Below are 129,788 nucleotides of genomic sequence, written 5' to 3' on the forward strand. Positions count from 1 at the left end.
GCAACTTTGTAGATCATATAAGGCGCACCGGACTATAAGGTGCACTTTTTTTTTCTTCAGTGAGGAGCTGCGCCATGCGCAACAAAGTAATGAATTAGTAACAGGGGCTGCCCGCGGTCTGGGGCGGCTCAGGGCTGCTGTGGCACAGCTGCAGCTCGCACTTCCGAGTTGGCCCGGGTTGGCCACCGGCTCTCTCCCTCCCTCCCTCCCTCCCTCCCTCCCCGTGCAGCTGCCAGGGCCGCCCGCCTCCCTCCCCACACACGGCCCCTGTCTCCCCGCCCCGCTCCTACTGGGCTGGGGCCGTCGTCTTCCTGCTCCCCCGCCCCGCTTCAGTCGGGCTGGGGCCACCAGCTCCCTGTCTCCCCTCGCCGCTCCTGCTGGGCTGGGGCCACCAGCTCCCTGTCTCCCCGCCCTCCCCTGCCTCCCTGCCCCGCTCCTGCTGGGCTGGGGCCACCAGCTCCCTGTCTCCCCGCCCTCCCCTGCCTCCCTGCCCCGCTCCTGCTGGGCTGGGGCCACCAGCTCCCTGTCTCCCCGCCCTCCCCTGCCTCCCCACCCCGCTCCTGCTGGGCTAGGGCCACCAGCTCCCTGTCTACTCTTCCCGCTCCTGCTGGGCTGGGGCCGCCATCTTCCTGTCTACCCTCGCCGCTCCTGCTGGGCTGTGGCCACCGGCTCCCTGTCTTCCCGCCCTCCCCTGCCTCCCCACCCCACCCCTATCTCCCCGCCTCGCTCCAGCCGAGCTGGGGCCACTGGCTCCTTGTCTGCTCTCCCCGCTCCTGCTGGGCTGGGGCCACCGTCTTCCTTCTCCCCGCCCTCCCCTGCCTCCTCGCCCCACCCCTGTCTCCCCGCCCTGCTCCTGCTGGGCTAGGGCCGCTAGCTCCCTGCCCCCCTGCGCGGCACGGCGCTCCCGCGGCGCTGCCCACACTCGCAGCTCCCACTTCCGCGTTGGAAAATTTCGCAACTTTGTCCATCATATAAGGCGCACCGGACTATAAGGCGCACTTCCGGGTTCGAGAGAAAATTTTAGTCAAAAGGGCGCGCCTTATAGTCGTGAAATTACTGTATTTAAGAAATCAATGGTTGTCAGATTTATATTTTTGAAGGAAATTACTAATGTCACCAATTTTCCAAATTTAGTCATAATTTTTGTGATATTTAGTGATATTCTAATAGTTGTAGATTCTTTGAATACAATAATAATGTAGTAATTCCAGGCTTCATGAGAAGCTAAATTAAGTTTCTAATCCCCGTAGCTAAAGAGAAAGCAGCATGCCAAGGCACAAAACCAATAACTAACAAAAGGATCAATTAAATCTACAGGGGGGTTTTATCCTAAATAATACTTTATAGAACTACCAAGATTTAGCAGCTGTTAAGAACTACTGTTAAGAATACAAAAAATGCTAATCTTGCATAACATGGGATATTATATTCTCATTATATCATTATATGATTATATCCTCATTCAGGCTTTGTTAATCAATGTAGTTTGGGGGCTGGAAGTAGAAATTTGTTGGTACGCCAATTCTTCTTATGTTACTGGCAGTCCTTTTATTTCCCTCCTGAGACGTGTACTAGTCTCAGAAGAAGACTGGAATCCCAGGCAGTGGTCCCAAAGGAGTCATTTGAGCAGAATCAGTGAAAGACAGAGCAGTAGCAAATGTTAATACTTAGTTCAGACAATATGACCTGCTGGGGCAAGTTGAAAAAATCAGAATTGTTTCGACTAAATGAAAGAAAAGACACCTTATTTGTATGCTTTTTCATAAAATGTTGCCAAAAAGCAGAAAAGACTAATTCATTCTGCATTCCTCTGATGGACAGGATGAGAAGTTGCAGGATTAAGCTTGCAAGAAGGCTTATTTAGGTTAGATATTCAGCAAATATAATTTGACATGGTTTTACAATAGCCCCTTAACATGTCCCTCACAAATCCTATCACTGTTAGGGAAAAAGCAGTCTTATGGAGAGAATACAGTAATTTCACGACCATAAGGCGCACCAGACTATACGACACACCCCCTAGGAGTCGGCAAATTTCGCAACTTTGTAGATCATATAAGGTGCACCGGACTATAAGGCACACTTTTTTTTTGTAGCAAAGATCCGCGCCGCGCGCAACAAAGTAACTAATTAGTAATGGAATCGTGTGATCATGGAGTTTACTGGCAGGTGCTCAATTTGGAAACATTTTAACAGATTGGTGTAGCCTTTAAATGCAGCCCCAAGCGCCCTCCCCGTGTGCAGGTGGGCCCCGGCACTCCCGCCCATCCCCGGCTGGCGAGGCGGGGCTCGAGGCGACCGCGGCTGCCACGGTTCAGAGTGGCCATGGCTCACATCTCGGGGTTGATGCGGTTCAGGGTGGCTCGGGGCCACCTGCGGCTCAGGGTGGCGTAGCGCTGCCCACTCCCTCTCTGCTGGTGCGACTCCTGCTGGCCAGGGGCTGCCCGGTCCCAACCCCCTCGTGGCTTGGCGCTCCCATGGCGCTGCCCCCCCTTGCAGCCCGGCTCACAGCTTGCACTTTTTTTTGCAACGAGGAGCTGCGCTGCGTGCAACAAAGTAACGAATTACGGGGAGGTACTCAGTTTGCAAACATTTTTCACAGATTGGCGTAGCCTTTAAACACAGCCCCAGGTGCACTCCCTATGCCGCAGACCTCGGCACTCCCACCCGCCCCCGGCACTGGCTGGCAGGGCTCGCAGCTCCTGGCTACCACCGCGCAGCCACGGGATCCGGCTTCCCCTGCCCGGCGGCTGCAGCTGCCACGGGCCCAGGCACCCCTGCCCAGTGCCGACTGGAGCAGCTCGGCTTGCGGCTTGCCCACCACAGCCACTGGCGGCTCCTTCCCCCCACGCCCAGGCTACGGCCGCCGGCGGCTCCTCGTTCCCCCCGCAGCCAGTGCCGCCCGGCGGCTCCTCGATCCCCCCACGCCCGGGCCACGGCCGCCGCCACCCAGTGGCTCCTCCTTCCCCCTGCGCTGCAGCTGGGACCAGGGGCAGCTCCCTCCCTCCCTGCGCAGCTCCTGCCGGCTGCAGCTGCCCACTCCTGCTCCCGCTCACGACTCAGCGCTCCCATGGCACCGTCCCCCCATTGCGGCTCACGCTTCTGGGTTTGCGAATTTTGCAACTTTGTCCATTATATAAGGCGCACCAGACTATAAGGCCCACTTCTGGGTTCGGGGGAAAATTTTAGTCAAAAGGGTGCGCCTTATAGTCGTGAAATTACCGTATTCCTTATATTACCAGTAACAGAAAAAAATTACAGCATTCAATTCTAAATAGGAGTCACTTCCAAAGTTCTTTAAAATGTGGAAAGAAAAAAGACCAAGAAGGCGGAAGAGTAGAAACTAAGAGGTGACTTACAGATGTTTTTTCTGTACCCTTCAAGTGTACATTTTATCATTATGAATTCAATATATAATTATAATTATAATCATAGCTATAATAATGCAGGATTCCCCACACGTTAAAAGAATTGTTCCATCATTCCCATCCAATTAACAAAAATTAATCATACTTTTCTTGAGCCACACTAATCCAATCCCTTTTAAGACTGTAAGATCTCCTATATACACTAAATCACAAGTTTCATATAACAAGAGTTATGCCAACCACTGAAATTATGAAAAACTTCTACCAATTGTAACTTCTTCTTTTAATGCAATAGAAAAATTATGCAGTTACATTTATTTACTCTTTCTACCTGGAGATATCAAAATACTTGAGAAACTTTAATTATCCTCCCAACAATCCAATCAAAGATAGCAAAGTGTTAGTGTGACCTACTAAAATCATAAGAAAAATTGAATGACAAAGACTAAGTCACTTTCCTCAGATCATGCAGAAAATAAGTGGCTATCATTAGAGCAAATGAAATCATTCTTCTTTTATATTTACTAGATAGTGCTTCCTCTCTAACCACAATATTGTCATGATTGCTTATTTATGGCAGAATCGTGCAGAAGAAATTCCACTACATTGCAATAACTGATGGAAATAAAATGAAAATCTGGTCCATCAGGTGTGGCATTTCTACTTCTGCTGCCATTTGCTCTTTCTCTCAATTTTAACATACAAATTTGGTGTTCCATTAGAGCATCTGAACAGATCGAGCTTTCAGAACATCCAATTCACTGAAGCTGAAAGTGGAATACTTCACTAGAGAGAGCAGACGCAATGCAAGTGGCTAAAGGTCAGCTGCAAGATATTCTGCCTTCTAAGCTGCATGTGGAAATCATATTACTTGTGCAGCACCATAACAGAATAGCTATTAGACAAAAGTAGCAATACAGAAACCTCATTGTGATAATACCGTCTTTCAGTAGTGTAATTACTTCATTTACTCCTCACAGCTTTAGGTTGGAAAAGATTGAGTCCACCCTTTAACCCAACACTGTAAGTTCACCATAAACCATGTCCCTAAACACCCCATCTACACATCTTACATACCTCCAGCGATGGTGATTCTACTACTTCCCTGGGCAGCCTGTTCCAGTGCCTGACAACACTTTCAGTCAAGGCATTTTTCCTAATATTTGATCTAAAAGTCCCCTGCTACTGCTTGAGGCCATTTCTTCTCGTCCTGTTCTTTGTTACCTGGGAGAAGAGACTGACCCCAACCTCTCTACACCCTCCTTTCAGGCAATTGTAGAGAGCAGGAAAGTCCCACCTAGCCTCCTTTTCTCCTGGTTAAGCAACCCCACTCCTCACAGGACTTGTGCCCCAGACCCTTCCCCAGCTCCCTTGCCCTTCTCTGGACACGCTCCAGCCCCTCAATGTCTTTCGTGCAGTGAGGGGCCCAGAACTGAGCACAGGATTGGAGCTGTGGCCTCAGCAGTGCCCAGCACAGGGGGAGGTCACTGCCCTGGTCCTGCTGGCCACACCACTGCTGATCCAGGCCAGGATGCCACTGGCCTTCTTGGCCACCTGGGCACACCCTGGATCATGTCTAGCCACTGTTGACCAGCATCCCAGGTCCTTTTCCACCAGGAAGTTTTCCAGCTATTCTGACCAAACATGTAGCGCTGCCTGGAGTTGTTGTGATCCAAGTGCAGGACCCAGCACCTGGCCTTGTTGAACCTCCTACAATTAGCCTCTGTCCATCAATCCAGCCTGTGCAGATCCCTCTGCTGAGCCTTCCAGCCGTCCAGCAGATCAACTCTGCTGCTGTCTCTGAACTGAGGGTCCACTTAATCAAGATTTCATTTTGGTGAATCCCAGTGAATCAGTCTTTGCTAAGTTTATATTTAGTTGTCTTCAGCATGTTTTTGTCTCTTAAAGTTTTAAAACTATATTAGGTTCCTGAATTACTGTTTCTAGGCTTCATCCATACCTACTATATAGCATAGAAACTAAAAAATTAATAAATGCCTTACACTACTAATTGACATTCAATAACCAATTTTTCCTTGTCATTCTGGAGTGATTCCTAGACGTTTCTGAATGCTTTGAGAACTCCAGTTTCAAATCACCCTAGCAACGAGTCTATATCAACTCATGACATCTTCCACTACACCAGATTTCTCAGAGCCCTGTCCAATCTCGTCTTGAATGTTTCCAGGGATGGGTCATCAGCTCCAATCTGGGCAACCTTTTCCAATGTTTCACAGCTCTCGTTAAAAATTGCTTTCTTTTAACTACTCTGACCTGACCTCTTGCAGTTTAAAACCATTACCCCTTGTCCTATCACTTTCTACAGGTTCTGTTAAGAAGTCTGTCTCCATCTTTCTCCTTTTAAGTACTTAAAGGCCTCAATGAGCTCTCACTGTAGCCTTTTCCAGGCTGAACAGCCCTAAGCTCTCTGTCCCTATCTTCATATGAGAGGTGCTTCACCCTCTGGTCATCTTCACATCCCTCCTATGCACCTGCCCCAAGAGATCCGTCTTTCCCATACTAAGGACCCCAGAGCTGGACACAACACTGCAGGGGGAGTCTCATCACGGTGGAGTAGAGGGGCAGAGTCATTTTCCTCAGCCTGCTGGCCACACTGCTTCTGACACAGCCCAGGATACACTTGGCTTTCTGGGATCCAAGTACACACCACCAGGTCATGTCCTGCTTTTCATCCACCAGTACCCTCAAGTCCTTCTCTACAGGGCTGCTCTTGAACTGGTCATCCTCCAGCCTGTACTGATACTAGGGCTTTCCCCAAACCAGGTGCAGCACCTTGTAGTTGGCCTCCCTTGAGATTCCCATGGGCACACTTTCTTGAGCTTGTCCTGGTCCCTCTGGATGGCATCCTGTTTCTCAGGTGTGTCAGTTGCACCACTCAGCTTGATGTCTGCAAAATTCCTGAAGGTGCACTCGTGAGGGTGCACTGTCTTTGTCATTAATGAAGACATTAAATTGCACTGGTCTCAACACAGTCCCCTGAGGGACACCACTTACCACTGATCTCCATCCAGACACTAAGACATTCTCCACTTACCCTCTGGGATGCAACCATCCAACCAATTCCTTACTCCCTGAATAGCCCATCCATCAAATCCATCACTTCTTAATTTTGTGGGGGACCATGTCAAAGGCTTAGCAGAAATCCAGGTAGATTGCACCAGTAGCTCTTCCCTTGTCCATTGATACAGTCACTCCATCGTAGAAGGACACTAGGCTTTTTATTCAGGCTCCTCCCTGTCTTCCATGTGCCCCTATTTGTCTTGCTGACACTTGAACCTTTATGCTTCATCCTATTAAGCCATTCAGATTACTGCAGACAGAAACAGATCTACAGCAGATGGGAACAGATCCTGCTTCCTCAAATGAATGGTTTTTGTTCACCTAGCAGAATAAATGCAATAGGTTTTGTCCAGCTCTGCTTTGCTTCTTCTGAATTACTGCGCAAAATAGTTGTATAGAGTTATATAAATAGCTCTGTGGCTTTCATTGAGTGCTCATTTAGCCATCTCTGCACTGCTTCTCAGAGGCCCACTTAATATGGTTAAGCAAATTCTTCTCAAATGTCTTAAACTTCCTTTAGTGAAAAGCTTTCAACAGAAAACCATTTTTATAAAACTGGATCCATATATTCCTTTGCAAAAAAAATACAACAAATCAAATAAGAGAAGTGAGTTAGTTCTGTGATATTTTTCAAATAAAACTGTATCTTTAAGAACACAAAGGTGTTTGTTATTTTATTTCTGAATTCTTCACAATGACTTTTTGATATTGAGGTGCCCATAACAGTTCATTGTTGTGACAGCCTCTAATATCTAATAGCCCTTTAACATCTCTGTGCACTCCAGTCTCCCGTATCTTTTCACAGTAGGAGCTATATATTCTCCCTGCCCCAAGGGCACTAACGAGTCTGTAGTTCTCTTTTTCTCTTATTTTGCTTACTTTTTCCAGGAAGACAGTATGATTAATGTCTCCCTGGAAAATGTCAGGCAGCATTCACTCCATTCTAAGTCAGCCAAACCAGTTCCCTTCTAGATTTATTAAACAAAGCAGTCCTTCTATTACTACCAGCACTATTATTACTCAGTAATTGTACTGCAAAACCACGGCAGTACCTCAGTTCATCTTCTCAAGGCACTCCAGCAGCATATAGCAAATAACTGAACCTGTTCTCATGAAAGAAAAAAGGAGAAACAATGGATATGGCTAACATACCAGAGGAAATGCAAAGTAACCATAGGAAGCATTTTAAACCAAATTTATTACCGAGGGGAAAATAGAGACAATGAATGGACTTTTGATCACAGGCAGGCAAGCTACTCATTACATGTAATTTCAAACAAATGCTGTCTTTTCCAAAATATGAACATGTCCGTCTCAAATAGGCAGTGCATCCTGGAGCAAAGGGAGAATCCTGTTTCTCTTGTCCAGGCAGGAAGGTTTATAGCAAAGCAGACACAGAACCTGCAGCACATTTGTAAATTCCTTCCATTCTATATTGTGATTTTAATTACCAGATGTCCATGCTCTCCCAACTCTTCATAACCAGCTTGGTATTTGGATACTGTGATCTCCTTAAGGGCACAAACAGACCCTTGAATCCTTAAAAGTCCCTGTTGAAACAGAACTTCACTGATATTACTTCTTTTCAAGAGTTCACATTTTCTTCATATCCAATATCATCTGCCCTCTGGTGCATTCACAATTCATCCCTGAACAGTGAGTATGGTCACAGTGTTTGAAGGGAAGGAATATTCTGAAAAATAATATTCTGAAAAGAAACCTCAAATGGCACTGTATGGATGCAGCTTTCACTTTCTCCTTGGTGCCTCTAATGCAAGCTGTTTACTTTGGCATATTTGAAAGATCACGCTGTTATTTGTCCTAAAACTTGCTACTGATTGATTTGATAATCACACGAAGTTCCTTCTGTTTCTTTCTGTCTTCAGTCCTAATAATTCAACTCATTTATCAATGGCAGTGAAGGAATGGAATGCCTCTTGCTGTGAAGCACTTGCAGAAGTACAAGTCAAAGAACTTCATGAATTTACGTGTACAGAAAATGCTATGAAACACTCGGCATGGTTCCTATATGTTGTGTTTCTGAATTCACTATAACTATTCACTGTAACTATTCTATTTTGCCCAGTTCTCTGATTTTCACAGTATTTTCAAAGCAATCCTTGACACAGATGCATTCAGCCTGCTGAGGATACACTGCCCTAATATCCACACTGCAAAGCAGATCACCAGAAGTAAAAAGATTAGCTTCAATCCTTTGTCAATTATAAACTTGCATTCTGTTGTTAAGAATTTAAATTTGAGGAACACAGAAGTCTGTGATCTAGAAATCTACCTGCACCTATTTCCTGCAATATTTAACTGAATTTTCAGGTAAAATCATCTCAAATGTAAATAAAAAGGATCAGTGTCCATCTGGAAAAACTCTGCTCATGGTTACCATTTGCATCCACTTTCAAACCTCACAGTTCCTTGAAGAATTACTCTTTATATTGCATTGGACACAGTCTGAACCAGCGTGACTCATTTGCCTGTGCTGGAGATCTTGACATATCACAGCACAAGAGCTCCTAATCTCAGAGTCAATATACAGTTAATTTGGAAAAGGAAATCAGCTTGCCATGCAACAAACTTAATAGGAGGTGTGGATAAATTCTGAAATGTCTCAAAGACCCGTAGAAAATAGCACTTGATCAACAAGGACAGGTGATCTGAAAGAAGGTGTGCAAAAATGAGCCACTAACACTGGAGGCTGTATTCACAGAATTTGGTATCACAAGGACATAATTTTTTTTAAAGTTAATTGTAACAGAAAATAGTTGGTTTAGCACATGACAAAATAATACAGCTAGCAAGGCAGTAAATGCACTTCTATAATTTGGCTGCCTTTATATAGGTACTGCATCTTACAAACCCGTAAGATACCTCTGCTCTGCAGCTGTGGTAAAATCTACAGCAAATTTATTTTCTTTGCAGCTTCAACAAAACTAAAAAGACTGAGAGAAAGATTGTAAATAATGTATCATTGTCTTTATTTTGTATCTTATAAATACTTTATCTTTTTATCAAATAGGGGTAATGGATCTTTTCACTATACCCTTTTAAGTCTGTATGTTCATAAAATTGCAAACTGGATGCAAGTTTTACATTCCTCTTATTTTTACAGTGATTAGTATGCATTTCACCATAAGTATTTGTTTATTTTTTCCTTCCAGTCCTACTTCAGTGATGAAGAATCTAATGTACTGATTTACAATTTCGTCCACTACAAACCAGCAAACAGGGCACTCACATGTTTTGATCCTTTTAGTCTCAGTGAAGTGAAAATATAAATGCATACTAAAGTTATAGGCCTGAGTTTGGATGTTTCAAAAGAAAGGGAAGAAAAGAGGCACCATCTTAGACAGCAAGACAGCTGTTGTATTGAAGTACAGTGTCCCATAGGATAAGGACAGCCACAGCCCCTGGATCCTTTGAGGAAATTCTCTCTCTTTACAAGTTCATACTGTGCCTATTAATGCTACAAATACCCTGTTTTCATCCTTCCTGTTGCACTCCTGCAAATAAAGCATACCCTGTAATCTGTTTCTTGAGCAGAAGTAAAAGCAACATATTCAAGCCCTGTAACATCCTAGTTTCTTTGATCACAGCTGGGTGGCAATATAGACTAGAAATACTAATGACTAATAATGAAAAAATATTCCCTACACATTCAAACACATTTACGTACCATATTACCCAAGTAATGAAGAAATTCAGACAATCTTTTTGGATAAAACCAGTGGGTACCACATAACCATTATACTAATTAGCTGTAATTTTATTTCAAGCCTTACTTCAGCTATTTAAATTGCACTTAATTGTTAGATTGCCTTTTCTTTTTATGGGTATACTTATATTGCAGGCTCTGTAAACCATTTGTAACAATGGTTTTGAAAGTCATTTAGTCTTTAAGTCTATGAGGCAACGAGGACTAGGATGCAAGACTATTTTCCTGTCATCAAAGCATGTCCTCTTCCTACCAGTCTGTAGAATCCATCTCTCTGTAGTTTTTCCCTCTGTTTTAAATTCTTGTACACACAGTAGCTGGATCTAGTTCCCATAAAAGTGATAGAAAGTACACCCTAACAGAGACCCTCCAGACTTTGGAGGCATCAATTTGCCACAACCATTTTTTCCTAAATTTTCTAACCTCAAAGTTATGATGCAAGAAATATCTCACAGCATTTGGCCTTCTGATTTCATGAAGACACAGAAATCAGACATAAAAAAGATACATTCTCTGGTAAAGCCAGATTCCAATTCAAATATAGCTCCACTTTCTCCAGTTGGACCCTTCAATATGATACGGAAAGTCAGAATACTGCCAATGTAGTGTAAAGGGACAGCATAAGACATTTTTCATGTTAATAGTTCTGGCAATGGACAAAGGAAAGCAATAGTAACATTACGTAAACTGTGATAAGGAAAGCAATAGTAACATTACGTAAACTGTGATAATTTCTAAATACTTCTAAAATCCTTTAGTCATTATAACAGTCAGTCGTTTTGCACATAGAATTTGTTCATCAGAAAGAGGAGACAATAAAGTGAATCAAAAGCTTCAAAATGTACTAAAAAAGTGACAAACATTGAATATGATGTGAGACAACGGGAGAGGAAGAGGGATCCAGAAAAGTTGGTTGCTATTCAAGGATCACTTCCTTCAGGCTCAAGAAAGATCCACCCCAACAACTTGGAAATCAAGCAAAGGTGGCGGGAGGCCAGTTCAGGTGAGAAAGGAACTCCTGAGAGAACTCAGATATAAAAAGAAGTGTACAAGAGGTGGAAGCAGAGGTGGGTTAGGAATGCCAAGGCCAAACCAGAGTTGAATCTGGTGAGGGATATGCAGGACAAGAAAGGTTTCCACAAGTACATTTGCAGCATAAGAAAAACTAGGAAAAACATGATCCCACTGCTGAATGGGGCAGGGGAACTGATGACACATTACATGAGAAAGGATGAAGTTCTCAATGTCTCTGCTTCAGTCTCTAAGGTAAGCCTAGTCTTCAGGAATACCAGGCATTCTAGGCCAGATGAAAAGTCTGAGACCTGAGGGAAGACATACCTTGATGAGGGATGCCACTAAACAAATTGGAAGTCCATAGGGCTGATAAGCTGCCCCCACAAGTACTGAATGAGCCAGCTGATGTCACTGCAAGGCTACCCTTGATTATCTCTTAAAGGTTAAGGCAGCTGGAAGAGGTTCCTGAAGATAGTAAGACAGAAAATGACACTTATCTTCAAAAGAGCAAAGAGAAAGATTTGGAGACTTACTGGCCAGGCAGGCTCATCTGAGTACCCAATAAGATGATGGAGCAAACAATCCTGAAAAACATTCCCAAACTCATGAAGGACAAGAAAGTGACTGGACTAGTCAGCATGGATTTACAAACAGGAAGTCATGCTTAGCCAACCTGAGAGTAACCAAACTTGATGGATGAGGCAAGAGAAGTGAAAGTTGCTTAGCTCAACTTTCATATGGCTGCTGCCCCTGACTGTCTCCCTTAATATCCTCATCAACAAAGTACAGGTCGACAAACAGTCAGAAGGATGGATTGAAAACTGGGTGAACAGCCAGGTCCAGAGGGTTGTGATCAGCTGCAGGAATTCCAGTTGGAAGTAAGTCACTAGTAGTGTGCTCCAGAAGTCAATACAGGGGCCTATGCTTCTTTAATGACCTGGGTGGTGAGACAGAGTGCACCTTCAAAGAGTTCAGAAATAACACAAAACTGGGAGGACTGGCTGCTAGTCCACCTTGGTGTGCTGTCAGAACAGATTGGAGACAATGGATGAGAGTAACCTCCTGAAGTTCAGAAGAGGGAAGAGCAAAGTCCTTCCCCTGGGGAGGAATAAGGCAGTGGACCAGTTCATGCTGGAGGCTGACTGACTGACTGACTGACTGACTGACACACAGCTGACGAGGCAGACAAGGACCTGGGGATCGCAGCAGACAACAGCACTGACCATGAGGCAGGAAATGTGTTGAGGCAAAAAAAAGTCAGCAGCTTCTAGGGCTGCATTAGGAAAAGTGCTGCCAGCAGGTGGAGGGTCCACTGAGGGCTGGTGAGGCCAGATCTGGAGTACTGAGTCCAGTGCTTCCCAGTACAAGAAAGATATGGACTTACTGGTGTGAGTCCAGAGCAGGGCCACAAAACTGATTAAGCGAATGGAACTTGTTTCATAACAGTAGAGGCTGAGAAAGACAGGACTGTTCAGCATGGAGAAGAGATGCCTCAGGGAAATCTCATCAATCAATAAATATAAATACCTGGTTAAGGGAACAAAGAAGAGGCAGTCAGACATTCCACACTTGTGCCCACTGAGAAGATAAGAGGTAATAGGCACAAATTAAAAAACATGAACTTCCATTTGCTTTTTTGCACTGTACTTGAACAGTGGGATTGGACTTGATCTAAGGAGATTCTTTCAAACTAAACAATTCTGTGACAAAACAGCAATAAAAAATCAACTCATTTATCCTAAAGTGATCCTGTTCATAAATTAAGACACAGTAAAACATGCTGAATGCCTCACTCTCAGGAAATAAAATAATAACTTGGTCTTACAGAAAACCTAGTATTGCAAATGATTGAAAGAAAAGCACAGTGTTTCTACAGAAACACTATGTAGCTCTGGAAACCAAAATCCTCTGTAGAATCATGAGTACCAGTCATTTTGAATTATATTAGAATACATTATTGTGAGGAAAGATAGCAGAGTGCTAAATCAAAGGAAATACAAATTCTGCTCTCTTTTAAAAGCTCTGCTTTTCTCATTAAGAAAGCCTTAAGAAAATTCAAAGCTTACAGAACTTACTATTATTGAAGCACAGGATATCTAGTGGTAGCTGCCAAATGAAGATGGTCAGGTTGAACAGTTTGGTGAAAAAGAATACATTTTTAATATATCATACCTCCTATGGTGTTTGTCCTATTTAAGCAAAGTGAAAAAAAAATCTGAATTTTGAACTAGGAATATAGTCCATGCCTTCTGATTCTGTTTTCTCTGTTTCTTGATTTAAGTTTTAGAACTTAAATTTAGAACTTTAGGCATCTCTTTATAATGTCTGATAAATGAGGCTTGAGATCCTGTGTACATTCTTAGGAGCCACTGCAATGCAAATAAATAGCATGGAGGGGACAAGGTGAAAAAGAGAAACAGATAAATAAATTTAAAGTATAGTCCCTGTTTCTGGTTGGAAAAGGAATGGAAGAGTGGTGCCTGAGCTTTGGGAGAGTCATAGTTTGTGGCAAAATCTGACTAAACCATGGATCCACAAAGCCATGAATCAGAAAGCCAAAATGATCTTTTTCTCTCATTTCCAAAAGAGAAAAAAATCTGTTGGTTTTGAGGTCAGACGGAAGAAGGCAAGATTTGGCTGCCTAAACACTGATGTCTGGTACTACAGTAGATACCATAAGGTAACTACAATACCTAGCATGTATGAAACATAAAGGAAAATATTCAGGAAGCACAGGAACCCATCCAGATGAGAAAGAAATATAGTAATTTCACGAATACAAGCCGCACCATTTTGACTAAAATTCTGCTCCCACACCGGAAATGCGGCTTACACTCAGGAGCGGCCAATATGTGAATAATTTTCTGACATTTACAACCCCGGAAGTGCCAGCCAGGGTGCCGAGCCAAGCACCTGCCAGTAAAAGCCGGCATTTCGCAATTGTTACAAATTGGATACTGTGTTGTGTGGTGGGTGGAGCCAGCTCAGCGCTGGCAGCGTGGGAGGAGGGAGGGAGGCAGGGGGCTCTGTGCTGACATCCCCACAGCTCGGGGAGGAGGCAGGGGGCTCCCTGCTGCCATCCCTGCTGCCCGTGGGTAAGCGGGGGGCTCCTGCCCGCACCTGCCACGGCAGGAGCAGGCAGGCTCCGCCGCTGCCTGCCGCTGCCGCGGCAGGAGCAGAGATGCTCCTTCCCCTCCTGCCTTCACCGCTGCGGGAGAGAGGGAGGCTCCGTCCCTGCCCACTGCTGCCACATCGGGTACCGGCGGGCTCCGTCCCTGCCTGCCAACACGGGGCAGCGCCGGGCCGTGGTGACCGAGCCCAGTGGCAGCGGTGGCCGGCTCCAAGTTGGGCCACCGAGTTGGGCCACCTGGCCCCGTCAGCAGCCCCGAGCAGGCCGAGCCTGCACAGCCTGAGCTGAGCCAGTAAACCCCGCCATGCCGCGATTCTGTTACTATTTGGCAACTTTGTTGCACGTGGGTCCTCACTGCGAACGACAGAGCAGCTTATACTCAGATGCAGCTTATTTATGGACAAAGAACTAAATGTTTGCCAGCACCCGGAGATGCGGCTTATAGTCCATGCTTGTATTTGTGAAATTACTGTAATTTAGGGGCACATACCATTGCATTATTCACAGTTGCAGAGCTTCAAAAGATAATACAAAGGTCCCTAGATTTCAATATGCAGTCACAGAGAAATAATCATCTGAGAAAGCAGCACACACTCACATTAACTTTGTGCCTGAACTAAAAGCTAATCCATAGTATTGCACAAGATAATGACTGTTCAAGATGTTAGAGAAATACTCACATGTAATATATGGATTCTTGAAAAAAACCTATGGATTAGGATGGAATTACTTAAGCCACTAATTATTGGTATGACTGCAACCTTGGAAAATGATCTGCCAATAATAGAACAGAAAAAGCCTGAGTTAGTGATCCTACTGGCAGAATTATTGTTGAAAATTCACAAGTTAAGGCATATACATTACAATGAACTGCAGAACTCTCAGATGGGTTTGTTTCTATACTTCCTTTCATCCAAAATTATAAAATAAGAATAAAACGTTCAGCTTCCAAAGCAATGCATAATGAATATAAAAGCTGAAAGTTATTTTTACTTGAAGAAGAAATGTGCCTCTCCCAGTCTGAAATCACTGTTCCTGAGAATAAATTACATTCTAGAATCAGTGATGTCTGAGTATGATCTATGCAATCCAAAGCAACCAATACTAAGTTTGCCAAACACTTCACAGCTAACTAGCTACAATTCCTAAAAGCATCAGAAAAGAGAATGAAAATAAGGGAATGTAAGAATACCAAAAAAGTCACACAATCCTAACTGCAGTACCATCTTCTTATTCAAAGTTAGTTCTGTGTAACTCATCTAAAAAACCAGTAACTTCCACGGGAGGAAACCTTCTCCTTCATTAACTGCTGTTTAGAAACACCCCATTTAGATCTCAAAAGAAAATGTTCACAAATACACAATTAATAATCATCTAGCTTTGGGGTTCTCCGAGAGGCTGCAGTTCTCTACAGGTAGACCAAATAAACAACACTTGAATAACTACTCTTAGAAAAATGTTACTTTTCAAACAGGTGTTAAGTATTTATCACTTCCTGGTCCCCCGCATTCAAAACTGTATTCAAAAAGCAGTCTTTTCAAAAAGAAAACAGCAAGTCAAGGAATCAAAATTCTATTAAATAACATCTTTCCCTTCCTGAGACAATGTTTTGACAAACTTCTCTATATAATTTCATTAGCAGCAGCATTTTTAAAGAAAGAAATGTCACATTAATTAATAGGACTACATATTCAAGTCACCTGTGTATTTTCTGCTATACTAACTTCTCAAGAGGATGGAATGCATCACATTGACATGTAAAGTGTTTTCTGAGTTTAATATTCAGTTCACTTAGCTTTAGATATATAATATACAGTTTTCTATTTAAACTAGGCATCATAACTTTCCTTTATAGTCACTGGACAGAAATAAGGACTTTGAAGGCGATTTGCAGCAACTTCTTTTTAGTTATAAATATAGGAAGAGACTAATTGGGCCTAGAATGCTTATCTCTGTTCACAGACAGAAAGTCAGAAATTTCAGCTATAGACAACAACTATGTAGATCTTTCCAGGTCTTGAGACTTAGTTTAATTTCATTTGACCTAAAATCATAGAAAATCAGAATGATTTATAACCAGATTTTGAGGAATTTTTTGCTACCTAAATGACATCTAGATGCTTATGTTAATTGTTTGTTTAAAGGTACAGATACCTTAAAAACACACACCAACCACATATGTTTTTATGGAATACATATACTACAAAACTGATATAATGTAAGTGAAAAAATGGCACCCAGTTTGTCTGTTTTCTGCTTCACTTCCTACATATCCTTTATCTCCAGTTAAAAAGACAGTGAAAAAATTATGGAATATACAACATGCCTTTTATCATTGCAATCTTCCGTTTTATTGTCTATTCTTCATCTGTATCTTCACCTTTGTCTTGACCTAGTTTAAGATATCCCTGTTCCTTCAGGAAGGAAGGTTGGACTAGGTGACCTTCAAAGGTCCCTCCCATCTCAAACTATTCTATGAGTCTATGATTCATCCCCTTACATTATAAACTTCCTATGTGAAGAGTCTCTTACCAGAAGCTTCTTTAATTGGGCTTGAGGGCCAAACCAGCCTCAGTTACTTGCCATGTGTATTGATTTGGACATCAATAACAAAAAAATATGAAATCACTATAGAACTGTCGACATACTATGAGCCAGCTGATAGACAGTAACTTATTAAAAACTCTAGAACACAACTCAGCATCCAGAACCTACTTCTAGAGAAAAGATATTTCAGGAAATAAAAATAATGCAATTGAACTTGACTAAAATAAAAGTGTTCACACAGGTGTCTCCAAATAACTATAAACCAACATTAAAATCTATGCTTGGCCTGGGTTAATAGCTACAAGGAGTTATTAAAGTACAAAGGTACTTCAGCAACAGGTAAACAAGAAAATAAGTAAATTCTTAGTAATAACAGGCAACATGTCATTACTGAAGCTAATAGTGCAGAAGTTGTATGTGCAAAGTGAAAGATAACAAAAAGTGAGTTATAACAGGAAACTGCTCAATATGGAAATAATCTATTCTCAATTGACCACTGATTCATTTAGACATTTTCAAATGTAGTTGAGTAAAATCCTCTCCTTGATTGAAAGATTTAATCTTAGGCCACTTCACTCTGTGTTCCACCAATTGTTCACTCTATGCCTTCCCCAAACTATGTACATACTAAACATATACCAATAATAACTCACTTTCCAGACAGTGAGAAGGATGCAGAATTATAAGCCTCAGTGCATACTAAAACTGATAGAAGATATTTCCAAATTCACCATTTGTATAACAACATGTCAAGTTCCATAACTAAGAAAAATCACCTATTAGACCCTGAAAAAACGCAGAAGGCAGAAGCAGAAATGTTCACAGGTTTGTCTCCGTGTGGAAGTAACAGATGACTGGCCATGTGGCTTGGAAGGGTTCTTGGAAGAATAAAAAAAAGGAGTAACATTCACTTCCCAAAACTTAAGGAAAGGATAGCAATGTTGTGAATCTGTTTAGACAGCACTCTTTAATGCTGCAAATATGTTTACTCTTTTGCACTGATAAAGAATTCGACACCTCACATGCTCTTTTTTTCCCCAAAGGTTTGAAAAAATGCAAGAAGAACATTAAAAAAATCTTTATCAGCATGTCAGTCGGTGCTTTGATCTATGGAATTCTTTTCAGCAGAAAACTCGGTGGGAAAAATCCTTTACACTCTATAACAAGAACCATCAAAGCAGCTTCATTTTAAATGGTCAGAACTGGCTGATTTTTAGCACAAAGATGCTAAACTGCAACAAAGACATTTACAACACTTCTACACAAATAAACCATTATTTAAATAAATATATTAAAAAGTGCAATAAAGATCTAATTTTCAGATGTGGTAGTGCTTAAAGGTCATATAAAATTCTAATATCCCACTGATTCTGAAAATCTGAATGCAACCCCTCTGATTTCAATGCAACTCTAACAGTCATTTTGTAATATAATCAATGATATGTGTTGAAGCACAGAGGAGAACAGGATGAAAGTGCAAAACACCATTTCATTACGGCATATTAACAGAAACATTAGTTTGGCTTAGATTTATCTTTCTCTGTCAGGCAGGATGAAATTGCATTAAACTACTTTTAGCTGAAGTGAGTAAGAAGGACAATCTGTGAATGAAGAACGTATATGAATAATTAATGCCATCACCACTGAGTTTTGAATCCCAGACAAGAGATTTATTGGATGAGATGACTTGTTAACCAAGCCAAGACTGTTTCTTTCATATTCCATGCACAATAAACAGGAGACAGTCACTGCTGCGACAGCTGAAGATAAAGAATAGATGAACAAATGAGAATACAATTAATAGTATATCAAATTTCTCTATCTTGAAATTAATCCAAATAGTTTGCTGAAAAGTGTATGAAGCCTATGACAAATTTCAGAGTTGAGTCCAGAACTCATGAGTCCAAAGAAACACCCTTCTCCTCTAATTGTTGAAAGTTACTATCACAAATCTGGCCTACATAGTTTCTTTTTTTTGCACTAACCATACATAAGATGACCAAAAATCCATTGCTTTCAAGCATCCTCAGATAATTCAGGTGATTTGTTATCCTACTAAATAGTTACATTGACCTAAGTGCATGGTTATGGCAGGAAGTATGAAATGTTTCAGAAAAATTGTTACATGTAAGTGTGGCTGGCCCTATCTGACTGGTCTGTATACTCTGTAGAAATAGGAATTTTTGGCATTAGATAAATGAAACTAAGAAAATCTTGGACACCACCAATGGTGATATGATCTAGATTCAGATGACTGGAAGCTGGCCAACGTGACAACCATTCACAAGAAGTGTAGCAAGGAGGATTCTGGTAACTATAGGCCAGTTAGCCTGACCTCAGTACCAGGTAAGGTAATGGAACAGTTTATAGTGAGTGCCATCACACAGCACTCACAGGATGACCAGGGGATCAGACTCAGCCAGCAGGGGTTTAGGAGGGGTAGGTCGTGTTTGACCAGCCTGGTCTCCTTTTATGACCAAGTGACCCACCTGGTGGATGCAGGAAGGGCTGTGGATGTTGTGTACCTGGACTTCAGCAAGGCCTTTGGCACTGTCTCCCACAGCACACTCCTGGAAAAGCTGACAGCCCATGGCTTGGACAGGAGCACTCTGTGCTGGGTTAGGAACTGGCTGGATAGATGGGGCCCAGAGAGTGGTGGTGAACGGTGCTGCATCCAGCTCGGGATCAGTCACCAGTGGTGTCCCTCAGGGGTCTGTGCTGGGGCCAGTCCTGTTCAATATTTTTATTGATGACATGGATGAGGGTATTGAGTCTTTCATTAGTAAATTTGCAGATGACTGCTGGGAGTGTGTGTCCATCTGTTGGAAGGTAGGAGGGCCCTGCAGAGAGACGTGGAACGGTTGGATGGATGGGCAGAGTCCAATAAGATGAAGTTTAGTAAGTCCAAGTGCCCAGGTCCTGCAATGTTACAGGCTGAGGATGGTGTGGCTGGACAGTGCCCAGGCAGAAAGGGACCCGGGGGTGCTGGTACAGCCGACTGAACATGAGCCAGCAGTGTGCCCACATGACCAAGAAGGCCAACAGCATCCTGGCCTGTGTCAGGAATGGTGTGGCCAGCAGGAGCAGGGAGGTCATTTTTCCCCTGTACTCAGCACTGGTGAGGGCACACCTTGGGTACTGTGTCCAGTTCTGGCCCCTCAGTTCAGGGAGGACGTGGAGACGCTTGAGCACGTCCAGAGGAGGCAACGAGGCTGGGGAGGGGCTGGGAACACAAACCCTGTGAGGAACGGCTGAGGGAGCTGGGCTTGTTCAGCCTGGAGAAAGGGAGACTCAGAGGTGACCTTATCACTCTCTGCAACTCCCTGAAAGGTGTCTGTGGTCAGATGGGGTTGGTCTCTTTCTCCAGGCAGCAGCTGACAGAACCAGAGGACACACAAGAGTCTTAAACTGCACCAAGGGAAATACAGAGTGGATATTAGAAAAAAGTTTTTTATGGAAAGAGTAGGAAAGTACTGGAATGATCTGCATGAGGAGTTGGTGGAATCACCATCCCTGGATGTGTTTAAAAAAGGATTGGATGTGGCAGTCAGTGCCATGATTTAGTTCAGATGTTACAGTACAGGTTGGACTCCATGATCTTGAAGGTCCCTTCCAACCTAATGGTTCTGTGAATCTGTGAAATACCCAAAAATCACACCAGACTATCTGCCTGTTGAAGAAAACCTCCTAAAGAGTGATACTGTTTCAGTTAGCAGAATATAGACTGGATATAAAGATGATTAAAATTGGCCTTTAAAGATCACTATGGCTTTGAGAGAAGTAGGTAAAATAGAAGGTTCTTTATAATACTGTGAATTGAGTGGGCAAAGCTATTTTTAGTCCTCAATTTTATATTTGGGTTTTCAATTTAAACTAGTGGGAATGTGGAGAGCTGAAAATATTGCTTTAATATCTCCCCAGCTGTGAACTTTCTCTGATAAGATGGAAAATACTAATATCACCTTATATGTATGCAGCTGCCTTTGTCCCAGAGGATCCTAGGACATCAACAAGCTATTCATAAAGAAAAGTATATTCACTCAATCATAGATTGCAGCAATCAGGTATTAGTCAGGAATACAAAACAAGTTAGAATAGGAGACTAAACAAGGACATTTTAAGCACTGATCTCACACAAATCCCTGTGCTTAAAAGTTCATGATTAGACAACCCTATAAGATAATAACTTAATTATTCAACACTTGAATTTGAAAAGTAAGCAGAAAGGGAACAAAAATTGAGCCTTTTCTGAGACATCGAGGATGCAGAATACAGCATTTCTAGTAAAAGGTAATTTTTTTTCTCAGTGTTCCTAAATGTGGGCAAAGATGTGTAAGACAACTGTGGAGGATACGGCAAGTTTTAAAAGAGATGGAACTGGAATTGTTTTAAGGCAGAGGACGAATATTCAAGATTGTGAAAGGATCACTATAGAACAAATCCATGGTGGCTCTTATATTAGTAAATAGCCATGTTATTTAACAAGGTAATAACCATGTTATTTAGTAGTTAGTAATAAGTAATTAGCAATTACTAATAATAATTTCATTATTAGTAATAACCATGTTCTTTAGTTATTTAGAAAACAATTAAGTTCTTACTGAAACAAAATCTTTTCTGCAGACCTTTTTCCACAATACATCTGGTTTTATGCAACATTATGAGAGTAGCTAACGAAGTTCTGGAAATTCTATTCAGATGTTCTCCTTCATAACCAGTGCAAAAGTTTGAAAGGTGGATTGATTCTTCATTTAGTATTTGTTCAGTTCTCTGTTTCAGATAACCTGTAAGCCTTTCCTGCTCCAGTAGCAAGGCAATGCTCCATGAAAAGCAGTTTGCTTATACCAGAAATGGACTTGACAATTAAGTAACACAGGTACATCATAAAATTGCACCAGAAAGCACAAACATTGTTTAATGGATACGATTTCTCCTTCAAATTCTCCTTTGCCCAGCATCAGTGTTTGTACAACTCGCAACTAGCATCCCAAACAGCTCCCAATACACAAAGGTGATTTGCCAGAATCTCATTCCTCTCACTTTAAAAACTACTGCTGTCCAACTCCCTTCCTCATGTGCTCCCTTGTCTTTCATCTACCTAGTCGGTCCTCAGCGTCTCTCGGCTCCTCCCTTAATCCTGGTGTTTCTCACGCACCACACTGGCATCTGTAAGGACTGCTACAGGACCATCTTCATTCTCAAATCTTGTGCTTCAGATAGGAGGAAGCAAGCAGAAGATAAATCTCAGTGCTCAAAGGCCAGAGACACAATTAAAACCAGGGCTAATTTCTTTCCTACTTTATTGTTTACCACTTTACAGCAATGGTAGCATTGTCTAAAGTATGCAGACACACACAAAAACACACAGAAAATCCTAGAAAGAGCAATGGAAAAGGTAACTTGTCAGAGGTTGAAGTTCACGACATTTGACAGTGATGTTTCCTGTTCCTTTGTTTCAAAAACAGGCTCAAACCCTGGCAAATTATTAATGAGAAAGACATAAAATTTGAAAATGTCCATTAGCCTGAGGAAACTGTTATAAATATGATTCGTGCTAACTAGATTTGTAATTATATTAGCAAAATTGTTCCTTCATATCAATAGAAAAATTGTACTCAATTGTTACAAAGCAAAAAGGAAAAAAAAGGGGCAAAGCAGATCTTCCAGATGTTCAGTGGGAGTAGGGACAGTAAGGATGTAGTCTGACAACAGTATTTACAAATGAAACTTTCGGCCTTGAATTGCACCAAATTGGGATGATTCCAGGTGTTGGACACCGGAATAAGGTTTGTTATGGAAACATATACTTAGTTATATAACCCTAAGATTAGTGTGCTTGCACTATCTGCAAGGTTACACAGTGGACACTGAGGAAGACCCAGAGCCTTCATCAGAAATGAGACCCCCGAAAGGATGAGAGACCCCCAGCTACTGGTGGAGCATGCGCAACACAACATAGTGATGTAGATTTTAGGAACAGAAACTAGGAGGGGTTTTCCAGACAATTCTATATTAATATGTATTAGCATATACTACATAAAAGAGCTTTTTAGCTTGATTGATTTGGTGTGGAGGGAAGGGCCCTATCTGTACTCCTGGTCAGTGTAACCCAGTCGGTTTTGCTTATGCTATATTCGAACCAAACCTCAATTATATTAAATCACTCACTGCCAAATTTTGTATCTACTCAAATATATGTATCTATTTTGATTGTATTCATTTTTATACAATTGCTGCTATTAAAGATTGCTGCTAAATTTAATTTTGTTTGAATTTAATTTTGTTTGATAAATTGGAAAAATCAAAGAATCCATTTATAACAAAACCATTCCCTGGATATACACTTTGCTGTTGGTATCTTCATTGCTTTGCCTTAAGACCTGATGGAGGTCAGGCTGAAGCCAGCAAGTAGCAGAAGGCGGAAGGTTTGAATGTACTAGTGGGGAAAAACCCCAGCTGACTCAGTCTAGTTGGGGCAGAGCGGTCAGCAAGAGCAGCTGCTTTGAGGAGAACTCTGCCTTATGCCCCAGAAATGCCAATGAGAAACTTGGCCAAACAACCCTCAAGCCATGAAGGGGCAAAGGCCTGAGTCAGTGTAGCATTTTTCTTGTCACACCTACTGTGTTGGATGAGGGAATACTTCAAGAATACCTCTCCAAGAATCTTTTGCTCTAAACAGTCAAACACCCAAAACAAGTGTATTATTCAGACATCTGTGTTTGTGCATGTTTGTATATCCAGGTGTCTGTGTCTTTCTCCATGTGTCCTGCACATTTGTCCCCACTAATTTGATTAGTTATCCTAAATAAAAAATAAATTGACCATGGTTTGAATCTGTCAGGTCAGTTAACCTTTCAGATAATAGCACAGTGCTTACAATAAAGTTGCAATGTACAGTAATTTCACGACTATACGGTGCACCCTTTTGACTAAAATTTTCCCCCGAACCCGGAAGTGCGCCTTATAGTCTGGTGCGCCTTATCTGATGGACAAAGTTGCGACATCTGCCACCCCGGAAGTGTGAGCTGCAAAGGGGGGGCGGTGCCACGGGAGCGCCAAGGCATGAGCAGGGGCGGGAGTGGGCGGCCACGACCAGCAGGAGTCACGTGGGGAGGGAGGGAGCCAGCACCAGCCCTGGCCCCGGCACAGGGGGAACAAGGAGCCGCCGGCCGCGGCGGGAGCGAAGAGCCACCAGGTGCCGCTGGCCACGAAGGGAGCAAAGAACTGCCGAGTGCCACCAAGCGCGGGAAGGCGGTGGCGCTGCCCCTGCAGCCGCGGGAAAGCGGTAGCAGTGGTGGCGGCGGCACAGCCCATGCGGCCGTGGGGAAGGGGCAAGATGGAGGCGCCACCGAGCCAAGCAAGGGATGGGCGGCAGGTCGGCTCCGCGGAGCCGCGAGGAGGAGCAGCATGGTGGCTGAGCGGGAACGACACGGCAGGAGTGCTGAGCCGAGCAAGGGACGAGTGGTATGGTGGCGGCGCCAAACCGAGTGAGGGACAGGCGCATGGCAGGAGCACCAAGCCAAGCGAGGGAACAGCACGGCGGCTCCGTGGAGCCGCGAGGGGGAACAGCACCGTGGCGGCAAGGAGTCGCAAGCGGGAGGCGGCCCCACGGTTGTGCCAAGCCACGCCTGCCGGCACTGGGGCGGGTGGGAGTGCCAGGGACCACTGCACGGGGAGGGCACCCGGGGTTACCTTTGAAAGCCTACACCGATCTGCGATAATTGTTTCCAAATTGTGCACCTGCCAGTAAACTCCACGATTGCAGGTTTCCGTTACTAATTTGTTACTTTGTTGCGCGTGGCACGGACCTTTGCGGCAAAAAAAGAGTTGCGCCTTATAGTCCGGTGCACCTTATATGATATACAAAGCTGTGAAATTTGCCGACTCCTGGGGGGTGCGCCTTATAGTCCGGTGCGCCTTATGGTTGTGAAATTACTGTAGTCTTATGAGATGGTGTTCGGGTTGGGAGGGAAACTCAAGGATTAAGGCTCCACCCTTAGAAGTAATTGGGTTACTCTGATGAACAATCCTCATTTTCAGCTTGTAGAAAATGTAGAGTATTTCTGCTAGCTCAAATTTTCTAGGAAAGCTTTGCTTGCTTTTGCTTTTTTTACCAGCAAGGTGAAGCAAAGTTTCCATTGCTGCTGGTGGTATTACACATTTGGATGCAGTTGGCCCCGCAAGGAGCACTCACACTAACTCAACTCTCATCACTGTGAGCTCCCAACTGTTAATCAGAACGGGATGTTCAAGGAGATGCAGTATTTACTCAGCCCAGACTCAGCCTTGAGCATGTAAATGCTCAGAGCAAGCATCTGCAGAAGGCAGAGACAGCAAGCAAATACTCTGCTTCTTTATTTGCACTCTGACTAGAATTATGACTCTCAAGGTCAGAAGGGTGAGTTTAGATATTAGGTTGATAAAAAGCTCTTTTCCCTTTCTAGAGAAAGGCAACAGAATGACAAAGCCAATATCCTACGCGCCTGCCTCTGAGTCCCCAGCAAATAACTCTTTACAGTCAAGTTAAATGGGGGCTTAACTTTTCCAGGCAAGCCAAATAGCTCAGGCCTCATAATGCACTTCTATCGAAGGTAACACAGAATACTTAACGGTTCTTCCACTGTACGCCAGTACTAATTCTGAAAATAATGGCATTCAGATAATTAGAAAACTAAACAGTGACTCCAAAGATAAAAGAAATAAAATTAGTTAAGGCAGAGCACCTGATCACCCAAGCATAACCTGAAAATACCATCTTAATATAACCAATATAGCACTGTATTCTATATTAATACATTCTTATGCAAGTGAGCAACGTGAACTCCCATGACATCTCCTCAATTGGTATCTCTGAAACCCCAAATGACAACTTAAATGTCAGCACTGTTAATTATCTCTCTACAAGGTATTTCAACAGAATATTCACATAATGTGCTTGATTCAAAAAAGAAAAGCTTAAATCTATGCAACATTACAAAACTTAAAATTATCTACTCTTCGGTCATTAAATTTAAATATGACCAAAAGCAGCTTGTACAATTGTTAGCATATCTGTGCCATTTAGAACTAAAACTGTCAAGCTATCATAAAATAATTTAAATTCAGAATGAAAACAAACCACAGTTTTGTTTCCTGTAATCCCCTCAGACACAACAAAGTCAAATATATGCTTCTAGAGTGTTTATTTTTTTTCTATAATTTGTCTATTTTAACCAGAATAATTTTTAATAAATTCTCATGTCAGTATGGCACAATATAGAAACTGAGGCATCTGTGGTAGGATATGTAGCAACAGATGAAATGCACAGTCTCAAATTTAACAGTCTTTTTTTTAATTGTAGACAAGATCACAGACAACAGACTATTTCATTTGACAAGTAAAAACAAGCTAACCAAGAAGTATTTTTGTCTATAGAGCTAGAAACCATCCACATGCTGTCAAACCATAAAATATTTTTATATTCTTATATTTTTATGCTTCAGTAGGAATAACTACAAAGGAAAGACTATGCCATACTGAAAGATGTTGCAGTAATGCTAAACACTATTATGAGTTTCCAGAAAAATATTAGCAGCAAGCTTTAAACAAGCAACTGTTCTTTTGTGCAGACAATATCTAGCATTATACAGATAAAATTCAACAAAGATCTTAGGTCAAAACAATGCTATGCAATGCTCCAAGCTTGGGTCAGAACGGCTGGGAAGCTGTCCAGTGGAAAAGCACCTGGAGTGCTGGTCAATGAATGGCTGAGCATTAGCCAGCAGAGTGCCCAGATGGCCAAGAAGGCCAGTGGCTTCCTGGCCTGGATCAGCAGTGGTGTGGCCAGCAGGACCAGGGCAGTGACCACCTCCTGTGCTGGGCACTGCTGAGGCCACAGCTCCAATCCTGTGTTCAGTTCTGGGCCCCTCCCTTCAAGAAAGACATTGAGGGGCTGGAGCGTGTCCAGAGAAGGGCAAGGGAGCTGGGGAAGGGTCTGGGGCACAAGTGCTGTGAGGAGCAGCTGAGGGAGCTGGGGGTGTTCAGCCTGGGGAAAAGGAGGATCAGGGGGACCTTATTGATCTGTATAACCCTCTGAAAGGAGGGTGTAGCCAGGTAGGGTTCAGTCTCTGTGCCCAAATAACAAGGGATAGGACAAGAGGAAATGGCCTCAGAGTTGCACCAGGTGAGGTTTAGATCCTACATTTGGAAAAATTTCCTCACTGAAAGGCTTGTCAAGCACTGGAACAGGCTGCCCAGGGAAGTGGTGGGGTCACCATCCCTGGAGGTGTGTAAGAGATGTGCAGATGTGGTGCTTGGGGCCATGGTTTAGTGGTGGACTTGGGAGTGCTGGGTTAGAGGTTGGACTCCATGATCTTTAAGGGTCTTTTCCAACCTACGTGATTCTATCATTATTTTTTGTATCCTTAGAGACTGACAAAGAAAGAGTGACTTCTAATTGTCACAAAAACAGGCCTAATGGCACCTTTATCTCCTGTCTGCATTCTCCCAGAGCACTACCCTTAATTTTCGAATTTCCTCTTACAGGGTAAATTCTTATAATTCTCCACTCCAAGGTTTCAGCCTGAAGTATGACATATCAATTGGTTTACCTAGCAAATCCTAGTAAATCCAAACTCTTTCTGTTCTTTCCTTCAGTGATTTCATAAGCTGCTTAAGAAAAGAGTAGTTTTCAGTTTAAACTAGAAACAAAATATTTAGAAACAGTGGTCTTCATCTATGTCTGTATTATATCAGGATTTATCAGCTCCTGCCAGTAAATTAGTTAGGCACTTTCAGAATCTTCAGGCACATTTTATGCCTGTCTCATTTTCAGAAGCAGAAATCCCTCTTGCAAAAGTTCTTTTTTAAATGTCATTCTTCTATTATTGCTTACGTCTTAAGGATCTTTTTCATAGATTTTATTGTCTCTCAGTGACTCCTGCATAGTTGTTGATGGATGGCTTATACTCAGCTTTTTCTTTTCTGTAAATTAAGTTGGGGTGTCCATATGCATTCAAACTAACACACAGAATGCAATTAATAAACCTTCATAGAGCTGCTATGAATCCATCACATAAATATCACTAAAATCATGTGGCTTCTATGCTAAAGAAATGAGTTTGTTTCTTATGAGAACTATGCTGAGCTTACTGGAACAAAATGTTCAATCAAATCTGTCATCTGAGATTGCAAAGTAAGTTGTGAATATATCCTGTAAATACAATCTGTATTTAAATACACAAATGCACTTAGCTTTTACCTGCTGTAACATATTGCACTGCAAAACCAACACATGTTGAAGATTTCAAGTGATAAATAACTAGAAAGAATAACTAGTAGGTATATAATCATTTACCACTGAAATTATATCTAAATTATGCTGCTTCTTTAACACCACCACTTTCATTCTTCTCTGAAAATATTCTATATTGAATTGTGTATTATTGCTTTAGTATTAGCAAGTCTGACCCCCTAGGTACAGAATCCCACATCTTGACTCGTTAAATTTCATCCCATTAATCATTGCCTAACACTCCAATCTGAGATCCCTCTGCAGAGCAGCTTCCCAGATAATGCCTAGTCCCCCTTGTTTTTTTAAATAGATCAGTGTTGTACCTTGCCTCGTTTGACATTTGTTCACGCTCCGTTGTGTACCTGCCCCGATTTACTTTCTTTTTGTTCCTGCAGAAATGCATTTCCATGAATTTTAATCTAAAAGCCGATTTGAAATTAGCTTTTTTTTTTTTTTTTTTTTTTTGACTGGCTGGCACAATTTGTAAGGCATGTTCTCTAAAGTCAACAAATAACAGTTTTGAGTCTCATAAGACGAGCTCTAGTCAAGAGATGATGTGGATGAGCAAAAGCAAATAGAAAAGGTCAGCAATTTGATATGGGATTTTTTTAATATAGTGGAGGAGATATTCGGATATACATAAGAGAGTTAGAAACACAACTCCAGCTACTGGCAGTGTAACTGTCATTCTAAAAAGCTTTGAAAATGTAGATAAATAATTTTAAAATTATTTCCCTGTATTTTTTTAAGTTGCCCCCCTCCCAATTCTATTTAGGCATGACAGATGGAAGTTAAATTTCTGAATAACTGATTACCACTGAGAGAGGGTAAGACGGGGAGGAAATTAAAAGATATACACTGGGAATAAGGATGAAAAGTTCATTTCAAGTGAGCAGATGAAAAAATGGAAATTTGCTGGCAGTCTCATTAGAAATTATTTCTAGTATATACTACCTTAAATCATCTTAAAGCTCAGTATTTAACATAAATAACCCCAAATTTCACTATTTTAAAAAAAATCTCAAAACTATTTCAGTTATAAGAATTTAATTATGTTTGAAATGTTAACTCAATTGCAGTAAGTAAATAATGAAGAAAAGTGTAACAAAGTATTAAGAGTGTAATGAAAAAAACTTTTTCAGGGCTTGGAGTGCATAATCTGGTCCCACAGCCTTCTCCTGTCATCCTGCAGGGCTTGGCTACAAGGGAAAACTCTTATTTTCTAGAATGAATAGGCAAACCTCATCAGGGAGTTCCTATCACATGTGCTAGGTGACCCTGCCTTGGCAGGGGAGTCAGACAAAATGATCTCCAGAAGATATCTCTAGAGGTCCATTCCAGTCCTAATAATTTTGTCATTCTGTGACTTTCCTGAAACTCTGCATATAATTTTATTGTAGTCTCTTATTAAAAAAAAAAAAAAAATTAAAAATCCTATTTCACAGTTTGAAACAGCATTTCTGCTGACACAAAAACCATCTGCCATAGCACAGTATGTAGGAACCCAATGAAATAGATTATTCCTTAGAACTGGTACTAAAACTGCTGTTCACTTGGCTAATTTCAGTAACCATATTAAGAAAAACTAAGCCAAAGCTGGATATGTAGTGCACAGAAATAAACTAGCAGGTTCTGAAAGTGCTCCGTGAAATTGTAGGACAATGTGTGCAAAGTGAATTAGACCATCCTGGTAGAAAAACTCACTGGTATTTGAAGGGATGTAAACTCCCCGAAATTATTACTGTAAAGAGCTGAAATAGCTGTGATTCCTGAAAGCATTTTGTTGTTCAGTAAAACAGATTGAAGGCCACAAGAATGGAAAGACATCAGGTCAAGGTCGCTAGCAAAATAATGTGAACATCATTTGAAGCCCTTTGACAAAAGCATAGCTAGTCATTCAGGGAGGAAAGGGTAATGTTCAGCCTTTTCACTATCTAGTAATAACAGTGTTTTAAGGGAAAGAAAAAAATAAAATAAAAAGCTTTGTTTTGCCTACTGATTTCTTACATTATGTTAAAGGAAAAGCACATGTTCGTTACCCCGGGTTAAATTTTCCCACGGTGAAATTCACTCCAGCCTCCTTCGGATGGACCGAGGGACGCGGGGAGTGACCGCAGATGCCCGCACCGCTCCCCCAGCGCCTGTCGGGGCCGGTGTCCGGCCCTGCCCCGGCCAGTCCTGCCGTGGCCGTGTCCCGACCCTGCCCCGTTCCTGTCCCGGCCGCTTTCCCGCCTCTCCCGCCGCCCTCCGCGTTACCGCGGCGACGGGCGGGAGCGGCGGCGGGACGCGCTGGGGCTGGCCCGGCTGCGGGGCTCGTACCGCGGCCACAGCGGCAGCGGGGCGGCAGGAGCGGAGCGCGGAGCACGGCAGGTAACGGGAGGGAAGGGGCGGCCGCGGAAGCCCGGGGGTGCTGTCCGTGCCCCGTTCTCCTCAGGGGACCGGCACAGCCAAGGCTGTCCCTGTGCCGGTGTCACCTCAGGTGTGGATCTCCTATGGCTGGTCCTGTGGCAGCATCGCCTCTGCTGCCTGGTCCCTTTTCAGCCAGTGTCCTTTTGGCAGTGTCACCTCAGGTGCGTGCTCCCTGTGCAGCCAAGGCAGCAGTGCCATGTGCTATTACCCTGGGCTGTTTCCCACAGGCCTATGGGCCCTGGTACCCGTGCGCTTGAGAGCCCCACTGCCCTTGCCCTGGAGGAATTAGGGTGTTTCATGCTCCCCCGTCACCCGTAATGTTCCTGCATGCAGGCAGGCATGCCCACACGTCCTTGTGTCCTGCTGGACCCGCAGAACAGGACTGTTCTCAGCAATAGCATTGCTCTGATCCTCCTGCCGAGGTATTTGAGGGTTGCGTGTCCCAGACTGCATGTTCCAGGCACGGGAGTGACTAGATAGAAATCCGAAATTGTGCTTGAGGGCAGCTGTAGCCTGGGTGGAGGTTAATCACTGTGTGCAAAAGTACAAATGTTTGATGAACACAGTGGATCTATGGCAAATTTAGATTCACATGCTTCTGAGTGTCTTCGCAAATCACTTGACATGACACAACAGGGACTGATCAAAAACCAGTTTCCGTGTGGAGACCCAGGGCTAGGTTCAAGCTCAGCACCACCTCTGGTATCTCAGTGCTGCACCAGGCGGGAGAATTGCTGTCAGAGAGCTGATCTTACTCACCAAGGTTTTGTCTTGCCCATTCTGTAATTAGAGCTGCACTCCCCTGTCCTTGTTGTTTGCCATAAAGAAATTTCATAATATGAAAGGAAAGCATAGAACTATCCAGTTTGCACTACTTGGCTATGTAAATGAATGCATTTAAGAATCCGAATTACTTGATTTTTGGTGTTTTAACAGGTTAAAACAACAATCAGTGTTATGGAGGAGGACTTAGAAGTGTTCCAGGAGCAAGATGTGACTAAGTATGTAATGATTTACCATCTTGGGAGTTGAATATATGATGGAGTTGAATTATGCAGGTTTATTAAAAATGTGAAACACAAAATATTAATGATTTTGGAAGGAAACTTGTTTCTCTGTTTCTTCTGCTTTCTACACAAACTGGAGAAGTTGTTGCTAATTAAGACAAGACATTACTTTGGCTAATATTCTGCTCGCTGTTTCTGTTAGTTATTTAAATGTTTAAATATTCATACCTGAACCAAGGGTGGGGGGGTGGGTAGAAATGAAAGCTATGTGAGGTTTTATTAAGATGTTAAGAAACGTTATTTCAAACTTTTTTTTAAAAGTACTTGAAGTTGCTAGGCTACAGCAGTATAAACTTACATATCACAGCTCTTAAAACATTAAGAATCTTGAAAACAAGATTCATTGTTAAAGCTGTAGCCTTATTTTGCACAGATAACAACTACAACTGTTCTCCCCAAGTATTAAGTGCACTTTTCATAAGTACACATAATATTTTTTTATTTTTACATAATGTAAGGTTAGTTCTTGTAATCTTAATCTAAAATATGTTAGTATTTAGTTAATCTAAAAAATGTGTTAGCACAAAGTCTTTCTAAAGAAGTGAGAACCTGAGTAAGATTTGATGTAGGACCTCATCCCATTCAGCATCTTCAAGGAACACACAAATGTAAGAAGTACTTCTGCACTTAATGACTTTAACAGAATATTCATCCATCACAATTTTGTAAGTAAACTTAATAACTACTTTTCAAGTAAATCAGTTTATTCTGTCATTATTACCACAAAACAGCACAACATGATATGATGCACATTAAGCCTAAAAGTATTTCTTAAAATGAAAGAGGCATGATCTATTATACTTTATTCTGGTCCAAGAAAGTTTTTAATTGGATTTAAAAGTGTGCTGTGTCATACTGAAGAATAATGCGTGCACTTTTCATGATAGATATAAATTGCTGCAGTAAAATATTCTGATCAGTGTGCTCCCTCTCCTTTTTTTTCCTTTGAGAGAATTCTTTTTTCATGTCATAGTTATATGATTTGTAAAAGTAGCCATATAAAAACTTGAATTAGAAAGCCCCAAAGGTATTGCTATTCTTTGGCTACAAGTCAGAAGCCTATTTCAAAAATTCAAGATTCTGCCTTGTCTTTAATCAATATATGAAATTTCAGGCTATTGCAGATGAATCATAAACCATAATTCTTGCTAGCTAGTTATTTCCATTAACTATACAAAGAATCTGGAAAAATAGTTTAGAATACATCTTCACTGAAGGGAAACAATTTCACTCTATGCTGACAGTATTCCAGCGGTAATGCAGGGCCTTTAAAATTTGGGAAAATGGCTGAGTAATGGTGGTGAAAATCATGACAATTACATTCCTGCTGCAAGGGCTCATAAATCACAAATTATCTGTCCATAGAGGTGTATGATTCAGTATGGCTGAAAGTTGTTAAATAAGTTAGTTGTAGTTCTTACAATGGAACTTTGGGGTAGAAGATTCTATCACAACTGGTTTGTATATTTCCTATTTTTAGAGCCAGGTTTGCAATAATAAAATTAATATTGACTGTAGAAGCTGTGGTAAATATCCAAACCTAATGAATATACTATGTAAGATTGAATAAGTTCTGCTTGTGTTTGCATAAATATGGCTATACTTATTTTTCTATTTGTGAACAAATGTAAATAATAAGGGAAGAAAGTAAAACGTCAAGACAGACAATATGAACCAAACATTTCTTAAATCATCTGCCTTTAAATGACAACTACTCTATAGTGTATGGACAATACCATTGTTTCTATGTCTGTTAGGAAACAATCAGAAAAATACAGACCTGTGCAGAAGTCCAAAGCAAAAGTGAATAAATTGAGCTAAAAAGGTTTTACTAGTGCAAAATTTGTTTGTGATGAAAAGGCCTGGAGGTGGTAAAACTTTTTATCTGGATTTTTGTCTAAATTTGGAAACATTTTGTTTTACATGAAGTTAAATAGTTATTAATGACAGTAGAATATGACTCATGTCTGTTTTCATTTATATGGAGAGAGAATAAAAGAAGACTAAGAGCTTGCCTATACCACTTTAAAATGAGATAACTTTAAGTGTTTTGAGCTGTTTCAAAGTAAATGAACCAAAAAAACCATAGCTGCCATTTGCTGAAGTCTTACCATGAATCCATTCGATGTATGCATTCAGCAAACTGGGAATGCTGAGTCCTTGTGGGTAGAAAACCCCATGCGTACATCTTTGCTTATAAAAAATTTTGTTCTCTATGTGTTTGTTTACATGATGTCTTAGTAAACAAAAGAAACCACTGCATTCCATATCCAGTGATCAAAATAAATTCTCATGACGGTGGTGCCATATAATCAGCCATATTCTGAGGGGGCTAATTAGCACTCTTCAAAACACTAGTGGACTGAAGCAATAGCTACTGCAGCAAGTAACATCTCTCTTCTAGTGGGTGGGGGTGACTGCAGATCTGTGTTCAGTACCAGAGCCTTGGTACTGAGTAGTTTTGGAAGTAGAACAGCAGCAGTAATGTACAACTTTACATACATATTTCCTTTTGCAGCTGCAAGTGTGCTTAGAGGATCCGGGTAAGGAATTATAGAAAGTGAAGATAGACTGAGATGATCTCAGCTTGTTCAGAAGTGATTTTTCTTTCGACAGCTCCCTTTTATATAATAATGGCTGTAGGTTCAAGAAGCATGCAAGAACTGTTAAGAGAAAATCTTCTAGCAACAAATGCAGAATTTGCTGCGTTTGCAAATTTGCATTTGCAGGAAGATCTGAAAGAGGCAGATGAAATTGAAGAGTGAAAGGTGTCAGCCATGGTGGATCTGAAAGGGTAATCTGATGATCTAGGCTAGAAGTTGTGTTCATACCGGCATAACAATATTTAGATTATCCGTGTGACACACCAAAAAGCAAATACCTGTTTCTGAAGGCTGAAGTCACATAGCTGAGTCATTGCTGGTGGTTCACCAAAGTGTTGCCATGTGACATTGGAGGAGGCTGGAAGTGCACAGGTGTTTACAGCAATATCAAGGAAAAGGTAGTCTTGATGTAGCAGGTTGACCTGATTAAGCAGTACTGGATATCTTCTGTTTTCAAAATTTCATTTTATATTCCTCCCAGAGGCAATCAAAGTTTACCCATCATTTATGCTACTTTTGAGATGGGTTCCAGGCACTTGGGAGATGGGTGTTTTTCTTTTGAGAGATATGCATCACTTGCTTGCACTTTGGCTGTTGTCCTCCTGGAATTCATATTAAATTTCAAAACTGCATTACCAACAGTTTTAACATTAAAAAGTAATTAAGATTTATGTGTGCATTTGAAAAGTCCTTCCAAGTTTAACATTGATACCGTTACCGTTTCAAAGATTTGGGGATGTAAAAGAAGTTTTAAAGAATTTAACTTTAAAAAATCATGCTAAATTTTAATTATTAAATTTTAATTATTAAATAAATCTAACAAATTCACTCAAATTTCCTGTAGCAATTAGCTAAACAAGGGATGTACACAATTTAAGCACCAAATAAAAGATTTGTGATAAACCCATATCCACATTAAGGAGCTGTTTTTTCAGTTTAATGCTGTCAAAAGTTGAGCATGCAGGCAAACTCAAGATTGATTTAGTGAGGTTCCACCTACATATGAAGGCATCATTTACCGTTCCCATTTCTTTCTGTTGTTGGAAAATGGTTAGTTTGATTACAATTAAAATAGAATTGCAGCAGTGTAAATAAAAATTTGTTTTCTCCCCTATTCTTTATTTGAAAAAATAAATCACTTTATGTTTTTAGAACTTCTCCGTGTGAAGCTGAACTTCAGGAATTAGTGCATCAAATTGACATCAAGGTAAACAGAAAGCAAGTAGAATGGGAAAGAAAGATGAGAGCTTTGGAAGCAAAGATGGATATCCAGGATCAAGAATTAGCAAGTGCCCAAAGCAAACTGGAACAAAAAGGTCAAGAGGTATTTAAGAATATCACATTCTATTGAAAAAGTATTTATTCTGGTAGTTTCTTGTTAGTATGCTTTAAATTCTCTATAAGGAAACTGCTTGTTCTATCATGTAAAAATACCAAACATCTCTTAAAGGTCACTAATTATCCTTAGTGTTTTGTTCTAAAGTGTGCTTCTCTTCTGAAAAGTGATTGTAAAAATGTCATTGAAAATCTCATATTTCTTCTATTTCCCTAAAGTCTGCATCAAATATTCTTGGGTAAGCTGCTAAAAGATAATTTGATGTTTTTTTCTAAATGCCAGCACTTCTCATTTAATCAGAAATTTTAAATGAAAGAATGCAGTTCAGAAAGGTTCCAAAAATTATCTTTGTTACTCCCATTTATACCTGATTTTTAACATTTTACATTATATACTGTCTTTGTATGATAATTTTATTCATTGTGTCAAGACTTGAAACTCATTACTACTTAGACATTCTTATAAAACTTAAAGCCCCATTGTACCTGGTGTTGTCTGTACTTCACAGTCTTTTCTGCTGAATAATTATTCAGAAGCATCAAAAATCCTTGCATAGCATTCAGTTCTGGTTCAAGCCAGCTGAATTTAGGTGTTTACACGAGGGCATCCGTGTGTGAGCTAGGTGGCTAAATTGCCTGTGGGAGTTTTGAAAATAGAGTGAATCTCCGTAATGAGCAATTAAGAACTTGCCCTTAGTCCCTGCAGTCAGGGAAACCAAGAGAAGAATTCATGTAGCCCATCCCCAAAGCATCCATTTCTTTGCTGTACGGAGACATTGCCTGAAATACTATAGCATATTCTACCAACTTTCCAACTTCCCTTCCAGAAAAGCACAGGTGCCATGTATGCTGTCATACTTCTTAGGTCTCTGTGAAACTCAGTAATAATTCGTAATATCACAAATGGCACTGCACTTAGGGAGCTGAAATGAGTCTACAGTGTCTTCTGGTAAGTGGTACATAAATACTGGAAGGTAATTTGTATCATTTTATAAACCATGCAAGGAAAATTTTCACCATGGGGGACTGCATAGTTGGGTTAAAAAAGCTTTCAGAAATGGTCTTTCATGACAGACTTGTATAATATTATGATTAAATCATAACATCAGTGTGCAATGAGATTTTTTAGTATAAAATCCCTAATTTGATGTTTACACAATCTGGGTCTGTGGTATGCAGTTTTATTATCAAGTTACTGAATTAATACTTACTTTTAATATCTCTCCTTAAATCAGTGGTCTTATTTCAAAGTTTCAAATTACTTTCCCAAAAATTACATATTTTGGAAAATGTCAGAAAAAGTACATGTGAATGCTTATTCTAACTGTAGGTGGGACTACTTCAGCAAGAATTGGAAAACTTACAGAAAACTAAAAATGGAATGGCTCAGAGTTATGAAACTCAGCTTCAAGCACTGAAAACTGAAGTAAGAAAAATGTCAGTTTCATTATTTTGTGATTGCAGTACAAAAAACTTATAGATGCTAAATTATATAGATGTGCCGTTATGGATTTGGGAAAGATGAATTGTGTCATACAAATGATGATGGCTGCAGCTTCCTACTAGGCTCCGTTATAATTTATGTACTGTCATGTGGAAACTCTTTGGATGGATTTTTGATGTGGATGTGACATCTGTTATGAAGACAGATACTTGATTTCCTAGCTTCGAACTAATAAACTAAAGCCTTGGTGAACAAATAAAATAGATAATTGGATTCATGCTAATATGAGTCTGATGCACGTTGGGGATTTTAAGATTTAAACTGTGCTTATAATGTCTTTGCTATACTTTTTTCTGGTTCTAGTTTCTCTGATTTACTCAACTGTTAAAGTGGCCCGATAGCTTTCCATAAGGTATAGATTTCCATTGTATCAAACTGGAGTAACCCACATTCTGATGCTGGGAGTTTGTTCTGACTTTATTTATTTCAGAGTGTTCTTGCAGCCCAGAAAGCCAGTTGTATCCTGGGCTGCATAAGAAGAAATGTGGCCAACAGATTGAGGGAGGTTGTTCTCCCTGTCTTTTCTGCACTGGTGAGCACCCCCTGCAGTGCTGTGTCCGGCTCTGGGGTCCCCAGAATGAGAAACACTTGGACCTGTTGGAGCAAGGAGGCCACAAAGAAGATCAGAGGGGTCTGGACTGTCTCTCTGGTGAAGACAGGCTGAGAGAAAGGACAAGGGTTTTAAGCTGAACGAGTGCATATTTAGATTGTACCTGAGGAACAATTTATTATTTTTTTCAGTGAGGGTGCTGGGGTGATGCGACATTGGAACAGGTTGCCCAGGGAAGTTGTGGATGCCCCATTCCTGGATGTGTTCAAGGCCAGACTGGATGGGGCTTAGAGCAAGCTGGTCTAATGGAAGGTGTCCTTGTTTACAGCAGAGGAGTTGGACTAGATGATCTTTTAAAGGTCCCTTTCAACCCAAACCATTCTTATGATTCAGTTTGACTGTGTTTGCTCTGCACCTGTGTTTTTGTTTCTTCAGTATTTTCTACTTCAATTATGAATCTAAATTCTTAGCAAAATTGAGTTGATTCTGTTCCTCAGATATTAACAACTAAGGTACACAACTCTGCATTGTTTTTCCTACTACTTTTCTGTTCCCTTCACTGTCTCCTACCAGAGACATAGAGTTATAATTCAGAATTTCCAGTCGCCACAATTATTATATAGTGATATTGGATTGCATAAATTTGATATCAGTGTTTTCATTTAGAAGTGATAGTATACCTGGGTCCATTAAATGAATAAGTGTATTACTTATTTTTAAGGTTATGTTGTCTTTAATTTATTTTTTATTTAAACATATGAAAATGGGTTTGGAAAGTGCTTCTGTAAATAGGCAGTGAATGCTTTGTACAAAACAAAGGCTGTTTTGTAATTAACACTTTTAATCATTTGGGAAAGTAGTTAGAAATAAAAACTGATTTATAATTTACACAAATTACAGAAAAGCATCATCTTAGCATGATTATTGAGAAGATAAACATCACACAATCAAAAAGTGTGACATTTTATGCATAAGTAGTAAGGTATCTTTAGCAATGCAGAGCTATCCTCAAAAACATGGTAGAGCTCGCTTTTCTTTATAACATTTACTGCAATATATTTCACTTCTTGATTTTTTTTTCCCATGCTGAAAACGGTTGGGTATATGTTACAAGTTGTTGCTAATATATTCACTGAAATTGAAACTTCTGAAATTAAAAGTCCAGGTCATTTTTCATAAAGACTTTTATTTTGGAGTTTTTAATTACCCTAAAAGTCCTTTCCATGAGCAAATAGAACCTGTTTTTTATTTTTTTAAAGAACCGACATTTTCTAACCTACAAGATTTTCTCTTTAAACCTGGTTATATTTCTTGCCCAAATTCTGCTTTTTAGTTACCACTCAGTCGACTTAACCTTTCTTTGAGTTTCTTGATTGCTTTTTCTTCTATCTTTATGAAAGAGCTTTGGATTTCTCTCTTAAGAATACCCATCACTTTCCCGATCCATGTCCCTAAACATTTCATTCTCTCTCAGTCATCCTATTTATTTTTCTAAAAGTTCCAGCACTGATACTGTTTGCATTTTATTTTCCAGTCCCCATTCCTCTCCTTTGACCAAACCATATTTCTTCATGAAATATCCACCTCATTCACCTTAACTAAAAAGAAAATTGTCAAATGCCTATGTTAAGTGGCCTGCCTTGATTCTCTATATGATAAATAGAAGTCTGCCTGTCAGAACAATTCCTAGCACCGATGCTAGACAGTAGGACTGTCCCAGTCTGCTCCTCCAGCTTTTGCCACATCTCCTTAATTATCTTTCCTGAATTACAGTGCTGCAGTGTCTGCAGTGGAATGACTTTAATGTCCCCATTTCTCAGCTACACAAACCCATATCTAAAGTATAGACCTTCTGTGACAATATGAATCTTCACCTTATCTCCTTTGATTCCCTTCCTTTGGTTCTTTTTCTCACTTGAAAGTTATACCACCTTCTCAACTGTAGAACCTTTCAAGCTACAATTTAGTTTTGCACAAATTGTGTGTTACTATTGACCAATAGCACTGTATCTTTCTCTACAGACTTATTCTTAAAATCCTTCCCAAGATTTATTCCTTCCTAATCTTGACAGAAATAGTAAGGACCACTTTTTGTAGCTATCAGAATGCTAGGCTATTCAGAATGAATTTCTTTTCTGTGCTCCTGTGTGCTTTTTACTCTTGGTACTGCTAAAACCAGATATTTAATGAGCAGTATTCCCTCTGAATTGATTGTGTGCCTGTTGAATGCAGTAAAACCTATATTTCTCTTGTATTAGGGAATTAATTCCCAGTATGTAACCTGAAACTTCTAGGCCACATTGTTGCATTCATTCAAACATACAGCATTTCGTCATAACTAAATAGCAAAAACTTCTGAGGTTCATCTGTATTACTTTGGTCCTTTTTTTTTTTTAATATATTAACATCTAGTTGTTATTCTCACTTTGAAAGTGATGGAAATCTCTCAGCAAAAGAATGAGGATCCATTCTTGCTCTAAGAAGTTTGCAACTAATTCCCTCACATAGACATTTAAAAGCTACATCTGAGCTATTCCAGGCTCCCTTTAGAATCACCAGAAAGAAAAAAGAAATGGACACCCCCAGAATACAATTCATGTCAGTGTATGACAAGAATTTAAGACAGCTGAAATGACTAAGCATTTACAGGCAACTTTTTCTGATGCAAAGTATCTCAGGCTTGTATGTCTAACTTTCAGAAATCTAAACTAAGGTGAATTCTACCTCAGAACTCACTAAAATGTCTCCTTTTTTTTTAAACACGTATGACATGCAAATAAAACAACTTGGACCTTTTAAAGCAAATATCTGGCCTTAAATTGAAGGATTTTTCACTATTAGTCTAGTTTCCAGTCATCATAACATCCAGACTATAATTTACCTTTAATATCCTACTGTCATTAAATATCTAAGCTTCAAAATAAATTTTCTCATTTTGGCCACTCTGTTGCATTTTAGACTGATTTACTGAATTGTTGGATCCTGTATTTCCTAGCCTTTTTAGTATAAACATTCCAATACCTATCTTATCTGAATTTGGTCTTCCTAGGCAGTTCACATATGCCATAATATATTCAAGAGACAAACTGTTATTTGAGAAAGGATATCTTTCTTCCAAGGTCAATGAGTTCCATGTTGTTTCAGCCTGGATACTCTGACTCATTTTAAATATTTTATCTTAACTCTGTTCTCTGGCAAAGTCAATTTCAAACATAGGCAGCTTCACTGCAAGACTTCTGATTTGGTTTTGAAGGCGATAACTCAGCTCTGTATGCTGATGTTACAGAATTGCTATTCAGACATTCCAAGCTGGTGAAATCTATGCCTGGGCCTTTTCATATAATGGAACTTTCTAGTCCAGGACAATCTGTCTTCTCGTCATCTTTTCAATTGGTTTTTGCTGTCCCATATTAAGATTCTCAAGCTCATCTTAAATGTGTCTAGGCAGTTTCCAGATTATTTTTTAATTTGTTTCTGTTCTGTATCTTCTGGACTTGTTTGGCCGTGTTTGTTATCTGAACAGACCTCAATTGCTCATTCAGTGTTGACTCAACAGGATTCCATTCCATTTCCAAACAGTAGTTCACTTTGAGCTGTTGATCTCAAAAATATGAGATTTTGTGGATTTTGTCTGGGTGTAAAAAAAACTTTATGTGAGAGTCAGATTTTTTTAAAGTCATATATACTTAAATGTAAAGGAACTAAATGACAAGAGACATCATCAGTATTTACTGTAAGCTTCTTTTCTGCACAATATTCTTCCCAAAGGTTTTCACTCAACTTTACTCATGACCATATTTTTAGTGTTTCCTTTATCACTATCCTTGGGTTTGCTTTCTTTTTTGTTTTTTTTTTTCAAAACCAAATGTACATATTCCTACCCAACAGCATCACTTTCCTGTATCAAATCTGTTAACAGGTACTAGACAGACCCTTTGTTTTGTGCAGTGTAGTGATGTGAAAACTGTTTTTACTGGAGAGGCTGGTCCTTCTCCTGGTACCTTTTCTTCTGTGCCTTTTACTCCTAAGCCAGGCTTTCATGGTGACATCAGCAGGCAGTGTCTGTTGTCTGTTTAGTGTCTAATTCAGAGACCCAACCAGAAGAGTGCAATCATGACACACATAACATTTCAACGATTATGATCATAAGAAAGGAACACGCAAGTTTAGAGTACATTAATGATGATCTTTCATTCTGACTAGTGAAGCACCCTTTAAAAATGTCAACACAAGATGGCAGTAAACAAGTGTAGAACATTCCATATGAACACTGTAGAGGAAATTACTCTGTGGGTAACAGTGCCATGGAGAACTGCAGTAGAATTAAGTAGCTGTCAAATGAACTCATTTGAACAGTTAGTTAACATTTGTATGAGAGCTTAGTCTTGTTCATCTGTGATAACTTTTTAAATTGATTTTAACTTTGTTAATTGATTTTTTGTTACACTGATTAAACATTTAGAATGCTAAAGCTGCAGTTGGTGATTCTAGTTTGAAGAAAATTTTGGCCATGCAGTCATCCTTGATAGATTCTGCATGTTTAACTCTACTTTTGTTTTTAGTTCTCAAAGTTGACACATAGTTACGAAAAGCTACAGTCACATCACTTGAAACAAAAAAAGCTCGAAAGTAGAGAAAAATGTGAGGAAAACTTGGAGACATCATCTAACCCAAGGAATTTATATGTGAAACTGGAGGTAAGAATAATTTGTCATTATATTTTAATTTTAATATGCTTCTAGATCTAATATTTGATTTAAAATCGTAAGCTTTATTTCACTTGTAATTCTACAAAAATTATATAATTGTCTTTGGCAAGAATAGTTCTTAATTTTAATATTATTTAATACCATATATTTTTGTAAGTGTAACTATAAATAAATTTGACTGTTTTCCTGATGAATAGATGTGTACTGGATAACCCAATCTCTTGAGGCATGAGAGCTTGTACATATGCAGGATACTGTCATGTAATACCTATGATTAATTCAAGTTTTATAGACCTCAGGACAACCTTGACCACATTGGACTGTATAGAAAAAATGATTGAAAAACTGCTTGTTACACAGACATTGTGTCAGCCCCCATTTGCCTGAGGCAATCCATGACCTTGACCTCAGTGCCTCGTTTCCCTAGGCAATGTATGAGGTAGGATTAGGCACTTAAAAATACATCCTCCAGAATCCAGCATACTGACTGGGGACTAGCTAATAGATGCTGAGGACAGGAATCAGTCATGTTCTCTATACCTTTGGATACAGGCTGGATTTTAGTGGACTTATTCTTGAATACAGGAAGACACTGATTTTTGATCATAATTCCCAGCCTTGACTTCTCAGAGGTTACTTTATGACCTGCGGAATAATGAGGTATTTGTTGGGCCAACAGGAAAGTTAGGCAAGATAGAGAACCTGTGGAGAGTGTGCCCACAAGTGCTGTGGAGAGTGTACCCGCTTTTCTCCAAATACTCCTCTGGCTGCATTCTCTGGGGCACAAACTGATATATTATTTCTTAAAACTCAGCAATAGAATCTCTAGTTATGCTAATTTTTGCTGCTGCTTTTTTACCTATCCAACAAATTTCCTGGTATCCTGAGCTAAATGAAACAACTTCAAAAGGAAGAATTCCAGAGCTTGTTGACAAATAACGTTTGTCTATTAGGTAGAAAGTTAACATGGGAAGATTACAGCAATTTCACGATTACAAGCCGCACCATTTTGACCAAAGTTTTGGTGGAAACCCGGAAATGCGGCTAGTACTCCGGGGTGGCTAATATATTAACAAAAATGTGATATCTGCCCTTACCTGGTACCGTGCCAGTCCAGTCCCGAGCAAAAATGGTTTGAAATCCATGGTTTCCCGGTGTTCCGACGTTGAACCAATCGGAGAACAGATTATTGCCCGCCTGTGGATGGCGGCATTACTGAGGGGCGGGGAGTGTTATCGGGGTGAGTTCCCTCGGCGAGTTACCTCGGCAGTTTGATAAAAGTGTGTGATATTTCTCTGTGCTTTTTTAAGTGTTTTCAGTCTTGTGCGGCTGAGCGGCTGGCCATGCTCGCGTGGATCAGAGGAGGGGCCGGGCCAGACCAGGCCGGGCTGTGCTCGCGCAGATCAGGGGAGGGGAGGGGCCGGGCCGGGCCGGGCTGTGCTCACGTGGATCAGGGGAGGGGCCGGGCCAGGCCGGGCTGGATGAGCGGGGTGGCTGTGCCAGCTGCTCATCCGCATGGCTGAGCGGCTGTTTAAAGGCAACACGGATCCGTTGGGAATGCTCACAGAATAACCACACTATTGTTCATGTCTTTTAAGGCTTGTAAATAAAGGGTATGCTGCCACAGCTATGGTCTGTGTCTTTTTTCACTTGGAAATAATGTTTCCAAGGTCGGCAGTAAGCCAGTAAGCCCCGGCGATCCTGGGATTCTGTTACTAAATGACGACTTTGTGAAAGTTGACTGTGAGCAAAAGTGCGGCTAATAATTGGGTGCGGCTTTTTTGTTGACAAAGACATCAACGTTTCCGGCACACCGGATACACGGCTTATACTCCGTGCAGCTTGTAATCATGAAATTACTATATATTTCAGGTTCTGTCTTGAAAGATTTTTGTACCAAGTCCTCCACTTATGGGAAGAACAGTTGAACCAGTAATCTGATGAAGCATAGGGTGATCACAAAATTCATATTTTCTCTGTTCATTCTTTGTGAAGAGCATAATGAAGTATTGTGTGCTCCCCATGCTTACTGGGCTGGGTGCTGTAGGCAAAGCAAGGGGAGTGGTACCAGTTGGTAAGGGAGCTGCTTGCCCAGCTCCTAAGCATAGGGAGGACTTATACATTTATGATGTAGATTTATGGTGTAGATGATTTGGATACTTTGAGGATTTTGCAGTCAAGAAATTCAGCTCTAATAGATTTTACGTAATTTCCTATTTTTAACTCAAAGTAAGCAGGGTCTTAGGATCTGTATTTTGGACTTGCCTTTTATGTTATTCTATAAAATATAGGACTAACTTCTGCAACCTCCAGATTCCTGTATCTACATTGATACATCCCAGCTCTACATGATGTTGGCTATCTTCCACATGGAAGTTCTCACCGTCAGGAAAGCTACAATGCTTTGGACTGCAGCATAGCTGCCAACATCAGCTACAACAAGAATAATAAATGGGTTGTATATCTATCAGTGATATATCACTACTGTCAGCTAATTTGAGAATAACCTTACTCAAGATTAAAATGTGAAAATAATGTAAGACAGTGCTATAATTTGATTAATTATGCAGTATGAAAAATGAGTGCTTGGAATATATTCAGCAAATTCTAGTATTCAGGAAATAATTACTGTGCTGAAAATCTACTAAGCTCAGCGGTGCTTTAGTAAGGCCTTGAACCTGCAATCCTCATTAAGTAGTCTGAAACTCCATTTGTATCTTTGTATCATGTTTTATAAAATAGGAAAACATTTATTGTTTTATATGCCAAAGCAGATATTAGGAAAGCTATGAAAGAAGATTTATATTAATCTATGTTGAGAAATAGTCAGGGTTTTTTCAGTAGCAAAAAAACCCCCCATATTGTTTTAAATTTCTGGAATATGCCAGTTTAGCTTAATTATAAAATATCATCTGTCTTTTTGGAACAACATTTCCATTAATTTTCAATATATAAATCAGTGTAGTGTTATTTTGCTAAATATTCAAACTAAAAGAGCAACAACTCTAGTAACTGCAGTTCTGCGTATTTTTAGGAAACTGCCTTTAAAATGTATTTGTGAACATATAAGGTTTGGAATGAGTTTAAAGCAAATTCAAATACACTATAAATATGAATGTAAGTGCAAATACAAAACCAATATTAGATAAATCTAATATAATATAAATTCTTAAACAGTTTTTTGTTTAAATAGGTGAACTCAGAACCTGAAGCAGCAATTTTAAAGAGAGCAAGAAGTAAAATGTATTCAATGTAGATACTGTTCCATTAAAAACAAAGGCGAAAAGTGAGCACTTTGTGTCTGAATATTAAGGGTTTGATTCCCTACTGATTATCCTGCTCAACACTGATATAGCTTTTAAGTCACAGGAACTACTATCCAATAAAATTTGTGTATCATAGTGATAACTAAAATGTCTTATTTTACAGTTTTTATTAAATTATTATGTTTACACTCATAAGATCAATAGCCCTCAGGACTGGGTCTTTCTCTGGTGGGGATGACTGGATGGCTGGTTTATAGACTTGGTTTTCTTTCTTACTCCTTTCAAAAATTATAGAAAGACTATGTATTAATTAAAAAACTGGATATTTCTTAGAATCATACAAATTACAAAATTCTTTAGATTGAGGAAAATAGATATTTTGTCTATATTTACTAGCCTTGTTTTCCTGTCTTTCAGGAATTTAATCCAAAGTCACGAGAATGGGAGAAGAATGGGACAACCTGTGTAAATGACCCTGTGGATGTAGATATGCAAGCAAAATTACTGCCCGAGAAATGTAATTTATTTCAGGTAAAATTCCTGCCTTCTTACTCTAGAAAGAAAATTAACTCTTTGCTCACTTTAGAGCTTACTTTAACTTAATTTTCAAAAACTAAGTTTATGGTGAGTCTTACCATGCATGTGTATATTGGTAGTGAATATATGGTAATGCAGAACCATACTGGAAGATCTGATGAAACATGCAGGTTTTTTAATTTAATTTTTTTCATGGAAATGGGAACATTAATAAGGATCATGATGAAAATGATAACATTTCTTTAAAAAAAAAAAAAAACAATTACAAAAACCAGTGAATGCTCCTTGCTACTTTTTAGGTATATTATGGATATACTTTTCCATGCTATTTACTAATATGCAATTAATTGTGACAAATTATTAAAAAGTATATATTAAAAAGTATGCTATTTACCAAGTAAATAGTGCATGCCATTAGGATCTTGATGCAAGTATAAAGTTCCTTGAAATCTGATAGCCTTCATTTTTTTTAAGATCATAAATATGTACTACTATCATTTATGCACAAAAACGAATTTATATATGCTACTCCAGAATCACTCTTGGAGTGGCACTTAGCCCTTTTTTTTCATATTTTTCAGTCTTCTAGTTACCATGCAGTTCCTTGGTTGACTTCTTAATTCTTTTTTACTTGCCAATTTGCTTATTGCTTTTTTAATATATTTTTACAATTTCTTCTAATCCAGAAAAAAAATGTTATTTAATGATGTCATGATAACATATCTTTCTCTTAAAAAAACAACAGAAAATAACTTACAAATTGACTGGGCCTCAAGACAGCTTGAAAATTAAGAAAGGAGAAGCCACTTATGTTGCTCACTGGTAATTCCCTTTTCCACTGTTTCTAAGCTCATTGGATCTTAAGCTAGTGAAATGCTTTCTTAACAATTCCTATGAGACTCTTTATACATATCCAGAGTTTCCAAGGGTGACAGTTATGTTTTGGGCTTGGCTGCTGAGAGCATTATATTCCAGCAATAGTAGTAATTTCACGATTATAAGCCACACTATTTTGACTAAAATTTTGGTCCGAACCCAAAGTGCGGCTTATAATCAGGTGCAGCGTATATACGGACAAGGAACAAAAAGTTGCTTTTTTAGTTTGGAGGACAGGTGTCTGCTGAGAAAGGCAGGAGCCTCTCTTTGAAATGGTGAATGTAAACCCCCTCCCTCCAAATTACTATAATTTTGAAATCAAGGGGCTTTCAGGCAAAAATATGGGAATTAGGAATAACAGTTATTTTCTAGGGAAAATAAAATAGAAATACAGTACTACAAAGAAACAAACTCCAAACCTTGACAAAGTCAGAGTGCAACCTGACACCCCATCAGGCAGGGTGTTGGTAGCAGTCCCATTAAATGGTGGCTGCATCCTCCTGCAGTGACAGATGTGGTTCAGTTGAAGCAGTGCTCCTGTAGAAGGTGCAGTTTCCCTCCGGAGGTCCAGTGGTGATGTGTAGAAATCCGGTTTTCCTCTGGAGTCCAGTGGAGAAAGGGGCTCCCTTAGTGTCCCAAAACCTCTGTTTTTATCTTGGTAAGAAATGTTGGGCTCTTCCCCCTGGTTGGAGCAACTTCCAATGGGATGAAGTAATTTTATCAGTCCCACAGTGGGACTCAATGGCCATTAGCAGAAAATGACTCGCTGGAGGAAGGATGGGTTGTGAAAAGATAAAGAACAATGCCCTGCCTGGTTTCAATGGATGGCCCGTTAGCAGAATATCTGCCATTGAGATAAGGATCACTGCCCCCACCCCAACAGATGGTGATAGAATAGATACCTTTTATCACACTCTGTATTGTAACGTGTGGCTTATAATCAGGTACGGCTTATGTATGGACAAAGAATGAAAAGTTGCTGGCACCCGGAGATGCGGCTTTATACTCAGTGCGGCTTGTAATCGTGAAATTACTGTATCTCAGGGTGATCATTCACATTTTTCTGTTGAAGCTTTCATTGCCATCAGTGAACTGGCTTGGAAGAAAATTTCCTTCACAATTTTAACATAACACCAACTGTTTTTTGAAATACAAGTCTGAGGAACTGTTACCCTTATCTGTTTCAAAAGTGTTAATTATTCCTGCATCTTTGCCTCAAATTCATCTTTTGTGAGATCTTTGATTTACAGTTGAGGTCTTGCACTGTATTTTTCACAGGATGCATTGACACTTTGGTATATCAAAGTCCATAACTTGGATGTCAAAGGGACCTTAATTTTTTACCTATAGAAATAAAACTTAACCTGCAGAGTTTTTTTGCTTCTATTTGATATGCAGCCAGTGGTCCATTCTACTTAGGTCCTCAGCCAACACAGATTATGGGGACAATAACATAAAAAACTGTCTAAAGTATGACTTTTTGCAGTCCTTGTAAATGAAATATGATATTTGTAACCCTATTTATTTTTACTTTATATTTTCTTGCCCAACTTGATCTCTGCACATGATATACGATTTCCAGGTCATATTTTGTTGTCATTTTTCAAGTAATTCTCCGTCTTCTGAAAGATTAGCGCTGCTTGTTAATCTCCCAGTAGTGGGATCCATGTGGATAATTTTTTAAACAGGAAAAACAGTTGCCATGGCAATTACGCTTCTTGACAATGCCTGTGGATTCAGAAATACTGGCAACACCAATTTTCTGAAGTTTTGTGTTTAGGATTTTAATTGGTGCAAGAAGCTGCATGGGGTATAGGACTGTGCCAAATGTATGAATGATTCTTCCCCAAGTTTAAGGATAATGATTTCAAAGAAGTACAGTTCCTGTAGTACCTGAGCTGTTTGTACATGACCTATGTAATGGTAACTCTCTAGTCAAAGGTTAATATCTATCCTGAGGCACACACACACAGAGCTCCCACTGAGTTCAATGAATCAAAGTGGAACATTTCTCTCAAATTATTTCTCACAGGTAACTGCTTTGAGTAGGTCATCATAATCACCTTTTTCACATTTGAGGCTCATTAACATTAACTACTAGGAAAATACACAGCACAGGAGAAAAAAATCCTTGAAAAACTACTGTGTCCTTGAAGGGTCTTGAAACATTTCGTTTTTTTACTGAGGGCAAGTGAGTCAAACTGTTTGAATTGTGCCATCTATTCTAAGCAAATCCAGGTGAAGATGGGAATAGCCTTATGATTTCAGAAGTAATGATTTGGTCCTAGTGATTTACATACAATTATTGAGTTTAATTTAAAATATTTTCTTATTTTACAGAAGCAGACCCAGAATTATCAACTCCAAATATGCAATAAGAAACAAAACCAGGAAGAGCTAATTACCTATACCCAGCCCAAAATTGAAAACGATGATTTGATTATTGAAAAGATAAAGACAATTGTGAATGAAATAGCAAGAAACAAGAATAAGCTGGTAGAAGAAAATAGGAAACTCCATGAGGATCTAAAAATGTACCAAAATCAGTGTCAGGTAGTCATAATTTTTTATGATGACTGTGCAATTGATGTTGGAAAATCAAGATGAGATTTTCATACATAGATGAACATTAGGTGTATTCTGTGCATGAACACAGAATAATCTTGGAACAGTATGGGTTGGATTTTTTTAGTAAAACAGAAATAAGTTTGATTTGTAGCAGTATATGTTTTCTCTTGTCTGTGTATCATTCTATAACTCCTATATCCATAGCATGTACATGAACTTTCCCTATATTGGTTCCTTGTATATAAAAATTTCTGAGAAATCTCTTTATGTGATTTACACCTTCTTGTTCATTGTGTAACATAGCTAGTAAATAAGTATATACAAATATGTATGTATACTTTGTTAGTTTTGAAAGGGGATTATGCAGTACATTTTAAAAATATTTAAGTGTCTGGTTATGTAGAGAACCATCAGGTTTTATCTTAGTTCACTGTTTTTCAGCATAGCACTGATCTATGAAGACAACCATTTGCTCCTCTTCTTTTGGTCATGATATATAAGTTCTGATAAGATTGAGATAATACCAGATCTTTACAACCTTTTTTACTATCTGTGTTTGAAACATATCAGGAATGAAATTCCTGTTGATACTTTTTTCTGGTGACATATACCAGTTATGCTTTTGCTTATTTATTTAAGCATTTATAGGTTCAGTAATATATTGAATGGCCTCTTGTAACTTCAAGTCTTTTTGGAGAAAGATTTGTTTCTGTTTATAGACAGTCTTGCAGAGTGCTAACAACATATGCAATATACTTTATAGGAAATAGCATATATGTGGCAGAGGTTAATTTCAGATTGTGTTGTCAGGTGTTGTCAGAAGAGCCAAGTTCATACCTGCCATTTGCACATTAGTTCACTGAGTCTTTTGCCTGTATACAAGTTATCAGTGTGCAAGCAAAGCTTCTGTTCTGTTTTATGGCCTGTTAAAAAGGCTGCCATCAAAAGCAGTGGGACTAGAATAGGTAGTGGAACAAATCATGGCACTCACACCACATGGATACAGGCTGTATGACAGAGAGATTGTGCTGTAGCCTTGAAGAAAATCTTCAAGCAGGAAGAATTTTGCAATCATATTTTCGAGAGAAAATGGAGCTGTAGGAAGCTTGAAGACACTTTAAGTAGAAGTGGAGCTAGATGTACATAACAGTGTCTTCTAAAGGGCAGAAAGTTGCAGAATAACTGTGTTGGTGGTGTGGAATGCTGCTATGTTAGTTAGAAAAGCTGCATTTGGAAATACTGCGTAAGGGGGAAACACTGATGTCAACATATGGTGAAATGGGGTAGCTCAGGGAAAATTTTTTTTTTCGGAATGTCTGTATGAGAAAGAAGAAAGTACAGGACCTGTTGTCAACTAGAAAAAGTAAGCAGGTTTATGTGAAGGAGAATTAGGTGGAGGATGGCAATAATTGGACATGATATGGCTAAAGGAAGAAGGAGTAGATGGGAATCTCGATGTGGAAAACTCTGATGGCAACGAAAGTGAGAATTGTTGTGCCTCATATATTCCTTTATGACTGGGATAATTTCATGCATGCTCCTAATTGTTTCACTTATACTATTAATTAGCAAATAATAAAGTGAAATGTATGGAAGAGCAGTTTGTTGACTTTACAGAATATGCAAAGTTTAAAGGATCTATATGTAGACTGCAGTCTGTTTCTCTACCCTGTGAATTATCTGACAAACTTATCTGCAGCCATACCATGAGTGGTAACATGAAAACATTACACAGGGCACCTGGTTCTTGAAAAGTCAGCATTAGGTCTGCTACTAGACATTAATTTATGTAAAAATATACCATATGATTGATTTTAAAGGTTGAACAGACTATTGGGTTTGTGTTGGGAAGGTTTTGGTAATGGCGGCACTCCAGGGATGGCCTCTGTGAGAAGGTGCTGGAAGCTTCCCCCATGTCTGACTGACAGAGCCAATGCCAGCCAGTTCCATGATGGGCAAGGCTGAGCCCAACAGCAGTGATGGTGGCACCTTGGGGGTTAATGTATTTAAGAGGAGGGGAAAAAGAACCCTGTGCAGTGGGGACAGAAGAGTGAGAATGTGTCACAGTAACAGCCCTGCAGACCCAAGGTCAGTGCAGAAGGAGGGCAGGAGGTGCTCCAGGCACTGAGCTGAGATTCCCCTGCAGCCCCTGCTGCAGCCCATGGTGGGGCAGCTGTGCCCCTGCAGCCCATGGGGGTCCATGGAGGAGCAGAGATCCACCTGCAGCTCCTGGAGGATCCCAGCCAGAGCAGGGGGATGTGCTGGAGCAAGCTCATGACAAGAACTGTGGCTCTGCGGGGAGAGGAGCCCACACTGGTGCAGGTTTGCTGGCAGAACTTGTGACCTCACTGGGGACCCACACTGGAGCCCCACACTGGAGCAGCCTTTTCCTGAAGGACTATGCCCCATGAAGGGAGTTGGGCCTGGGGAGAGGGGAGGCATGAGGATAAGGTGTTATGAGATTTAGTTCTTATTTTTCCTAAACCTGCTCCAATTTGATTAGCAAGAAATTAGTTTCTCTGAATTGAGTTTGTTCTGTCCTTGGCAGTAACTGGTGAGTGATCTCTCCCTGCCCTTATCTCAAGAAACAAAGAGCATTTCTCTGGTTTCTCTGCCCTGTCCAGCTGGGAAAGGCAGTGACGTGTGGCTGTGGTGGGTACCTGTCATCCAATCAGGGTCAACTCACCACAAACACCTTTGAGCAGAATTAGAGCGAGCTGACCAGGAAATATTTGGGACTTTGTTTTGATTGGCAAGCTAGTAGAAGCATAACTTTTTACAGACGGAAAGAAATGATTTAATGATTTTTTCAACTTGAAACAGACTCTTTGTATGAGATATTTTCTAAACAAATCCCAAAGTTTTCTGGTTAAAATTAATTTTCATTTTAACCAGATGCAGTAGATATTTTCTAAAATAATAAGTGATGCATATCTAATTTTTTTAACTGATAAGTGAAACTGTGAAACTCTCGACCTGAAGTTCTGTTTCAATTATTATTGCAGCTGCTGCTCTCACTGCTGTTGTTCCTGCTACTAATTTTAATTCACAAAAAAATACAATTTATGTAAATATGTGTGATAACTGCAGTCTATCACAGAAAATATGACCTCTGCCACACAATTGTGCAGAATTCATTTCCCTTATCCACCCCAAAATGAAATCAGAAGGTAACCATCTCCCAAATTCATATGTTATAAAACAATTGTGGCTATTTCTTGAATGTTGGAGTCATGAAAATGAGAATAAGCAAGTCTTACCAATAATTTTAACAATTCATTAAGCTTTATTTCACTTGAATATACCCATAATTGCATTTTTGGTGTTTAAAAAAGTTCTCTTGGCCTTAGTGTAACAAAGGCTAAGATAAATGAGTCCGTATATGCAGCCCCACCCCAAAAAACCACAAAAAATGCAAAAGCACTTCGTATCTGTCTTCAGCAACCCTTTCAGCCAGAGGAAGACCACAGGCTTCTTGGAAGGAGGGTCATTCTCATAGGAGGCTCTAAGGGAAATAAACCTTTGAAGTTCTTCCTTGCAGTGCAGTTTCTGGCGTCCAGTTCTCTTTTGAAATGTTAAAGGCTTTATTTTTGCTCTTAAAGATGGACAGTATATTCAAATAAAATGAAGATACTATGAAAAATTGTGAATGTTTTTAGTGTAATAGTTTGAACAGTAAAGGATCAATATCCTTGGAATTTTTAATTTTTTTTTTTTAATCCGAAACATGGTTTTGGCTCTAAGGTGAGAAGCAATACATATTCTCTGCATATTACTATTGCAAGCACTGATTACTATTGTTACTTTTGTTATTTGTGAGTTATATTTCCAATTTCTTATATTTAGTATGTTTCCAGTAAATTTTTGTGAAATTCTGGGAGTTTTTTTAATTCATGTTTTATCATGCCAAATGTAGTATGTCTTCAGGTTGTCTAACACACTGTAAATCAGAAATTAAGGATAAAACAGAATAAGATTTGTCAAGTCCCTAAGAAAAATATTTTTTGATTGTTTGAAAATTTTTTTATGTTCTTTTAAATAAGCAATTAACTCCATGCAGATCTGATTTGTGCAGCCTTGTAGTTTCCAAAGTTTATAAATTTGGATATGCTGTTAGGAAAATATAAAATGGAAGCCACTTATGGCACCAATTCTGGCATGTGAAACATGTTCCAGGATGCAGAACCTGCTAAAACAAGCAAGCTATATATTTTAGATGCATTTAGTACAATAAAGAACTTCTGAATTATGTTTCCTATAATAATTTCAGAGGCAGATGCATTGGAACATTATAAGGGCTAAAGAATATTCAGAATCTGATTTTTAGACAAGAGGAACTGACATGGAAGCAATGTTTTTCAGAAACTAAATCTTGTATGTACAGGTATTGAATATGATGTGTTAAAAAACAGCATTTTAAGCTGTCTAATTTTATTTCACTGTTTGTACATTTGCTTGTTTCTTCAGAACATGGAGGCAGACGTCTCAGAAATGAGAAATGAGCTGCAGTCAAGGGATGGTCTCTGGAGAAGGATACAACTGGAATGCCAAAAGTTGTATACGGAATTATTGAAAATCAAAGAGTATAAAAATATTCAGGAAATTCCAATAAAGTATGGATGGTGAAGACATATTTAAATTAACAAGTACTTCTGAGCCAGTAACTTTTTTCTTAGTTTTAAATTAAGTCTGTTTGAAAAGACACTCTGGATTCAAATGTCAGCTTCTGAATTTTAGACTGGATATTTTCATTGACAATTATATCAGGCAATTTCAGGCAATAGATGCAGGCTCTGTTAAAAGGCTTTAATGATACCTAAACTTTTACAAATCAACGCATTTCAGATATTGCTACCTATATCTTGACAGTCTTTCATTTTCTCAGCATTAAAACACTTTGGAAACAATGCAATTAAGGTTCTCCCTAACCTCCTTCGAATAAAATTGTCATGGTTTTATGGCTTATCTAATCTGCTGTAGCCATTTCAAATTATGTGAAATACCAGTCTGTAAGAGCTTTATTGTCCTTAATTCCTAGACATCTCCCAAAGTCCAGCCTGGTTTAGGCCAAATGTTGGTTATGTTTGGGAGTGTTTTTTAGATACTGCAAGGTAGAGAGTATTGAATGTTCTGGTTGTTTCATGTTTTGTTTATTTCTTATTTAAAGGCATCAGTCATCTTGTGTGCAGCTTACTGAGCAACTAGAAAATAAAAACACTGAGTTACTGCTGTTTGCAGAAAGTCGAGAACACCAAGAAGAAGAGCTGAACAAGGTATTTAATATCATTTCCAGATCTTAATTGCAGTACAGGATTTTTAGGAGAGAGTACTGACCTAGGGTATGTGCATATACTGTAGAGAGCAGGAGGATGCATTGTAGGTTCCGGAGACCATGAAGTTTTTTATATGAAAAAAAATTTTGTATATGGTTGCATTTAGTTGTGTAGCTGTAAAATCGACATTCTGATTCTGTGCCTGCCTACTCCATTGAATTAATGGAAGAGACCATGCCTACGCCTTACTGTGATTCAGATAATACCATACAACTAAGAAAGCCTCCAAAGCTCTGATTAATTATTAGGCTGTAGAGCTAAGCTGTAATTTGTAGGTGGTCTCAGAGGTAGGATATGCAAACAGATCAACTGATAAAAGTCACTGTGGCAGGTACTCACACAAAACTAAGCTTATCAGGTATCTGCTTCACAGTCTAAGGCAGAGCTCTCTCGTTGGGACTATGCATCACATTGCATTCACATTTCCAAAGTGCTGTGAGGAAGCAGCATGACATGGCACTGTGGAACAGGGTGTGGCTTGGCGGGCTGAAATGCTTTGGAAGTAGAGGATGCTCAGAACTCGTCTTTACGAGCATGTTGTGGTTTTGCCAAGTAGCAATGTGAGCAGAAATCACAAAACTATTAGGGTTGGAACCACCTAAAGCAGGTTACAGGAATGCTTGCCAAGTGGGTTTTGAATGTCTCTGGATGCATCTGACGTGGGTTCATCAGTTTTGGCATGGCAGTCATGATCTACCTCTTAGGTTTTATTCATCTGCATCTATTTGTTTACAATTCTAATATTTCTGTGCTGTTTGCATAAATAAAAACGAAATGCAATCTGTTACTCGTGTATAGTACGCAAAAATCGTTTCAGTGGTTTCAAAGGTTGTTATGCTGGTTTTTGTTGTTTTGTTTCTTACACAATAAAAAATCTGTCAGTACTAAATTGTTGGATATAGTAGAAAGATGAGGAAAACAATTTTTTTGTTTTGTCTTGATACTTTGGAGAACACTACACAGGAGGTATTACAGAAAGTTTGACCTTAAAATTTTACATGTAATGGCAGGAACAATTCTCATAAAGTGATTTGCCATACATACCCTTTATTTCTAACATAGTTTCTTATTAAAGAGCCTCTAGATTGATTTATTTATATTGCTTCTAAGTTAATTTAAACTTCATCAAACTTGTTTTCAACCTATCTTAAGTGCAGTATAAATAAACCATACTTAAATTTATTGAATGGATATTTCCTTGGATATTCTTTATCACATATTCCAGTCCTATACATGATTTTTTATTACTTTCTTTTAAAAGGTCTATTGAAGTGTATTGTACTTTGTTAATTTCTGATATTAAATAGGCAAATGAAAGTACAAGAGAAGTGTTGAAAAAAAGATGTATAAATAAAGAACGCTCTTTGCACTGACTTCCAAAGATATTTTATTTTACAATCTCAGAATCTCTGATTCAGTTAGAAGAGTTGGTGTCTTGGAAGCAACAGCAGAAAAAGTTGCTGATAAGTAGCAAGTGATGCAATCATATTTACTGCACAGCATTTTTCCTTTTTGAAATGTATTTGCTACAGATAAGAAACCATGTTTATCGAGAGGAGCAGTCCCATTGCTCTGAGCAGGAAAGAATGAAGACAGAAATCTCTGACCTGACAGAGGAGCTTCATCAGAAGGAGATCACTATAGCAACTATCATGGAGAAAGCTAGTCTTCTGGAAAGACAGTTAAAAATGGAGTTAGAGACAAAACACAAATTGTTAACAAAACAACAGGTATGCAAGTAGGCAAAAGCAGCCCACATCATCTTACTCCACACTATTGATAATGACATTCATTATCTGTGGAAAAAAGACATCACATTTCTTGCTGTAATTTTTATCAGTGGTGCTGTAATATCTGTGAAGTATTACAGAAGCAGCCAAATTGATACTGGAACAAGAAATCACCAGTAAATGTCAACTGTACATCTAAATTGAAATTCATTCTGACCATTACATCTATTTTCTGCATTCTCATTTTAATGTGCAAAAGATCTTGAAAACTTCCAGTTTGTGGTTATTACATGTGCTTTAAGTTTCTTATTTTTCAGTGTTTTCTAAAGCTTTTTGAAGAATGTTACAAATCTGCATGGAAAATTCTAGTAATTTTATGGCTGGAAATTGTAAGATACCAGTGGGGAATTTTGTGACAAATTTTTGTTTTGAAAACAAATTTTTCATCTTCGTTACTTGGTTTGTAAAACAAAAGAACCATCCTATTTAGAGGTTTCTGGGTATCTCTGTGTTTTCTGAGAGGGTTACTACACATGGAAAACTGTGATTGAAGTAATACTTTACTTTTGACAATAGCAAAGTTAGTGTTTGTGGAAAATGAGAGATATCTCCTGCTGTGTAGTGCTCTTTACCAGATATTTCCATATCACTGAAAGAGTAGATAAAATTTCTAGATGTCATGAATAGGATTTCATCAAGTTTCAGTGACCTATAAAATCTATCCCTCTTTCTATGTAGCAACTGTATGGGAACTTCTTGTTTTCCTAAGTTTCCTATTTACCTTCTTTCAAAAAGGTAAATAAATTCAGAAGCATTGCATTTGTGTATCTTTTATAGATGGCTTAATACTTCTTCCTACTTTGGTATTGCTGTATTTAAAAATATTATAGTAAATTTTGTAATTTTTAATGTACATTTTGTAAAATTAAGCTTAAATATATCTATACTCAGTGTTATTCCATTGAGAGTAATATTGTTGTTAACTAAGAACTTAATATTTTCCTAGCTCTTGGAATTCCGTTACCAAGTTATCAAATCTGAAAACACACATCTAAAAGAAATGGTGGAAAACCAGGAGTGTGAAAGTCGCATGGTAATTTTTTTAAATCTATGAAGCATGTAGAATAGTTACTTCTATTTATTGTAAATGTAGGTTAAGATCAGGGTAGATTTAGAGATTTCTGGCTTGCATAGATTAAATAAATAAAAATAAGGTGTGCAACATAATCAAAACCAAGTGGTATTCACACACAGCCTGAAGATGAGTATAGCTAAGAGTGATTTTTACCTTAATTGTATTAAACTACAAATAAACTAAATTTTTGAGTAACTGTCTAGACACTTGACAACTTCTGGAAGCATATTTTTGTAAGTGATACCACTTATTTAAGTTTAAACAATCATAATTTTCACAGACAAAAATACGTCCCTTTTTTAATATCTTACCCCTTTGTTCACATGGTGTTTAAATAGCAGTGTAAAAAACTGACACATTTTGCTCCCACCCAGCTTATTTTCAGAGTTTAGTATTTATATATCCAAACAGCGGAGCTTTACAATTTAATTGATAAAAAATGTGCTGTAAGATAATGTAGAACTATGGTTTATGAAGGTAGAATAAATAGCATATGTGCTGTTTTCCACAAAAAGCTTCAAATATCCCCTGCTTACAGAACATATGCAGTTACTGTATCTATCACTATAAAAACCCCACTGGAATGTTGTTTGGAAATACTGATGTACATACATTCTGGGCAGATTTGTAGCCTTTTAATTGTCATGAAAGAGCATCATGTTTATCCACACCCTTAAAACAGCATAGATGTCCATCAGTGATGTCTTTTCTACACACCACAATCTACTCTTGTGGATATCTGTATGTGTATATATGATCCATTATTGTGGAAGCATAGATGGATGTGTGTGTGCATGTCTAACTCTTCTCTGCAGTGACACATCTTGAAGATAGAGAAGAGCTGTCTGACAAGGGTCCTTAGAGACATCGCATGCTTGTTATATTTTAACAGTAAAATCCAGTTACTACATATACCAAGGTCAATATATGTTTCAGTAGATTTGTGAACTTAAAAATTCTTTCCTGCTTTACTAATGTATTGTGAGGATCTAAACATTAGAGATTGTGACATATTTGATATTAAGATTCCAGGGATTGGAGAGATTTTTATGGACGTGTTTGTGCTGTACAGTGGAGCACAACAGACCTCTGAGACCAGTGCCAGCCTAAGTCAGTGTCATGGTGTAATGCATCATCAGGCAGGGTTACTTTCAGGGTTTAGATGCCAAAAGCAATGTAGCTGGGCCAGCTCAGTTTTGGGGTTCATGCCATTATAACTTTACTGCTGATTCTAGAGCTATTAGTGGTAGGATGACTTAGCACTCTCCTTCTCCCTTGTTCTGCCACTCCTCCCACTTGTGAGACGTAGCTGAGCCCCTGCTCCCCCATAGTTGCACAAAATATTACATTTTATTATGCCTTCTGGCATTTCCATGCCAGAAACTTCTGGCATTTCCATGCCCCTAAAACTAAGCAAGGCAAGGTCCACAGGAAGAGATGGCATCAAATCAGTGCAAGAATAGACAAGCTTTAAAATTCAGGAGCACAGTTGTGCCAGCAGTGTACTAAGAACCAAATCTGTAATGAGTTACTGAGTTCCAAGAGAATAAGGTAAATCCAGGAATATATGAAAGCACAACTTAATGAAATGTAAGGGCTTTTCGTTTTTTGTGTGTAATCTGATAAACCTTTTGAGAATTTCCTGGTGATGACAGTATATGGTTATTGCAAATATATTACACAACGCAGTGCAGCACTCTGCAGAGAGACAGCTCCAAAATAGCTGTCTCAGGTGTGCAGCATAGGCTTTGTGGATTAAGTGATAGGAGGAAAAAAGGAACAGAGTATCCTGGCTAGACAACTTCCAGAGCTAATCTGCATCTTCCCTTCTTGATATCCTAGCAGATGGGGTCTTTAGCCCCTGATCACAGTGCACCTGTGGCTTGCACTTTCAGTATTTTGCCTTGCATACCATGTGGGCTAACCCAGCTGAGAAGCAGGGTTTAGTGACAGGGAGAGAGAGCACTGTGCTGATGTGGCTTTACTCTCTGCTTCTGAAACTGAAGGTGACTGTCTCAACACACATATTAAACTGTGCCTGTACACATACTCTGTATCTGGTATAGTAATGAACTCCTATTATTTTGCTTGTTATTTTTGGAGGAATTGTTACTGGAGGGAGCAATACAGTCTGCAGCTATAGCTGTTATGGTTGCTTTTATATCATCAGTTTTACAAAGCAAGCAATAAATTTACAACAATAATATTCTGAATGCATGTTTGCTGAGAAATTTTAATTTGTTCTATTGTGTTGTAGAGGCTGTTATCCCTTCTTTTCCATTTATCTACTGTGATTTTTTTTCTGGAGGCAATTCTCTTGGTTTGCCCTAAATGTTGCATGATTATATATGGTAGCTAGGTCTTTTCTTTAGCATAGAACATTGTTTTGTGTTTGCTTGTTAAAAATATACCCATTTACTGTGGAAAAAATAACTACTTAATGATGGTATTATCTCTTTTCACAGTGCATAGATTTATGTAACAAAGAACATGGAAATTTCACAGCTTCTCTTCACAAAATGAAACATGAGAATTTAGGACTACAAAATAGCCTTGTTAAACTACAAAATGACACAGAAACATCGATACTGGGTTGCATGGATACATATAGAGAAGCAGAGCACAGCTACCAAGCCCATTCAAAGATGAAAGAAGAGAGGTAATGTTTAGATCATACACATTTATGAAACTTCTTGTAAGTGTTTTAGAAGGTCTGACTGGGTCAAACTGTCGTGTTTTTTGCTGATTCTGTTCATTCAGAACTCCCACCAATATAAATATCAGACCAGGTTAGTATATTTTTAAGGAGTTCTTACATTTTTCTGGATGGCTAATGGAAATTGGCAATAAATGAAATCCCAGAAATGTTTGATATTTGTTTTAGTATTTAGCACATGAAACTTTAAAAACCTTTTATGTGCTGATCAAGCTATTCTTAGTTCCAGGTTTTGCAAAATAGAGCAGACTGTGTTTTTACTACCAAATAAAAACAAGACAAGGAAAGGATAGGAAAATCAACATGAGAGGTAAATTTCTCGATAGGAGGTTCTCTTAATAAGCAATTTGAACTATGGGCCCTGCTGAAAAGCTTTGTGTCCTCCAGTTTAATTTGTTGGAAGTTTCATTAAATGTATTTTAATGCCTTGTCTGGTTCTTGGGTGACCTGATTTTTAAAAGAAACATAATTTCAGATGCCCTGAGTAAGTAATTCCTACAATAAACTCCTTGTTAGGGAAAAATAATGAGATTTGAGAATAGTCAGACTCACAGAAAGAATTGTAGTGATGACTTTCTTCTTATATCCCTGTACTCAGTCAGCCATTGAATTGCCTTCAAATGTATTATAATCATGACATTGCAATTAAAATTTTTTAAAAGCCAAAACAAAAAACAACAAACTTCCTGCTACATGGTATTTCACAGTACAGGAAGATAAAAATTAATAGGAAGCTAAATACCTTGATTGTTTATAATAAAGAACTGACAGGATAGCACTAACATGAAACAGTTCTGTGAAGTAAACTTAGAGTAGCTGGAGCCAAAATTGAACATGTTAAGATTTCAAACTCATACATTTAGGTTTTGGCAAAATTTAAATTATTTTCTTTCTGCTAAAAAGAGTGGCATCCCATTATATGTAGGTCTGTTTTTGCATAAAATTTCTTTTTGAAGAGTGCTGTTTTGTGTTGGAGATAGTATTCGTGTGCATATAAAATTAAATAGATATATTATATGTATGTGTATGTATATGTAGTAAATTCACGAATACAAGCCGCACTGAGTATAAGCCGCATCTCTGGGTGTTGGCAAATATTTCGGTTTTTGTCCATAAATAAGCCGCACCTGAATATAAGCCGCTCTGTCGTTCGCAGCGAGGACCCGCATGCAACAAAGTTGCCAAATACTAACAGAACTGCGGCATGGCGGGGGGTTTACTGGCTCAACTAAGGCTGTGCAGGCTCGGTCCGCTCGGGGCTGCTGACGGGGCCAGGTGGCCCAGCCCGGCGCTGCCGCTCGGGGCTGGCCACCGCCTCTGGGTTCGCTCGCCCCGGCCCCGCTCCCGCCGCGGCGCCAGCCGGGCACGGAGAGAGCACCCCGCTCACGCCGCGGCACTGGCCGGGCACGGAGCACCCCCTGCTCCCGCCACGGCGGGGGAGGGCGGGGGCAGAGCGCCCCCACCCCCGTCCTCCCCGGGCCGCGGCAATGGCGGCGCACGGCCCCCCCGTCTCTCCCCTGGGCTGCGGCAGAGGAGGGAAGAAGAGAGCTCTCCCGCCTCTCTCCCCGCCCTCCGTGCTGCCTGCAGGGAGCCCGGCAACACAGTAACACTGTAACAATCACGAAATGCCGGCTTTTACTGGCCGGTGCTTGGCTCGGTGCCCTGGCGGGCACGTCTGGGGTTGTAAATGTCAGAAAATTATTCACATATTAGCCGCCCCCAACTATTAGCCGCACTTCCAGGTTTCCACCAAAATTTTTGTCAAATTGCTGCGGCTTGTATTCGTGAAATTACTGTATATATATATATACACACACATGCATACACCTGTCTTTGGTAGTGGCAGGTATGCCTGATTTCCTATGAAGTTTCAAATTATGTTGAAGATGTTGCTGAAACAAATACTTGTAAACTGAGATACAGATTATTCTGCACCAGTAGGTCTCATAACTTCACAAAATCGGTCAGTGCAATTTTTGATCATGCTTCAACTCCTCACAAGTGAGGAAAGATTAAGATTTTTTCCCATTTTCTGAGGATTTACACTTGCTGTACATAAGAGACTGTGAAATTTAATTTATGTGAACATAAATATTTGAAACAATAGAACTATGAATGTAATTTGCAGGATTGTGATTTCATAGCTGTTGGAAGATCAATCAAAACTGTGAGACACCTGTGAGAGTTGACCTTTCTCACAACAGAAATCTCAGCTAGCCTACTGAACACAATATAAATTATTATTATTATTATTATTGTAGTTAATATGATGAAACAGATATATTGAGCCTGGATTTCAGGATCTAAATCATGCATTACAATTCCTATATGAAAAGCTATTCAGATAAATAAATACACTGATTTCAAAACATGCAAATTTGACATATACTGTGTATGCACATCACCTAGCCATTGTTTTTATGACTGGGCCCTTTCTTACTATCAGTTCTCTGTCCCAAGCAGGAAACTACCTCAGGATTTTTCCAGAAAACTAAAGTTGAATTTTCAACCATCAGATATATGCAGATAAACTAGGAAATTTATGTTGGTTAAGTTAAAATCTGGGGTATGTTTATTTTATTCTGAGCGTAAACCCTGTTATTTCTGGTTTAATTTGCAGTTCTGTTTCCATGGAAATTATGGCACTGGAGAAAGGGCACAAAAGACTTATGTGGTAAAAAATTAGAAAACATGGTGTTTGTGCAAGGGATGGGTGTATATTCTACAATATTTTTCAGTTGAGTCTCTCAATCAGACCTGGAGGCCTGGGCACAGGCACCATCATGTCTAAGAGAGGAGACATCTAGAGAAAGCACAGGAAATTGCAGGAAGTTATACTAGCAATCCAAAAAGTGGCATGACTTCTTCTTTCTTTCAGTATACACTGAATTTCTAAATACTAGAAATTAAGATATGCAGAAACAGCATCTTTTTGCTACAAAGGATCTGTGCCCTCATTCTACCTATAACCACCTTAATTAATTACTGTTTTCTTTCTTATGTAATTATCTTACTTCTAATTGCCATTTACATAAGCTTTCCCTACCCTCAAGATTTCTGTCCTTTAGTTAGACCTTGACCATATGCAGTTGATTTAAATTTGGGCATGGTTGAAGAGGAGTTTCTCTGATGAAGCTGGTATGTTCAGTTTGTTTCTTCCAAAATTAAAATAACACCTATGAGTTGTGAAATGAAAAACTATTTATTTACCCTAAAAATATGCACAAAAGTAGGTAACTGATCAAGCCAAAGTGCACTTTGTGGGAAAAGTGAAGGGTAAATTCTAACATTTAATTCCTGCAAAGGTAGCTGGGGATCTCTTCATGGATGTGTGTTTGCAGTGAATATCTGTGTTAAGGAGATTTTCACTACTCCTTGGAGATCATACAACTCTTAGTCATGCTCACCACTGTATCAGTTATTGCAATAGATAAAGTGGAAGCAGTCAAAACAATTCTTCAGGAAAAGGCTTTTTATCCATTTAAAAATCAAGCTAGCCATTATACTTGCCAGGTAAAAGCAACAGCACAAATTCTTGAAGACAGTCTGATCATTAAAGATCTGCAGTTTTCTTTCTCAAGATTGGTTATGTCAACCAGCAAAGCTGTGTAAGGAATTTGGGGTTTTTTGTGTGACTAAAGTCATTGACTGCACAAGGACCAGGCAGATTTTATGTATGAGTCAGGAAAAGTAGATCCTGTCTATATAAATTCCCTTTATAGGCACACTGTTCTTTCACTGCTTGTCCCCGGTGTCACCATGTCAACAGTGATATTATCTGTGTGGTATGTGTACACGTTAAATACCCTATGACAGTAATCACACCAAAAGCATAAGTTGTTCAGCTGAAGTAGTAGTGTATTTGCATTGGTAGTGTTAACAAATGGACAGCTTTTTACAAATCTGCAGATTTTTTTTAAAGTAGATCTGTGTTCTTGGATATTATTTTGCACATGAATTGGTAGAAGTTTAAACCACAACTGTGAAAGAAGTCCAAAGTCAAGGCCCAGTATCCCTATCAAAGCACCTTAATGCGCATGTCATGTTTTTCCAAAATACCAAGCAGCCCCAGAAATCACATTAGGAATAGGAGAATGGGAGTTCCTTTTCAAGGAACTTCTTCTTCTTTTCTTATTTCCTTTTTTTTATTTTGTTGGGGGGTGGAGAGGGGATATGTTTTTATTATCTAAAGGCTATCATAACCCAAATCAAGTAGGCACTCAAGCACTCAAGTTTGAAAATTCTGTTCTTAGGGAAATTATAACACAACAGTGATAATTGTTGTTAAATACATAGAGAAGCGGTTCTGGGAGTACAAAAGAATGCAGAGCACATAGACTTTATTATGGGTTTAGAGAGAAAATTACTTCCCAAAAGGTCAGAACAAGAGATTTTAGAAAAAAAAAAAAAAAAAAAAAAAAAAAAAAAAAAAAAAAAAAAAAAGAAAAGTTACAGTAATTTCACGACTATAAGGCGCACCCTTTTGACTAAAATTTTCCCCCAACCTGGAAGTGCGCCTTATAGTCCAGTGCACCTTATCTGATGGACAAAGTTGCACATTTTGCCGACTTCCAGGGGGTGCGCTTTATAGGCCGGTGCACCTTATGGTCGTGAAATTACTGTATTTTATTATTCATGCCATCTATCTTCAGTTGTGGCAGGCTTTTTTTCACTGTGCCCTTCATCCAAACCATAGATGGAATGGACTTCAAAACAGGGAGAAAAAGAAATGTAAAAAGTATTTTCCTGTGCCCAAAGAGCAGAGTATATTTATGTAAATAAAAGTATGAAAGAAAGGAGAAAACTCTGCCTCCATAAAAGTAAACTTTTTAGGTGACTTAGAAAACTGGAAGGTTTGGTGAGCAATCTCAGTTTTATGTCAGCATGTATAATAATATTATTATTATAGTAAAAATAAAATTATAGTAACAAATAATAATTCAGCATCATGCTTATAATTTGCTTTGCTGTAGCATTCAGAGTATCTTAATCACAGCTTCTTTTATAATCAGAGAAAAAAATATATTCTTCATTAGTCCTCTGAGTTGTTCTGTACAGTCCATGTACTGAACACTCAGTTTCATGTTTTAAGGCTGTTGTGGTTTAACCTGGCAGGTAAACAGCACACAGCTGCTTGCTCACTCCCCTACTCACAAGGAAAGAATTGAAATTTTTTAAAAAGTAACATTCATGTGTTGAGATACAATTTAATAGGACAGAAAAGAAAGGCAGTAGTAATAACAACAGTAATGCTATATGTATGTACTGTATGGAACAAGTGATGCCCAGTGATAATGATGCAATTGCTCACCACCTGTCAAGTGATGCCTAAGCAACCTTCCCCCAGCTTTTTATTGTTGAGCATGCTCCCATATGGTGTGGAATATCCCTATGGTCAGCTGGTATCAACTGTCCTAGCTGTGTCCCCTCCCAAATCCTTGTGCACCCCCGGCCTCCTCTCTGGTGGGGTGGGGTGAGAAGCAGAAGAGCCCTTGGCCCTGTGTGAGCTCTGCTCAGCAGTGACTGAAACATCCCTGTGTTACCAACATTATTTCCAGCACAAATCCAAAACACAGCCCCATACAAACTACTATGAAGAAAATCAACTCCATCCTCGTGAAAACCAGCAGAAGAGCTTTTTTAAAAGGAGGTCCATCAAGGCTGCGCAGCCAGTGTCTCCCAACACCAAATATTTAAATTAAGATTAGAAAAGAATGGTGTGATCTTTCTGCAGAAAACAGTTTTTTCCCTGCACTTGGCAAGTTCTTTTTATTTAAAAAGATAAAAAAATACTGAGTAGCACTGCATACTCTTGAATATTTATTAAATTATATTTTAGTGACAGAGAAAATGCTCTTTAAAAGCTTTTATAGCTCATTTCAAATTAGTAGACTGTTTTAGGATATTTGCAATGATAGAATTTTTTCAAACTGCTATCATTTTTTAGTAGTTACCTCCCAAGATTAAAATCTCAGCTAGAAATACTGTAAGATAAAATTAATAGAATCTGAAATACTTTTTTTGCATGTTTTGGTAGATAACACATGGAAATTATGCAATTGAAAATTAGTGTAATTTCACAGACATCTGGGCAAGTACAGTAATTTCACGATTATAAGCCACACTATTTTGACTAAAATTTTGGTCCGAACCCAAACTGTGGCTTATAATCAGGTGCGGCTTATATATGGACAAAGAACAAAAAGTTGCTCTTTTAGTTTGGAGGACAGGTGTATGCTGAGAAAGGCAGGAACTTCTCTTTGAAATGGAGAATGTAAACCCCCTCTCTCCAAATTATTATAATTTTGAAATCAAGGGGCTTTCAGGCAAAAATATGGGAATTAGGAATAACAGTTCTTTTCTTGGGAAATTAAAATAGAAATACAGTACTACAAAGAATCAAACCTCAAACCCTGACAAAGTCAGAGTACAACCTGACACCCCGTCAGGCACGATGTTGGTAGCAGTCCCATTAAATGGTGGCTGCATCCTCCTGCAGTGACAGATGTGGCTCAGTTGAAGCAGTGCTCCTGCAGAAGGTGCAGTTTCCCTCTAAACGTCCAGTGGTGATGTGGAGAAATCCGGTTTTCCTCTGGAGTCCAGTGGAGAAAGGGGCTTCCTTAGTGTCCAAAAACCTCTGTTTTTATTTTGGTAAGAAATGTTGGGCTCTTCCCCCTGGCTGGAGCAACTTCCAATGGGATGAAGTAATTTTATCAGTCCCACAGTGGGACTCAATGGGCCATTAGCAAAAAATGACTCGCTGGAGGAAGGATGAGTTGTGAAAAGATAAAGAACAATGCCCTGCCTGGTTTCAATGGATGGCCCATTAGCAGAATATCTGATCTTGAGATCAGGATCACTGCCCCCACCCTCAACAGATGGTGATAGAATAGATACCTTTTATCACACTCTGTATTGTAATGTGCAGCTTATAATCAGGTGCGGCTTATATATGGACAAAGAATGAAAAGCTGCTGGCACCTGGAAGTGCAGCTTATAGTCAGTGCGGCTTGTAATCGTGAAATTACTGTAAGTCTCAGAATTTTCTGCTTTTATCAATACAGTATCAGAATTGTTCAGTTAACTATTTTGAACAGAAATAAAATGGCTTTTTTTTTTTAATGTTGCTATTAACCCTAATAGTTTTTGTTTTACATAAATACAAATTATTAGAAATATATACTCACACATCAATTCTGATCACTGAAATACAAGAGTTTTGGAATATCATAAGAAAATTCTTAAAAATTATTTTTTGAGCGTGAAGATTTCATTTCTTGTTACAAAAGCATGGTATTGTACAATTTTTTAGAAAGTGTATTTTAAAAATCTAATATTTTTTTATATTAATCTCCAAACTGTTCTCATTAAATCAGTGGCAAAACTATCATTGCAGTAAAAATGCAGAACCAAGGATTCCTGTACTATTTTTTGTTTAAGCATTTATTCTAGGTACCTGAACATAGTTGTCTAAGATAATTTTAGATGAAAATTGACTAATTATCCAGCCACTAATAAAAGCTTTTTTCTTTCCTCTCACACTTTCATATTTCATTTCCTCTATTTGTTTGGCTAAATTCACTGTGGTTCCTAGACATGGCCAAAGGGTGCTTGCACTGCTTTTCCCACTGGAAAGCCAAAGGAATGGTAGCCATTAGCAAAGGATAGGTGACAAACACTTAAGGAGCATTGTCATCTTCAATACCTGGAGTGGGTTTCTGTTTTAGCTCATTCTGCCACAGTTATAGCAACCAAGGCAAGGTTCCTCAACCTAAGCTCCAGTGAAAGGGTTTAAATTAGGGTGGTTTAATTCACAGCGGAAGCAGACAAGAGAAAGCACACTCAGACTTTTACAGTAACCTAGGTGGAAATTGCTAAATTGCTGCAATTTAGTAATGCTGAATCTTATGCCGATAAATTCATGCAAGAAGCAGTTTGAACAGCTAAGTAATCGAAACTACATAAACAAATAAATGAAGAAAACCCTTGGCTTTGCTATGATAGCTTAAGAGTTTTAGCTGGGTTTCATATTTCAATTTTTTTTCTTTTAGATCTTTCCAAAATAAAGATTCATGGAAAGTGGAATGTCAACACACTACTATGCTCACTGCTGGTGGATGCCACAGAAACTGCAGTCCCTTTGTACAGCCAAGGCAGTATCACTGTTTCAAAAAGTGATAACACTTTATCTTCTCATCCACTTCACAGAGGTCATGAAAAGAAAACAGTTTATAAATCTCCAGTACCACCAGCAGCCTATCCTGTGGGCTTTCCTGGGCCATTCCCTGAAGTGAGCAGAAAAGGCAGCTTTCAGAGTCCTGCTTACTATGTGGAAGAAAGAAAATTATCAGTAAGTAACTATTTTCCTGTAACACATATATTCTCAAAAATCCATCTGTGGACCAAATGCAGCCTTGGAGGAGCCAAAACTTAGATTGCTCTTGTTGTCATTGTTATTTATACAGTGCCAGCCCAGCAAAAATGGAATACCTTATCCTAACAGAAATGCTGTTTTTCTGGAGATTAAACATCCCCTACTGAGCCATACCTCTGTTCTAATAACGATGGTGATAATTACCTGCCATTATGTGACTGTGAGAAAGATTTCTACATTTTAGCTTATTGGCTTCTGTATTGGGGCACTTACTTTGTGTTGCCTGTGTAAGAGCACTCTGCTTCAAGTGTATTTCCATAATACCTGCATACCTACTGCCTTAAGTGCCATTAGACAAATCAAGTTTCTATTTGATCTACATCTCTTTGACTGATAGATGAAATCAGAAAAATCACAGCAACAATTTTCCATATGTTAGCTATTGTATTTGAAAAGAAACAGAAATTATTACTGTGATCCTTATTTTTCTTGAAGTGCAAGAATAATAGGACAGCATTCTTTCTTTTACTCTTCATAGCTGGAGACTACACCCTTCATGACAAGTGGGACAAATCCCATTTTGCCTAGGACAACTTAAGAAAATCTTTCCAGAATTATTTGGCTTTAGCACTCCCTTTGAATTTGAGCTTTATCCTCCTCCTTAGTATCTTCTCCCTTAGGCTTCCACTACAGGCACTTGATAAATTAGCACTTTCCTGACCTCCCATACCATCAGTAAGTAGTGAAATTAAGAATGTAAGTGAGGAATGAACTACAGGCCTCCCTCTGGCCAGCTGTGATACATGGATCTGTGTAACCAGGAGATCCTCAACTGCAGGGCTCTAGTTGAACCTATACAGGGAGAAGAGAGAAGATTCAGCATTTACTGGCCATTGTACGTGTGGTTGTCGTACCCCAGTTCTGCTGTCCACTTCAGAAACAAATGCATGTTCTTTCCTATCAGAGATGTGGCTGCTGCAGAACTGTCTCCATAGTGCAGAATCTCACTGTTGATAGGAAGAACCATAATGATGGCATAGCTGGGAAGCAGGGATTGCAGTGCAGCCCTACACTGACTGTGGTCCCCTCAGCTCTGTCTGAGAACAGTGAGAACCATGTAGTCCCAGATGTTTGACCTCACTTCCACTTTTATATTCTTCTGTTTCACAGGAATTTTAAGTAAATGGCTTTTGGTTTCTCATGGCTTGAGATTATTCCTTTTAAACTGCAAATAATGAAAAGAGTCATTTGGACTATTCCAGACCAGTCTGATAAACACCAACTCTTCTCTCTTCTGTCAGAAGTATCAGACAGAGACACCAAATCACAAAGCTTCTGTTTCCAGAAAGCCTAGGGAAAATGTCCATTCTGAGACACTTCTACAAGCTGCAGGGGAACTATTTCCCAGCTGGCATGCAAGTCAGGGTCAATGCCAAGACTTTCCAGCTGGTGTGTGGGCAAAGTACAGTAATTTTACGAATACAAGCCGCACCAATTTGACTAAGATTTTGCTCCTAAACCGGAAATGCGGCTAATATTCAGGAGCGGCTAATATGTGAATAATCTTCTGACATTTACAACCTCAGAAGTGCCAGCCAGAGTGTGGAGCTGCTGCTGCAAAGTCGGCATTTTGCGATTGTTACAAATTGCTACTCTGTTGCACCGCGGGTGGAGCCTGGCTGCCTGCAGGCAGCACGGGGGGTGGGGAGAGAGGCGGGAGAGCTCCCTCCTTCCCTCCTCTACCACAGCCCGGGGGAGAGACGGGGGAACCCCACGCCGCCATTGCCGCGGCTCTGGGAGGAGAGGGGGGACCCGGGCCGCCATTGCCACGGCTCAGGGAGGAGGCGGGGGGCTCCGTCCCCGCCCGCCGCCGCGGGAGCGAGGGGGGCTCCGTCCCTGCCTGCTACCACACGGCAGCGCCGGGCCGTGGTGACCGAGACCAGTGGCAGCGGCAGCTGGCCCCCAGTGGCCCCACCGAGCGGCAGCGCCGGGCTGGGCTACCTGGCCCCGTCAGCAGCCCCTAGCGGGCCGAGCTTGCACAGCCTTAGCTCAGCCAGTAAACCCCGCCCTGCCGCCGTTCTGTTACTATTTGGCAACTTTGTTGCACGCGGGTCCTCTCTGCGAACGACAGAGTGGCTTATATTCAGGTGCGGCTTATTTATGGACAAAAAACGAAATATTTGCCAACACCCAGAGATGCGGCTTATGCTCAGTGTGGCTTGTATTCCTGAATTTACTGTACATAACAAAACTGTTAAGCAAAAGATATTTCTCATACAAAGTCTAGGTCCAAATCAGTGGCATTGAAATTAAATCATCACTCAGGCTGACATTGGATACCACAGCTTTAGTGCAGAAATCATTCAACAGTCTGTTACTCCAGAGTTCTCTATTCAAATGCAAAGCTGTTGCATTGAGGAGAAAGAGGGGGGAAAATACCCAGTATGTTACACCAAAGTTCTTTGACAGAGTTCTGAGGTCTTCAGGGGTGTAGAACACAGGGACAGGGCAGATACGAAATTTCCAGTATGTTCAAAACTTCAGAAAATGTTACAAGCCACTAGTTTTCTGAGGAATATATGTAGCACAAATAGAAAACATCATATTTCCAGGTGATGTCCTGATACCTACCAAAATTACAGTAATTTCACGACTGTAAGGCACACCAGACTGTAAGGCGCACTTTTTTTTTGCAGTGAGGAGCTGCGCCGCGCGCAACAAAGTAATGAATTACTGGCAGGTACTTAATTTGCAAACATTTTTCACAGATTGGCGTAGCCTTTAAACGCAGCCCCAGGCGCCCTCCCCATGTCGCGGGCCTCGGCACTCCCGCCCGCCCCCAGCGCCAGCTGGCGAGGTGCAGCTCGGGGCGGCCGTGGCTTGTGGTGGTTCGGGGCCAGCAGCTCCCTCTCTACCCGTGCAGCTCATGCCAGGCCAGGGCCGGCGGTGGCTTCTTCCCCCTCGCGCCCAGGCCACTGCTGCTGCCGGTCTCAGCCCGGTGCTACCCCGATGCCACCAGGATCACCCCGGCCCAGTGCTGCCCTGCTGCTACTGGGTGGGCTCAGCTCGGCTCAGGGCTGTTGTGGGCTCGCACTTCTGGATAGGTAAATTTTGCAACTTTGTCCATATATAAGGTGCACCGGACTATAAGGCGCACTTCCGGGTTCGGACCAAAATTTTAGTCAAAAGGGTGCGCCTTATAGTTGTGAAATTACTGTACTCTCATGGTGTTGAGGGAAGAGAGAAAATAGTCTGTAGGGCTTTAGACAGTGACTCACATCACTCCTCCTGGTAGAGAATCTTCAGACAAAGATAAATGTAAATGTTCCACTGGAACCTCTGCCCTTTCACATTCTTACTTAGAGGTTACATGTATAGAGAGAGTAATTTTTTCCTTAAATAAACTAGAAAGCTCAGCTGGGATTCACTGGAAATTCCCATAACCCCAGAAATTCTTGTGTCTAGGGTTTTCAAATCTACAGAAATACTTTTTCTCTGAACAGTACTTCATGCTGTGCTCTCTTTCTGAAATGAACAACTTCAGAAAATGATTGCCTCATCTTTAGTCATAAATACTTCCTCATGTTTGTCTTCAGATGATAGACAGTTGTTGTTTGTTCTGGCTTTCAAGACCTGGAAATACAAGACTTCATCTGTAATAATTAAAATTTAAATTAGGCATTAGGGAATTTTCTAACATTAGTATGGAAACTTGCTTAATAAATAGATTGCCATGAAAAGCTCTAAATTCTACCCCTGGACATCATCAGGAATTATTTTGGAAGTCTTGATCCTACCCTGAGGCATGCTATAGTCCATGCCTTTCACTCCTGGGTATTACTATTACCTAGGAGGTAATTGCAGTAAATTCACGACTACAAGTCGCACTGAGTATAAGCCGCATCTTTGGGTGTTGGCAAATATTTCGTTTTTTGTCCATAAATAAGCCGCACCTGAGTATAAGCCGCTCTGTCGTTCGCAGCGAGGACCCGCGTGCAACAAAGTTGCCAAATAGTAACAGAACCGCGGCAGGGCGGGGTTTACTGGCTCGGCTCGGGCTGTGCAGGCTCGGCCCGCTCGGGGCTGCCGACAGGGCCAGGTGGCCCAGCCTGGTGCTGCCGCTCGGCGGGACCACTGGGGGCCAGCTGCCGCTGCCACTGGGCTCGGTCACCACGACCCGGCGCTGCCCCGTGGCGGCAGGCAGGGACGGAGCCCCCCTCGCTCCCGCGGCGGCGGCAGGTGGAGACGGAGCATCCCGCCTCCTCCACGAGCCACGGCAATGGCGGCGTGGGCTCCCCCCCTCCTCCCCAAGCCGCGGCCGTGGCGGCACGGGGCCCCCCCGTCTCTCCTCCGGGCTGCGGCAGAGGAGGGAAGGAGGGAGCTCTCCCTCCTCTCTCCCCGCCCCCCATGCTGCCTGCAGGCAGCCAGGCTCCACCCACGGTGCAACAGAGTAACAGTTTGTAACAATCGCAAAATGCCGACTTTGCAGCAGCTCGGCTCGGCACTCTGGCTGGCACTTCTGAGGTTGTACATGTCAGAAAATTGTCGGTCCTGAGTATTAGCCGCATTTCTGGTTTGGGAGAAAAAGCTTAGTCAAAATGGTGCGGCTTGTATTCGTGAAATTACTGTACTATTAGGTAGGCCCTCTAAAAATCTTTTATGTCACTCAGCAATTTCCTAGGCATCACAAATTTATTTTTCATCTATAAGAAGAAGCATGTTTAAGATGGGCATCTGTACCTGCTGCCTAAGATGTGTTGCAGTGTAGAGTTAGAGGAAACTACTCCCAGAACATCCCAAATTTAGTCACTATGAGACTAAAATTAGCCAGACCAATTTCTACTCCTGGTATTACAAAATCTTTCCTGGAAAGTAGAATCAGCTAAGCATGAGAAGACTCCAACACTGGGGTTTGGCCACTCATGATTTGACCAGTAAGTGTTAAAATACCCTACAAGTTAAAGCTTTCTTGCTGCCCTGCTGAAGTTGCATCCAAGAATGCTGGGACAACTCATGGGGCAAGTAAGACATTACTTCTCAGCAAATTAATTAGGCAGATCTGTCTCTCTCTCTTCTTTGAGAGAGCTATAGCTTCCTGAAGAGCTCCTCCTCAGCAACCCAGAATTAATTCTTAGCCACTTTGGGTAGTTCTTACTTAAGGAGAATACATACTTAGCACGTATTTCATCTATAGAAATACGCATCTCTGTCAGGTGCACTCCTTCATTTCCAGCAAATGATGAGGCAGAAAGGTGATTTTCATTACTGGTACGCACCAAAGAATTAAGAGATCAGCTAGCACTGTAGAAATGAAAGAGTAGAATCCTTGTTGCGTTATTGCTCAAACAAGTTAGATGGAAAGCTTATGATGAACCCATCCCTATCCAGTTTCAGTTAGAAAATCAAAAGACATAAAAGCAGTAATATCTGAGAAAAAGAAATTCAAAACCAGGGACCATGAATCTCATCTGAGACATGGATTAAAGGACTTTCTTTGTGGTTTTTCTTCCTCAGAGGCCAAAAGTAAAGACAATAAAGAACATAATGAAAGAACAGACCAGAGGCTTGGAAAGCAAAGTGTTGCTAACAAGGAATGTTGCCTTTTAGACTTGCTTAGATAAAACCTTCTCTCAGAGTGCATGAAAAACAACACATTAGGGACCCATCTAAAATCATAGTCTGTTATGTCTGACCCTCGGGTGAGGAGCTGTGGGGAGCCATGACCTGCTTATTCTAAGTGATAAACATCCTTCTCTCCACTCTAAGGAAATTCAGAAATGTCTCATTTGGAGTTTACAGTGTATTTCACGAAGAAACACATCAAAGTACCAGTTGATGCGAAGGACATTTAACAGTTTGGGAAGATAGCTTGATTGTGAGGCCAGTCTCTTCCCAATGACAAGTCAGTAACTGAGCATTCTTATCCTGTATCTCTAAGAATCTTACAACTTGATGTAGAGTTTCTGTGACTGGCATCTGTGTAAATCTGCAGTCCATAAGGAAAAGTCTGACATGACATTTTTCTCTAGGTGATGATACCTATTAAATTTGTGATTCAGATTTTCCCATTTTCTCATGCTTCTCACTGAAAGTATTTTATTTGCTCAGCATTGAATCAGTGATTTCATGGCTGGTATTCAGTAAGGGAAACACATGGTGATTCTTTAAGCAAAGCTTCCAAATCCAATGTATTCTTCATAATATAAAAGCCTTCTTCAAATAATTTAAAATGGTACTAACAATTCTGTCACTGAATCTTGACATCACAAGATGTATTTGTGACCTACCCTACGAAGGCATAAATGGCATGTAGCCATGACCTTCAGAATGTCAGGGAAAACTCCTCATATGGGAATAGTGATAATATATGAATGTGAAATCACACATGTGTTTATGAAGAAAATCAAAGGCAGGTGATGTCCCTCCCTCTTCTTAAACTTTAGAGGATTGGCATTCTTTCTTATTCTTGCTAGTACAAGGATTGAGAGGGGGGTGTTATGGCACAAAGTGTTCCAATACCTTTAGGTTTCTTATTCATACGTGTCAAATTAAGTCACTTTTTCTTGCCCATCATTTTAAAACATTAATTTGGAGGGTTTGAAAAAAAAGAAAGGTTCTGCTTTTTCTGTGAATTTCATTTTAGGAGGCCTGTACATTAAGAAGCCATTCTCACTCAAGAAGGATGGTATTAAACTCAGAATTTATTTCCAGCTATCACTTACATCTGTACTTTGAAAGGAAAAGGTTTTCCTATAGAAAATTTCTAAATTTCATCTCAGAGTCTGCTGCAAAGGGTTTGAATGGATTGGTGCTTTACAGCATTTATCTAATTAGTATCTTTTAGCCTTAAAAGCTGCTAAAGAGCAGTTTTCAATGAAGTTGAAAACAAAGTCCCAATCTGTCTCTAGTTATGGTGGAAATAGGGAATACCCCATTCTGATACAGTGGAGCCTGGAGTAGGAATTTATGCATATAACAGAATTGGCCTTTTCCACAGATCATCTGAATATTTGAATTCCTATTTGATGTGCTGAAATATAAACTTCAAACGTTTTTGAATTCCAGAAAAAAACCTGATATTTCTAGACTAATAACTTAATGAGTATCTAAAACTATTTAAGATATGGTTTTTAATATTATCTTTTAAGGATAAAAATGTCAATCATTTTTCCCAATATATGACAATATACAGATAGAATATTATCTTTTTTTTAATATTAAAGCTCCTATACTAAATTTTGTTCCTCAGCCAAATCTTAAAAATTTATGTCATAAAATTGCATTTATCTCTACAAAAAAGCATTGAATATATTTAAACAGGCATAGTATCTTTAGGAAAAGAAAAATTTCGTATTTCTTTTGATAAAAATATTCCAATGAATGCATCTTATGTATTAGCAATAAAATTAACAGAAATTGGTGCTTAAAAATTTAGAACTTGTTCCAGAAAAGATTCACACGTCCTTTGCTTTATACAACTCTGCATCCCATGACAACCATCTAAAGGCTGATTATTGGTATGGTTTGTGTCTGAGTCTACTAAATGCTCATTAAATGGAAAGAAGACATTTCAGTGAATTACTTGCAGTGAAGAAGAATTTACTGCATTCTCCAGAATGTCAGGACTTGGAGTTAATATTACTGAAATGAGAACAGGTTTTCTTCCTTTCCTCAGAAAGCATCATATCACAGAAGCAGAGAGCTAAAATTCCAGGAGACAATCAGCAGTATCCAACACTAATTATACTCTGTAATTCCAAAAAATATTATTGTCCTCTGCCCTGGTCTACATTATACAAATAATTCTGTCCAGTGGGATATTTAAGTTTTTACTAGCCAAGCTACATCCTAATGCTGTGAATATCAGAGGTAATCAAATACAACATTCAGTTCATGTAATTTAGGCACATGGATGCCTTTAAAAATGTATGCCTTTAAAAATGGTGCTTTCTTGAAGAGATGTAAAGCATTATATTGTTATTAGCTGCTATAGGTCAAGATGTTTTTCACATCTAGAATTTGATAATGCAAACACATTTGTAGCACTTGCTGGTTTTTCCTAACCATGATTTTCTATTCATTGCTCAGTCTCCCCCTGAGATGTCATTTCTTGCCACAACAGAAAAGTTCCTTCAAGAGGAAGAGAAACATGCAAGAGAATTTGAAGAACGTTTAAATTCACACCTTGAAGAGCTGCAAAGACATTCTGAAAATACTCTAAAAAAATATGCCAGGATACAGCAAAACAGGCATACTTAAGCCAGTCACACAATTAAGAAAAGCAAACCAAGTAATCACCCATGAGTTTCTCAGAACTAAAATCTGCAACTAGCTGCTTAATGTATTTAGGCCCATTGCCAATAGCATGTATGTGTAACACCAAATTTTCAAGAAAATCATCACTACCCTACAGATTTAAGTATATTGTAACTTGACTACATTACAAAATAAACTCTAAACATATTCTAAAACATACATGTGGGTTTTGCACAGTTAAATTGTGTGCAGCAGAGACCATGTTGCAGCACTGTAAATTAAGATACAATTCTGTAATGTACAGAGGGCTGATAAGTGGAATTATTCCATTCAAATTAGAATCAACCAAGAGAAATTCTCTAGATTGTACAGGAAAATAATAAAGGCGTTTAAACATGTCTTAGCTCCTGGCATGAAAAGCTTATCTATGCTCTGGTGATTCCTGGCTGTGGAAATAGCCTCTGGGCCTCTGGAAATGCTGCTCTGTGAGAAGAACATTAAAAGGCCAAGCATATGTTTTGAAGTCACCCATATTGCCCCTTTTACCAGACCTGTAGACTTCATCAGGGTCAGAACCTGATCTCAGGCACTTTACATTGAGACTTCATAATTTTTAAAACCTGTATTCAAAAGCACCTATTTTGGATTGAAGTTTTGTTATCATGTTGGCTCATTGTTTAACTATTTTGGAACATTGAAGAAAAGCTTTAACTTGATCAGTCTTAGGTAAGGGCCTAAATTCTTCACATTTTCCTGCATCATAGGAAAACATTATATAACTGGGCAGAGTTAATTCAACTCCATGTGCTGAAAATCTGCGTAATATTGAGATTCTTTTTATTTGCAATTCATACTGAATTCTATTGCTGTGCAAGCGAAACAGAAATTACAGACACTGTTGATGAACCACCAATTTCAGTGAATGAGATACTGAAGAACTACTTTCCAGCATATACTGTTGCCAACTTCCTGGGAAAATCTGGATAAAAATAATACCAGGCTGTCAAACTGCTCCAGTTTGTGAGTAAAAGAAGTCTCATTAATATTCAGGACCATGGCTAAAATGTAAATTGTTTTTCGATGCTATATTTCCACTAAGACAAAATACACTACATCATACTTACACAAAATACCAAGATTTTAAATACCACTTTGGCTCTGCTTGCAGTAAAATGAGCAATGAAGATGAGGACATCAGAGAACCTTTTACAGGAAAATTCAGGAAAATTACTAGACTCAGCTGGAGGAACAAGGACTGAATAGATGATGGAAGGACATCTGAACCAACTAAATATATACTTACCCTCAGCTTAGAGGGAGATGCAGTTTTAAAAGAATTAATGAAGAAATTCATAAACCTCTGAAAATAAAGCTAAATTTTAAGCTGGGAAAGATCTGTAGAAGCAAAAAGACAGCAAAATATGTCTTTCAGAAGAGCAAAATAAATAGCCATTTAGCCACTCTTTTGCCACTCTCCGATTCAAACATACAAGATGACAGTCTGCTCCAGATCTTCAGAGAACTGTATGTTTGCCTCCAGTTCAGGCCTGAGGACACCTCTCAAGGTATAGGTCTGTGAGATGATGCAGAATGAGTGAATGAAATCATCAAAAAATGGGTATGATGATTTTTTTCCTAAAGCTTTTTAAGATCTGGGCAAGCTACTGATTTTGGCTGATAAAATACCAGAGTTAGTTTCAGCCTGGCTTTTGTGCAATGCCGTGTAAACAACTGCCTGTAAGAGGCACTGAAAACTGGGAAGTGCCTGTATCTCAACAGCCTGCTTGCTGCTGTTGTTGCCTACTCAGAGAGCATTGTACCACAAATGTGCTGAGACAAGATGGATCAAGATGCCATTTTTTTAACACCTACTTACCAGAAAGGTTGTCCTTCTCTTTCTCGACCAAACAGAAAAAGTGTGACAATCCCCAGTTTAAATGAGCCCATTGCTACCACAGTATAGCTGGAGCCATGCCACTGGTTGGAATACTTTAGTTGCATTAAAAGGCAGAAACTCAACTGAACTTGAGAGGTCTCTGAAGGAAGATACATGTTCCTGATGTTATCATGCCAAAAAAAAACTTTAAAAAATGATCAAGATCAACAGCAGAAATAATAAAGACTGAGAAATTAGTCATTTATGAACAGGGGTTAGACATGGACGTATATTGTTAAAAAAGGAATAATCAGAAGGGTCCAAGGCTATAACTTCCTGAAAACACCAATAAAAATGAAGAAAAAGAGAAGTATTAATCATTAGGCTCATTTGACAGGACAAGGTGCAATCTTCGGGAGCTGCAAATTGCCAGAAAAATACAGAAAATTTATATTCAACTTTGTGAATAGTGAGGCAATGGAAAATTTTTTTAAGCTGCTAGACTTTGATGATTTTTCAAAGCTGCACTGAAAAGCAGTTTTTTGGCTCCCAGTTGAAAGACTTGTTTTAAATACAAAGAACAATGGTTCAGGCTGCCACCAGCCTTTTTTTTCTTTTTGGCTGAAGGAAAAACAGAGGTCAAATGCACAAAGTTGCCAACATGTTTCATCAAGATGTAATTTTGAAATAGTTGGTGGCATAAGAGCTGCCAGAGTGTTGTCCAATTCAATCCCCGAAACTTACTCTGAGGGGGTTGAAAAAGCAGTAACTGAATACTAAATAGCCATTTAGAAGTGGCTCACATGTAAGTTGGATATTTAGCATATTTTCTTCCATTTCTTATTCTCTCCTTTTATGTATGGGAAATTTAGGAGTATAAGAATGGAAGAGTATGAGACAGTGGGTACTCTGAGCCAATGCAGAGAGGAATGCAAACTGCAGCAGCAAAACACAGTGCCAAATAAACACAAAAATGAACAAACAATCACAGGCATGGCTCTCTTGCTTTTCTGATGGGTAGACTTAGACAACCAATAAACCAAACAACCAACGGCCAATAAATCTCTGCTGTGATCAGAGACAGTACAGGAAGTGCCTAACCCCCCAGTGTCACTGTTCTGGCTTTATTGTCATGTAACTGGCTCTAATTCCTGGCTTAACAGCAGTACAACAGCACATAGAATGAAGCCCACCAGCACTTAATAATTCAAAGCTCGACTAAACACCACCGGTGGGAATGAGAAGGAAGCTGTCAGCAGAGACTGCTGAATGCATGAGCCCCAGGTGACTTCACATCTATGGGCTGCCATGCCAGTCATCAAAGCCTGGATTACACAGCCTGCTCAGGTATGTGCTGAACTCCACTCACCCCTGCTGCTCCCTGCTCCTGCATCTCCCACAGACTCAACAGCTGGGAGAGTGCACTGGGGAGAAAGTCCTCAGTTTGTATCATTGCCCTCTGGCTTTACAACCTACAACAGCCAATTATATCGTTCACAGTCCTTTCTTTCCCCCATGTAATTTCATTTAAAATAGCTATCCACTAGATTTTACACACAAACTGCCTTGTGCTAGGGAAATTTGTTTTTTTTTCATCTCACACACAGCTTCTGCTGAGAAAATGCTAGGGTTAACCAATGTGGAAACTGTGTTGTTTTTCCCTCACTGTGGGGATCAGATCTCAAAGTTCACTGTGTTGGAGTTACTGTTTAATCACACGGACACCCTCAAATCCATAAATAGGCTGCAATTTAATGTACTGCATCTAAGTTTCTGCTAGTGGATTGAGCAATGACCCTAGACTGTGATATGCTGCATTCCTGTGTCCCTCCCTAAACCAACAGATCAAGCTGTTCCTTTCACCTCTTCCACAGCTACAAGAGTGTTCAAAGCTGTACATGAACCATCTGGGCACTGAACATAACAGCCTGAAAACAGAAAACAGTGCATCTTCTCTGGTGTGTGCATTTAAACTGAACATCAGTGAATAAGTAAATATTTTCTTGTAGATGGATTGAAACATGAGACCAGGAGCCAATCTCTCTGACCTCTTAAAATACGTGTAGTTCTTCTTTCAGCCCACAGGCAGTACCGCTGGCTTCTCTCACTTGGCTTTTGGGGGCTGGGACCATGTGTTACAGAGCTGGGCATTTACCCTACTGCAAGAATACTTGTCACGATCACTTTGTTTTCTTAGCACTTTGTAGACATTTATAAAACTGCATTCAAACCTTGATGTTTAAGTATTTGACTCAAGTTTGATTTATGCTTTGAAAAATCGGGTTTAAAAAACTGCTTCTATAACTTGATTTTTCAGAAGGCGATGGCAGGTTTTTAATGACTTCACCTGATAATGAGCACTCTTGGAAATCATGACACTGCTGAAGAAGTGTCTCAGCATGAGTTTTCAGGAAAATGCTTGTAATAAATCATTCGATTTTGCCCACAAGCTACTTTATGCTGGGAAAAGGTTTGAAACCCTATTTCTAAAACATTTTTGAAGGCAACTGACAGATGGAGTAATACATACAGTTAAAAAAACAGAGGCACAGTTACACCTTTGGCTGAGAAGCTCATACAACTTGACATTTGGGCAACCACCATTCATTTACTTCCCCATTATTACTCAGTGATTTTTGACAGTTTCTGTCTGCAGAGGCTTCATACCTTTTTTCCAAATCCCCATTCTCATATTCAATACTAGTAAAAGGGAATTTGGTAGAAAATGTCAGAATCCAACTTCATTGTTTACTAGAGAAAAAAATACTGGTTTTTTTTAAGTTGAACTGTGAAATCAATTCCAGCTTCTACGTAAGGAACCATTTGGAAAGTGTAACATTATTTTCCTCTCAATTAGCACTCAGTAAAATTGCACATTTCAGAAAATTGAAACACACGTCTTAAATTAGCTATAGGTTCATATTAATAGATATTTGTCTCTGAAAAGATTATTATTGTGACCCAAAGAATTTACAGATGAAAAGTGATAAAGGAAGAGCATAAGAAAAAGCAGCAGAAATGTAACATCTCATTAGAGGAGTAATCATAAATGTTATCTAACCCAACTGACCTTTTACCTATTTAGTTGTTATCAAGCAGTTCATCGCTCTTATATCACAGACTGAACTCTTACAGAAAATGAAGGTGGGGCAAAACCACCTAAGGACTCTGAAAAATTTCAGGGAAGGCTCTCTGAATTATAAAATCATTACCTGGGCTCATAAAATAGCCCTGCAGGTAGAAGGGACTGAAATAAGCTACTAGTCAGAGATGGGGAAGTCACAGGAACTTCATTAGAGCCATCACAAAGTATTACAGAATATGAAGAATCAGAAAAACCCTGGTAAAGAATCCATGGAAGAGGATGATTGAGAAATCTGTGCAAGAGGCTATCAGAAACTGTACTTCTATTCCAGACACTCAAGACACCAAGCACCCTGCAGGACATGCATATTTAAATTGCATAGACTTTTGGTCACTTGCTCAGGCACAAATTTTATTCAAACTGAACAGCTCAGTTGAAAAAGGTGCAAACTACCAGAGCTCTATTGCAGCCATCCCTGACTGAGGATACAATAAAAATAGGACAAGGATTTGGTGCCGGGGAGAACAGAAACAGCTGGGAGATGACAGACTAAGCAATTACCTTTACAGATTCATCATTTCAGAGCTCCCCAGTTGAAGGAAGCAGTTGTCAGTGCAAAGCACAGATAATTCCAGTGTCAGCACACGGCTCGCTGAGCACAGGGGTTTGCCAGCAGACTTCCCGCTGGTCACTCAGTGTGTAAACGCTCTTGCAGTCAGACCACGCTGGCCACGCTGTCTGTGCAGCTCGTTGTGCAGATACCCCAGCTATGATGCACGCTGCAGGGGGGGAACAACCTCACAGTTCATCCAAACTCTTTCTTTAGGTTTTAGTAAACTTTGTATTTCAAAAACACCTCGGTCTTCAGGGCCACTTTTATTGTAGACACTCCCAACAGCACTGGCACTGCATCAGGAACCACAGCCACCCTCACACCATCAGGTATCTGCATCATTCCCCGTGGAGATGCTTAATAGCCAGCCACAGCCTCACCCTGCCATGGGAACATGGGCCTTAGGGCAAAGTGCACTGCAAGGACCTGCATTTGTCCATCTGAGTGGTTTTTTGCAGCTTTGGCTGGCAGCAGCATTCTGCACAGGAGCAGTACATGAGAATGAAGCAAGAAACACAGCCCCCCTTTCACTGGCACCTCAGTGAAGAGTCCCACTGACTTCACTGGGACTATCTCCAAGCCAAAAGACTACACATGAGGGAAAGTCTCAAGGGGCCTTTTAACTTTCAGCACAGAAATATTTCCTGCCATGCACCAGTGCACCATAGCATCACATTCTTCCTTGCTTGGCCTGCATTTAAGCTGCAGTAAAGAGTTTTCAATCTCTCTCCCCAAAATCTTCTGAAGGTTAATGCCTATTGAGTGCCTTAAAATACCTGGATGAGAAAGGGCTGTAGTAGAATACAGGGTCATTGAGGCATTTTGATGAGAAGTTGTAGCTTAGTTTTCTAGAATTAAACTGCCCAAGCTGTGCTCACAGCTTCCTTCCAGTGAGGAGAGGGGGGCCTGCCACAGGACAGCAGCTCACTTCGGCAAACAGGTCAGAGACCAAACTTACACTATTATTTTTCCCTTTTTAATAAAAGAAATAATCAAGAGCTATATGCAAAACCACCTTTTTATTGCCACTTACATAGTTTCAAATATTGAACATTCATATAAGCAACTATCTGTGTTTATGTAGTTTGTTATTAGTTACTTCACCACAACCTGGCAGAATCTCCTTGTCCAAATTCCCTAAGATTCCATCAAGCAGATCCTGAAGTATTCACTTCACATATTGGTATCTCACACCAAAAAGAAATTCTTTTTGAGTGAACTATATAGTGGTTGATGAAAAAATTATTACACAATGTAGGCTTTCACAATGTCACATTTTTTTTCAAAATAATTTGAAGATTCCAAGTAAGACTTCTTTTATTCAAAAAATAAATATATCCTTTCTGAATCAAAGCACTTCATATGACATTAAGTACAAAGAAGAAATGTACTTCTTTGGAAGTTCTGAAATAGACATACAAGAGCTCATGGGAGCAACATTATCCGTAACAGTGATAAAAGCTGAAAGCTGATTTTTTACAAATTTATAGCAGAACACGATTTCCTTTTACAATATAGAGCTTCAAACAGCTTTAAGAAAAACACCATTTTTAAAAGTCTGAAAGGCACATAACTGGGCCATAAAACGTACTGGCACATTCACTAATACGTTTTATGTTACATTCCTAAAGAGAATCCATGGGACCCTAGCCAAGAGAAAGACTGAAAATACCAGCAAGATCCTTTGCAAAGTACTAAAAGAGTGGCAAGAGAGTTCCTTTTGGCTCTTGATAAAATGAATATCCCAAAGCTAGAGAGTCTGAAAAGCTGCATCATTCAGTTGTATTTGGACGAGTTGCTACATAAACAAACACCACAATCAGCAGTACTACAACAGCCAGTGTGGGAAGCACCACGGTGGTGATCTGTTGCCGTGCCTCTTGCATTGCCTGTTTTCTTTCCTTTTTATCTTTGGAGGTCTCTTTTTTGGGTTTTCCTCTAAGCTGCCTCATCCTCCTCTTTGGATCTTTTTTTTTTTGCTGAAATGTGAGACCAAAGGGAGTGGAACAGCAGAAGATTGTCCAAGGTCTTTTTGAAACAAGAGGCTGAAGAATTCTGTTGAGTGGTTGGCTGCGCAAGAAACTGCAAAAGAAAGAAAATAATTCTTTTGAGCAAGATCTGCACATGTTCCAGTCATTAAAACATCTGCAGCTCTATTTAGTAAATCTTCCATCCAATGGACACCAATGCAGCCTCTTTCAAGGGAACAGAATCATGGAATTCAGCTCATCCACATAACACTTTCCCCATAAAAACCAAAGCAGCTCATCATGGTGTGTTACCAGTCCAAGAACCCTGAACCTGTTCTCTGTTAAGCCAGAAACAAAGCCCAAAACCATACATTTTATCCTCCAAAACAAATAGGGCAACACAGCTAAAGACTTAATGGAAATAATGAATTAGTCTTGCATCAACACAGCTGCCCCTTCTTAAACACCAGGAGGCTCCTTGCTCAGAGGCTGTGGCTCCCACAAACCTGCACAACAAGGAGGAGCAAGCATACATCCTGCCACAAGCATTTATCATCAACAACAGGTATTTATTGGCATAAAGGGTACTCCAACAGGAAGAAATGGGGAGAAAGAGCTGCTTAATTTAATACTTCTGGTTCTGCTTGCCACACAACTAAGTCTAAATCATAACATGACTCAGTGCTTGGCAATAGAAAAGAAGCCCAAGCTATAACCAGTCTGCTAACAAACCACTGGTGAAGACAAGCAGTCATCAATAAAGTAGAAGGTAGTTGTTCTAAAGCAGCTCCTAGATGATTTTTAAATACAGAACTATCTACAAAGTGAGATTAACAAAAACACAGCATGGTATGAAAGCCTCTCTGAAATGAGAGTTAGTAGGGGCTTAGTATTTCCATACCCTAAGTTTTTTGCCCTTGAGCTGCTTGGAGCTGTGCAATTCCCTGGATGCCAGCCATTGGTTATATTCTTCTCCACCACATCCCCCAGCAGTTCTGCCATGGCCACATGTAAATAAACAGAGACTGGGAGGGTAATAATTACTGGTATCAAATACTAAGTTGAATTGAAGTAAATTATGAACTCAGGTTCTTCCATCACTCTAATATGCTCTGAATAAAATGTATGAAGACATAAGTGAGTTACTGCAACTTCCTCTTTTCTTTCCCTCCTCTTTATATCAAAATGTAAAGATGATTTTAATGTGCTGCTGTAGGTGAGGACCATATGTCAACAAGCAAAGGTGCAAAGCTCAGTTCACCCCAGACACAATTTCCTCTTTATGTGTCATCTCTGGTTGATGCTACAAGTTGTCTTATGACTACTTTTTTGAGAAACAAGAAGAGGTTTCACTGAGAGTGAGATGCTTTCTTTTGGTGTTACCACTCAATCTCATTCATCAGCCTGATCACAAAAGCAAAACAGAACTAAAAACACTCACAGACAAAACAAGAATCCTCACCTAGAGGTTATGTGCAGCTACAAAGGACTTTTCATCCTTTCTCACAGGTAACAACCTGCCTGCTGTGAATGTCATCCAGGCAATTACTGTGCATCATTTAAGGTACAATGTGAAATAACTCTGCTAAACTTGAACTGTCTTGTCATAGCAAGCCTGTGGAACTAGAAAACCAGCAACAAGGCAAAGAATCAATACTTCTGGCTTTATATGGTCCATCCTGGATGCAATCTAAACAAATAAACAAAACCAAAACAACAATAAAAAACTCCACTCCCAACAAGAAAAAGGTTCAAGCATGACAAGATCTCAGTGTTCAGCTGGATTCATCAATTCTGTATCTCCTGCCTAAACATCTTTCACAAAGTTGTTTTCTGATCATAAACTTAGCAAATTCAGCTTGCATTCTGAGGCAAACGCTTAATTTCGGTTTTGATACAGCACAAAAGGGGAACTTTGGAGCCTAGGATATTTTTCAAAAGAGGAAACAATAAAATTCAAGTCTTAAAAAGAATCAATTCCTTTTGCACAGTACAGCATTAGAATCAAAATATGTAACAGATTTAGAAACCAGAAGTGGTCAATGAACTTCGTGATGGGGAGGTAAATAGCAATTGGATGGAGCAACTGAGCAATTACACACAACACCCTGTTCCCATCTTTTAATCACATGGATTTCTGAACTTCCATAACTTTCTTCTCAGCAAATCCTCAACTCTGCCTGACTCAGGGCAGAGCTTTTGTATTACACCACCTGCAAGCCATGGGTTTCTGATTTGGTGGTGCTGTTTATCACTTCTCTAACTAACTTCTGAATTTCCTCTAGGGCAAAATAATTCTTTTTACCCCTTCAATTTCCACTCCCTCTCCTGCTCTGCCCACAAGATTTATGACCAAACTCTAAAAAAACTATTATGCAAAAAAAATTTTTACATTTCTCCTTTGGGATAATTAGCCAACCAGAGCATTTCAGGCTGTATTTTGGTATTATTTTCTGTTTCCACTGTTAATGTATGTCTGTGGGTTTTGTATCTGGATTACCCACAGGATCCAAGAAGTGATGGACAGTAAAAGCCTCTGGGACTTTCTGTGTACCACAGTAACAAAGAGGAGTTGCCATGAAACCAATCTCTCTAACAATAAATGTATGCCCTTGCTCTGTGTAGCATCACCTACTATCCAGACATTAAAAACATCAGGATGGTTTTTTTAAGTCTCTTTTGAATTAATGTTTCATTCTGAAACAGAATTATACCACGTTAATTACATACACTGGCTAACATCTGACAGCTTAGAAGAGAAAGCCTTCCCGCAAACGTCAGCATCACTTGAATTGCAAGCTGACACCCAGTTTGGGAATCTGGCATCAATCTCCAAATACATTTCCAGTAGATTGTGTTACTTGGCTTTGCTACTGGCAGAGATGGACTAGCACAGAAACTGACCCAGAGTTTTCAGAGAAATGAGCCATAGGGTTCATCTTAACTGAACCATAAAATGGAAGTGGTGAATCTCTGCAAGTTGCTGCCAGGGTCCTGCTGCCACCAGGTGCCCAGCCATGGCTGCCAGGATTGGACAGTTGCTGCAAGAAACAACACTTTTTCATAGGATAAGTCCAGGATGTTGTAGATTCTGCTATGTTCATCCTGGAATAAAACAGCCCTGAAAAACCAGCTGGATACAAGGAAACTCTACAGCCCATGTTGCACAAGCACATTCAGAGTGCTTTACACTGCCAAGCCTCTTACCAGCCCCCGTGGACTTCACTGACTACTAAAAATTATGGGAAGAAAGAAACAGATCCATAAAGCACATCAACGCAGTGACAAGGGCAGGATTACAACATTAGGGTCTTGTTCCCTGTGGCGTGCACAGTCCATGAGAACAAATTATCTGACATTACTGAGCTACATCCTCTCTCAGCCAGCAATGACCCTGCTTGTTCTCTGGGAAGGCTGAATGCCAGTGAAGAGAGGAAGGAAGTAATACAGCGTTGGGATGGATGTAATTAACAGTCTCATTAGCACTAGTCATTTAAAACATCTCAGAGCAAGCCACTATCAAAAGCTCAGTGACAAAGTGATGTCCCACAGGTACTTCCATCTTGTGCCAACTCGAACCTTGGATCAGCTGCAGAAGAAGTGGAAGCTTACCTTTCCTCCCCAGAAAGAAGCCGAGTGTCCTTTCCATGCCAGTCTCCCCTGAGCAGAGGAGGACTCACAGCCACAGGCTGCACACATCTCATCCTCCTAAGGCTACTTCCCATGGGTATTAACTGCTCGACTGGCCCAAACATCTGCCAAGGGGGAAAGCGATCACCAAACTGGTTCAACTACTGCCTTAACTAGCAAGCCGGCAACTCCCTCAACTGGGACACGAGTCAAACACCAACAGAAGGGATTAACACTAGCAAAAGTGGCATACCTGAATCCACAATGCTATGGCAGCAGCCTGGCACTACCCAGACATGGTAACTTCGCCTCACTTTTATAAATTTTGAAATGTAGAATTCGATAAAAAATTGCATGGGGTGATGAGGTTATTTTTAAGTCCACTATAGCAAAGTTTCACCCAAAAGCAGAAACCTGCTGGCTAGAAAGAAACAATCTTGATTGCCAAGTCAAGAAAATGAGTGTTGACTTGGTAAAGTTGTTTGAAACACCCATCTCACAAAGCCTACACCAGCTTGATACTGAAGAGCTAAGGTTTCCAGGAGAAAAAAACCAGTAAAAAAACTCAAGCTACTGAGAAGAAACCTAAAGACATCATTCTTCAACATAATACAAATTCACTCATTTACTATTCTGCATTGCCTACTAGAGCAATTACATTCCTCTTTGCCCATCATCAGCATTGCTTTCTACATATAAAAGTGTTCTTCATTCTGTCTTCTGGGTTAAGTTACTCTGAATTGTTTTTGCAGAGCTAAACCTAAAAACATGAACTGGTAGACTGAGTCACTGAAGTCACTCATACCAATGCTGAAGTATTTGCCAGCATCTTAGACCAAGTCAATTGTGGCTAAGCAGGGATAATTTTATACCAGAGCGCTGTAGTGGAACCTGTAGGGACTGACAGCCTTCAAAATATACCAACAATCTTCCAACCACATCTACACCAGTCTGTCATCTCTTTTTTTTTGGTAAAATTAACCCTAACCTTCAGTAATCTGCAGTCAAAAGCTCCTCACACCACACAAGGCTATTCCTGCAAGTCTTGAATGGCAGCCTTGACTTAGGCTACACCAGTGTTCATGGAGTATTGCAAATTTGCATATCCTTCCACATGCAACACAAGCACAAAACATTGTGTTTATCTGCACTCAGGGTAATCACATGTCTCTATGGCTGAAGAACTTATTATCACCAACCTTACAGCATGAATGCATTAACCATGTTAAACTGACTAATTTTTCTCCAAATCTAAAATTACAAGTGTATGCATGCCAATTTGGCTCAACCCAGCTTCATGATCCTGCTACTGACACTGCAACATTCCTGGAACAGCAAAACAACTCGAAATTCAAACAAACAATCTGACAGGAATTAATTTTTATAATTTAAATTTCCCTTAGGGGTATGGATGTTACTGAGACATTAAAAATAAAAGCAAACAACAAACCAGCAGACAATGCAGACACATATTATTCAGACTGCCTGCCAGCAGTTGGAAAAAAGTACATAAGACATCTAAGCAGACAATACTTTTCAGAGCATAAAAAAAACCCCAAAACCAGTATTTCCCAATCACCAAGACACACTAGCATCAGAGTTGAGAAGAGCCCAAACCAACAAACTTTACAGTTTTGCTGCTAGGCTGATTACTTCAGCGTCATGCAGCCAAAATATGGAGGCTGGAAGAACCACTGGGCCCAATAGCTGCAAAGTGGAGGAGGTAGGGACTCAAAGGGTGACAGGAAGCCTGGCCAGCAGGGAACCACTGCTCAGCACTGTGTGGTCACTAAAACAGGAGCACTCCCCATCCTTGTGACAAAGACCATCCTTCCCACCAGCGAAGATTGTTCCTTGGGTGCTGCCGAAGCCCCAGGCCATGCATCCTCTCCTTGCACAGTCCCAGCAGAATGGACACAGGGGCTGTGTGCAGCCAGAGCAGCAGTGCAGGGCCTCCCACACACAAAGTTTTAATCCCCATCACCTCACGGAATTTCAGCTCTCTGCAGCCCAGGCGGTGACTGCTGCAAGGAGACAGCAGCTCCTGTCAGAGCAGAAGGAACCCCGACGTGCTGCCCCAGCCAGCATGGGGAGCCCACAACCCACAGGTTAGCTGAACTAATATAATTTTTATTTCCATCCTTAATAAAAGTGGGGTCTAAGCAACAGAGATGCTTTATTTCCTAGCTATGAAACCAGGCAAATGTTTTGGGGTTTTTTAATGAATGACTGAACTGCGTGCAATACTGTTACACAAACCATGGGTACTATTTTAATAAAGGATAAGTCTTCTTTTAGGCTACCCCACGGAATCACAGAATTACACAATCAACTGGATTGGAAAAGGCCTCTGAGATCAAGTCCAACCTGTGACCAGACATCACTATGTCAAATAGCACTAAGTGCCACATCCAGTCTTATCTTAAACAGATCCAGGGACTGTGACTCCACCTCCCTGGGGAGCCCATTCTAATGTCTAATCACCGTTTCTGTGAAGAAATTCTTCCTACTGTCCAACATGAACCTCTCCTGGTGCAGCTTAAGACTGTGTCCTCTTGTCCTGTCACTGGTTGTCTGGGAGAAGAGCCCAACCCCCCCCACCTGGCTACAATCTCTTTTCAGGTAATTGGAGAAAGTGATAAGGACACCCCTGAGCCTCCTCCAGGCTTCTTCTCCATGGAAAAGAGATTTGGTTTTTTTATCATTACTTCACAACTGATTTTACCTTGAGGTGACAAACCACACTTTGGATGCAGAATTTTCCTTCCTGAAACTCCAAGGTTTGACCATTGCAGGAGTAGCATCAGCAAGGTCACCAATTTCTAAGGTGTTTTGGCCAGATTAGACATGCAGCTAAATGGGAATTTTGCAAAGTATTTCAGAGTCTGAACATATGTACAAGCAAGAATACCAGTGCATGGAGCTCTAGATGAGGTCTCCAGAGAGTACAGTAATTTCACAATTACAAGCTGCATGGACTATAAGCCGCATCTCCAGGTGTCGGCAACATTTCATTCTTTGTCCATACACAAGCCACACCCGAGTATAAGCCGCTCTGTCATTCGCAGCGAGGACCCACGTCCAACAAAGTTGCCAAATAGTAACAGAATCGCGGCATGGCGGGGTTTACTGGCTCAGCCCTGCTCGGGGCGGCCGCCAGGGAGCGGCCCCGGCCCCGCTCGCCACAGCTGCCAGGAAGCGGGAGAGTGGCGTGCCCGGCCGCCACTGCCGCCGCGGTTGTCAGGGCTGGGCAGCACCGCTGCGCTTGCAGGGGGCGAGCGGCACTGCCGCACTTGTAGGGGGCTGGGCAGCGCCGTGTGCTTATCGGGGCTGGGCAGCACCGCCGCGCTTACAGGCTCTCACTTCCAGGTTTGGAAATTTCCTAAATTTGTTAATATATTGGCCGCTCCGGAGTGTACGCCGCACTTCCGGGTTGTGAGCTAAATTTTGGTCAAAATGGTGCGGCTTGTAATCGTGAAATTACTGTACAGTTCTGTACACAGCCTTTCCATCTACAGAGGTCCAACTCTATTTTACCTCACATTTTAGTTCTGGCAGATATGTAAAAAATAACAACTCTTACATCTTCTCTGGAGAACACGTTCATTGCTTTGTGTGACTATTACCTGGGCAGAACTTAAGGCAGCACTTGGACCAGTTTGCACCCATCTCCCACACAGAGACAGAAGCTAAACCTGCCCGTGGTGTTTGTGTCAAACCCATTAGGCACCCAGCGCCTTGTAAGCCTGGCTCTACACAGGAAGCTTTCTGGGGAGAAAAAAAGGCAAAAAAACTTGACTAACAGTTTTTAGGCAACTGCAATAGTAGACGCCCAGCAGTACTTCCATCACATTCAGGCACAATTATTACACCTCATTCTTAACACTAAATGTTAAATTATAGTTTGACTGGTTCTATGTATTGTGTGAGTGACAGAGCAAAGATTTGCCAGTTTGACTGTGAATTCTGAACCCTAAAGACTGGGCCCAAAGGATTAGCAAAACACTTCAATCCTAGTCATATCCTCCATCCCTCTCCCACACAACCCACTCTGAGCAACACAAAAGCATCTCCATGACAAAGTGAATGTTCAGTTACAGGAGAGCTTCTTACGGTACTGGAACACAATTCTGTGCAACCACTGAAGAGGGGAACTTATTCTCAATTGCTTAAAAAAAAATCCCAATTTTTAATTTGTACAAACCATCCCCTAACAAAATGAGCAATGACTGCAGCAAAAGCCAAAAAAATAACTTTCCTTCTCCATTATCAAAATGCTCAGGGGTCACCCATTCCTTCTAAACTGAACCTGCACAGCAGAATTGATGCATACCTGAAGATAATGCTTGCAATGCTAAATTTGGGATCTTCTCTTTCAGCGACACTGTCATGATTTCAAAGTCTGCTAAAATTGAAGAAAAGTATTAAGAGAAAAAATTTTGCTCTGTGAAAAATGGATTTTCACATTACAGCATGAGGATAATTTTCAATATCATAAAAATTTACCTCAGTCTATTTGACTAGCAAGGAATTACAATTAGCAAATAAAAAGAACCATGTTTTCAAGGGTGAAAGCTTTTAATTACACACGTAGCAATATGGAACTATTAAGATTCTGTTTGAAGTCAGTTTAACATCATTTTTTAGTGAGAGGTGGTGGTTTTTTTTCTAAAGCTGAATTGACCCATCATTACTGCAACATCACATTTACTATAAATGCAGCTTTGAGACTCTCCAAACTACTGACAGCATTTGGAAAATGAAAGCCTTCACTGAATGCTGCCAGAAAGTCAGAGAGAGCAAGGCCACCAAAGCAGAAAGCTATTTCCATACGATTCTCACAATTCTAAGGACTTGAGTATAGCAAGCAATTTCCATTAGAAACAAAGGGCCTCGGATCTCTGCATTTGGGGAGGCATTGATAAACAGAGGCCAGGCAACCTGCAGTGCCATCCTATCTGCCCTGAATGCAGCAAAGAAACTGAGCAGAATGCAATTAAAACAAAATAAAAAGGCAAGTTCTTTTGCTCCATGAACAGGTGGATAAATAACCCCTATTTTTCCTGGTAGAGAAACAACATCAAGACTTTTCCAACAGACAGTCCAATGAAGAAATAAAACTAATGTTTACCGAAAACACAAGAAAAATAAACATGTATTTTTCTGCCACTGCATGAATTAAATTCCTAGGGGAGGCTGTAAAAGAAGAGTTTGCCATTCTGCATCTCTACAGCTACAGATGATCTTGCACATAAATGCAAGTAAACCACAACGTCTAGCATATGACTTGGTATTATGTGTTTGCTCAGCTGTTTTTATAAAAGGTAATTTTCTCAGCTGTTTCTGACAAGGCTCCTTTGGATACAAAATATTTATCTTTCCAGAGTATTTACAGAAATTCAGGCAGTTTCTAAACAGCTACACTAAATAAATAACAAACGAGTCACTGGTGTCAGAGCTCCTCAAAATTTGTGCTGCTTTCCCAGACCAACCTTTGGCATCTGCCAGAAGGGGCAGCAACAGGAATCTGGTGTGAAAACAGTGTTTCTGTTTTCCAGTCCAGCTGCGTCAGCCCACCCACGTCCCGAGTGTCACTGCTCACAACCTTAAGCTGAACTGTCACCAGAGGGTAGCAGTGCTCATCTCCTGAAATGATGACGACCTGGATGGGAAACACACTTTTCCTACGAGAGGTCTGCTTGTTGCTTCCCCTGTTCAAACGAAGGTGTTCCCAACACAGTCACTCTGTGACACAGCATCACTATAAACCCTTCGAGACAGATCCCGAGGCATGTGCCAGGTACAATGCCAGCAAGTCCGAAGCCTGATGTTACAGTTTTGTCATGCAAACATGAGGGTTGAGGGACTGTCACTGCTTTTCATTACAATTCTACTGTCTTTAGAACTTTGAAAATTCAGTGTCAGTGCAGGCTAAAGATTGGCAGGCAGAAAATCCTTGCCCACAGCAAGCAAGGATGGAATGTAAAATCGAAAACCGCACAAACCACAAAGGCAAGAGTTGAGCCTGGGCAGCAGGGGTGTGTGTGTACACCTGTGTGTGCACTGAGGAGGGGAAGGATGCAGAGTGACTGACAGAAGAGAAAAGCTGGAAGAACAGTCCAAGATAGCACAAATCTAGAACATCCAGAAATGTGTACTTCCTGACCACAAGACAAACTGTGTATGCTGCATCAAAACTATCTGTGAAACAGTTTGTTTCGTCAGAAGGAACAAAGGGAAATCTCACTCTTCTAGCTAGAACATACAGAACTATCTGGCACAGGAATAAGCAAGATGGATATGCACTTGGGGTCCTGAAATCCCCCTGACAGTCCCACAGGGGAAAATGGACAGCACTGCACTGACAACAACACTTATAATTTTATTCTATACAGTATCTTAGAGGTATTCACACATTTAAAACAAGCCTGATGCCATGTCAGAACATACTGAATGAGGGGTTCAGATCATAAACTCATCCCCCTTTGGGGCTTGTCTGAAATTCTGGTTTTTCAAGCTTTTCTTGGCACAGATAGTCTTTCAATAGGAGGCTGAGGAAAGACTGCTGGCAACATGCCTGCCTCTCCCTGCTTTTACATGTGCCAGGGAAGGACTGCATGACACTGGAGAGTAACTAAATCACACAGAAATCGACCCAAATACAATCGATGAAGTGGGTACCTGTTACTCCCCTACTTACTCACTTTCCAGGTTTTATTTTAGAGCCTATGCAGTGCTCCATTTGGCAGATTTCACTCCCACCTCTGCTGCTTTCTACACACTCTCATTTGATCTGGATAATCAAGTTATCAATGAATGAAATAAAAGCCTCCACCTTACACTGGAAGAGCACTACAGGTTTAGGCTAGAGCTCTTCCTCCAGCAGCCAGAAATTGACACCTTTCCCAAATTCCTTTCAGTTACAAAGATGTTCTCAACATCAGTGTGAAAACAATGCAATCAGGACACCTTTTTTTTGAAGGGGGGTGGGGGAGGGAAGATAAGAACTAAGACTTGCAACACAGGATGGGTGGGGAAGTTTTTCTTCCTACTACTGGTCTCAGTAAAATCTCATTCTGTTAACTACCCAGCTTCAATCTGAAGTCTTATTACATTTCACTAAACAATTCCACATTATAATAAAGCAGTTGGCTTTCCTGCCGTGATTGATAGACTCTTTGCAATTATTTAAGGGCAAGGCACATAATTACATACAGCTGGATTAGGCTGATCAAATCCCTGTTAGTGTCTGTCAATATACACATAATAAGACAGTGTGACATTAATGTAAACTAATTTAAATGCAAACAGTTTAATTAAGACTTAATAAAATTACAAACAGAAAGAAGGTTTTGTACAGTTTAACCAAAGGGAATTGCTCAGCAAAGCCACCCTACAAACACAAATCTGTTTTGCCTCATCAGCGCTGCAACACTGGCTCTTGTGCCACCTATTTATATATTCCTATTTACAGTTCTACTGCCAAGACTTCCCCTCAGCTCAAAAACTTGGAAGCAAAACCAAATGCTGTGGAGCCATATGTGTAACAGAGTCCTGAGCAAGCCCAGGTAGTCAAAGAAGGATGTCTCAGAAGTTCCTCTGCAACACTCAGCAAAAAACCATTGATCAGTACCATAGTTCAACACAGTACAGTACAAGTGACCTCCTTTTAAAGCACTTACCAAGACTGAAACATCACCTCCCACTATGCAACACCAGTCACATTTACCCGTCTCATTTAGTCCTGTACAGCCTCCTTTTCCACTCAGGTTGTTTTTAAAGCTGTTACATTCACAGCTCTCTCAGAGTCACCAGTGATACAGGATACTGCATTCACCCCAGTAAGCTTAGTGCAAGTCTAAGCTTCACTCCCTGCTGCATTTTTCCAAGGGTAGCCATGCTCCTGCACTGCCTGAGTTGTCCTTTTCCTGCAACATGGTTGCAACTGATGTCCTAATGATAGCTAAGATACACTGAATGTTTGGTACGGCATACCAGCCCTTCTGTGTAAGCCCTTCTGTGTAAGCACATGCATGCACACCCATCCATCTGGGTATGGATGCCAGCAGTCCAGTTTTCTACACTTGTTCCCTTTCCCCCTTCACTCAGTGATAATGCTTTGTTCTGCATATGCACATTATCACCATTTCCAACCTAGATGCCCTTGCTATTTCTCTACCAGGCAATTTCCAAGACAGTGACCCAAGGAGAAGGGTGCAGCAGCAACATTGTGCCACTGCAGACCTTCTCTCCACCATCAAGGATGCCTGTGCTTTGTTATTAAAAAGTAGGATAGCAGATCTTACACAGAGCAATTTGCTCCTCCCCAACACACTTATTTTCCCATGCTAAGATTTCCTGGTATGCTCCCTGCCAAATTAAATCAATTTGAGTATCTTGTTAAAGAAAAAAACATTGCAGATTTTGATCTATTTTTATAAGTCTGTCAGTTGAGCCTGTTGCTCTGATCTGGTTTGCTTGACGATTCCTTAGCTACTATGCTCAGCCACTTCTCTGTGGGGGCCCTACAGTGTTTCAAGAACATTAGAAAGTTCTGAATAAGATACAGGATCTTCACCATGGCCTCATCCAAAAAGGCCGCAAAAATGGTGAACAATTCCATTCCACAAACACAAACGTTTCCTGCAGAATGAGGTCTTGTCAGCTGGGGGAAAACAATGAAAAACCTGAGGAATATAAGTGCTAGAAAGGATTACAGGGCAATCTCCTGGAAAATATATTAAAACTCAATACCATATTAAAACTGATGAAAAAAATTAAGCCCTCCTGTGTTCAATCACATCTCTCCAAAGCTCTTGGCCAACATCTCCATGTTAGAGACAAATCTTCTGAACAAGCCTATCACTTATTCTACTTTATGTTCTGTTTCCTTTGGCAGCACAGCTACTTAAGTCATCCTTCTAATCTAGAGCCTCTGGTAATTTTTCTTTTCTGTTCTAGGGCAATTCTTCAAAGCATCATAAAGGCAAATTTAATAAGCACCTCAATTTTTGCTTTCTATTTATAATACTGCAAGCACCTGCTGCTGCTGAGATCTAAGCACATATCTATCTATCTTACTCTGCATAGACTGATTCAGATTAATCTTAATAGTTTCATATTTTAAAGCAATTTCAAGAAATATTGCTCCAAGCTGCTGGGTGGATTGGTTTATTTCTCTTTGGGGTGTTGATTTTTTGTTAGGTTTGGAGTTTGGTTTTTTTCCTTCAGTTTTTTATTTGGGTTTTTTTTTGTTCGTATTGTGGTTGGGTTAGTTCTCCCCACTCCCCTGTTTTTATTAAGATACTGCTGACCAGCTTTCAAAAATACAACTCATTTTGCTTCCTTGCTTACACCAGCCACATTTGTGTATTTTACATATATATATATATATATATATAAAATTTACTGGAGTATTCAGTAGATCTCTCTTGTCAATTGAACAGTAGGCACTCAAGAATCAAACCAAGTTGCTCTTGGAACCCCAACAGTGGAAGTCAAGTCAGCAATGGGGCTCATGGCTGGTCTTGGGAGCTGTGCATGTGCAGGGAATGGATCATCCAGGACATGTAGGGCTTGAATCACGTATTACTTGACCTTCTCTCAAAAGAGGGATATATTAGTTTTTAATCTTATCCAAGTGCTTGCAAACACCAAATGACAGCTAAGGCTACACAGTGGAGAAGTTAAGTCCTACATCTGACCTTTCAAGAGGAGCTGAGGAATCATGTCCTTAGGCACCTCTTCAGAGCCTGTCTTGCACAGCTTACAGACAGAATATTAATGGCTGCACCCTGGGCTGTGGACATCCTGGTATCTACAACAGCAACACTGACTGCTCTTGCTGTTATTTCATTTGACAAGACGACAAATAGGAAGTTTAATCCAGTGGGGGGAAAGGAAGAAAAAAGTTATGATGCAGTGCAAGTAGGTGAGCAAGATAATGAAGCCCAGACAGAAAGTGCAGGAGAGTCCCCTTAGTGTGCAGAAAGAATCAAAATTAAAACAAAGACAAACAGTGCACAGAAGAAAAGCTGCATGGAAGTAAAATAAAGACTGAAACAAGTGGATGGAAGACTCCATCCATCAGAGAAGACAGACATCAGTGATGGGTCTCACCTGTACACTGCATGTCTTTGCTTTTAGTGGCTGACAGCTGAGGTTCATACTTCTCATCCATCTCCTGCCTACGTATTTAGGTGTGATGGAGCAGCCTCCTCCACAGCCAGTCAGGAGACCTCATGGAAGACTTCACAGGATACTCTGCAGACAATTTAATCTCAAGAATGACTCTCATTCCCATTAACTCCTTACTCCAGAGGAGCCATGCTATTTGATTCCCTGCAGTATATAACATGGGCTTATAAGGTAGATTTTAAGAATTGCCATTAAAAACACAACTCTTTCTCAACAAAAAGAGTCCGATTGCTGTTTTTATTCACCCCACATGGCAAGACTGCTGTTGACTTCATGACAAAAGTATGTTCATGAATGTGTAAAACAAAGTTTCTAAAACTGTTTTTAACTGCATTTGTTGGAAAATTAAGCAAATGGAAAGGCTTAGAGACATCACTGTAAAATAATCAGCAGTATGCTCTCCTTTTACTTATCAGCAGCAAAAGCCAATACAGACATTATCTTGGGAATTCATGGATGTTTTAATTTTCTCTTAACATGAGAAGATGACAATACAGATTTCCTCAGAAAATAAACGAGGCACAGGCAGACCTTGCTGTCATTTATAAAGATGAGGTGCCATGTATGCTTCATTTTCTGGCTGTGGATTCCAAATTAGTGTCCCAAAACATCTGTAACCTTCATGTGTTCTCATCTTCTTTCACAATTACTTCTTATCATGTGGGGAGGTCTTGAACTTTTGCAACAGCTATACTGAGTAAATCAGCTATAAACAGACATGCTATTGATACTCCAAGCCAACAGCTAATCATGATTTTTAGTCTTTCAAGCGAATAGGACAACTTAAAATGGCAAACATTGCTCTATCTACTCATCCATAAATTAGGAGTGACAATTGCAGATTATTACTCATTCACTCAGAGCGTTTGTTTGGCCCTGAGAGAACTGGCTTTATTCCAAGAGCTGGCAAACATTGGTTAATATACATGTAAATGTTTTATTTCTCTTGGAGTAGGCAATTTCACAAAATGAAATACCAAATTAAAGATGACCTCAGTTCTTCTGCTGATGCCTGTCTCGGATGCAGTGCTGCTAGAAGCCTTTGCAAGCTTTTTCAGACCAAGTCAACAGGGAAAAAGACACCTTTTCAAAGTGAGACGATTTCACTGTGGAAACATGAAAGCTTTTATATAAATATTAATCACCACATTTGTCCTGGAGTTAAGTGGATGGAGACTGGCTTATATAAGATTGCAGAACTGACTTGAAAACAGTGAGTGAGATGTACTGAAATGGTTCTGCAAATACTGCTCCAAACAAACTGTTCCTCTATACAAGAACTGTGGTGCAAGAAGTAGTTTAGCGACCCCAACATTTAATCTGATGGTACTATAAAATAGCACTTCGCTCCTGAGAGTGAAGAAGGGGAAATTTGTCCTTTGAATTTCTGATGTAAGTGTAAAGAAAAGGAAAATATTAATTTCCTCCAAAACTGCAACTAATTAGAACTGGGAGGAAGAGACAAGACTAAAAAAAGGAATGAGATTCAACAGAGAGGGGGAAATAAACTAAATATCTGAGCAGAAAACCAGGCAGTGGTCTAACAGAGCCTCGTCCTAACCAGACTATAAAGCTAAATATTCTAAATAATACCAAGTGTACTGTACCCATACTCCTGAGCATGGGTCTCCAAAGCACAAGAGAATCAACAGTTCCTGTGCACTTCAAGGAGAGGACAGTATACATCACCTCCAGCAGGACCCTGAACCATCTGTTTCCTACCAAGGGCTGGAAGTATCAGATCTGCTTACTCCTCCTATGATACAGGCCATCAGCCATTGCTTACCTCTCTTTTCTACAGAGAAGTGAGATTTCTTTTCACAAATTAACCAAGATTTGAAACTAGCTCTACAACTACACAGCAGATTTCTGAGAAAAGGAAGAGAGAAGCATAACCTCTTATCTACTGTGCCGTACCACAGGTATCATCACCTCGCTTTCCTTGAGGGCACAAGGAAGTTTCAATCAGCTGAGGATGCTAAAAACAGTTCAAAATAAACCTAAACAGAAATGACACAGTATTAATATATTTCCCAATATCAAGTACAGAATGAAATACAAAATAAGGTACAAAGCATCTGAGATCACAGTAATTTGATGGAACCTGCAAGCAAAGAGCATACAACGATTAAGAAACCCCCAACTATCAAGATAGCTGCAGTCTAAATTCACCTCCTCTGAGTGAAAGGAACTGAAGACGAACAAACACTGATGGGAAGCAACCACCAACAGATGACACCTTCAAAAGATTCAGGACTATGTTTATGTGGCAAGAGCTGATGAAAAGTTCAGCTCCCATATGGCAACTCATCTTGATTGCTATTGCAGTGCTCCACAGGTTTCAGCCAGGTCTCTCCATGGACATGAACATTTATGCATACAGAAGGGACACCAGATCTGTATTTTCTGGAGATAAATACATCAAAAACTGCAGGCATTGGAATTGCTCTTCTTCACATGCTGCATTTTAAGAGGAAAACAATTTAGACTTTACAGGCTACTACATTAACTAAAGTTACTTTTGAAATATCTTCCATTATTTCTTCCCAGAATGGTATGTTTCTTTTTCTTCTCACCTGTAGAAACCTACCACTGGAGCAAGCACACTAACTAGTACTTGACATTGCTTTGAAACTTGAACTTAATGCTGCACTTTTCCATGCTGCTTTCCCAAAAAGCACACTCTCTCCCCCCTCTTGTGTGCTACCGCTTACATAGCACCTGGAGATCTCACAGGGAAACCTGCTGGAACAAAGGGCAACACAACAGAACACAACAGTGCCTGCACCTCAGCTCTGAAGAGGATTTTAAAATTTATAACAGGGTCTCACTTGGCCGCTTGGTGTTCTACGTGGTCGAAATGAATACACAAGCCAGGCAGAACTGCACGAGAGGTGCCTATAAAAGGTGACAGCAGTATTACCAGATAAGCCACCAGTTAGACATCACTGATTACCACACTGGACAGAGATTTTAACTCACCTAGAGAGCAGACAGCTAATCGGATTTCTTAATGGGCTTCTCTCAGTTTCACTGGGGCTGATGCATGCTGCATACAGGATTTGGAATGAGATTTTTCCCTGAATAGCACACACTGCTTTACTACAGCGTTCTGTTATCATCTTGGCTTATGCTTATATAAAGTACCAGATGGAAGTTACACAAACAGTCATTAAGAGGTTAATCATTAAATTCAAGCTATGCCAGGGCAGCAACAAAGCTGACCTCTTGAATAAATTGAGCTTGGATACAGGTTACATTGATTTTCCTAAAGAGGTTTCATTACTTAACTCTAGATTTGTGATTTCTTTTGAGAGTAGGAAGTTAAGAGCTAATCCAAATTTACTATTTATTTTCTATCAAAGAGAAATCAGCCCATTTAAAATGCAGACAATATGATAGATCTCCCTCCCTTTCATTGTTCTCTCCCCTCTGAGAGGAACTCAACTTCATAGGACTTCAAACCTCAGGGAGGAGGGGAGGAAACCACAAAAAGAACAAACTCTAAAAACCTTTTAAAAATCCCAGTTCATCTTTATTCTACAAGTTTCTCCTCCAGCACTGAAAACCCAATGTATATTTTCTCACAACTACTTTTATTCCTGTATTGGTCTTAATGCTTTCCTAGAAATTATAGTTTTTTAGCACCCAAGTGCAAAAACTTTAATTTGATGGGGGATGGGGACTGTTTGGAGTCCAAAGTCAGTAAAAAGGCATGAAGAAAATATTTGGATATGCTACAGGATACTGAGTCTTTCTCCTATATTTTCTCCTTTCTAACTCTGATCTTCCTGTTTTCATTTTTAAACAGGTATCAGAATCAACCAGGTGACAAGCTATATCATTAAATCGAAGAGTTTCCTCTTCACCTCTTTCAAGTATGATGAAGATCATCCATAAAAACAAAGTCATCTGAGTTCCCATTTTCCCACAGGTACGTTAAAATGCTTACTCAACCATGGTAGTTATGCCAGTGACAAATGGCGTGTGCTAGACTTGGGGTTTCGTAACTTTCTGAAATTACTGTTTCGACTTAACTCACATCTTTGGGAATGCAAAACTTACTTAAATCTAAGAAAAAGATCTAACAAAAAGCAAGGAAGAGGCAAAGTTATTCAGAAAAGAAAAAATATGCAAAACCTCCAGAATACACATCTTTTACAAGGGGCAATTTCTTACTCTCCTGTTTTGAGAACCTTGCCTCTTTCATACTTAAGCTAAGTTTTCCCAAAGCAGGCATCGCCAATTGCCTTCATTTGGAGATATTATGTAAACAATTTTGAAGAAAGAAGTAGAAAGCCAAAAAAGGATATTAAATCATGGAACAGATACATCTTGGAATCTTGTATGTATTTCTTCCAAGAGAAGAATAATGAAAAAAGATGGACATGGAAAAGAAATAATAGTAGGCAAGAATGTAGAACATGAAAGGCTTTTTGCTTAAGGTCCCTCATGTCTTAAGAATTTATTAAAAGATTATGTTAGAGCACCTGAATTTCAGCAAATTGCTTCTGAGAAGGCTTCTGTTCCAGCAGCTTCTGCTGGAATATTTCACTCTGGCTGTCAGCCAAATCTTTGCTATGCTGATGCCAAATAAACGATACCCAATTTCAACGACAGATGCTGTTGTGTTGACACATAATTGATACGTTTATATTCAGGGCTCCCTGGAATTCTGAAACACTTTATTCACAAGAAATATAACTGACAGCAGAATTCAAAGTGACTTGCACATAGCTGATGTGCACTGCTGGTATTGTCAGACTGGAAGGAAGAGATTGCCAGCTGTCTAGGGTGGTCAGGAACAGTGGAGACCAAAAATTTTCCAGAGCAAAAGAAAATATGGAGAGATATGGCCCAGCAGTAAAAGTTAACCTGCTCAGCCAGAAACCTACATGCCCAGAGAAACAGGAAATCTGAAAGTTTTCAACACAAGTCACATATCCCTTTCCTGCAGAGTTTCTAACTGCGTAGGAGATGGAAGTCAGAGAAACAACACAGCAGTGAATAACAAATACGGCCATAATCTCCTTTTCACTTTGACTTCCTTGGTTTCCTAGGCAGGAAGCAGATTAGTAACCATTAAAAATATATTTACCAAAGGTATGTTCCAAAGAAAACATTATATACCTGATCCTTGCATGTTCACTCTCCTGTAGATAATTTGTAATAAAGTTTCATAAACAGCATTTATTTTGGAAAGCAACTTTATCCTTCCTCAAGGTAAACACACCTTTGCATCCACCTTCATTCTTACAGGAAAAAAATGCCGATGATATTACAATATATGCCTACAACCTGAGGTTTTTTTGGATTTCATAACAGAGAATCATATAATTTTTACACAATGAATAAAAACATGGATGAAAATGTCCAGCAAAAGGTTTGTACCCACTCATTTCACAAGGAAAAAAAAAATCAAAAAAATAATATTTGTCATAAAGGAGTAAATAAATGCCATGTGGCAAAATTTTCAGTCATTTATCCACATAGTATATGCTGTTCAGCAAACATGCAATGCAGTACATTCCACCATGATGCCTTTTTTTAATTAAAATAAGGTTAAGCTTAAGAATGCTTTTGAATTGTACTGTATGGGGATTATCATATACATTTGAAGTTTACAGATGAACTGACTGAATACTATTTTGTTGACTGTTTCTTAAATTGTATTTTAGAACACTGATCACAGCCCAGAAAGCTTCTGCAGTGTGATACACTCTGCTGCTTGTGAGGCCTTATCTAGGTCTCAAATACTGTTCTTCTCTACCAGTACCACAGGAAAGATTTCTTCCTCCAGTCAACTCTTTTCTTTCCTCTGTATGAAAAAGGGACTGATGTTAATTCTTCAGACTTTGCACGCTGGAGCTCTTTCCTTTAATTTTTCCTCTCCTGTGCTTCTAAGGGTCGCTAAGGGCAAAACTGTCACAAAACCTCTCTTCACACTGAATTTCTCCTTCAGGAGTGCCCAGCACAGAGAATATAGATAAAGTTTTACAAGGGAAAAATGCTTTTATCATCAGAGCTCCTATCTCTCAAGCCCCCTAATTTTCCAGTTAGTTCAGCAACAAAGAATATATAAAATATACAGGTTTATATCCTTACAAAAACACAAAGTGCTTGATAAGGTAAGGAAGTGCATTAAGCAGAAAAGCTTTAGGGGTCAGGGGTTCTTTTTACTATTCTGTGAGGCATTGGGAAAAAAAAAAGCCCAAAACAATTTTTGCCAAAATATATCCAGAAGTTAAAAGTTTAGCAGCCATTCCCACCCCAAAGAAGTCACATCCCTCCCCAAACCACGTAGAAATTTAGTCAGACACAAAGGATAGCTGGGACTAGCCTCCCACTGGCATTTGGGCATTTCAGGAACATAAAGAGAGGATCATAAAATAGTTTGGGTCAGAAGGGACCTTAAAGATCATCTTGTTCCAAAGAGAACATGATAAAAACCAGCTAAGCCAGCTGTCAACAGCTTTGATTTACCAGAACCAGACATGGGGTATGACAGGGAGCTGCACCACAGGCAGACCCAATCCTCCTCACTGCTGTTCAGAGGGGATCAGATGCAAAGCAGCTCCAGATGCCCTGCCTAAGCCAAAGAAGGCCGGTCTCTCAGCACTGCATTTTACACTGAGCACAGCACGGAAATAACAAAGCTCAAAGGCTTACGTAGAAGATCCTGCTCCTGTCTAATTACCTGGAAGGGTGTGCAGGCACTGCAAGGCACTGTATAGCTACACCATGTGTGTGTTAGGAGGGATGTGGTTAGTTCAGGAGGAGATCAATGCTAAGATGCACAAACCAACTCGAATATTTCTACTTGTTACTGAATTTGCTCTAAAGATTTATTTCTACAGCTCTTTTGGGGTGTTTGAAAACTCCCCCTGCTCCTCCCTTAAGCACATGGTAAAGTAAATAACTTTCTTTTTTTAAAGAAATACAACTTCATATTCAATAGTAATAATCCATCCTGTTATTAACAAAGGCAAGAATTTGAAAAAGTCAAATGGATTCTCATTCCTACTTCTACTCTTGGCTTTTGCATTTTGTTCTGTTTGGACAAAGAACAGAAAGGTTTCAGTTTCTCCCAACCAAGGAAGACAGTGCTATAGCAGGAAGACATGGGGAAAAAACAATAAAATTATTGTATACAAATATTTGTTTCTCTTCCTCAATTTATAATGCAATTTAAAAGAAAAGCAAAAATGTGTTTGATGGAGATTACTGTACAATGAGTTTAATATGCTAAGTAAATTATCAACAGAAAGAACTACATCATCTTCAACTTTCAGAAGTGTAAAAGACTTAGCAAGAGTTCAAGCAATCAGATTTCAGATCAAATCTTACTTTTACAGACACCATTTCCTGTACTCTTTAGTATTTCTCTTACAACTGTTGTGGGAAAGACTTAAAACAATGGCGGGAAACTGCTTGCCTGACAGACTGAAATAATAATTCAGCAGTAAGAACCAGCATCAAGACTTTTGAGTAATGGTATCAAACCCTAACATTAAGGCAAAAAGTTGGCATGCAGCCTTTTTCTCTATGCTAAAGTACTTCCTCACAAGTAGCTCTAAGACTCCAAGCCTTCAAATGTACTTCCCAGTTTATAACAGTGTAAATACAAGCCTCTCCTGTAACAGTTATGAATTGAGAAAACTCAAGTTTTTCTAATGCTGTGCAGCATTAACACCTACACTTCTCAAGCCACTTTAGACACATTTATCCTGCAGTTTTTGTCCTAAACTATGCTAGAGTTTAACTGTATGTTTTTCCATTCAAAGTAGGCTGTGAAGGTTGAGTTGATGGGCAGACCCATCACAGTAAGTGTATAGGTTTCTAAGTAGACCTAAATTTGCAAAGACGACTAACCACAGATGAACTTCCTGACCCTTTTTGTGGCATGACTGCAGGCTCAGAGCCATATTTTATACTGGCACCAGTAAGTCTAAAAAAAGGCTCTGGGATCTATCTCATTTGTATCACGACAGCCATGTATCTAGTCTGTTTTTGAGGGTGCACTTTTATAACTAAAAACTCCATCCTTCAGCTTCCTTCTTCTTTTGGTTACGCTTCTAGCTGGATGTAAAAGTCAAGTAAAAGATCTATCCTGACACAATGATGCTACTGATATGTAATTTCCAGTAAGCAGCCATGCTAAGAACAAGCATTTGAGAGGCAAAGCACTACAGTGAGTTTTAGCAACAAATTTAACATACCTCCCCCTCCAGACCTGACACTAAGGTCAGGTACCTCTGTACCATGGTCAGAGAACTCCCTTCCAAATATACAAGCAAAGCCAAGATGTCAAACCAAACTAACACAGTGTGTAAAAGCAGTGAGACCAATTTATAAACCAAAAGCAGTCTGAGAAGGAGATAGGATATACACCCTGAGGTCTAGTACATCCAAACCCTGATTATCCATAGTTCTAGCATGATACAAAGCCCAAAATCAACATGGCCTGAACACAAGGTTTTTATGCTTCGCAACTAATTCGGTTTGAGGAGCCTTATTAGAGACTCTTCTCAAAAGAGCCTATCTGAAGGCAGATGGTACTTTGAGTGTTAAAGTCTACCCAGCCACCTCCTCTCGTTTAACGTTTTTTCCTCAAGTTTACCGTGCAAACACAGCTCTTCAACTCTGTAACTGCAGTACATCTTTATTCTTCATAAACCTTTAGACCAGTCTATGGGACAAAAAAACCCAAAAAACTCACAGCAGTACCAAGGCAGAATACAGTCACAACCAAAATGGATTGTGATTGTTACTGCCAGAATCTAAGGGGGGCCCATGTAAGTAAACAGAAGGCCACATCATTCTGCACTCCCCCTCACCACACCAGCTCATTTCAGCCTGAAAAAGTCATTTGTGCCTGCAGTGGGGCAGGCCACATTTCTACTCTCCATGTGCCAAAGACACAAACACATTGGTTTAGACAGAAGCAGGTTTTGCACTGATGTTGCTCTGTATTTTCCACTCTTTTTGCGAAATACAGAGACAATTTCTGAGCAAAGCCTTTTGGGAAAGAGCTTTATTCAAAATCACTGGTCCTCTGTCTACCACAATAAGAGTAGAGAATGCAAATTAGTTTCAATAAAAGCAGTTGGTAATCAATAAGAAAGGGCTGGTCCCTAAGAGTAAAACTGGTTCCTCTAAGGATAAGAGTTAAAAGGAGAAAAATGTGAGAAGATGAATAAAGGAAGAATAAATGTAAACAACATAGGTCGTGCGCAGGAGAAAAATGTAATAATGCAATTTAAAAAAATCAGAAAACTGTCAAAGAACAGCTGGGGGTAAATAGAAATGAAAAATACTAGAGCAAACAAAAGGACCATGAGAAAAAGTCTAACAGAAAACATGTGCAATCCAAACAAGATAAAATAAAAACCATGAAAGGGATCAGAAAAGAGGTTAGCTAGCACTAAGGCTTAGGGCCAGTCACGAGTTCACATTCTAGCCTGGTTCACAGGCTTTGGTAAGTCCAATAATGAGTTTCAGCATTCCTGCTTCCACACACCAGGCCATTTCACAAAACCTTGTAAACCTGTCTCCTCTGATCCTCTGCCGTAACACAAAGTCAATACCCACCTGAGCAGATCAGAACCCACCCATTCTGAATGCAGTCAGACTCCTCTGCTATGTCCCTTTACTTTCAGATCCACAGGCACCTGCAGAGGACTGGGAAAAGCCCAGCATTACTGTTACTACCTATTTAAAGAAAAAAAAAATCCAAACCCTCAAGACCGACACTTTCACTGAATTTCCATATTATTGTGTCTCATTTTTTAAGTCAGCTAGAGACTGCATTATGATCACAGAAAGACGGGGGAAATACAAGCATGGCACAGTTAGCAAACTCCACTCTAGAGAAACTTAACAATCAAGCGCCGTGTATACTGCAAAAGTCAGTACCACAAATCACTGACCCTCCATCTTCCACCTACAAATCCAGCTCCAGTTTCTGGTTTTATCAACCCATCGGGCCTTGGTTAACATGGAAATAAGGTCCCTATCTTGCACAAGCCTTTAATACAGCATGTAAGTAAACAGGAAGGCAGGCAGGTACTTATCAGTTTTTATCCCCAAAGAATCTCACCACAGAACTACACAATGTAACTCCTCTGGCCCCAAGAATGCAGCCCCCATCAATGAAGCAGCTAATTAAATAGCATCCATGAATTGCAAAAATGGTGTTTTCTACACTCAACGGAAACTGGGAAACCACAGTGGAAAGTTCACTGCACTGCTCACTTTTTCATCTACATTAAGTTTTGACCAGCATACTGATGAACTAGAAAGATAACCCCTCTGACAAGTAGTTCATATGCCTAAGATTATGCTTGTACTTCCAGAACTTTAATGCAGAGTACAGTAATTTCACGACCATAAGGCACATCAGACTATAAGGCGCACTTTTTTTTTGCAGCGAGGAGCCGCGCAGCGTGCAACAAAGTAATGAATTACTGGCAGGTGCTCAATTTGCAAACATTTTTCAAAGATCGGTGTAGCCTTTAAACGCAGCCCCAGGCGCCCTCCCCGTGCAGCGGACCCCGTCACTCCCAGCCGGCGCCGGTTGGCACGGTTCTCGGCTCCCACCGCGCAGCTGCACTGCGTCCCAGCTTCCCCGCGGCGGCGGCGCTTGTCGCCACTTCCCCGTGGCCGGCGGCGGCACCACCACTTCTCACCACTTTCCCGTGGCTGCGCCACTTGTCGCCGCTTTGCCGCGGCCGTAGGGGCTTCGCTGCCGCCGCGATTCGGCAGCCGCAGGGGCTCGGTCGGTGCTGCGATTCGGCAGCCGCAGGGGTTCGGCCGGCACCGCGATTCGGCGGCCGCAGGGGCTTCGTCACCGCCGCTTCACCACTGCCGCTTTTCGGCGGCCGCAGGGGCTTCGCTGCCGCTGCTCCAATGCCGCCGCCGGGCAGGCTCTGCTCGGGGCTGTTGTGGGCTCGCACTTCTCGTTCCCTCCGCGCCCGGGCCAGGGCCGCCCAGCTTCTCGTTCCCCCCGCGCCTGTGGTGGCGCCGCCTGGCTTCTTGTTCCGCCCGGGCCGGGGCTGGCGCTGACTCCCTCCCTCCCCATGTGGCTCCTGCTGGCCATGGTTGCCCGCTCCCGCCCGCCCCTCGCGACTCAGTGCTCCTGTGGCACCGCCCCCCCATTGCAGCTCACACTGCTGGTTTGGCAAATTTCGCAACTTTGTCCCTCAGATAAGGCGCACCGGACTATAAGGCGCACTTCCGGGTTCGGGGGAAAAATTTAGTCAAAAGGGTGCGCCTTATAGTCGTGAAATTACTGTAATTTGATTGGGCCATGACCTACCTTCGGAGAAATTCTACAAGACTTCTAATGACAACAGTGGTCAGAAACTTCTAGGTACATAGACATCCAAAAGCTCACACTTTTAAGAAAGTAGAATTTGACTTTTGCATCTCTGCAACTAAAAATCTATGTACAATACAACAGACAAGGATAAAGAAGACCAAAAAAAAAACCCATCCTGAAACTAAACTAGTGACAGGGCAAAAGACAACAGAGAATATTATCACACATCCTCATCCCCTCAAGATATATAAGTGCTCAAATGGCTCACATATATTTCTGGCTGCTTTCCCCATTCAATACACAAAGCCTGGTTCCTCTATTACCTACAGAAATTATTTTATGGTTTATCCTAACAAGTCAAAATACCTCTCTAAAAAACTTCAGCAAGCAACCAGGAGGGAAAAAAAAAGGAAAAAAAAAACCAACAAAAAACCGCAAACAAACAAGCAAAAACCCAAAACAAACAAACAAACAAACAAAAAAACGGGTGGGGGAGGCAGTCTACACTGCTGTAGGATTTTATATCTACAACCTGTATGGCCTGTAGCTACTGATAAAACAATTACAGCATTTTAACAGCACATTTCCCTACAGTGGCAAGCAGTTAAGACCTTTATATACTGAAAGAGATGCCCTTCCATATTTGCATGGCCTATCAGCCACAAACAGGATTAAGAGCTCAGCAAATCGTCACACAGGCCACATCTGCCAATATAACTCTTTCCCATAATGAGCAAAAAGGAAGGTACCTTCAGAGCTGTATGCAGGACTTACTGGGAAGTTATTACTGCTATAATTAAAAAAAAAAAAACCTTTAAAAAACAACAAAAAACCAAAACAAACCAAAAAAGAAGCAACCCAAAATGGCATTACAGACAACTCAGGATCTTTCACCTTCTAAAAAACAACTTCACTTGTTGCACAGCTTACAGCCCTGGCACTGCTCTGGTGGCCCTGTACAGCTATCAGCCTTGGGGATCTCCAGAGAAGACAACAAGCAAGATCTCTTTGCAGGACTTCTCCAAGCATGACAGCATTTCCATAATGAGTCAAAAACCAGAGAAATCTATATTGGCATGCAACACAAATTGCTATTGCACGTCATGGACGTCAATCCACCCAGGGATGCTTCTTGCAATGCATGATGGAGAGATTAGTACGGAGACAGATCATTTGATTCTGAGGCACCTGGACCTGAATGAGATGCCAGATCCATTCTCAAAGGGTTCAGAAGGCTTTGGGAGCAGCTGAAGCACAGTAAAAGCAAAGCCCAGCCCAACTCAGCAGAGGGAATTCGTGGTTTGAGTTCCCTTAAACCCTGACAGCACTGCAAAAGGGCAGTGTATCTCTCTGAGCACAGTGTATCTCTCTGAGCACAGTCCCCATGACAGCAGTGCTGCCTGCTGAATCGGGATCCATCTCCTGTAACTTCATGGAGGAGTTCATTCCACTTCTCACCACTGCTTCCTGATGGAACACCACCATAGGGACAAGCCTTGCTGGTCTTCCAAGTAACAGCAAAGGGAGAAAGATGATGGAGAAGGGACATTGTGAAAACAAACAAGGAAACTGCATTACATTACACATTGCCATCATCAAAGACATCTACCATCCAATAAGATAGGTCATATCACCTAATCAGGACATGTATCTTTTATATATATATATATGTATGCAAAAGTATTTCTGTGTTTAGTCAATGCATAGAAAAGCATTATTAGAATTTTTAAAATATTGAAATTATTTTGCTAGCATACAGATCTAGCAGTGAGCAGTGAGCACACAGTCCACTCTCTCACTGCTACTGCACCCACAACCCCCATCCAAACAATCAGCAATGAGCCAGTGATCAGCTAGGGAGCACTCCTGAGGGTTGTCACCTCCATTTCCAGCTCAGGTGGTGTTCCACAGACAGGAGGTGTGGACGTGCAGTCACTACTGAACATTTGATGCCTCCCACAAACCAGTCCCATCGGACTGTGAACAACAATTATATCCCAAAGAGGTGTAATGCGTGCTCAGGATGCCCTAGGAGAGCTTTCCAGTGCCCACCCTGGCAGCATCTGAAGCTGCCCAGCTCTGCAAATTGCTTGTCTTTATCTCTGCAAGTCTGTCAGTGCTGTCCATGCTCTGCTGTGCTGCCCTGCACTGGTGGCCAACAGCTCTGCCAAAACCCTCTCAAGCAGCAGAATGGAGACCTATGCAAGTCCAGGCTGGAAAATGCACTAAAGAAACAGGTAGTTCCTAGTTCTCCCAAAATATTGGGCAGTATTTGATAGCTTCACCTAAATTTCCTGTTGGTAGATGTTGCTTCTACTTTTCCCACAAAGCATGAGGGAAACCAGCAGCTAAAATTGCTGTACAAGGAGCAGTTCATTTATCTGACAAAAATCAGTGAAATCAACAAAGGTTGAGAACAGTTTTTCTTCTCAGCTTCATCTTAGGAGGTCTGTATGTTATAAATAGGCCACTAAAAGGCAATTAAGAGAGCGAGGGAGAGCAAAAAGTTATTAAAAATGTACCAACGAGAAACTCATTTCACTTTTTTCAACAGGGCATCGGGGAATTCCTGTAAGACTTCTAGTTCATTTCAAGGAGGAAATTCTGAACGAAGCTAAAAATAACTGACAATCAAATTTTCAAAACCGAGAGAAACACGGACACCCCCAGAGGCTCGACCCAGGGTGGCACCACCCCACAGACCGATAAAAATATCATACACATTTCAGGCAGGATAGAGACCACGGAATAGAAATCATTCTGACAAGAGAACATTTAAAACGGTCGAGAAAATAAGAGAGAGGGCTGAACTAAAACCGGTTTAGAAACATAGCAAAAAAAAAAAAAAAAAAAAAAAAAGAAGGAAACAACAATAAGGAGAACCACAAAACTATGCACCGAACTCTTGACAGCTCATCACAGGGACAAAACACGCACAAATAAAGGCACGGTGCTTTAAAAAACGGACGAACCCCACGTTTTTACATCCACAACAGATTGTTTTCTTTCTTTCTTGGGTCACCTTTACCGCTTTCCTAAGATTTTTTTTTTTCCCCAACAGGCTGCTTAAACCTAGGTCTCGGTCGTTTCCCGGCACAGCTGTACTCGCGAGTGGGAATCGGAATTAAGCAGATTAAATAAAAAGAAAGGGAAAAGAAGGCAACAACACGCAGACCCCGAAAGTCTTCTGCGAGTCTTTGGAGCAGTTATTCTCCTCGCCAGCCTGTGAGCGGAGCTTCCCGGGGGCTGCCACCCAGCCCCGGCAGTGTGGCCGGCGGCGGCTCGCTGCCGCCGATCCCGGCCGGCTCCCGGCTCCCCGCCCGCCCGCCCTCCGCCTTCCCAAACTTTCCGGGCTTACCCGCGGCGCCCCGGCCGCGGGACGGAGCGCTCGGAGCCCAAGTCGGCAGGAAGTTGTCCCGCCCGGGAGCCGATCTCGCTGCCCTGCGGGACACCGCGGGCTCGCCCCGTGCCCGTCACGGCGCTGCCCGCCGCCCCTTTCCCAGCGCCTCCCGCACCCACCGGCCTCCCCCGGGACAGCGGGGCCGCCGCGCGCCCTTACTTGGAGTTGCGTTCTCCCGAGGGACGGCAAGGGCCGGGCAGCGGCGGGAGAGGAGCAGGCTCCGCAGCGCCGGCCGCCGGCAACTTCCCCGCTCCGCCGCCACACGTGGGGCTGAGGCGCGGGCTGCGCTCCCCGCCCGCCGCTCGCCGCCGCGGACGTGGCAGCTCCGGCCCTCCCCCCGGCCCTCCCCGGCCGCGCCGGAGGCTCCTCCCGGCCCCGCTCTGCGGAACGCGGGGCGCCCTCTGCCGCCCGCCCGGGCACCGCCGGCCCCAGCCTCGCCCGGCCCCGCCGCCCCGGGGAGTGCGGCCCCGGTGCCAGTCCCGGTGCGTGCGGCCCGCCCGGCCCCTCAGGTGTCGGCCTGCTGGCCGTGTGGGGCGGGCGCGCAGGACGGGGCAGGGAGAGAGGTTTGTAAGGGAGAACGCCAAAATAGGTGGGACCAGGACAGCTATTCCCCCGCGTACCAGCAGGACGGAAGCGCCCGTTGAGTTGATCAAACTCTGCGATAAAGGGCCGAAAATGAAAATGGAGGGCAGGCTCCGCTTCCTCCGGGAGCAGGGGCGGTGGGGCAGGGCGGCGGGACCGGGTGTGCTGAGGAGCCCTGTCAGCCTGAGCCGCTGTAATCTCTGCACTAGCGACACCCCAAAACACCTGCAGCTGCTTCCCAGCTCCCGGGGCTTCGGCTGGCTGCCACAGAGACACTCCGCTTTCTGACTGCGGAGAAGAGGCCCCTCACCGCGTTCCTAAAGACTGTTACTGGTGGAAAATAGAAGATCTCCGACATTTGTCTTTTCTTCTTGTCAGGATTACACATTCGAAAACAAAAGACGTTTCTTGGGCTTGCAGTGGATGCAGTGCGCCTGGCACGCAGCTGTCTGCTGGCAGGAATCTTGCCCTTCTTCCAGGTTAATAACAGCTGCAAAACTCTTTCCAAGTGTAGTGGTTTCATCCTTTTCCTCATGCCCTTCTTGAAGTGTTTCCTGTGAGAGTGTTCATGACAGGCACCTTAGTGTCACCTTAATAAACCTTCTAATTGAGTGCTCTTCGACTGTCGTGTTGTTACCTCCTGTTGCTCTTCTTTCTGCCGAAAACATCCATTTCTCAGTGCCGGGCACAGTTTTAATCTCGAGGTGCACTGCCAATTTGAGGTTAGGTTCTGACTTTGAAGTCGTAAAGAACTGCTGCTGCTGATGTTCAAATAATACTGAACCGCTTAGGGCTAAAGCAGAGAAGAAATAAAATTGTGCTTTTCTAAAACATCTCTCGCACTGTGGTTATCTCAAAGGGCTTTATTAAGTAATGTCAAGTAAAGGGGCACCTTTAAGCATAGCAGCAATTCCATGCACAAATATAGCTTTGGACGGGGAAAATTTTGGCATTAGAGTTATCTACTCATTAGTATGGCTATTATGTATGTCTAATGATCACTCGCAGTGCCATGAGAAATATCCAATAATGGTCACCGCTTAAAACCATTAAGGAAAGATAAATTATGTGTGTATATTAAATTCCTCCTTGGGATGACTCTAAGTAAGAAAATGCAGCCAAGTCGATTTAAGGTTAAAGTGAATGTGTGAATCTTTGCTACATATTCCAGGAAAACTATAAAATTTACGAAGTACCTAATTTGTTGGTTATTAAGCGAAGTATTTATGCTAAAGTACTCCAACAACAAACTATACTGGTTTATCTATAACTAACTACACTTAACTACACTTAAAAGTTTGAGCAGTAGATCTGTCTAATGCTGGCTAACACACAATTATTTGCTACTGTGATCACTCCAGCTTCAGCAATGCCCAGCAACAGGATGTTGCCCATTTAGGAAACACATATTCTTGTCTAAGATTTAAGCAGAAGACAATGTGTGGGCCGTATAGGTTTTCCAACCTGCATCTGTCCAAAACAGATATGATTAAGTGCACTTTTGTTTAGCTATTGATTTATTCACCTGGCTTCCTCAAACATCAGATATATGTATGTCTCTTGTCCAAGAAAAATAGGGCTGTTCGCAGTATTGATTGCAGCAGTGGAGTCTGCAGTACACCTCAGTAAAAGGTTCAGTTCACGTTTTAAGACATTGCACTGTTCTAGGTAGTAGGTAATAGTAGGTAATAAACCTACACGTCCTTTGGATGTAGGTGTAAAATCTGCTGCCAGGATTATAATCTTTACTATTTATTCTTAATGTAGAAAAAGCGTATTTTCAGGTTGAGCTATCAGTGTGCACTAATCTTCCCCTAAACCTGCTGAGAATTTATGGATTTGTTTTATGCAGTACTGTAAAAGCATGGGAAATGTTATTGCCAAATTCAGTATTTTGTCCTTTTGCTGTATCCTACTTCCGTGACGGTAGCTTAGTCTTTTAATAAATACATATGGTTTTACATATGTGCATGTATGGGGAGAACAAGAAAAAAAATCACACATAAAGTTCAACTGAAGTGCAGGAACTGTGGTGTTCATTACAAGTTCTAATACAAAATATAATTGAAAGGGTTCATATACGTGTACACTTACATGGCCCTTTCCCTTGAATATTGTTTCCTTCTCTGGGAACTTACAGTGGCAAAACCTTACAGATTATATCCTTCCCAAATGGCAAAATATTTTGTAACAATAAGAAACAGATGTTGCCAAGACTCTTTGGATTTGTGACTTTCACAGTCTCTGGCAGCTTTGGACTTTTTCTCTGAGTGGCGGAACCACAGCACAGATACTTTCGACCTCTGTGCAGTTGCACCCCTGGGTTTTCCTCGTGTCTTTGCCTTCCTTTGCCTTTCTTCTGATTTCTTTTTAGTTCCACTCTTTCTTCAGATTTACTCTGGGTTCTTGTTTTCCTTATTTTCTGTTCATATCAATCTCCTGAGAGACTTCCCCTAAATCTCATCGTCAGAGTCTTCTTTCTCTCATAAGATTCAACATCAAAATCTCGCAGTTGCCTCCAACACTCAGACTAGATGCTCTGTCAAGCTTTGTGTGGGACAGAGGTGCCATGGAAGTGCCTATTTATCTTTTTCTATGAAAAGTACATAAGAAGTAGATCAGATTTAGACATTTAAACTGGGGTGAGTTGAATTCCATCTTATGATACTTCTCTGTTGGCAGTGAAGTCTAAGACAAGCTGTCATTTCAGTAGTGAAAGATAAGAAATTTTTATGTCCTGGTAACAGTGGTACCTGAGGTGATGGATAATGAATGCTTTCTTTTCTAACTCAGCAGCTACCTCAAAACACAAGTGACCATTAGTTTTTATTAGAAAGTAGTTTGGTAGTCTTGGACAAATGAGAAATCCACATGGCTTTTAGTCTGTGTTTTCAGTGATTGTTTCATGATAGATGTCACTTGCTGAACTGTCTCAGAGACTATAATGCTCCTTCTCCTCTGGAGAGGAGATCTTTGGAGCTCAGTCTGTGTTGGAACAAGTAAATCAAAAAGGTGTTTTAAGGAGCACAGCAGTTCAGGATTGGAAGTAACTATGTGTGGAACAAGATCCTAGGAACAAACTGTTCAACTTAAGTTAAAGCTCAACATTTTCACACTAAGAATGATATTAAAAACATGAAAGCAAATAAAAAGGGAAAGTAATATATATCCTGAATCGCCAATAATAATAATGTCTAAATTGAGGCAGGATGCTTTCTTGATTTGCGCCCAGAAATTATGATGACCTCTCTATATATAGAAAGCCAAAGTAAATGATCACAGTGCTTTCTTCTGGCTTTACAAATTACGGAAAAAGCTCTTCAAACACAAAGCTGGGCCATATTGACAAGGCAGGAGAAGCTGGTTTGTACTGTCACCATCCTGCAGAAATCGTTTTTGTGAAACCTGAATAACACTCACAGTCACAACAGTTCGCCCGGCATAGAGCCTAAAATAACCTTTAGAAGATGTGAGTTTTGATACCAAACAAAAGACTGGACTCATCTGCTGATGTTAACTTGGCATAGCTCCATTGAAGTCAGTGGAATTATACTGATTTACAAAAGGAGTAAATCTGATCTATAAACATTTGACATTAACACACACTAAGACACTGTCCTTTTTTCCTAGTACTCCAGGTCACAGCAGAACTCTTGGACTTCATGATTCCTTTTTCAGCAGAACATGCTGTTAATATTCTGAGAGATATTATAGAAATGTGACATCACCAGAACTTTGGCTGATCTTACCTGAAAACCATAAAAATATTTTTCAGAAACTTCTGAGAGATAATTTATATTTTGTGTGTTGGATACACGCCAGTATATTTTACAGGCTAATTGTGTAGTGCAAGTTCAGTCTTTTTATATTTCATCTGCTGTCAGAAGTGATCAAATGACAGATAAAAAATTTACTTGATAATAATTGAGTGTGTCATCTGCTTTCAAAGGCTCACGGTTTCAAAACTGGGAAAGACCGAACAAGGAGAAATGTATAGTGTCTCATTATACTTTATCTTTCAGGTAGCTAAATATTGTGACTAAAAGTCAGACTAGACAGTTACATCTGTACCATGTTTTACCGAAGTGGAAAGATAAGTCACAGATGTTGACAAGGCTTTCCTCAGTGCATTCTATTGAAAAAAAAAAAAGCTTTAGTTGATCTGCTTATAATTTTTCATGCTGTGTCCTCTTTTGGCACCGAACTCTATGAAATTTACAAAAGCAGCACCTGCAGCTCTGTAAGTCACAACCCTTTTGAAAGTTGATGTCTACGTATAACATTCTCACATTCAATCAACCTAAATGTGTTAACGGCTATGTGACTTACAGTGAATCCCTGAAGACTTATGCTTCAGAAAGAATCTTCTTTGTTTGAAGATTTCTGTCTCTGAAGAGTCTGTCATACCAGCCAGACTTTCAAACTCTGCTCTATAAACACCATGGCACAGTACTGAGCAACTTCCTGCGAGTTACTAAGTGCTTTCAACTCTTGCTGAACTTTTAGGAATTGTAGGAAGTTGTCTATTTACAGGAAGAGCTGAGACTTTTAAAGAATTAAGTACAAACTAATTTTATTAGCTTACATGCTTGTAGTTACTTTTAGGTATAGTTTGACATTTTCTATTTTTTCTCCTTGACATAAAAATATACTTAACTGGCAAAGTCTTGCTGTCACTTCAATTAAGATTCTCACACCAGCCATCAGCTTCTTCTGTTGCTGTTGATGTTAGAGGACAAAATGTTTTGATGGAACTTATGTGTAAAAAGCTTTAGTTTTTAAAGTTAATTTGTAGTGCCACGAATTTCAGCAGCTAATTTGCTTCCCTCATGTATATAAATGTACTAATGCTGTGAGCTATTTTATATTTTTCCAAAATCATAGCAGCCAGATATCCAAAGGACCAATTTAGTTGTGGACTTTTCTCTAAACAATCAGTGTATTTCCAGACCAGAGCTGTTGACTGCTCAATGATCTGTTGAAAGATTGAGTAGCATTTGGCACATAGATATTGTTTATAGCATGCCCTTCATTCTCTCTGGCACACAACAGAGCCTTCTGCTTCCTCTTGCTTCCCTGATGATCACCTTACAGTGACCCTGGAAGTAAAATAATGTAATTAAAGGGAGTGTGGGTATCTCTAGATAACATTAGAAAATCACATAGCAGGATTATCCAGCTTTGTGCTTAGCAAGTTTAGTGGAAAGATAGGTCCTGTACTTTTTGAAATAGATGTCACTATAATTCTTTGTGATGGGCCTTCACATTTGATGATATTGCAAAAGCAGAGTGGGATAGATTTAACCTTGAAATAAATTGCAATCTGTGGGAATAACTAAACAGTAGGGTGCTTTCACAAGGAAGTGGTGGATCACTATAACTTTGCTTTTTTCAAAGTAAAAGTTGATACCTTTTTTACAAAATATGCTTAAATCAACTGGAAGAAATTTACAGCCCCTGTACTGAGATTATGAGCTGGAGACATTATAGTTCCTTTTGATTTCTGGAACCATGAATCCATGAAGGGTTTATTTCTTTGTGAATCGTGGCATAGTGAGCAGAATTGTGCCCACAGTCCTTGCTTTGCTCACAGTACTTGTAGTTCTGTATTACACTCATATGTGTAGTTAAATGTCATCTCTCAGGACTTCAGATGATTTCCTGGAGTAGTTAGGAAGTTTTCTCTACCTTGCCCCCTCACTTGCCTGGGCAAAACTGCCCATATGTACTTTTATTTATCATTTCCTCCACCAAACCCATCGAAAGTGAGATGCTTGATGGCTTAGACTAGTGGCTAGAGAGGGTGAAGATTTCACACTGGCTGGCTGGAATGTCTTGTTCACGACCCAGCTTTGGGCCTAAGGAAGAGAGATCAGTCATAAGATGAATATGTATGTTTCTGTCTGAAAGGAAGGGTTGGGGGTTTATGCTTAAAGTTGGGTGGAGGAGTGGAATAGATTCTGGCTGCAGATGGATTCCAGTAATATCACTAATAATGTCACTATAAACCATTTTCATACATAACATAACATGATTAAAAGAGAATGTGTGGTTCCTGTTGACCTGCATCTGAAAAAAACTTTTCAACTTGACTGTAAAGTTTGAGGGTTATATTGCCATGCAGATTGAACTAGGCAGTAAAGACCTGTTCCTCATAAAACTATGCAAGTTTAATTCCAGCCCCCAAACCCTTTTATTTATTGATATCAGACTTGGAGATTTTAGGAGAACCATAAGGAACTGTCTTGTATCAGCAGTTCTTTCTGGGCTCAATTCCAAAATCTTTCTCCACATTGTATCCATGAATATAATATCTAATATTACATCTGTGGACATTCTTAATAATTCAGTTCCTTGGATCCCAGAGGCCAAATTCATAACTTTCTTTTTTTTTTCGCCTCAAAGTTCTATACTTATAATGCAAAGATATATTTTTTTTTTCAGTGTTTTGAGAAGTGAAAGGGAGAGATACTGTTACCCCTTCTCCTTCAGTCTAATAACTTCCATGAGTAGGTGCTACTCAGCATGAGGGACTAGGGGAGCAATTTCACCAAGCTGTGCTGGGCATGAAATTCTATTTTGAAACCGGACCCACATAGAAGCCCACAGTCAGGGGTGGGGGTATTTGAAATAGTACATTCCTGATGGCTTCAGATTTGGAGTTCTGGCTTTGGATCTTTTCCCAGTGGATATAAACATGATTATACACCCTAGCAGGTGTTACATAATCTCAAGTCACATTTGGATTCACTGCTATGTGTTTGATACTTCCTCTCATACAAAATATTAGAGATTAGTTCTCTTCACCTTCATCTGCGTAGCTGGGGATTTTTTCCTATAAAATTCAATAACAAGAAAAAATCCAATGCATTTATACTCACAGAAAACCAGTCATGCAAAGCATTAGTTTATGAAAAAGAGATGGTTACACTGAGTCAATACTAATACAATTACCTACTTGAACAAGCTCAGTTACTCAATGCATTACTGAATTCTGTCTTTTCAGAGTCTTGCTGGGTTGCTTTTTTCTTAAGGTTCTCTTTCTGTATGCTTTTATTCTTGTGTTTTCAAGAACCACCAGTAGCTAGAAATATAGAAGCACACGCTGTTGTCATGGAAAACCTGACTTACCTACACAGATATCTTACCATCACTCTAAACAAAAAACAAATGCAAGAGTTGCAAACTGTATGCCCAGCTCTGAGACACAGTAGGCTACTTGGTGGAGCTGGGAAATACTTTTTTTTTCTGTCCATCAAAATCTTGAAATAACCTTTTCTTATTCCCAATGGGACCAGAGTTTTTCTTATTCCAGCAGGACAAAGTTTTTGAGGGGCAGGGAGATGAGCGGGATGAAAATTGTCTCTATTAATTTTTTTTCATTAAAAAAAATCATTCTAGGTGACTTCTTATGTTTTGCCTTACTCCATTCCAAATATTTTGCTTCAAATTAATTTTTTTATGAGTTTCATCAAATGGCCAACCGTATTGAGGTTAAACATTTCTGATTTGGAGAATATGGAAAGAGGAAGATTTTTATTATTTCCTAATAGAAACTGCTTTGAAATTGATAATTTAACACAAACACACACACACACACTCCTGCCCCGCTTCTGTAGAAATGGTGCTTTCCAAACAAAATATTTATGTTAAAAAGTGTGATCAGTCTAAGTTATCAACAATTCTTAAAAATGAAGATGGTGTGTTTGGAGCTATATCTGTTACCTTCTGAAATCAATGGGAATCTTCTGCTTTCTGGAGATTGTATTAATTATTTTTGCTAAGTCTTATATGTCAAGCCCATTAAAAAAAAAAAAATCACAACTTTAGATAGGTTTCCCTTCATCTTAGGGAGTTTACCATAGCCTGACGTTGTTGCCCAGGAGCAATGAAACAGGAGCTGGTTTAAACTCTTTAAAGGAACATGGAGATGTTGGTTCTTCCCCTTCACTTGTAGTTTGAGGAAGTTACTCCTCTACACCTGTATGGTTGCACTTGAGACTCCAAAATTGTGGATTATCCCAGAATGTTGCACTGATCACAGTTTGCAGTCACTTCAAAAGGCACCGGAATCCAATTGTGATCCACAGAGAAGTGAGTGGTTAGGATGCTTCTCTACCACAGCTGTTCATCTCCATGTAGCATTATGAGCAAATTGAAATGTGTGTCATTGTGCATTGCCTGCTTAGCATTCAGCTTAAGCTTTCTATAACATACTTAGTAAATTAAAACTCATATACTCCCTGGAGAACAGACAAGAAACTCCATTCCTTCTCCATTCCCCATCTTAATCATTAAGTTACAAGTCATACTCTTTCAGATCCGTGAATATCAACTATTCTACACAGAGTATAACAGCTTCAGCAAAGGTGGTGAGGCAGATATTCAGAGTGCTCTGTAACTTTGACATTATGGCACTTCCGTGGGAAAACAAGCTCAAACCTCTAAGGCAAATGAAGTAACTGGGGTACTTCTGGGCTGCATTCAAGCTCGAATCCTTATCAGTAAGTTGTTAGGTAAAAACACTAATCAGGAGCATCCAGGCACAGAGGAGCTCAGCCTTGAACCTAATCCAAAGCAGTTTGGTAGCAGTACACTGGTCATAAGACCACAGCTGGTACTGGTATGCTTTCCTCTGGAGTTAATCATTATTTAGAAATAATGGCTGCAGCGGTTTGGTTTTTGATCAAGCATAAGGAATGAGGGTAAAGCAGCCCTCATATTTGCTGTGTCAGAAGGGGAGTGTGGAAAGTAGTTCTTTGGGAAAGCAACTGCTGGAAGTCTGTACCCACTCCATCACACTGCAGCTCACCATTGGGAGAGGGCTAGCTTTGCTGAGCTTGGCAGCAAGGAACATCACTCAACTAACAACTCAAAAAGCTGAGATTGGCTCACACAAGGCATTTCCAGATGATGTGTTGGGTCAATTGATACATTCACTGCATGAGTATCTCCCTCATCGGAAAGAAAGATGAAGGCTGTGTACAGGACAAGGTGTGATTAGCAGGAGGGAAAAGAGAGGCCGTATATCTTTTGGAGAGAATAGTTTCATTCATTTTGTCATGATCTTCTTGAGGGTTTGGGGTTTTTTCCTTTATTGTCATGTATCCCATTTGTAGCCAAGGGACTCTGTGCTTCCATCCTTTCCCCATTTTTCACATACACTGCACAGAGTGCACAGCTATGGGTGTAACTCAACAGTTGTGCACAGACTGCATCTCTTCTCCAAAGAAGAGGGACCATTACTTCACAAAAGACTCAGGACTTAATGACTCCTTTTGAGAGTGAAAAAAGTGCAGCTGGGCACAGGAGGGGTCCAATCTCTGTAAGTTTACAGGGTACTGAGGGCAAAAGAACAGAGTTGATGGATCAGATGCTAGCGGTAAGCTTCACTTCATTGCTTGGATTCTGAGCCATCTGGAGCAGAGCAGGTTGTTTGGTTGGATTTTTTTAATCAGGTTGCATGATATAGTATAGTATATGACATATATAAATAAGAGCAATTCGCAGTTCAGTACTGCTCTTCTATGCAGTGCCTAATCTTTTTTGGTGCAGGGAAACAATGAGCTCTCGGCTTCTTTTTTTTTAAATGTGTCATGCACAGGAGGAATTCCTCATGTTTTATATAGTCAGCTGCTGCTAGATTTTTTTCTGCCACTAGCATTCAGTCTTTGTTGTTGCTGCATTTGCCACAGCTGTAAGTGCATAATAACAATACAATACAATACCTATTAGCAAAAATATAGTGACCTGTCACAATGTAACTTGCTGCTATAGCTGCAAGAAGAGTTTTGCTGTTTCTGCTTGGGGGAGAACCTTTCCTAAAACCTCTTAAATAAATCAAATATTCCCAGTGTTCACCTTTTACTGTCAAACTTCCCTGCTTTTAGGGCAGTGTGCAGGTGTGCAGGGCACTGTTACAGCCTGTGAGAGTGCAGGACACTGTTGTGAACATGGTATGTAATGCGGGGGCTGAGCCACTCTTTTATCACAAAGGGCCATGTCTGACAAGAGCAGAACAGGCTGGAATCAGCTGGAACCAACTGGAACTGGCTGAAACCTGCACGGTGCAGCCCCTATATTTCCAGACTTGTAGCCTCTGGTCTGTTGACTTCTGTTTGGGACAGCTTTTGGACTCTCACATCTCCCCATTAGGGCAGCTCTTGGTATCTCTTATCTACACGCTGGGTAGCTCTTGGTAACTCATCTGCGAACTGGTACTGCTTTTTGACTCCCACATCTTCCCATTGGGACAACTCTTGGACTGTCACCTCTTCTGCTTTATGTAGAGATGTGTCATTGGCAGCCTTACAATCCTGCAGTGTTAATCAAACCAAACAGTGGGCTTATTTTGTTTCTAATAAAGATACGGAGCCTTAATTACTCCAGTGTTGTTTTAACTACCTCAGCACATTCTTATCTGGTTTTTTTACTGCGCTTCATTTCATATTACACATTTCCAGTTGGAGGCTTGACAGGAGGCAGAAGCAATCAAACCATATTGTCTTGCATAACAGTGGGGGAACTGCCATGTCTCTCATGCAAAAGATTAATCATAGACTGTGTGCTGTCTTTCTTAAACAAAAACACGTCTTGCTTAAACAGCTTAAAAGTTACGTCCTGTGTGATGCTGTCGGGGTGGGGGCCAAAAGTCAGATGTCTGAAGAGTCGAATCTTTGAAGAAGCAGCTTTTTTTTTTTTCCCCTTTGTAAATCATACCATAAATTGCTGCAGCTGATGTTGGAGCACGATGCTTACACGAGACTGCTGCTGCAGATAGGAAGGGACAAACTGTTGCTGGGCAGATTAGTGGAGGAAGCCGGGAGTACTTCAGGTGGAGAAGGAATAGCCTGCTATTGCCAGGCGAGGGAGCTGCTTAGGTGCAAGCTTGAATTTTAGATCCCGACATTATCAATATAAGGAGCCTAATTGTGTAACTGCTGCTGTAAAATACCTGGGAGGGCCAGGCACTTTATTTCTAGGTCTGACAACAGCATGGAAAAATCTCCATAGGTGCTGTCTCCCTCTTCACTGTGTTTAATCTGAGGAGGTAGGGATATGTCCAGAATTATTAAACAGAAAAAATAGGAGTAGCAAGACTTGAGAGGAGCCAGCAAAAGTTTATTTGGAATTTTCATCCACGGATTTGTTAAGGAATGTTTCAGAAATACATGAAATTGCTGTAGGGACTGATTTTCAATCCAAGAGTGTAACTCCTCCATATTGCATTTACTGTGATCCATCTTATCCTAAATATTTGAATCGAAGGTAATGCAGCACAGAGGACTGGATTCTATTAATCTCACCAAAGTACAGAGAAATGGTTAAACAAAAAATTGCAGGTGGTGGGGAGGAGGCAAATAGAAAGTGCTGGCACAGGGACTTATCCTCTGCTTGCAGGGAATGTGTATAATCTTCATTAAAAAATTCAAAGCCTGCTTGGCATGGATCCTAGCGGTGCAGTGGTTTGTTTAGTGATGATGGAAAGCTCACTCTACATTAATTCCTAATGGTTTATTGCAAAATGTTCTGTAATGATGACGTGCTTGAGCTGTTAATTGATTATGAAATGCCTTGAGATTTTTACGAACAGTGTAAGATACAACTATTATTGGATCATGCCGTTCATTAAGTTTAAAGAAAATAAATGTGCTGTGGTTCCAACTGTCCTGTAAATCTCTTCTGTTTGGAAATGTTTTTGTCGTCCTTCTTTTCTCTGGTAGTATCAGTGTTTGCTGCTTGTTCGAATTCCAGTAGATTCAGGGAGATTAAGGGCCTGAACCAATCTGACCGAAGTCAACCTGAATTGTTCCCATTAAATACAAAAGGAGTTGGAGCAGTCCTTGTTTGCTCTGTCCAAGTCCGGAAAGAAAATCTGTGGAAGAGTGTGGCAGCCACGAGACTTTCCAAAGAGAGAGGATGTGAAAATTCTTGTTTCTGAACTCGGAGAACTACCTTATCTTAAAACTGTTCCAAGCTCCCAGCTGTCTTTTGTTGTCAAAAGAATTCTGCATAAACGGTGAGGTGTAGGAGATCGGGTCAGCCTTTGCTGTGATTCTATTTCATCTGTAATACTCAAGATTTGGGTACAATTACCTCCTAACCTGGTTTCAAGAGGAGTTTGAATTCTTGGGGTACCACTGAGATGTTGTCCTAGTTTGGAGGACAGGTGTCTGCTGAGAAAGGCAGGAACTTCTCTTTGAAATGGAGAATGTAAACCCCTTCCCTCCAAATTATTATAATTTTGAAACCAAGGGGCTTTCAGGCAAAAATATGGGAATTAGGAATAACAGTTCTTTTCTAGGGAAATTAAAATAGAAATACAGTACTACAAAGAAACGAACTCCAAACCCTGACAAAGTCAGAGTACAACCTGACACCCCATCAGGCAGGGTGTTGGTAGCAGTCCCATTAAATGGTGGCTGCATCCTCCTGCAGTGACAGATGTGATTCAGTTGGAGCAGTGCTCCTGCAGAAGGTGCAGTTTCCCTCTGGAGGTCCAGTGGTGATGTGGAGAAATCCGGTTTTCCTCTGGAGTCCAGTGGAGAAAGGGGCTACCTTAGTGTCCCAAAAACTCTGTTTTTATTTTGGTAAGAAATGTTGGGCTCTTTCCCCTGGCTGGAGCAACTTCCAATGGGATGCAGTAATTTTATCAGTCCCACAGTGGGACTCAATGGGCCATTAGCAGAAAATGACTCCTTGGAGGAAGGATGGGTTGTGAAAAGATAAAGAACAATGCCCTGCCTGGTTTCAATGGATGGGCCATTAGCAGAATATCTCCCATGAAGATAAGGATCACTGCCCCCACCCTCAACAGATGGTGATAGAATAGATACCTTTTATCACACTCTGTATTGTAACCCAAGACAGATGTGGTGAGATGACACTGGCCAGTGAATAAGGGTCAATCCAGGAAAGGAGATAATTTTGTGGGACTTTTACCTTGTTCTGAATGGGGCCTAGGGAAGAAGCTTGCTAATGATCCTCTGTAGAAGGCTGAATTTCAGCTCTAGTTCTCACACTTGCAGCAAGTCCATCATAAATGACAGCTGAGCATTTTTATAATTAATACATTGGAAATAATTTAACTGGAGACATGAAAGTTGTATTTTTAAACATTTTTAACTTACACCATTTCAGAAGTAATGCTGTTGCCACCAGTTATTTGGGAGCAAACACATATGTTGAAAAAAAAGTTTCAATTTTATGAGAAATAGTGTAGACTTCTAATTTCTGCAGAGCATTCTGTCTGTAGAAGTCAGCAGACTCCCACATTACTCCAGAGCTCAAATGCTGACAGGTAGCACTGCACTCTGGAAGGCGAAGGTGAATTCTGGATATTCATAAGTAAATTGAAGTAACTCAGGTCCCATTATTCTTTTGCTTTCAATGAAAAAAAAAATAAGAGAGAGAGAAAATAAGAAATCCCCCCAAATTTAATGAAGTATTTACATATTAAAATACCTTTAACTTACATTCTTTGCTCATTGTAAGTCTTTGGAAGCCCATCATTCTTTTCTGTTGTTAAATTTACTCAGAAAAAACATTCACATTTCTGGGGAAGTAGAAGTTTATAAAAAAAAAATATTGTTGTTCATTTATTTTCACAGGATGCAGACCTTTCTATACACAACAAATGTTTCTAGATACGAGTAGGAAAAAAAATGTAAGATTCTGTGGTAGTGTGTTGTTTTTTTAATAAATATCCTAGATAAAGGTTTATACATGCTTTATCAGTAGAAAATCTTGCTATGGCAGCAAAGGAAACGTGGATGTTTTCAGTTTCTCATTCTGCATGTGCAGCTTTGTGGCTAGATAACCATGAACAAATGACTTACTATATCAAGGACTAAAGTAAATGTTATTTCTACTGGTGTAAATCTGGAATAACTCCACAGAAGTCAATGGAGTTACAATGCTAATCCAATATTGTTTCCTCATCTGTAAAAGAGGTTAATGACATTATCCTCCCTTGGGGAATATGTTGAGGATATTTAGTTAATGTTGACTCTGTAAAATGCTAATTAATTGTTAGTGCAAAATTTGTACTTTACAGGTGAAAGAAACAGCACACAAAGTACTCATGCTTAACCCACTCTGCTAAAGATATATTGGCTTTCATTACAACATCTCAAACAATTTTCCCATTATCTCTTTCATTTGGGAGGGAAGACTGATCCATTCTATTAGGAAAGCCACCAGATGTATGTAAATAAATTAACTCCAAAAGATTACCAAGCGTAGCATGTGCATATGTCCTACACAATGCAGCTTGCTTGTGTACCAGTCCAAAGAGAGCATTGTAAGTTTAAAATAAACAGCTTTGATTCTGCTAACTAATTTGTTGTTATATATAGACTGAGAGAGAATAAAATATACACAGAAAAAATGGTGGACAGATAAATAATTACTGCCAGAAGTGATCTGCAGCTTTCAGGCAATCCTTTTAACATTTTTCTGTCTCATTATTTCTGTATATAAATGAGAAGTGTCTTTGTAAGAAGCAGCAAGGATGCCAGGCATGAAAGCCCTGGTATATGTCTATCCAATGCAAACAGAAACATGACTGTAATTCTTAGTAACTCAGAATTAGTGATTTATGAAGAGGTCATGGGACACTGTCACGAAGCAAGTAGAAGCATGTAAAACTGCAATAGCAATAATTTCCACCCCTGTTCTGAGGTTCATGCTGGTAATTCTCAATGCATTTTTCAAAAATCCGTGCATTATTCCCATTTTACAGATGTGGAAGGGGATGGCCCTGGGGCAAGTGCTTTGCCTGAACAAAACAGGAGGTGTGAGGAGGCCATGCAGCTGCATGCAGAAAAGGGCAGGAGTGGGGGTTGCATTTCCAGCAGCAGGCATCCCACAGAGCTGCTCCCATACCCACTTTCTCATATGGAAAGAGAACTTGGCCTGCCAGCTCCCATCATCAATCTACTGACATTAGATTTAAAGTAGAGAAGAATATCACATAAAATAGCATCAAAGTGCTCCTCCTTATGAATGACCAAACTCAAGTATTGGGATCTCTTGGATTTTTTCAGGTGCTACTCTTCTCAACAGTGTATTAACACCCATGTTTTGCATTGCATCTTCAACTAACAACCTGCCAGCCTCCTTTTGCTATCCCCTTTACTAGTGCTGCAATGATGAGGGGGTTGATTGAGCAGCTCTCATGCTCTAATCTTTCCAGGGGTTCAGCTGTGGTCTCTTGAATCAGGTCTGTAGGATACAGCTTTCCAGCATAGAACAGCTCAGGTTTCTGTTCACTCTGCAAGGACTGGTGAAAACTGACAGTAATGGTTAAATCTTCTTTCTGTCTTAGCCACAACTGTGTCCTGTGAGATAATATTTCCAGAGAAAAACATTGCTAATCAGTTCTGTATTAACCAATAATGTTTTTACATGGAACTCTTGAGCTGGCAGTGTAGTTACAGTGGTTTTGGGCACCAGCTGCCAAGTGTTGACACAGAATTTCAAGCTGGCTTGTTCCATTCACGCCATGAGAGCTACACTGATACTGGTTCCTCATCATGATGCACAGCTTGGGTTTATTAACATGACATAAGAACATGCTAGACTTACCTTTGTTGCCAAAACATTTGCAAGGGAAAACCAAAAATTCTACAACAATAATTGAAAATCACACACTGAGAAAATATTTTATTTCCAGAATTAAGTTTTTGCATATTCACATGCTAAAAGGAAAAGTGGCAACAATATTTCCTATCAAGTTTTAATTTAGAAAAGAAAATAATGGAGTAACTTTTTCTGTAGCCTCTATAAATTAGCAATAGCACTAGTTTGGCCAACTTGTCCTAAAAAATGAGCTCATTAAGTCTAATTGCACACACCGTATAGCAAAGAATCATAGGAAAAAAATCTCTGAGTTTCATGTCCAATTAGAAGAATACTCCATGGTGTTCAGCACTGATTCCAATAGTGGATGTCTGCCAAGATACATTTAACTAAAATTAATACACTTTGAGATAGAATCAGCCCTG

General features: G+C 40.4%; 2 protein-coding genes across 8 annotated transcripts; one reads left to right on the forward strand and one right to left on the reverse strand.

Annotated features, from left to right (window-relative positions):
* The first annotated feature begins 30,431 nt into the window (after nt 1-30,431).
* On the forward strand, nt 30,432-77,515 carry DEUP1 (deuterosome assembly protein 1). Of its 5 annotated transcripts, none has more exons than XM_042779034.1 (14): nt 30,432-30,510; nt 31,486-31,550; nt 35,372-35,543; nt 36,885-36,980; nt 42,171-42,305; nt 46,001-46,114; nt 49,337-49,549; nt 54,032-54,186; nt 54,732-54,837; nt 56,430-56,627; nt 57,634-57,720; nt 60,228-60,421; nt 68,687-68,828; nt 76,941-77,515. In XM_042779034.1, the coding sequence occupies exons 2-14, from the start codon at nt 31,507-31,509 to the stop codon at nt 77,109-77,111; spliced, it is 1,827 nt and encodes a 608-aa protein (XP_042634968.1). In that variant the 5' UTR covers nt 30,432-30,510; nt 31,486-31,506; the 3' UTR covers nt 77,112-77,515. The 5 variants fall into 5 exon arrangements, with proteins under 5 accessions (XP_042634968.1, XP_042634969.1, XP_032909141.1 ...); XM_042779035.1 differs by having other exon boundaries at nt 54,032-54,177; XM_033053249.1 differs by lacking the exon at nt 30,432-30,510 and adding an exon at nt 30,643-30,710.
* Nucleotides 77,516-83,682: 6,167 nt separating this feature from the next.
* On the reverse strand, nt 83,683-114,429 carry SMCO4 (single-pass membrane protein with coiled-coil domains 4). Of its 3 annotated transcripts, none has more exons than XM_033053591.2 (2): nt 113,820-114,429; nt 83,683-84,764 (listed from the first exon to the last, which is right to left on the reverse strand). In XM_033053591.2, exon 2 carries the CDS (start codon nt 84,632-84,634, stop codon nt 84,455-84,457), a length of 180 nt encoding a protein of 59 aa, XP_032909482.1. In that variant the 5' UTR covers nt 84,635-84,764; nt 113,820-114,429; the 3' UTR covers nt 83,683-84,454. The 3 variants fall into 3 exon arrangements, with proteins under 3 accessions (XP_032909482.1, XP_032909483.1, XP_032909484.1); XM_033053592.1 differs by lacking the exon at nt 113,820-114,429 and adding an exon at nt 113,359-113,481; XM_033053593.2 differs by lacking the exon at nt 113,820-114,429 and adding an exon at nt 112,975-113,023.
* Between the last annotated feature and the right edge of the window lie 15,359 nt (nt 114,430-129,788).

Source organism: Catharus ustulatus, chromosome 2 (assembly GCF_009819885.2).
Source record: "Catharus ustulatus isolate bCatUst1 chromosome 2, bCatUst1.pri.v2, whole genome shotgun sequence".
Lineage (NCBI taxonomy): Eukaryota > Metazoa > Chordata > Aves > Passeriformes > Turdidae > Catharus > Catharus ustulatus.

What these genes read in the sequence shown, in the direction of transcription:
- SMCO4 (XM_033053591.2), bottom strand. Translation starts at nt 84,634, where the DNA reads ATGAGGCAGCTTAGAGGAAAACCCAAAAAAGAGACCTCCAAAGATAAA.
- DEUP1 (XM_042779034.1), top strand. Translation starts at nt 31,507, where the DNA reads ATGGAGGAGGACTTAGAAGTGTTCCAGGAGCAAGATGTGACTAA. An exon ending in AGAAATGTAATTTATTTCAG is followed by an intron (nt 46,115 to 49,336) that starts GTAAAATTCCTG and finishes CTTATTTTACAG; the next exon opens with AAGCAGACCCAGAATTATCA. An exon ending in TGGAAGAAAGAAAATTATCA is followed by an intron (nt 68,829 to 76,940) that starts GTAAGTAACTAT and finishes TTCATTGCTCAG; the next exon opens with TCTCCCCCTGAGATGTCATT.